Source organism: Falco biarmicus, chromosome 6 (genome assembly GCF_023638135.1).
Source record: "Falco biarmicus isolate bFalBia1 chromosome 6, bFalBia1.pri, whole genome shotgun sequence".
NCBI classification, from domain to species: Eukaryota; Metazoa; Chordata; class Aves; order Falconiformes; family Falconidae; genus Falco; species Falco biarmicus.
The window spans coordinates 66970619-67114797 of record NC_079293.1 but is presented as its reverse complement, the minus strand read 5'-3'; the positions used below and the strand labels follow the sequence as shown (position 1 = coordinate 67114797).

Genomic DNA, 144179 nt, shown 5'->3' with positions numbered 1-144179 from the left:
TTCCTAGGTTTATTTAGCAGTTGTTTTCTTTGGAATTGTTCTCAATCTTTTTGGTGATTTTTTTGGTGATTTTGTGAAGTATGATCAGGGTGATTCCTTAATATCATTGCAGTTCTGGTGTGTTGCTGTACTCTGCTACTACAACTATAGAGCTGCTGTACTCTGCAGTTTAGTTTTATTTGGTTTTAAAAGAAAAAGAAACCTCTTTATACCTGTTTGGACATGTCTAATCTCTTCTAAGTTAGATCAGAGTTATTTGCCAGCCTTTGGCATATTTCTTTGTTGTCACTCTTCTGTTAGTGTTTTTTCCCCCGTTACTGTTTTCTGCAGAAGTAGTGCTTTTTCTGCATCCACCTTAAAGCAAGTCCTTTACTCGCTGAAGACTCCACATTTTGATAATTGGTTTCTTTGTGGTTCATAAGATTTATCGAAGTCCAGAAATTCTCTGTTCCTGCTCTTCTACAGAATTCCTTCTCTTCCAGTGATGGATTGGATATGCATTTCCAGTTGAAGCTGAATCATCCACTCATAACCTGGGACAGCTGTCAAACTGATGAGCTATTATCCTGTGCTCTTTTCTTTCCACAGTGAGAGGTATCAGTTCTGACTTTGATCCACAGAAACGCTGATGGAGTTGATGGACTTTAACATTTATTTCCTGATTCTGCTTCTCTGGAACTAAGACAGATTTCTCTCTCATCAATAGTACTGCTTATTTTTTACCAACATGCAATTCCTTCAGTTCTTCTGGACATAATATTCCCCAGACTGTCCACCATGTGATCTATTCCTGTCATCATTATGAAATACATTTTTTTGTACTTCTGTAGGACTCACTGATTCACAGCCTATATTGCAGCATAGGTGTGTAGAGTAGGTTTATTGGATATAAATGAATAACAGCTAAATTATTTTTATATGCAACACGTAATACTTGTTTTCATCATAACATATACTATTTTAGTTTACTGACTGCATTTTCTTACTGGCAGGATGTCCACTACACTTGAAGATGTTTATAAATCAATTTTGCTGCTGATGACAAATCAGGTGTTCATGTCATCTCATGAAGGAGGTGTGACCAGCCACGTGTTGGCAGTAGCAGGTCATGGTGCTTACTGTTTTTACTTTCAAAAGCAATCAGGGTGCTTTTCCAAGGGTAGGTGTTTTTTATTTGATGCTTTTTGGTGCTTTTTTCTGTGTGTGTGTGTAATATTCCATCTAGTGGTTGAGTCATTTCTACCTTTAAAAAGAGTTTTGAACCCTCTTCCAAGTAGCATCTTACTCAGTTTGTGGGAAGAACACATGCAGTGGCCTTTACCTCTCCAGTCACATTTTCCATGTTTCTCAGGCAGCACAACATCGAGCTCTCCTTTTGAAGTCTGGGTATATTCCTCTCTCTCAGTAAACTGTAGTAGTGTTGGCAGTATTAAAGTATCACTTTGTTTTAAAAAAACTCTCACTTTATATGATGGTCTGGATGCCATTCATAAAACTAAAAAATTCCCACACTGAATTACTTTGTAATACTAAACTTGATTTTATAATGTAAATAAAGAGTGTCAGGGGTAACACCTGTGAAATAAAGGATATTGACTGTCATAAAACTAAGTATTATTTAGGTGCATACTGAAATGTGGACAGAGTTACGTGATTTAGCATTTCTTACATCTTCCCTGGGTTGCCCTTGCTTGCCTCGCTGTTCCTTGTAATTTTAGCCTGAAAACACTGGAACTTTGGAGAGTCTTTTGATTGTGCTGTTTTCTGAATTTTAGGGTCAGGTTTTTAAAGGAGATGTTAGAAATTGGTCGAAAAGAGAGAAATGATTACCATGAACAGCTCAACAGAAAGAGGATTTTGCAGAACCTTTTATTTCTTTGCACATGTATCCTAAATAAGCTGTTCTGCTCTTGAGCAATCCTCATTCGTGTTCAGGTGTGGATGTGTGTGGTTACTGTGCTCAAACATAAGGACTTTCTAATCTAGCATTGTCACAGGTATCCATAGATCTGCTGCTGCCACTTGTGCTTCATATCAGAGGAACAAAGGGTGAAATGTCTTCATGCATTTCAGTCACTCCCCAGCCTTAGTGCAAGTTTCTGGTTCTTGGGGAGCTTTTAACTTCAGTTTTCGATAGTTTATATGAGCCAGGGTCGATGAGTTTAGGTCCTTTGTCGCAGGTTTCACAGAGCTGAAGAAGGACCCATGAACAAACAAGGCAGTGATCAGGGGCATCTGGAGGAGGACTGAGCACCTCCCAAAACTGGAACCATGAATATTTTCCAGTAGTGCTCATGCAGCTTCTGAGTTGGTGACCTGCTTCCAGAGTGCCTGGGTGAGGAACAGGTGCTGTGGTACTGCCCGTGCCCTCTGCTTCTCTTCCAGGGCTGAATCACAAGCAAATGACAATAAAGAAACAGTTTGGGCACTGATCCTCCCTGTGGCATCTTGTTACCTGGTTCTTGTTACCACTGTGGCATTCAGCACCAGTGTTGGCACAACCCAGGGTGCCAGGTTATGTTTGACAGAGAACCCAGGATACGTCAGCGCATCTGAACAGCAGGTAACACTGACTAATGCTCCAGGACTTGAAACTGCGTTGCTGAAAGCATTCAATTCCTATGATGGTCCTGTTGCCTTTGGCACCAAGGTTACCGTTGTGGAGGAAGGGTGTTGCCTTTCTGTATGACTCTTCGCCATTTGCAGGAATCTAGGAGGATGTGATGGATGTAAATATTCTCTGTCATGCCAATGTGAGTGGGTCCTGGAAAGAAAAGATGGTTTCTGAGACAGGCGAGAGATGCAAGGTGTTTGAGGTGGACAGCGTGGTCCAATGAGAGACCCTTCAGCCCTGCATCCACCCAGGAGCAGTCCCCAGGGCAAGAAAATGTTTCAAAGACAGTGACTGATTTCACAGGTGATGGAGATTCTGTTCCCAGCTCATTCTTTCAAGATGAAGTGGTTGTCTGTAGGGGAGCACTCTATAAGTGAGAAGATTTCAGAGTGTTAAGGTCTAAGATGTGATGGAGTGGCAACATATCACCACATCAGAGAACCAGCCAGTATTGTTGGAAGTTCAGCAAACAGCCTTGGGAACAGTGTGTGTGCCTATAAACAAGTGACCTCTGGATGTTGGATTTGTCGAACTGACCAAGGCTGCCAGGGCTCTGGAAGTAGCGCCTCCAGCATGGTCAGAAACTGATTATTTCAGTTAATAGTTAATAGAAATTAATTTCACTTAATAGTTCCAAAAGGACAGTTTTACAGTCTTACATTCATAAAGTACCAGATGGTTTCAGAGGGCATCCAAATTTGACAGCATGTTCAGCAAAATAGTCCTTGAAGTCTCCCTTTTACTTCCTACTTCTGAGCTGACTGCATTAGTCCTTCATAATTATTCATGTGTGTGACTGTGAACAACCACAAATAGAAGAAAGGATTTTTTTTAACGTGCTGTTTAGCTTTCCTGAAAATGTGTTGGCCATGGGCACCTTCTGCATCTACAGATAAGGCAACCTGGGATCACATGCTCATGAAGAAAGTGAAATTTTGGGCATGCTTTGCCCTTTATGACATTGGTGTGAAGAACAGTAAGCTATGTATAAAGAACATACAAAAAGCTTGTCAAGTCTGAGTATTTATGGTGTGTGTACTTCTGTGGAGGATGCATATGACCAGTACTGATTTAACTCTTGTAGCTTCTTTTTTTCTGTATAGAAGAGTCACACAGGGTTGAATTAAAATGATCTTTTTGCTTCAAGTAAAAGAAATAGTGCAACATGATGGCATAGTAAAGTAAAATGGATCGATGCATGTTTATGCATGATAACCAAAAAAATATTACACATTTCACAAATAGGCCTCTGAACATATGTAATCTCCTGAGGACAAGTTATTGTGAAGCCCCACAAAAAGGATTTCACTCTGTGATGGATTGACCCTGGCCATCAATTAAACACCCACCTCACTCACTCACTCACTCACTCACTCACTCACTCACTCACACACACACACACACACACACACTCACACACACACACATGCGTGCCGCCCCCAGCCTCACCAGCGGGACTGGGGAGACAACTGGAAGCTCAAAAGCAAGCAAAAACTCACGGGTCAAGATAAAGATAGTTTCATAAGCAAGGGAGAAGAGAAAAAAATTCCCAAGTGATGCACACTCACCAGCTCCTACCAGCAGACCAGTGCCCAGAGAGTCTCTGAGCAGCAGCTACTTTGGAAAGACATTCCCCCCATCACCAAACCAGAGTTTGTATTGCTGACCATGACATTACATGGTATGGAACATCCCTTTGATCGGTTTGGGTCGGCTGCTCACTCCCAGCCTACTTGCTGCTGGGGTAACCTGAGAATGCATAAAGACTTAGCTTTGTGCAAGCACTGTTCAGCAAATAGTTGAAACATCGTCGTTACCTGTTTTGGTCACAGATCTAAAACACAGCACCATATGGGACGCTGTAAAGAAAATTAACTCCATTCCAGCCAGGCCCAGTACATGCTCTTAGGTACTTACCCATAGTCAGTGATTTGTTGTCCACTGAAGTATTTATTATATCAATTTGTGAATTGTCTTACTAAATGCATGACTGGACTGAAAGGTCAGTGAAAGAGCCATGATAATTAGTTGTGTGATGAGATTTATGCAAATACATACTCTGGAAGACTGAGAAAAATAAAATAGCTGTGATTTCAAGATCAGAAAGGTCACTATGTAATAACCCAAGTTACCAAAAAGAGGTGAAGACATTAATTTCTGTTTTAGAAATATGACAAGCGGTATTGTTTTATTTATATTTAAAACTCACACAGAGTCTTTAATAAAATAATCACCAAATTATTAAAGGAAATTTAAGGGTGGGTTTTTTTAAAGGAAGAAAAAATGACATTGCATTTTGAAAACTCTTGGAACTGCCTGGGGTGCACATGAGGCCAAATGCTGCATCTTGGTTTAAACAAAGTTCTGGATAATTTTTACAAATTATAACATTTGTAGTTAGTAAGCTTACAGTAAGAAAAAGTATGTCCTACACTTCAGAGCTTAATAAGATTGCCTAGGGAAGACAGAAAAGACTAATTTTGCCCAGTATTTACTCTGTTGCATAATTAGAGAAAATTTTTCCCAGCTTTATTTACAAAATAAATTAAATATGGTCTTTTTAATGCTTTAATAAGATGCAGGTTTTCACATCTAACGTCATTTCACTCTCCTTAACTTTCTGTTGTGTAGTTTTCTTTTTCCCTTGTAGACTCTGTAGACTGTTTTTTATGACTTGAACTTACCTGTTTGTTAATTCATGTAAGCATGAATTTGAACACAAATCTATGTCCAAACAAGTAACTGAACATACCTTACTATAATGTGACATTCCCTGGTGTCCTGCATCATTACTTGGCTAATAATGAAGTGCTATCATTTATACGTTATCCTGGAGGTTACTAGAAATGCCATCAACTTTGGATAACTGTCACTATTGTCCCGTAATCTTGATTTGAAAGACCATAGAGGTACATCTGTTGTGTGTATCTTGGATGACTCTGAGGAACTTGCTCACATCCTATCAGTTGGCTTTGATGTTCACACCTGCTGCTACCTGGTGTTGATGCCTCCTGCCACAAGTCTTGCCTATCAGATGTTGGGTCTTGGTGATGATAAACGTGATGAAGCAGCTGCTGTTCTGAAACTGTTATGATAATTGCAGATGTTTCAGCATAATTGTATTTCCTCCCTTGCCACTTACTGGACATACCCACTTTTTGGGACAGAACCTACCACAGTGAGATTCCGAAGATTCTCAGCATAATTACAGTGCAAATAATACTAGATTTTACCTCTTACACCCTCTTTTTTGTCTTCAGTGCTGTTTACCTGTTGATTACGTTGTATTGCTTAATAGTTGTGTCTGAGTTTGTACATGTTGGCTACATAGCACGTATGCAAGATAAAATAAGAAAATACAAAAGCTTGAATCAGTAACAGACAATTTTTTAAATGTTTATACAAATTCATTTTTCCTAAAACTGCTTTCCATTTTCTCCACGAGCAAGAAATACATGGTTAAAAAATGGCTTGAAGAGACCTTCTTCTGTTGATTGTTAAAGAAGTCCTCACCCCCCTTTTTCCTTTCTTAAAGTACCTTTCTCATCTCTCATACTTGTAGAAGTTTTTTTACTTCTTCCACTCTGATTTCTGTATGTCTCATATGCCTGAAACAGTGTCATTATTTTCATCTGCTCAATAATCTTTGGTCTCCCTAAGTGCCTTTACAAACGTGCTTATTTTGGTTAGCTTTCCACCCCTCCTTTTATGCTGCTCCACTGTCCTTTAATCTAGCCCAAATTACAATTTAATAATGAAGGTGAGGGTTGAGGAAGAGAGGCGCTTCTAGTTTCAAAAGCTAGCTGTAAAACAAAACCCTTCAGTCATCTAGCATCTTCTGTTATTGCGGTCTAGGGTTCAGTCTGCTCAGGCTTTTCAGGGCATTTGTTTGTTTTTTTGTACTTGTGTACAAACTGGGGTGCAGAAATACCGCTGCATACAGCTTACAAAACCAAAGGGGAGCTGAAGGTTTTCTTTAATGAAAACTGCATGCCTTCTAAGGATGAGCAGAGCCTTTTAACAGACATAGCCTTCTACATGCCTGCCAAGGTTTCTGTAGCAAAACTACTTTTTGAGCCAACTCTTAAATATTGCCTAGTAGAGCTTTAAAAAAGAATGACTAAGGACATAGAATTAAGCTATAAACAGCACAGAGTGTAACATAATGTTTGTTTTGCCCTTTCCTGTATTTATCTACTAGCTGAGGGCTTCTGTCTCTTCTTCTGCATCATTGACACTAACTGCTTTTATTAATTTGTATTATGCCAATTAACATAGACAGGTATTTGGCTATACCATGGCTGTACCTTTTATTTTAGGAGACTGACATTGCATTTTAACGTATGTTGTGACTTCTGATCAAACATCAATACTGGCAGGACAAAAAGGGATTTGGAGTAATAAGTTACACAGATTTATATGGTAAGAAAATAACATGAACAAGCTGGTTTCGCAGTGAGACGAGTGTGTAAAATGAAAGTTGCTAATTCTAGATTTTTGTGCTGAGATTTGTAAAGCTTGATCAGTGTTTATTTCCTCCATTTTCATTAGTCTTGTGACACATCTTTAAGGGATGAAAGTATTAGACATGCTTGTGTAAGTTATTTTGTACAACTGGACTTACCCCAAAGAGCATTGCCTGGGAATGATAGAGTCTTGCTTGCAGGTCCAGCCACTGTTGTTCTGAAGTTCCTAAAAATGTTATTGCACGTGTTAGTTAGTGAGACCTGACTTACTAAAATCATGTTGAAGTAGCTTTAATTAGGGAAACCAAGACCTCAGTGTCCTTTTATTTCTGTAGCTCTTGTTTTCCCCCATTAATTTATGGCAACATTAATAGAAAATGATATGTTCCATTTACATTTTTATGTGAAAGATTTGTAACTAACAGACTTACGAACCAGGCTACAGTGCTGCCTTCTGATGGAAACAGAGTTCAGATCAAGTCTTTTAGTAAGATCATTTCTTTATGGTACTCCAGCAAAATCATGCCATTTTATTTTTACATCTATAATTTAGCAATTTTCAACATTTAAACTAGTAAAGTTATCTTGAAAATAAACTTCAAATATTTAGGAATTGTTTGTCATCCTTAGTGTCCTCTTTCTGATCCTTGGCTTTTTTGAAGTGCATATTATCTCATACAAAGAAAAAAAATACAGTTCTGCCTTATGGATAATTAATATCTCTTTACAGAGATTTCAGAGTCTGTATCTTTGCAGGAAGAAACTTTGCAGCCCTAAAGGTCTTTTGCCAGGTTAACTGTATTTTCAAATGTGCATTTACTGCACACAGCAGCCTGGAGGAGGCTTTTAGAATGCTTGAAGGTCTGGATTTGGAGACTGAGTCCAGAGATTTTAAAATTGTCACTTGTTTCACTGTGTATGTAATATGTAACAAAATCATGAGTGCTTGCTCTCTTTTCCCTTGCATAATCACTTCGAATAACAGAACGTTGATTACTTTAGTTATGCACTCTTGCACTTTTTTGAGATTACTTAGGGTTTTGAAAAGGAATCTGTGGCTTCTTTGACTGGGAGACTTTTTTTAAGAAAGGAGGGGGTTATGTTATGCTTTGAAAAATCATCGAGACTAAATACTTTGCTGTGTAAAACTGACTACCAAAGATGTTTTGCCCCCAAATGCTGAGGATTTATCTGTGGGAGATTCTAATTTCTTTGTGCCTTACAAAGGAGTTGCCCCATCTGGGTCACAAATGACAAGATAAATGCCTTGTTAAACAGGTTGTAGCCCTTAGAGGGTTGAAAGTAGGCAAATGCAGAAATTAAAATATAAGGTTTTAGCAGGTAACTACAGAGTTGCTGGCAGATGACTCTGTAGTAAGCTATTGTAAATAGGACGTTGTAGATGACTTAAGTCAGTCTTTGAACTGGCACCAGAATGACTTGCATTTCGTGTGTAAAGTCCAAAACTCATAATACATCTGTACCAAATGATGCTTTAGGATAAAGTTTAATGTGTGAACTACTTTAAAATTCAAATGTGATTGAAATTGTAGTAGACTTATTTTGTGTGATTCCAGATGTTTACTTAATTACTCTTTGCACTCAACTGTCAATTAGACGTCTTGTGTAAGACCCAGGTCCAAGCTGAGCTGCCTAACCTACTGAGATAGTAGGATGGTATAAATTCCTTGGCTCCAAAGGAACACCAGGAAACTTCCTATGTGGTGCTTTTGTTTCTTTGTTTGTTATAAAATGGTCACGTGATCTTTTTAGGACTAGGAGCTTTCAGGAGCTTACACGCTGAGAGTGCATAAAGCATCAGAATCACTGAGATAGTACGCATGCACACTTGAGCAATATAGTTTGTCACTTGGTGCTGTACCAAGATAATTCATTTCTTGATGACAGAGAACTGAAGCACGACACTTACTGAGATGAAAATGACTTCCTTCAGCAAACACTGTGGAGGCTGCTCCTGCTAGGTACTGACCAGGTCAGGCAGACATAAGAAGATGTGATGATATAGCTGTAGGCTAGTACAAGCAAGTTCACTCCCGAAGTTTTTTTTAATTCAGCTTCAAACACAACCATAGTAATCTTACAGACGACATCTGTAATCAAAGGTAAGGAGGACTATGTGTAAATTTGCTTGTCACATGGCGAGGGAGCTGTCATTAATAATAGACTTGACCCAATCAGAAGAGTAGGTGTGGCTGAAAGTTGATGCTCATGGTGGACAAATCAAACATGTTTTCACTCAGAAGTGTATGTGCATTGAGATTAGCCATCTCTGCTCTGGCTGTTTGTTAAATGTAAGCAAAAAGATAAATGTATTTCTTTTATAGAGGTGCCCAGATCAGGGCAAGAGAGAGAAATAGTTTGTCTTAACCAGCTTCCTCAAAGTTAAAAACTTAGGTTTTTCTTGGGATTTTTCTTTTAATATAATGATCTCATTATAGGAACATTGGTTTTACTCATTACAAAGAGTCTGCCTGCTTTTCTGTGTTCAGAACCACTTGGCAGGCTCCATCCCAGACATTTAATATAATTAACTTGAAGGTATTTCCTGTTCAGGAGGCATTTAAGCATTCTAGGATGAACAAGCATTGAGGCTGGAAGATGAGCTGTTCATAACCAATAGTTGAAGGCCTTGTAGTTTAGTAATCCAGAAGAAAGCTGTTAATGAGCAAAGTGGAAACAGCATTAAGTAAGTGTACTGCATTGTAACAAAATGCTCATAACTTTAAATAACAAAGCCTTACACAAAATTAACTGGGTTGTCAGTGTCCCAGTTAAAAAAAATATCCTCTCTGGTTTGTCTGCACCTCCTTTCCCAAGAGCATCTCATTTTCATTTTTCATTTACCCCTCTTCTGTTTTTTACATCCTTCCTTTTATCTTCTCTCACTGCCGGCAAGATCATTTTTAATGACTGTGGAAAAGAGAAGGAGGGGAAAGAGGGGAGCGGTAAATGGGTTTGACAAGAGGCAAAAGTACTGTCAGGAGACAACCTCTCATTCCTCAAAAGGTGAAGGAAAACAAACTCTGAAAGTGAAGCCTGTGATCTTCTGGCTCTGTAGAGTTAAGATGCAGAGATGCAGGTAGGCTGCCTTGCCAGTAAGGTTATATCCAGCAGGAGTCCTGAAGTCTGCTACTACTTGCTCTGTAAGCTAGTCCTTCCTAAGAAGCCAATTGGACTTCAAAGAAGCACTTCTTAGTATAAATTGATGTTACGGAGTCTGTTCAAGCTGGCAGAAAGCCTGACTCTGTGGAGGTATGAAGAAAGCCCATCCACATCCATGTTTTTATTCTGTGTAACTTTTGACAATTTAAATATCTGTATTAATTGCTCTTAAAAGAATGTAAGAATGAAGAGCGTTGATGATGATCTGTAGGGCTACAGAATGTATTGTGAAATGGTATCTCATGTTGGTGCTATGCTAGGGTTTGTGAGAAAACCACTTTTTATGTCACATCTGTTACTGCAATTGATATATATTGGTTTTGAGTTGCCTTTTTACCTTCTCCATTGTTCTCCTGTTGAAAGGCTTAATAATTTCCAAGACATCCCCGCACCATTTTTCTGCTGGAGTCATGACTTGAAAAGCCATAGGAAGTATTAAAGTAGATTTTCAGAAGTTGTGTCTTAAAATATGCCTGTGTTAAAACATGTTAATTTTTTTTTCATAAGTATGTACATGCACATATAAGGTGAAGAATGTTTGCTCTAAGACATGAGAGTCATGGACCTGGCCCGTTGAACACATTCATAAATTGTGATTGAGTATTATAATCCTTTAAGACATGATTCAAACTTCACTCAGATGTTCCATATAGAAATATGCAGAGAATTTGATTGAGAGTAATTAGTGGTTTCTTAAACGAAAATAGTAAAATGTTAGGATTTATATTAAAATCTCTGCAGGTGCATGTTTTGAGGCAAATGAGAAAATCCATATTAATATGTTTTGCAATAAAGTTATCATTATTTGAAACCTGAAATTAAACAGTCCATTATTAAGTCTGGAAGCAACAAAACATCTGACATTACATGAGCTGACTTACCTCAGCCTAACTTCATGCTTTCCTATTACTTCTTACTGAATATATAATTTTAATTCAGTTTTCCATTCATGGCATCAAAAAACAGTTGCTCAATCATTGTAGTAAATTGTTCTTCCTTTCTACTTAAAGCTCAGTAAAATTTTAATGGCCACTATTCAAAGCTAAATATCCAAGTCTACATTCTTAACTGGTGTCTCTATAGTGCCACATTTTAAAAAACACTTTTTTTTTTTTCTGCAGCATGTTTGTAACTGATTTATAGGTTTCTGAGCTATTTAGATTGTTGATACTCAGAAGTGGCATAATAAACTTATATTAATGCAATTTGTAATCACAAATCTCCATTGAATATAAGTCACGCTGTTATTTTCTGAGCAAAAGGTGGCTCAGCGCTTTGTTGCCAAAAGCCTGAGTTTCAATTAGGCTCAGCATAATTGACGTGAATGTAAAACGGCTGGTACCACACTAGTTGGTTGTCTTTGTTCTAGACAGTGGGCTAATTTAGCCCATGAAATCAACTCACTTTAGGTGAGTTCCTTTGCTGTAATTGCAGGGTGTGGTTTATGAAGATTTTGATGAATAGATAAATTGATGAGTTTATGCAGCAGCAGCCAAACCTCACAAGTCCTGCATGCATCTCATTCATTTGGTTCTTTCTTCACTCTTTCAGGCTGTGCTGCTGGGGGTTCACCTCCATGTGTGCTGTTTAGCTCATGGATCTGCACAGGGGTCTCCTTGCTGGCCCACTGGGTGCAGGAGAGGCTAGAGCCAGAGTATTAGGCTGCTGAAAGGCTGTGTAATCTTCTGGATCTCATGCTGAAAAGGACCTTCCTGTAGGCTGTGGTCCCCAGGCACAGTCTGGTGCTGTTGTCATTTATGACGAGATATGGCCCTGCCACAGGACCTAGTGTTCAGGTACATTTAGCTAGTGCATCCCTCCCTGCTGCCTCTGTACCTATCCTGCATGGGCTTTCCCCATCTGGCTCGTGGGACCTTGAGAGGCTTGTGTTGGTGTATGCAAACCTGTTTCACCCCTTCTTGTGTGCAGAAACTTTTTTCCTAAGAAAGAATTAAAGAATTTTCTACTTGCTGCTGGAATTGCATTGTTTAGAGATGCCCAGATGAACTAGAACTTCTTCAAAGTGGAAATTCAGTCTAAGGCAGATTACTAGATGCTCACAACAAACTTTAAAGAGCAAAGAGCACAAACTTTGCTAATTTTTTTCCTACTACCACTTTGAACCAAATGCTAATACTTACATAAAAGAGCAGTGGAGGGGAATATTGCAAGTGTGAGTCTGTATGTTCAGAACTATTTTCATGTCCCTGAATTTGTAAACGCCTTTCCATATCTCTCGATGTAGCTACAGAAAGTAGCAAAATTATGTGGTAACATGATATTTCTGTTCATCAAGTCATGGTGAGTCAGTATGAACAAAGGAAGAAAAGCATCATGTGTTTAAAGAAATGAGTGATGCTGGCTTTCTGTCTCCTCCGTCAAACAGCTTCATCTGGTTCTTTGAGCTTCTTACTATATAAAATGAGATACTACCTTTGTTAGGTAAGTCACTGTGATGATTATTGTTTATACGATGCTTTAAAGCTAGGCCACAATATAAATATCAAGATTTGCTTTACACTCAGTAAGATAGTCCAGTGCAGCATAGTTACAAATGATCTTTGGGGGTGAGGATGTTACTAGTGTGTACTTGTTCATTGCCCACCAGAACTGGAATTTGACTTCACTTGGGCTGGCTGGCTGGTACTGCAATGTTCAGACATGGTGTATTTTATATTACTCCAAAAGCAACAAAGTTCATTATGTTCTGGCACAGCTGTCAGTAAAATGTCAGATGCTCTCAAAAGGTGCCAATTCTTACACGTATTCAAAGAATTGGGTTTCCACTGACAGGTTTCTTTACACAGCTTCGTTTTCCCCAAAAATTAGGAGCAGAAAAAATACAGTGGAAAAAATCAGGAATATTTTGCGAAGTCAGTTTTTAGTAATAAATCGTAGCTGTCTGCCAAACATGGCTGCATACACGGAGCTGATGTAGTGTCAACAGTTGGCTGTGAGAGGAATGGAGTGGTTATCACAGGTGACACGGGTTTGTTGGGGCACATCTGGCATCTATGTAGAGGTGCCACCCAGTGGCCAGATGGTAATAATGAGTTTTTCTGACTAAAAAAAAATGCAAGGGGAAAAAAAAAAAAAAAGGCACGCTTGAAGGAGGGCATCTTACAATAATATTTTAATAATTTTCTTTTTTTTAGACTTCATGATCAGCACATGGGGTTCAGTTTCTCAAAAAGTAGTAACTGATAACATTCTTCAAATTACAGAATAAAAAAGAGCTTCAGTTAATTCAAATAGTCTCCAAGTTATCAAATGACATAATGCGTTTCTCCTTTGAAACCACACTTTAGAAAGTGTATCAGTATATGTTCAAGAAATTTTGTACCAAACCGAAGTGCTATTTTTGTTGGGTTTATTGGAGTGGCTTTTTTCCTATGCAGGCAAGAGCTAGAAGTACAACTAAAGAGAAGTGATTGTTTGTGGTAGGTGTTAACTGAAATTTATCATGCGTCTCCTCATAGCAACATCAATACAGAATGATAATCATCTGGTTCGTAGACATAAAAAGGGAGAAAGTGGAGTTGCTGTGAAGATACTTATGATGCCAGCAAGATACAAAATTAAATCTATTAGAGTGATTAAATTCCTTAGTTGAGATTTTTGGGAGGCTAAAGGGTGAAATGTGATGAGCATCTGGGACGGGCCTGATGTAGTTCAAGTTGTACACTACTATTCAGGAAGACCTTAACTAGCTATATAATGGCTGAGTTTCTGGTGCAGCTAAACCCATTAGTTACTAAGTTCCCAGATTATCTAGGAGATATAACCTTGTAATTCAAACGCAGCTATTCTCAGTCTGAAGCGTCTGTATTGGGTTTATTGCCCAGTTAGTAGAGGTGCTAAAGAAGTTAACTTTAAACATAATGAATAACTGCAATCATTTCTATGACAGCATGAGGTTTTCAGTTTGCAAAATGGAAAAGGGTCACTTGGAATAAGAAACCAGAAGCTGCTTCGATTCACTTTAGCTACATTTGGCTACAGAGCAGCACTGTGTACCTGTATTGGGACTCAGGAAAACATGTTTTGAAGGACTAATGACGGTACTATGTCCAATTGCATGCTATTTGAAACACAAGAAAGCTAGAAGCTTGAAACCATTTCATCTCATGAGCAGTTGCTCAGAGCTTCAACAAACTGCTAAATGCAAACAAATACATTTAATAACCTGAAATTAATATATTGTACTGGGAAGGTAGTAGGGCTGAAAAAACAAATACATGTAGGTATGGCAGTGGACAAGTATGACAAGTTTGTGGTGTTGAAGTGGCTCAGAAAAAGCTCCATGCAGTCTTTGTGTGTGCAAATGTATCGTGGAACAAAGCAACAAGGCAGCAGACCTGCTCTTCGTGATTTTTGGTGTGACTAGGACAGGAATGTTGTGTCCAGCTCTGGATGCATCTTTGCCAGAGAGGTGTTGTCAGAAGGGAACAGAGAGGAGAACACAGGAATTCAGGGAAGATTATGCTAAATAATGGTTGAGTGAAAGATACAGCTGAAGTCTGCAAATATTTAAATGGTGTGAATTTGCCAAACAAAGAAAGGAATTATTTAGGCTGACATAGTAAGGCAGTGGAGTAACTATAACAAAGGGTACTTTTAGGTGAGGTATTAACCCTGTTATTAAGATGTATGACAAAACACTTTGAAGCGAGCCAGTAGGAATACATCTGCCCTAACAAGATGTGACCTACGGTAGTTTAAACAGACTTTTCTATCTCTAGGATCTAGAAAGGTGGAGGCAGAAAGGTAAAACTTGATTCACCTGTGAATCTGAAGCCTGGCCATTAGATGGCAGGGTGCTGGCACAAGAAGGTGCGTTCCTTCCCACCACTTCTTGAGGCTATGCCCCAGGAGGAGCTCAGAGCCACTCATTAGTCCCAGGCCTGGACAGAGTTTGAGATGCTCAGTTTTCCTGTAAAAAGCACACACATACACCCTGTCACTCCCGCAGCAGGAAGTCATACAACAGTGTCGTCCGAAGCACATGACCCTTCAAGGATGTGTGTGTCTGCTCCAGCTTTTCACTCCTTGAAACCTGTGTGGGTACGTGGGTATGTACAAGAGCTATTTAGTTACCCCAGTGTAACAAACCACTTTGTGTAGAAGCTGAATTTGGCTCATCTTCTGTAACCAGGGGTACAGTAATGGGACTGCTGAGGCAGTGGGAAGATGTGATGTAAATGTGGTACATCACTTGCTGCAGACTGTTCAGGAAGTCCACATACTAGTTTTGTGGAAGAGATGACAGAAGGAATAACAAGCAGTAGCTTTGTATGGAAAACTTCAGCCCAGAGCAGCCTGTTTGAAAAGCTCAAAATATATTAAGACTGGAACTACAGCAACTGAAATAATGCACAATAAAAAAACCAAAAAAACTTGTTTGAAATAGAGCCTACATTGCTAAAGGATCTGCCCCAGGGAGCGATCCTTATATATATACATGCATACCTCTTACACCTCTAGACTGAACTGGCTGTGTTTGTGCTACCTAACACTTGACCTGGGTCCGATGCCCCTGTGGCTCTAAGACCATAATTATATTTTTGTGGCTTCAGTTCAAAGTGTCTGAGGTAATGTGAGGGCTGCTTTGCTGCCTGCAAGACTGGTGTTTTTATAGCATTATGCCAAAGGCATGCTGTGGGGTGTGGTGTGGGGCATACAGGGGGTGTCTGAGGGCAGGAGGCTAGCTCAGATGGTGTAGGGCAGGAGGAGCCAAAGCTGGTGTAGTCCCATCATTGTTCTGCCATCCATAGGGCAGTCCACCCATAGAGCTGTGCCTCAACTTTTCCTTGGAGGGAAGTCGGTTTCCTCCAGAGGAGAGCTCAAGCACAAAGTGATGCATGTGCAGTATGGCTGACAAGGGGACCAGGACCAGGGAATGAACCAGGGAGGTAAATTATTTGACAGCATAGGTGTACCTGTAATAGTCGTGAGCACCGAGGTGGTGGGCGAGCTAGGGAACAGCCCCTTACTGCTCTTAATGTTGTTCTGTGTTTTGCAGTAAGCCTTTAGCACAGACATTCTGCTGATCAAATTGATATTTACTGGTCCCAGGGAAAAATTCAAGTGCTGATATAGCGTGGGAGGGGGGAGACTGTGCAGAGGATCTGAATAAACAAACAAAATGTCTTCCCGTTTTAATTAAGTTGCTCTTGCTCATACATGCCTCTCTTTTTAAAAAAAATGATCTCATCCTGTGTAAAAGTGTTGATTGAAAACGGGAATTAATATGCAAGAACCATTTACCAGGTACAGACTGAAGACTGTTTCGAAAAAAGCAGACTGGAGATGGGTATCAGGCTGAATATGATGGATTACGAGGGAAGCCATAGCTGTAAAGTTGTAAGGGTGCCAATTTAGTAAGCATTGTTGGTTTAAAATATATGGCAATATCCTTTTATCTTCTTTCTCAGATTTCTGAGTTGTTTGCTTATTGGTCCTGTCTTAGTGTTTGCATATATTTTTGTCTTCAGATTAATTCCGTTCAAAATGATTTGTAATTCTCATATTTTAAGATAATACCTTAAGACGGTTAATAGGATAGCATTGTGCCACTATGAGGGACTTAGGCATGGACAGGTACAAGGGGTAGGGCCAAGGTGTGTGGTCTGCAGCATTAAGAGAGCATTCAAAGAGTTGCATCTTGGTGGGTTTTGAATGCTTCCAGAGAGGGAGACTCCCTAGTTTAATTCCTATCTAATGTTTTCCTTTTCCACTGAGTAGTTCAGCTGTGAACCAGTATCTCTGTACTGGTAAAGAGAAGATGTATGTATACAGAACTTCTTCCTCCTTTTAGTGCTTCATGCTCTCTTCAAAAGCTTGGTAATTTCCAAGGCGTCCTATGTGCTCTTCCTTTGCTTCACTGTAAAACTGGTTATGATTTTCATTAGCTGTATGAAAACACCTGTGCTGGTTTTGGCTGAGTGAATTTTCTTCATAGTGGGTAGTATGGGGCTGTGTTTTGGATTTGTGCTGGAAACAGTGTTGATAATACAGGCATGGTTTTGTTCTTGCTGAGCAGTGCTGACACAGAGCCAAGGCCTTTTCTGCCTCTCACCCACCCCACCAGTGAGGGGGCTCAGGATGTACACAGAGGTGGGAGGGGACACAGCTGGGACAGCTGAACCCAGCTGGCCAAAGGGATATTCCATACCGTATGACATGGTGCTCAGCATATAAAACTGGAGGAAGAAGAAGGAAGGGGGGAACGTTGTGAGGAGTGATGGTGTTTGTCTTCCCAAGTAACCATTATGCATGATAGAGCCCTCCTTTCCTGGAGATGGCTGATCACCTGCCCACTGATGGGAAGTGGTGAATGGATTCCTGGTTTTGCTCTGCTTGCATGTGGCTTTTGCTTTACCTATTGAAATGTCTTTATCTCAGCCCATGAGTTTTCTCACTTCTACTCTTCTCATCATCTCCCCCATCCCACCAAGGGCGAGTGAGTGAGCAGCTGTGTGGGCCTTAGTTGCTGGCTGGGGTTAAACCACCACAGCATGCCAGATGCACATTGCTGTGGACCGGGTGAACATACTCCGAGCATTTTTGTGGACCAGGTGAACATACTCTGAGCATTTTTGATGTAATTAGTTGTACCATTTAGTAGCCAAACATGTTACAAATAATAAACTATCATAAAATATTCAACCCGCCATTTTTCCTGATTTAAAAATTCGCAGACAAAGCTCCAAGTGCCTCTGACAATTGATGGGCCTTGCAAAATGTCTGGGAGGGTTTCATAACATGCCTAGCGTGTTGCAAGCACCCTTTTTCCCCAGGCCCTTGGAGCTCTGGGCGAGTGGGTATGGTTACACAAACAAGCCCGGGTGAAGAAAGCAAGGGTGTGGGTTGACAGTGCGTCAGCTCCTCTAGGGTAACTGTCCACCTGCCTGCCCTTGCCCCACAGTGAGTTTGTCTGCAGTGGGTTGGGGTGAGCTGCTTTGCATTTGGGCTGCAAGGAGAGGATCTGGCTGGGCAGCTGGAGCAGAGGAGGTGCCGCGCTGTGCCTTCACACCCCGGCTTGCCCCAGGGAGCTTGCGTGCATGCCCATGCCTTCAGGCAGGAAGCGTACCGCAGTGTTTCCCTGGAAAACTGCCTGGTGCCATAAAGTAAAGCTTTTGGGAGGCTCTGGTGAAGTCAGCTCATCAGCAGATTGCTGGGAGGATAGACCTTAAACCATGAAGAAATTCAAAGAGTGCCTCTTCTCACCTGTTTGGAAATCTGGAGTTAGCTGTTTTCCGGCATGCTGTCTTCAGGTTGAAACTTTTCATGCTGCTTCTGTCAGCTCCAGCTTTTGGCACAGAATTGCATCCTTTAAAAAAAGCTGTCTGAAAGAAACAGTGCTGCTTCACTATCCTCTGAAAGCAGCAGCTTCCTGGCTACGGCACCATGGACCTGCCAGCACCCTAAGGTCTAATGGTGTCTCAGGGACCGATGGCCCATCAGGAGTGGGCCCATGGGTGTGAGGGTGCTGGGCGGGACCCTGCCACCATTGCTGGAGGGGAGCCAGCAGGTGCCTCCCAGATGGATGTTGCTGGCTCACCTAGGGACCAGCACAGCCCCCTTCTGCAGCAGGACGCAGGGGATCCTGGGGAAACATCATGACTTCCTACTTAGGAAGCATTTGCTCGCAGAGCTTCCTCCTTTTGGCGTTTTGTCTTGTGGGATCATTGGCATGTTGTTTTCTGACATACGTTCATTATATAGCACTTGGGGTACAGATGCTTGGCACCAGCCCAGCAATGCCATTGAGAATAGTGGCCTCTTGCAGAGTGTTGGTATCACCTCAACACGTGACAGCTCTTCCATCCACTTCCCATGATGTGCCGTTACTTTCCTCCTTCTTACCCAAACTTCTTACCTGGACTTCAACCAAGCGCCTTCCCCATCTCTGGCTCAATACTATGTCACTTGTTCTGCTGCTGAGTCACTGAGTTGATAAGTCCTCAGTCTACTCTTGCTCCCTTGAGCAGTTTTACAGAGGCCTCCAGTATATACATTAGGTAGGGCAGGGTGCAAGAGGATCACTCAACTAGGTGAGCAGCTGGTTAACATGACTTTTGAATTCTCTCATATGCAATGTGTGTCAAACCACCCTAAAAGCAACCTAAATTTGTGGAGGCAGAAAACGAAAATCAAGATGGACAGCTCAAAGTCAGCTATGGCTTGGAGACAGTAACCAGCTATTGAGAGCAATGCAGTTTCTTCCTTAGAAATAGGTAAATAAACAAAATAATTGCACGTTTATTGGGATATGTGTTAAAATGTCAAAACACTTTCACCACAATTATGCAATAAACTGAACACCTCTATAAATGTGCCTGAGGCTTTTCTGTTCCCTTATTTACTCTTTGAAAACTTTATATGGCAGTCAGTTATAAAACTGAATTTGCAACTAAAGCTGTACAAACAGAGCTGGATTTGGGACTTTGGGATGAATCTGGAAAAGAAGCCTATGGGAGAGGGCGTTTTGATCCAGCTGAAATGGAAAATATGCATATTTTAAGGACAAAACAAAGCAAGACAATTTTGAGACTTTTTTTTTCTGAAAGCAAAACATTTGGTGAGGGTATTTTCTGCCTAAAGATCTCTCAGTGTTTCAAAGTGGGGTGAGTTCATTAGATCTGTCAGGGGTTGCCTATGAGGCTGCACTTGCCCTGTGAAGAGAGGATGGAGAATTAGGGCTTGTTCAGTCTGGGGGAAGAGGCAGCTTGGGGGGTGATGAGGGGCCTGGAGGCCCGCCAGTACATGTGAGGAGGTCACCAACAAGATAGACTCAGACCTTTCACAGTGGTGCATGGTGGGAGGACAAGAGACCGAAGGCAAAAATTGAGAAAGGAGAGATTCAGACAATTTCATCATTGCCCAGAGAGGTTGTGATTTCTCTATCCTTGCATGTTTCCAAGGCTGACTGGTTAAAGCCCTGAGCAACCTGGTGCTTATATGCCACCACTGACCTGACTTCAGGCAGGATATTGGACCAGAGACCTCCTGGGGTTCCTTCCAACCTGAATTTTCCTATGATCCCATGAAAAACACAGTCCAATTTTGAAATTAAAATAACAATTTTTAAAAAAGCTGGATTCTAATTAATTGTTTAATCATCTAAAGGACTGAATATATAAAATGTCATTTTTGTCAAGCTTTTTTATGAAATTGTATCTTCAGGGAATTCTGTATTCCTGCTACTTTGATTTTGAAGACAGTGAAATTAAAGAGATATAAGTTGGTCAGTCTTTACTGTTTTATTTCTCTCTTGGGAAGAGACTGTTCCATGTTCTTTGGATTCAGAGTTTCAAAACTGACACTGCAGAATAAACATAAGCAAAATTATGTCTGTTAAGCTTTAGGACTGACTTGCTAAAAATTAATGTATTGTTTTAAAGATTGTATGCGCTTTCATTGTGACAGCGTCTTCCCAATAAATGAACTTCTGTTTTGAGAATTCAACCAATTCTTTTCTGAGACAGCTTCCAGAAGGAAGGTAAACGGAACGTGATATAATGTGGAACTGTAAACCTCAAATGTTGTAATCTGCTGTGTCTGTAGAGGTGTCGTAACGTTAAGATAAGATGACTAATTTTTCTGCCTTGTGGCTCTGATGTGGTTATCCTGTTGAATATTGTATTTGGGTTTTGGTTGTTTTGTTATCAGGAAAAAGCTGACAAGTTAAGAGTTTCAGGTAGCTAGAGCAGGTGGGACAAATTAATGTCTAATAAGAGGAGCAAGTAGTTGGCTAAAAGCAAGCTGTAAATTTTAGAAATACCAGAGGCCTGGAACCACTACAACAGGAGAAAACAGCTTAGTGTCTTTTGTTGAGAAATACAGCAGATACTAGCTCAGACTTTGTTTGGCTAGGATGTATTAATTGAACAATGTTTACTCTCCTTTCAGGTACTATGATATACCTGGCAGACGCTACACTGTTCAAGAAGACCAAATACCGTCAGTAATCTGTCCACACTCTTATGTTCTTCCAGAGCTATCAATGTCTACTGCCTCACTACCAGCAGCACTTAGAAAGGTAAGGAAAAATGAAATATGTGCATTTACATTGAAAATATATATACATATACACACACACTTACATATATCATAAAGAAGATGACTATTTCGAGAAAAGAATTTAACATTAGGTATAATTGTAATCTTCCTTTAAAAGACCTGTGTTTGAAGTATTGGAAAATTTTCAAATGAATATCATACACGGAAATAAGGAAGGTACATAATGACTATAGCTGGCATGAAGAGCCAACAACGGAAATGGCTCGAGGAGATCTTCCACATGCTCTCGCAGACCATATGGCTTTTTCTTTTTGTTCATAAAATATATATAAGTGAAAATAATAAAGGAACAGCACCTACACTTTTACAGTTTCTCACTTAACCTGTACTGTTTTCTATGTTTAAATTTTATTCCAGAGAAGGAGAAATGGCTACACATTTGTTTTCTAGTGTTCATTTACCTCATGTAGTGTTACTCATTTGCTTGGCAGCAGTATTACTGCATGGAAGCAAGCTAGGGAAAATGCTAATTACTTCTGTTTTAATGTGAGAACTTAATTTCAGATTGCAGACAATGTTGTGCAATGCCATTCTTGTCTTTATTGTAATCTTTCCATGAAGAGAGACTTTTTTTCCACATTAACAAAAGTACCTGGCAGGCCAGTAATTGAAAAAGTTGGTTTTTTCTTGGTTGTGGAACTAATACTCATCTGAATATATTTGAGGAGGGCTTAAAATATTCTGTCTTTACAATAAATAAATTTATTGCCTACTTTTCTCAAGCCAGCAAATCTCATCTACTAATTTCTGTATGAAGCCTTTTGAAAAGACTCATTGGTCTTTCCTTGAATATGCAAGTAATATAAACCCCAAACATCCCTTGTGGTCTCATTCAGCATCTTAGGTCTATTGATACTGTAGAAATGTGCCTACAAAAAGAGCTCAGTTCTTCACAGTTATGAAACAGCAAGATGGTGCAGTACTATGATGGGATGACACTTCTGTTGCAGTAGAGCTAGCTGGGGAATTGGCTTTCCAACAGAAAAAGTTACAGTTCACCCTACTGCTGTCTTGGATGGACTTTTGTATTAACTCCTTGCAAGGACTTCTCTTAGAAAAGCAAGTAGATGTTTGACTTTTTCAGTAGAAATTTAAGAATGGCAGAATTCAGCTGTTACTTAGTGAGCTCTGAGTTGGCATCTTGTTCTTTTGGAATAAATTGTTCATACTTACAGTAAGTTAAACTGTTGGGGTGTCATTCCTCTAACCTGGAACCAATCCATTTGTACTAAGAACATTTAAAAACCTTTAAATGAAGCATCTACAAGAATATCAGAGCAGGCCATATCATTTTATATTCTGATGTATAGCGCAAAGATCTGATTGTTAGATAAATCATAAAAATCAAGGAAATCGTGTGGTGTGTGTGAATTCAGCGGTTTCTTCTGTATTGGGATAATCTGCTAATGTGTGTAATAATACAGGTTCACCTGCTGATGACAGATGGCTTATGAGGATTGGGATTTAACGAAGCCTTCCCTCAGCATTTTTTGTGAGAGAGCAGTAGAAAATGGTGCGTGACAGAACATAAGCTGTTTGCACCAGGCTCCACTCCATTCCTGTTCTCTCTATGGAAATCTGTTCATAAGCCTTTCAAAGGTGAATGTACTAAGTAAAGTCTTGCAGGCTAATTTGCACAGTCTTAATTTGTATTATCCTCTGTTTTTGCCTAATTCAGGTTATTCCCTTTACCATGGATAATTAAGAGCTGACTCCAACAATGACTAAGACAAGCTCTCCTGCATTCTTTTGTTAATTAAGCAGTCCTCCTAAGAAACCTTGCTTATCAGTCTCTGGAGCTTGTTAACATTTTTGGGGAAAACAAAAGTAATTTTATTTTGCTGCTTTCTCTTTTCTTTTTGTAGTAGTGGTCATTAAATGGTGGAGTTCACTTTCACCTAAATTCCCTTCCACTCTCAGCCAGCTCATGCCTACTAGTCAGCAGAAGATCTAAAATAGCCACTCCCTTAATGGTTTTCTTCACCTTCTGAAGAAAAAGCTGTCCCCAGCATATTCCAAGAACTTGTTGGACTGTCTCTGTCTTGTATTTCTTTTCCAACAGGGAAAAAAAATTAAATAATTAATTTCAAGGAGTAATTAAAGCCGTCAGGTTTTGTCCTTTTGGATGTTTCCCTTGCTTGATCAAAAACCAGTCTTTGCTCCATTCTTTCCACCCAGTTAACTAGTGTATAATAAACTTTTATCATAACATACCCTGTTCTTCTCCTTTCATCTTCTTCCAGGATTGTTCAACAAATCTTCATTTTACCTATTCCTGTACTTCATAGAAACTGTTCTTGATATAAAGTGAAACCTTATTTCTCTCTCTTTTTGTTTGGTGGTAAACCAGCAGGAAATTAAAAAGAAGTTTAATATCACTTGTTTGATAGTGTTGCTCAGTGAGTAAATGTTATATGGCCCAAATTATAAGGCAAAAACATTTCCTCTCACTACATCACTGTTTGAGGGAAAAAGCAACATCCTTCTATGTCAATATAGTTTTCTCATCAAATAACCTCTGATGCTGATTCAGATGTACTTCTAGTTCTGTACAAAGATTTCCACATTTTTTTCCCTTTGCAAGGCCATCTGGGATTTATCACTTTGTTTTATTGAAAGCTTCTGATTTGAACAACTGAAAATATCAGCTATATAACAATGAAAGAGAGATTTTAAAGTGCTCTTATCAAATATATACTTAGCATATGTTTATTAAATCACTGGAGGTAACTAGTTCTATGAGAAATTAATAAATTGTACAAATGTAAATATACATTTCATTTGTTTGACTCTTCTAGTGCTGTACAGTTTAACATGAAAAACAGTTTTTTAATGAAAATGAAAGTTAGCACTTTCTCTTCTCGTATTTTGGCAAGTAGAAGTTTGGTAACACACTATTAAACACTAAAAAACACCCAGAAATAATTCAGTTCTGCAAATACTCTATTTCTAGATTTCTAAAACTCAGCTTATTCCTTTGCCTTTTCTCTTTCCCAAATAATGCATTGCATCCCTGGTTATATTTGCACAATCCAGTTTTGCTCAGTGGAGCTAAACAGGAGTAGTATTTGATGTCTGAGTTTGTTTGCAAACGAAGGCAAAATAGCTTGATTAGATTCCTGTTCATATTTAGAATGTCTGTGCAGATCCACACTGAAGATTATTTGAGCTGTCATATAATCCATACTACATTAAGTAGATAGCTGTGGCCATAATTTTATGACTTTTTTATATATCTCTAAGACTGTTTAATTAATAAAACAATGTGGCCAGTATTCTCACTATGAACGAAGAAAAAAACTGCATTCCGTTCTTTTCAAATAAATAATAATTCCATTTGAGGACCAGCTCACAAATAAATGTATATTTTGAGTCATACAGCTTCCATAGAGACAAAATTGTAATACCAACTGAGAAGCAGTCCTACCTGCAATATGGCAAACTCAAATGACCTTAAATTACATAGTTAAAGACCAATAGCTGATAGCTTTCCATATAGTTAAGCTGAAAGGCATTTATTCCTGCAGAGAACAATTGCAAATTAGATTGGCTTCTGCTGATAGTAAAATGAGTGAATGAAAAGAGTTCTTAATCTTTCATTATTTATACATTTCCTGTGCTCTAGGAGTAATGATCACAAAAAATGTAGACTTCAAAATCCCATGTGCAATACTTAGGTCTAAACAGTTTTTCCCTAAGTCCTATCTATGTGCTGTAATGCTGTCTCTCTTCTTATATTCAGGTGTTGATTAGTCATATTTTCAGACCTATAACCCGGTAACTGTCTAAAGGTTTCTCAGGATTCTCCATCTAGATAAGAATTCTCACACCTACTTGCTACCTAACACAGCCACTACCTTTCACACAAAGATTGAGTTCTGTGACATGAATATTTAACTAGGGAAACTGGGTGGAGTACTTCTAACACCCAGGTGTGGCTGTAGAAGCCCATTTTGATTCTGTGTCAAATTACTGGATTAAATGAGTTTATTCTATCACTGCCTTTGCCGTATTCCTGAGACAGCAGATATTCAGATCCCTAATTCCCTCTGCTCTTTTAACCCAAATTTCAAGATGATAGCTTATCAAGGTCTAGGATGTTTTCAGCTTACAATTCCTTGTCTGCTTCTTTAACTTCATTTCTGCCTTACTCGGAGAAATGTTAGCAAGACATCCAGCCCAGGTTCTTGTACTGCTTCTCCTTACAATGCTTTATTTTCTCAAGTAATAACAAAACCTAAAGTCTATTTGGGATCCCATGGCGTTACAAAATCACCTCCCACAGTGATGTTTAAATGGTAGAAACAAAGCATTTTATACTCTCATTTGATAAACTTCCAATACCTAGTAAGCGAGAAAGCGGGCCAGCCACTTTCCAAAGTAACAGACAACAAAATTACAAGTTTGTGGGTAGGTGCAGTGAGCCTGCCCTAAGGAGGACAAGTCTTTGCCTTAAGGTTCACCACAATTTTTAATAGATAAGGCCTTTCAGTGGTTAACCGTTCTCCTCCCAAAACTTCAGACTGAAAGAAGAGGAGGCACCCATCTCCAGCTTGGAATCAGAAAGCTAAACAAAACCTTGTAGCCAAAGCCCTACGAAATGAGTCACGCAGGGGGCGAGAGTATTCGCTGGTGTGGGTTTTCTCAAAGGAGAAGGCAAAAAATCGGTTTCAGGAGAGCACTAACCTGCCTTGTGCAAAGACTGAAGGGGGAAAGGGTGAGAGGGGGAAATTATCTGACGCGGTTGGAGTTTTTTCTTTGGAGGTGGAGGGCAGGTTAGCAAGGCAGCCACCTCAGAGGGGCCTAGGTGGGGCAGAGTGGGGGGCCTCGTTCTTGGTTTTGTTGTGTTTGCTTTTAAAATCTGGATAGGTCCTCAAGTGTTTGGAATAGGTTATAGCTTTCCAGCTAATTAAATGTGGCAGCTGTACAAAGTTTTATTGTATTACCTGGAAGAAAAAAAAAAGGGGGTGGTGGTGGGAGGAATCCTGCACAGTGCTGTGCTGGTCATCCGGGTTCTTGCCAGAGTTCCTATCTGCTTAGCTACACTTATCCTCAACTTTTGTATAAAATAATGCACTTTGACCTGTTGGTTTGGTTTTTTCTCCCTCTTCCTCAGTATAACTATAGTGTTCTTTACCTGGCAAATTTACTGTCATTCCTTATGTGAGAAGTATAGCAGGGGTCACTCGAGCTGGGCTGTGGGCGCCCCTGACAGTGTGTGTTCAGCACGGGCGGTTCATTGCTGCTGTGCAGTGCTTCCAGTCACCCTCCTCCCACGAGTGTAACCTGTTTCCCAGAAATAATGGTCATGCTTTCTACCTCCCTCCCGGGCTTAACAAGTTGAGTCATTCTCCTTTCCTTTTTTCTTTCTTTTCTTTCTTCTTTTTTCTACTAGGAATTCCCCCTTGTTACTAGATAGACTCAAAGTCCCTTGATTAATCCCCGCAAAAAACTGGCACTCACTGCTTCCCTTTCGATTAGTCATGTTTGTGCTCACTCTGGCAGAGCTGCTTTTTAATCACGTTCCTCCCCACTGTCATTCCTGCAGAGAAGCAAGTAGCTTCCCATGTTTTAAATTTTAAAGCATGACTTTTAACCTCTTTGAATAGCCAGGTCGGCTTGTGAGAGTCAGCTACGTGCTGTGTGCCTCTAGTGCACTAATTTATGGGAATTCTGGATAAAAAACACTTCTTCCATTTAGATCAATCAAAAAATAGAGCAATGGAAATTTTTATAGGCTAGAATATATACAGGAATTCTATTTACATTTATATATCTACATGTATACAGATATGTACGTATGGGTATATATTCAAGTGTCTGTATGAAGTGAAGAGAGTCTGGGGGGGTGTTATCCATAAGCTGTGGATTTGGGATTGCTGTCCTGATGTATGTGTATGAATTGAAGAGAATGGAAAAAGATCAAACGTGATGAAGCATGGATCACATGAGAGCTCTTTGACAACACTGAGAATAGCTACATTATTCATGGTCTGTATGGCTTTTAATATGGATTTTAATAGGATATTAGTGTGCTGGCCAGCACAGTAATTCCTTATAATGGTTTAAAATGTCTAGGAAAACATAAGAACACTGTAATAGTCTGAGGTGGTTTTTTTTTCCTTTTATCCTATCTATGCAATTTGTTCCTATTCTTGGGCTGTAACCATGCTGTAATTTGGGCAAGAAATTATGTTAGTAGAAGAACAGTGAGGTCTCTACTTTGAAATTTGAGGGGGGTGGGTAGGAAAGTAATCAAATTTTCAAACCAAACAAGTTGAGTAGGGTGCAGAGATGTGGGAAGGGACAAAGAGTGCCTCATTTCGTCCTGGCCATGCCAGCATTTCTCATATGGTTGACAAAGGATTTATACACTTAGTAAATATTTAATTTGCTCCGTCCTTTAAAATTTCAGAGTTTTTATAGGATGTTTATCTCTGAGTCATGCTATGTTTTGCAATAGTTTGAGATGATTAATACTGAAATATTCTTTCAGAATTACTTAGTTGATAAATATGGAATTCATAAAAACACAGCAACACCACAACCAATAAGAAGCAAACAGAATTTAAATAGGACTGGATCATTATGGAAGCCAGAAGACACAGAACTGGGACAGAATTTAAATGCTGACCGTTTAAGTCATAGTGATGTCTCCCACAAATGCTTGTGCTCTGAGAAGCCATTGTATCTTAAATTACTTGTCCCCAGTATTTGGTGATTAGTGTCGTAAAGCAGTAACCTGAAATGATAAGGCAAAATGCTAAAACCCACAAAGTACAGGGGGTGTAACTTGAAGATAGGTTCTATCAAAGCATTTTCCATTGAGAAAATATTTAAGATTACTATCTACAGAGACGTAAAGGCAATGTTGACTACCATAAGTATATTTGACAGAAAGGAGTGCTCAGAATCATGGAAACAAAGCAAAGCTGGCACCAGCACACACAGATTGTCTTTGTGCAATACCACCTGCTAGGAAAAACCCACATGTAGGCCAGCTCTTCCTAAACAACAGCACTAAATAACAGTGGACTGAACTATGTTTTTGTAATTCTTTCAGTTTTAATAACTTATGGTGCCATCTTTTAATATAAATATTTGTGAATATTGACACTAAAAACTACAGAAGTAGCAGAGCCCATACAGAAGCAATTTACTTTTAGTAGTGCATGGGTACTGTTTTACCTGTAGGAATGCTGAATCAGGACAGTGGGACAGCCATCTGTAATTGTAGGTCACCATTGGGCTGGCAGAACTTAAGATACCATGTTTGCTTTAAAGAAAAAGATAAAGGTAATATGAACTTGTGTACATCAAGGACTTTTGCTTTTGGGATATGATAATTGCATGTCCATTGCTTTATCTGTATCTGTTTTTTGTTAAGGCCTTGATAGGAGGAGAGAGAGGGGTCAGGAGGGATACCAGAGAGGAGAGATCAAAAAGATTGAACTAAAGCAAGCAAAAAAACCCCAAAGCAAGCCAAAACACCAAAGCATGAAGAACTAATTGTTTAGTTTACAGATTAAATTCACAGAAGATAGGAAAGAAAGCAAACCCAAAAATGTAAGTGCTCAGAAGACAGAATAAGCTGTTTCTGTCATTTAAGTGCTTTTTACCTAGTGTAAGGTTTATGCTTTTTGAGGATTTTGCTGTAAGTCTGGTATATTTTATGTCTCTGGTTGAAGAATGACGATTCTGTAATTGCATCCCCAGAAGAGTAGGTCATTTGTAATAGAATATTATGTAATAGAATTAACATGGCTGATCTGTCTGAGGCACACAGCACAATTAAGAATTCCTGCGTTAAGAGTATCTATAAGGATATGTACCTTTGGTTAAGCATTATTATGCCCAGATTTCCCAGGACACAGCAAGCATTCATAGCATTGCAGCAGAGATGCTCTGGATACAAAACTGATTCTTTCATAGAAGGAAATGCCAGGTACCCTCAATTCAACTGCATTTGTTAATAATGAAGACAGAAGAATCCAGCAGCTATACATGCACAGTTGTACTTACTGTGTAGGCAGAAACCAAAATTCTGAGAAGTCCCAATGTCAAAAAGCTCAGACATGAGGTCCACTATAAAACTATCTTGTTATGATTTGGCTTTTTAACACAGCTCACTAAGACTTGCTCTTCCTTTTATCGTCCAAAAAGTCTGGAAATTTATGGCTAATTACAGCACAGGAGAGGTTCTCAGCTATCCATGACAGAACCTCTCTGAGTATTGCTCAACAGAATTACTTCTCTGCTTACTAAAATACCATTATGCTGACTAGACTGATGGCATCATTGCAGTTTCCTTGTCAGTCCGCTTTTTTCCATATTCCCAGCTCATTATTCCTCTTATCCCCATTTAAACCACAAATTCAATTCACTATTAACTTAGAAAGGTTTTCATTTTGCTATTTCCAACCTGACTGAAGACACCAACTCTCCTATTTCCTATAAATAATAGCTAGATTATGTCCAGTTCTTTTGGCTGGTTCAGAGAGACCCTGAAGACATCTGTCTTGTATTTCTGCTGCTTTTTGGTGAGGAGTTGAGCACAAGAGCATTTAAGCTGTGGTTGATTGCAGACGTACAGGACTACAGCTGACAGCTAACATGGGCCTTAGAGAAGTGCAAAAGGCAGGAGGGAACATGTCATGGAGTTACTTCGCATGTTCATGGGAAGAATATAGCTCCTGGAATATTGGTGCAAGAGGAATCTGTCTTGTAGTCTTAACACTGGCATTCAAGATCACAATAGATGTACTGAGTGAAGAAGGTTCCCTCCACCCCTTTAGAATATAAAATAAATTTGAAGGCAATGTAGGAATACCAGTAAATTCTTATTCTGGTAGACATCTTTCAAGTACTCACAAAGTTTACTGAGGAGATTGTTGGGGGTTTTTACAGGCAGTTTAAAAAAACCAGCCAAACTGTAACGTGTCAGACAGCTTACATTTATTTACTCTTGGCTGGCAACTTAAGACAGATGTCACTTGGAGGACTCTTCTTCCAAGCAGTTCAACACATTCGCCTTGATGCAGGAGTATTATAAAAAGGCCACGTCCAACTTTACACTGGGCTTGCCTTCCGCATAGTCTTCATGTTGAGCTATGTTTGGAATTTAATTTAATCTTAATTATTGCATGCTTCATGTAATACTGTGAACAAATTTCAAGGATGCAGTAGGTGAAAATGTGTTTCTCTTTAAGAGGGTTAGTGATGACTTAAAATACAGCCATGTGAGCAATGGTGCAGGAATGTGATAGTGCTGAGGTCTTCAGAGCTGGGCTACCAAATAATCTAGTGTCTCCCAAGCAGTGACAAAATAAAAGATCTATCAAACTGGCACAATACTGCGCTTTGCATGAGTGAGATAATGTGGATAGTCACATAGTCTGTGTGGCATTGCCCAAGGAAGGCCATGAACCATTGATGCATTGCAAAGTATTAAGGAGGTTGTTACGGGTTAACCCCAGCTGGCAGCTAAGTACCACACAGTCAGCCACTCACTCCCCTCCTACACACACAGGCACATACCACAACCCTACCACCCTGCCACCCCCCACCACCACCCCGCTTCCCAGGGTGGGGAGGAGAACTGGGAAAGAGGTAAAACTTGAGGTTTGAGATAAGAACAGTTTAATAATGGAAATATAATAACAACAACAATTGTAATGAAAAGGAGAGAGAAGGGGAAAGGAATAAAATCCAAAGGGAAGGGGAAAAAACCCAAGTGATGCACAATTCAGTTGTGCACCACCTGCTGACCGATGCCCAGCCAGTCCCTGAGCATCGATCGGCAGGCCCCAGCCACCTCCCCCCAGTTTACATACTGAGTATGACATTCATTGGTATGGAATATCCCTTTGGCTAGTTTGGGTCAGCTGTCCTGGCTGTGTCCCCTCCCAATTTCTTGTGCCCCTCCAGCCCCCTTGCTGGTAGGGCCTGAGAAACTGAAAAGTCCTGGACTTAGTATAAACATCACCCAGCAGCAACCAAACCCATCGGTGTGCTGTCACCATTGTTCTCACGTCAGAGCCAAAGCAGAGCACTGCCCCAGCTAGTAAGGAGAAAATCAACTCTATCCCAGCTGAAACCAGGACAGAGTTCTGTTGTCAATGGTCAAGCATGGACAGTACATAATGGGTCTGGTAATGGTGACATGGGAGTGTGCACCAGGCTGTCCAGTGTTATCAGTGGCCATCCTTTATCTGCCCCACCTCTGTGTATCATCATGCCAAACACATAGCTACATAGCATTTCAACATTTCACTGGTGTTGCTCATGCTACTATATACCTCACTGAGGATGACACCAGGCGCTTTACTGCCTTCTTCCCAAAGGGCATACTCCTCCCTTCTCTTTCCCTTGGTGAGTACACTCCTGTGAAGTTGCTCTTTGAATCATCAGGGCTTTGTTTCTGGCCTCCACGCTAGGCTACTGCGCAGTGATCTGCACGGCAGAATGCTATAGCCTGTTTTGCATCACGCTTTTTTTTTGTACCACTTCCACGCTTGTGCAATGTGTTGGAATGGTTTTCAGGACCTTGGCAGCTGGCTGTACTCTCTCCTTGGGTGTGACTCCATTTCCATTTTGCCATGCTATGTGACCAGGTGGCTCAGCATATGCACAGTACACCTGTGCACCCTCAGATCTGAGAAGGTTACGACACAAAGCTTTTAGTAATAGTTCATTCCTCCTGACCAGACTTTTGCCACTTTATATGCTATGTAATGCATATGACAATTAGGAATGCATGTATATATATATCTATATATATCTATATATAGTCTATCGCTCTGTAGTTCCAGCTGCAGTATAATAATGGGTTCACAAAGAATAGTCATGAAAAGCTTCATCCTTCTGGTTTTATTCTCTTGAGAACTCAATTACAGTGAATAAGCTGGAATGCTCCTTCACCTATCCCTTTAAAACAAGCACTCGATCTGCCGTGGCTCAAGATCTGCACAAGCAAAGCGTGGCTCACTTTAATGAAGAATTGCCTAAACTACTGTTTGAGTAAGATTTAGACATTCTAAAAGAAATCTACCATTCCTACAGACTAGCATTGTTCTGTAATTTTCAAAATCACAGTGGGTAGCATTTCAACAGACAAGTTTTGAGTTTGTTGTGGATGCAAACAATATCTAAGTTGTTTAGATAATTAAATTCTAAAGATTTAAATATAATATAGTGTTTTGTTCTACAAACATTGCTTTCTTTATAATGGAACTTGACTCTGTAATTTCCCCTAAACGAAACCTTATGACATGCAAATAAAAATACAGCCTCCTCTCCCATCTTTACAGATCCCCAATTCTTGCCCCCCCCCCCTTTTTTTTTTTCCCCTTTTACCAGTTTGATTTCTAGGGCATATTTCTAAAAAAGAGAGTAATTGTAATTGTCTAGGAGGAAAATAGGGATTGAGAAGTGTAGCTTTTGAAAAGCCTGAAAAAATGTGAACAAACTACACCATAATGTTTAGCAACAAGAATTTAGATAAAAAGAACATTGAGATCTGTTTACTTTTTTGTATTTCATCCAGAGAAATGTGATTTTAGAAGTGGTAGTGCTGGATATTCCCCTTCCCTCTTCTCCAGGGAGTTATGATTGTTTTGCTTCTGGGAATGCTGAGGGTATGTTTTTTCTTTGGCATGTGAGACTTAATTTTTATCAGATAAATTGCTGACTCTTGGACCTGAAAAAGAAAACCACTTTCCAAACATGAAAAAGAATGTTTGTGAGGGTTTTCTTCTAAGTGGCCACCCAGTGAAACAGAAGCTCACCCTGCTTGTTGCTGGCTGCTGTTCAGGGCCTTGTGCGCAGCTGGGAAACTGAAGAGACTTGTCAGGTTCATCACACGGCTGACTGGGAAAGCTGAAAAGCTGCAGCAGAAACAAAAGACAGAGACACTTGCAGACAAAAAAGATAGGTAGCTAGAGGAAAAAGATGCCGAGTAGGAGAGGTTTGTCTTCCCACCTCCTTCCCACCAGGTGCCAAGATGTGGGAGGGAAGTGGTAGAGTAGGAACAGGAGAAAACACATACCTGCCTTCTATGTACAGGAAGCACTTGTCATCTACCACATTTTAATGGTAGACAGCCAGCTCCCTCCTATATTCTCAAGCAATGACGAATAATAAACTTATGCAAAGTGGTCCCCAAGAGTTGCTAATGGAGTAGTTTTGGCATATTTTATTTAGAAAGGATCTAAAATAGTTTGAGCCCAACACTAGAACTATTGTAGTTAAAACTGTATTTAATCATGATGCTTTTAAGGGTTAGTTTTAAAAGTACTTTTGTAATGTCTCTTATTCTAAGCCACAGACACCAAAGCCAATCCTAGAGTATGTTGGATTGGCCTATGACCAAACTAATGTCTTAGAAATGCAAGTGCAGAATCAATAATACTGTGTATTTCTTGACATTTCCTGGAAATACTGGTATCTCTGAACAGTAGAGTTTCATCCAGTTTGACCCAGTTCCCTGTTGCATCATTGTTAATCAACAAAATATATTTTTAGAGGTAAGATCCGAATTTGTTTTTAAGAATACCAGGTAAGAATCTGAACTTTCAGCCAATTATCCACTAGTAATAGTAGTGAGATTCAAATGCTGTTGTAGTTATATCTCTTTAGTGGCTAATATTTAGTAGTCTGGGTGCCCAGTAGGATAATGCAACATGTCTGTAATAATATACCTGTAACAGCAGGAAAACACACATCTCCCTTTTTATTCAGAAGTAATCATATATCTTTTCTGGACAGACACTATTGTTTATTTTAATGTTTTATATACTAATTAGTTCTGTTCAGAGCCTAAAATAAACACACCTAAGAATGTAAATGCATTTCATTAAAACATTTTCTCTTAGAAGTTTCTCTTGCTTAATGGTATTAGATGACACTGATGTAATCGTGGGATTAAGAGCAAAGAGTTTGCAGGACTGTTCCACTTGATTTAATTTTTGCCCGCTGTACTGCAGGGAACTAGTGGGTCTTGAGTCATTCCTATCTTCTCTGTACTGGTTTTATAAAGTTTATTCTAATTAATAATAAGGCAATTCTCTGTAATAATTATTGTAATAATTAGTTTGAGGGAATTCTGGGAGCCTTAGGTGAACACTGTTATTTAGAATAAATGCTAAGTTATAACATGGTAATTCAAATGTAAAATCGAGATGTCCAGCCATTTTTATAAAATCAGGATAAGGTATTTTAGTAATAATAGTTCCATACTTTTCATCTGTACATGATGAAAAATCTTTACATCAAAGAAGTTATCAAGGGGTATAAACACTTTATACATTTTACAGAAGGTCTCTTTGAAGCACATAGACTATCAAGCCCAAATTTTCCAAAGCAGGTGCTATGTTGGGTGCCTTCATACTGGGGGTGACTTGAGACACATTTCAGTTGAAAGGTTCTGTTTGTTTAAAGGTACCAGATGGTACCCTGGCATAATGTGTCATAGAATTTACATTGCACTATTTTTATCTATTTAATGAGAACTTCCATGGAGAAGAGAGATTCCATTAATTTCATATTTAAATACGCTTTGATTAAATATTACAATTTTTCATCTACTAAATGGTTTTCAGAGTCGTAAACATATAGTAATTTTTTCCTGTTTCAGGACCATCACATCAACTTCCCAAAGCAACCGTGTCAAACATGCAGTTCACTTTGTTGTTTATGCATTTTGGCTTTGGTCAGATTAGCAGTCCAATTTGCGCCTTGTCTTTATTCTTTTGCAGTTTTGCAGCCTCACATTAACAGCACAATGCTCAGAAGGATGGCTTTCTGCCTTTTGCCCTGTATGCCTGTGACAGGCAGTCTTCTACTGTGCCTGACCTGGAGAAAGTCTGCATGTTCAAGGCTTTTAGTTAAAGTTTTAGCAAAAGGCTTTTAGTTTTCCATTTATCATATCAGACTATCTACTTTACCCAATGAAAAGAACCCCAGTTTTCTGAATTTCAAATGACATAATCAGTTACTTCTAGGTATCTAGAGCTAGAGCCACTGGAGGACTAAACCAAGTACTCCAGTTAGTTTAACTCCTAGGCATATTTTCCCTAGACTGAATTAAAACTGCAGGTAAGGACCTAGGTTTCCTACCTAGTGCAAGAAGAGAGTGAGGCGATCTATATCCTTTGTCAGCTAAGCACTTAGAGCTAGCTAACAGGGAAGACTGGACACAGGAGTGTATTAGAAATCCTGCCTTGCTTTTGAGCCACATGTAGAATCATTTAGAGATGCCCAAGGTAGCCCAGGAGCCAGCTCAGTTAGACAGCACAGAGTAGCCACATCAGTACCATGTTTGCAAAGGCTAGTAATGTTTGTGGCTCCTTAGGATTATTTCCTTTTTGTCCTATAATCATTTAATGTAAAAACATATAAACAGTCTTGAGGAGACAGATTAGAGTATCTGGAATGAGATCCAAGGGTTACAATGAGTTTGACGGTTTTAATACAGTTTCTACAGTCTGCTTTCATAAGTGTTTTCAGTGTGTGTAATTTCTTTTCTGGGAATATATATCAGTGTTACTGTGTCTAAGTGCTTAGCAAAGAAATAAATTCAGATTGCTACTTAAAATGCGTTTTCTTAGATGAGAACAATACAGAATGGAAAACAATGAGTTGTCACTTGTGCATTTTTGGCTACCTAACCAGCAGTTTTTGTTTGACTGTAAGTTCAGTAGTATTGGTGAAAACCATCTGTCTTTGTCATAGTACCTGATTTTGGGTTGCTCTGGGAATTTGCTGATGCTTTTATGAAACTCTTGCATGTGCCCTGAAATGCTGCAAGTTGTTTTCAAATGTCATATACTTTCAAGGCTGTGGAGCTCCTATTGACACCACCAGTTTTGTGTGAAAGCAAGGGGAAGAGATCAAGACTGATGGTGCCTAAGAACAAGCTGATTTCCAGAGGTTTATAGCTTAATCTGTCCTACAGACATGCTCAGATGTGCAGCAAAAGAATACTCTTTCCTATCTCCAGTACTTATACATAAGTACTTAATCTAAAAGGAACTGGGAAGTGTTACAGTGAGCTATAGATCTAAATTAGACAACTTATGTTAAATCTATACTTACCAATATGCACCACTTAAGAGTTAGTGACAGGACACTCTACACTCCTACAAAATAGAAGAGGGACCTACCAACCTAGAAGGAGACCTAGTAAATGTAAAACCACTTATGTAACAGATTCTTTATCATTCTGAATTGCATTCAGAATTGAAAAAAGGAAAGACGTTACATTTAATAGTTGTGGCTTCTGGTTTGGGAGACCTAAAAGACTTGAAGCCCCTCTCTTCTCATCCAGAATGCTTTTGTCACTTATCCTCTATTGCTCAAGAGAAAAAGTACTTTCAAGTTCCTGTCTCTTAGAAGACATCACAGCAAATGCATGTTTATTTTCACCCTTTACTTGAAAAGAGGTGATGTCTTGCTGGATCTTTGCACTGAGTAGATTATCTAATGACACAGCTCTGATCCAACAGCAAGACTTGAAATCCTAAACGCAGAGATGTGAGGCTAACTCCTATCAAACTTTCTCACTTTTTCTTATATTGAAACACAAAGAGTTAAGTACAATGACTTATGTTAATGCTATTTTTTGCATATTAACTTTATTTCTGGAAGTCTTCCAAGTTCAGGAGAGTTTAAATATTCTTTCAGTTCTTCAGTATTGAATAATACCTGCTCCTACCTTTGGTGCTGCTTCTTTTCTGCCTTTTCAAGTCCCTTTCTAGTGTCATTTTACCACGAGTCACTAGAAAAACACAGATTTAATATACCGACTCAGGAAGGCAAAGAACCAAGGATGGCTGTATAAATCATCCTCTTACTGAATAAAGGCACAAGTGACTGTTTTTCTTTAGCCATCTTAAATGTGGATCAGAAAACAGTAATCAAGTTTGTGAGAACCAACGTGTGTGGTATATTTTTTTCCTGCTGTTGCATATCTGCGTTCTAGTATTGCATGTTAATTAATGCACTCAAGGCATTTGCCCAACACTAACTTCATAGTTACTTGCAACAGGTTCTCTGCTTCTGTAGAGGTGCTTACTGAAGGAGTTGCTGCCACCCTTCTGCAGCTCTTTCTCCTATCCTCTAATTGAGTCCCTTTCATAGTTATAATTTGTCTGCCAAATGACTTTATCAGTTGGAAAGGCTCAAGTCAGATACTGCTTCCTTTTTTTGCTTGTTTTTAACTGCGTGCCTCCAGAAGAAAGAAGGGGTTAAAGCGTGGGAGGACTGCTAAGAAAAAGGGTTTGGTTAATGACACACAGGACTGCATCTCACACACCATAGTTTGTATATTCTTCTGTAAACAGCAAAAAGAATTATCATCATCATGGTAAGGCAAACAGCACTCTCTTTTTTTTCCCTCTTGAAACCCACCAGAGATCTTTGGGTTCATACACATTTAATTTTTAAAATCATAAAATCAACTGATCTCCATTAGTTTTATAGAGTGTCTCTTTAACTGACAGATGCTACTGTTGACAGAAGGGGAGGGGGTAAAGATTTTAGTATATGGAAATAACTAGCTCTGGGGAAGAGGAGATGGGAGCAGGCATGCCTTTTCTGACATGCCTGTTCTTTTTTATCAACCTCCTTTCCTAAATACTCATGTAAGGATCTGTTCGACTTTTATTTATGCTTCTTTGTCTTTCCTGAGCTTTTTTGAAAGATTTCTATTTATTTGCCTTTGCATTATTCGCTTCTTTCAGTTTTGCTGTTTGGTTTTTTTTTTATATACTTCCAATATCTAAATCGCTGTTTGGCACTGAAGAAATACTGTGGGATTTATACTTACATCTATGCTTCTTGAACTGATTATTTCCTTTAAGAAAAATCAGTTAAACATGCAGGCTCAGTATTCTCGTTAGTCTATATGCTGTTGCAAAATGGTCAATTTTCAGTTCACATTTGAACTAAAAATTCAGTTTAACAGTGAAAAAGTACATTGGAAACAGATAGGTCTTGTTCTCTTGAAGACATGAACTGCTTTGCTAAAATATCTGGACTTAGTAGAAAATAGAAAATATAAACAGTTTGTGGAAAAAATATTACTATTAAGAAGATTTATTTGTTTCACTTCAGTCTGCTCAACAGTCTCACATTTATAGCTGCTTGGTTATTCAGGTAAGTTCCCCAATCTAGATAACTACATTCCCTGTATGCAGAGCTCAGGTAAAGCTGAAATTGTTTTAAATCCGGCTATTGCTGTTTATGTCCTCTGTAAGTGTAACAGGCGAATAGCTAGACGGGGCAGGGAGTAAACTCCGTGCCAGAGTGGACTTGTTAAATTTAAAGTGTATTTCTTTCTGTGCCACTGTCAACCTGAAATCTGATACGTTTGAAAGAAATGCCAAAAGAATTTAATGCACGTATGCCAGACTCTTGGTATTTGGAAGAAGACTGTGTGGGTTAAAGTAACGTAAGTTATACTTTTCATAATAGTAACTCCTCTTTTGTGGCTTTGTGAAGGGTCAGCATAAACAAGAAAAAATTATTACAGTGAATTGAAGTAATTCAGATCTAGTTGGCTGATGGCAAGGCAACTGGTTAAGTTTGAAAATAGTTTAGGTTAAATTGAAATATAACTGCTTTTTTCCCTTCAGTGAATCACACACACACACAAAAAAAATGTTTCAGGTCAAACGTTTTGTAAAGTATAGTATTTCCCCCACGCTTTTTAAATAAGAACGCAAGCAAAAGCAGCAAGCCTTTATTTCAGTTTAAAATTCCTTCTCTCTCTCTCTGCCAGTAGTTAGGGCACTCACCTGTAGGACCGCGGTATGAAATCTTCTCTCTGTAGGACTTGAAAAAGGGACTTGAGCAGGTCTTGTGCTTCTCAGACTTTTCTCTCTTAGCTTTGATTTGTACATCCTTCCTTCTGGTTTTCCCACTAATGTTTTTACAGCACATTGTGCCAGCAATACTCCAAATGAATTTTCAGCCTAACAAAGCCTGGCACTACTAGCGTTGGGTATTTGAGTCTCAGTCGCTGCAGAATGCTACAGCCTGAAGAGTAGTAGTTTATTTATTTAAATGTTTTTGGCTAATGCACTTTTTTTGGATATCATGTGACTGCTAGAACTCTGAGGCTTTCTGTTTCTCATGGTTGTGAGAATTAATAATACTGTCGTTTAAAGATACCCAAAGTTACTGGCGTTCCAGCATGAGCTTAGAAGGGTCCTACATTGTTCTAAGAGAGAAGGGTCCTACATTGTTCTAAGACAGAAGGGTCTCAGAGGTTTACATGTTACTTGAAATCCAGTTATTCATGACCTTCTAGTGAACGACACAAGCTCAGACTTAATCTTGACTAAATATTTTTGCTTTTTTCCCCTCCGAAGGTGATCATATGTTAGCAAGTAAATGTTTAAATTACAGTCCACACTAGATATTACCACCTATTAGTTACCACAAAGTTGCTAATGACTAGTAAAAATACTAGTTTTTTCTATAATGTGTGCTCTTAAGAAGTGTTTTCAGTCATGTTCAACTGACTCAGATGAACTAATCTAAGAAAATAACATCCAATTGATCCCTTGAGACACAGCCTGAAGTTCTGATTCAACAAATCACAGTAGCTTATGCTCTCTCTCCACTGGAGACCAGCAAAGGACACGTTTAATTACGTTGTTAAATTAGGGGTTTGGCTGTGGCAACTTACATTAGCTAATGAGAAAAAAACCCAGCCAAAAACAGAGGAAATACTTTAATGCTAACATAAACAGGTATGAATATAAATACAAACAGGATTTACATTTCTTGGTTAAGAAGGCGGCATTTTGCTTGCAGATTAGAACACCACTTTAAAGATTCATGCAGTGTACTTGAATGGATGTCCTCCATGCTGTCCAAGGAATGGATAGGCATGTCCTCTGGGGTTTTTTTCAGTTGCCAATGCCTTTGATCAGGGATTTCTAAAATGGCTAACATCTCAAGGGTAGGAATGCTGGAGCAGAAACACACTGAAGAAACTTGATCCGCAGAGTAAGGATAGTTCATGCCTTCTGAAAATCAAACATCTCAGTGCTCTGTTCTGGAAGTCAAGCATTCCTGTACTGTGCTGTCAGGCTGGGCCCCACTTTGAAGGCTCTTGAGAAGCTCAGTCTCTGTGCCCTCTTGCAGTGGCAATACTGGCTCACCTACATTTATCTGAGTTAAAATACAAGCTCTTCAGGGCAAGTACCTGGCCTTTTATGTGTTTTGAAAAGAGCTGTATATAATTAAGGTACTTTGTATGAAGAAATTACTTCAAAACAGTTTACATAGGGCAGCTATTTCAAGATCAAGAAAAAATCTTTATCCTTGTTCCCTGAAGAAACAAGGCTTATGTGACTGGACTGGCTGGCTGTCCCTCCTCTCTTCCATCCAACACCTTTTGAACTTGTTGGACAGTTTATGTTTGAAAGGGGGAGACGTCTCAAAGATAATTAAGTTCCCATGGACTTTATGAAAATCAGTTGCTGGGAAGACAGAAATCCAGATCCACAGTTCAAATAACTAATTTTTTCAAGAGTAATCTTGCAAACCCAAAGCTTGACTGCAAGTGTATAATGACTGTCAGGTTGATAATGTAATCCTAACTAATTTAGAGGACTGACGACTATTTTACATCCAAATATTAATATGCAGGTTGACACCATAATGAAATTAAATTTCCCCTACTTTGGTGTTTCACCAGGTTTTAATATTAACAATATAGACAACCTCCTCGCATTTGTAGTTATTATGAATTTTCAGAAAAATTAGTGCCACTCATTCCTTATTGGCTTGCTTTAAGTGTTCCTAAAAATTTCATATTTTTGCCTTTTTTTTAGATAGCAGTGTTCATTACTGTCTCCTCTACTATCTCCTTATAATTAGTTAGTACTGGCAATACATACACAGAATAAAGAAATTAGATAGTAATTGGGCTGCATTACTCATGGTTGTCACATCTGATAGGGAAATTTATAGTTGTTTTTGTTATCACTAAAGCACTTATACAGCTCAGACAGTTAGAACTCAACACAGCCCTCAATGTTGCTTTTTATTTAATTGAGTGTTTTGGTTCTACTGGTTGAAAGAAGTAGAAGGGAGGGAAAACACAGACATCAGATGTTCTCATTTGCAGATTATTTCACTATCTTTAAAAAAAAAACACCCCAACAACCCAAGAACTTAAGCTTAAGGTCACGATCACAGACTTGCCTGCTTGAAAGCTGCTGGGGAAATATTATATGTGCAACCACCAGGCTTCGTTGGTGGTACAGTGGCTTATCATTGTATAAGCAACACAGGTCAGCAAGGTAGGGAAAGACATGGGGTCCCATGGGTTTTTGGTTGCAGTATAAGCTAACTCTACATATTCCCCAGTTCAGGTTTTCTGTATTTTTCATGTGTTTGGGCAAGCCTCGCTGCTGCACACCGTTTCACCAGCATTAAGCAGGCTCTGTGGGGCTTGCCTGAAGCCAAGGCCATTTCACAGCTTGCGTTTGGGGGAGTTTTAGAACGGAAGCCAAGTTTAGTCTGTTGTTGAAGGAAAAATAACTAACTTAACACTTTTTCACCGGAGGAGGAAGCGAGAGGATTAAAAAAACTCTTAATTTTCTTCAATAGCTAGAGGGCCAGACATGCTGCAGGCCAGGCCTCCTGGCTAGCTGCAGGCGGGTTGACCTGGTGCCTCTCCCGCCCCCGCACACGGCCGTCAGAAGCGCCGAAGTGAGACCTGCGTAGTCCTTCCTGTTGAAGCTGTTCCACTTCATATAAGTAATTAAGCGTTAATTAGAAGAGGACTAGTTTAGCATCCATTAAGCATTAAATACTAATTGAGCGCCCGGGGAGAGCGCCGGCACCATTAGGCCGCGGAGTCATTCTCACGCCGCCCCGGCCGCGGGCAGGCGGGGGGCGCCACCTGGGGCCCCTGCAGCCGGGGGCCGGCCCGCGGGCGGCGCGGCAGGCACAGGCCGAGGCGGCAGGCGCAGGCAGCCGCGCCCGCCGGCCCCCGCGCTCCGCGGTGGAAAATGCGGGTTCATCGCCCCGCAGGGCTTTGAACCGAGGTCTGCCACAAGGGCCCCAGCCGCCAGGCGGTGCCGGCCCCAGCATGCCTACCCGGGCAGGTACTGCCGCGGGGCTGGGGGGAGCGACGCCTACTCCCGGCGCCTTGCTAGGGCTCGGCACCTCCGCGCGGCCGGGATCGGGGGTAGACCGGGCCGCCGCCGCCCCCCCCCCACACCCCTCCTCGCGGGCGGCGGCGAGGCCGCACCCGTGGCAGCGGGTACGCCCGCAGCCCCTCGTAGCGGGCGGAGGCGTACGAGGCCCTGGCCCGCGCCGCCCCGTCCCCTCGCCGGGGCGGAGGGAGAGCGCTGGCCCTCCCCGGGTCCGGGCGCGGGTTCGCGCCGGGCAGCCCTCGCTGCAGCCAGCCGCCGCGGCGGCGTGAGCCGCCTGCGTTCAGCCCGCGGTACTTCTCCCTCGACGTCAAAGTCCGTCGGGTTCGCCCGGGGCGGCGCTTTGCCTTCGGTAACAAGGAACCCGCCGCGGCGCGGGCCGCTGGGGCACGTACGGGATGCGGCGCCCACTCGCGCTCCGCCGCCCCTTTGAAGGCCTCGCCCGTGGCCGAGGGCGCCCGCTTTACCGCACTTTCCGCTGCCCCTCGGCCTTCGCCCTCGCTGAGGGCCGGTACGAGGCCACCGCCCCTCCCTTCGCGGCCGAGGGAGGTGGCCCGGCCAGGTAGAGCGGCGGCTGGGGGCGGGAGGAGGCGCGGTGCGGGGGCGGGCCGAGGCGGAGCGCCCAGACAGCTGGCGCCGGGGTAGCGGCGTGCGGGACAGCTCCGCGCAGGGGCCGCCGAGCCGCGCCGGGTCGGGCGGTGAGTGGCGGGGCGTGGGGCGAGGCTGCCGCGCCTGCACCTGCGGAGCCGGGCGAGGATGCGGCGCGGCTGGGGGCGGGTAAAGTCCGCCGCGGCTCCTTCCTCCTGCTCATCCCGTCCCGGGACGGGGGAGGACGGCGGCAGCCTCGGCGGGCTTCACCCTCCCGGTAACGCGGGGGCCGTGGCGGCGCGGGGCTGGGCGGCGGCGGGCGGCGGGGTGATACCGTAGCGCTCCCCGCGGGGAAGGAGGCGGCGGTAGGGCCGGGGCGGCCGCGGGGGGCGCGCGTGCTGCAGCGCCGCGGGGCGCGGGGAGAGCCGCTCGGGCGCCGGCGGGCGGTCGCGGCGTGTGCAGCGAATAAACTATGTTTAAAACGCGCCGAAGCAGCCCCCGTGCTGCCGCGGGGAACCCGCTCCCCTCGGCAGGTCAGGTCCGCCGAAGTAGGAAATACTCGCGGTGTTTTGAAATGGACATCTCAAAACAAGTATTCATCGTACCGGCATGTGAAAAGTGCTAATATATTAAAATGCAAATATGCATGTATACTCGGCAGTGCTGTTGCGTGTTTCCTGTTTACCATGTTAATTAGAAGTTGTAAGGGAAAACTTCGGTAAGAGTAATCCACGGCAGCGTTTGACCCAGTAATGCTCATTGAGTGATGCAGTGGCTCTGTATAGTTCTGGGTTTTCTAGCCCAAAACAAGCCCAAGTATTTATTGAACCTCATTAATGAGAAATGTATGACTTGTAATACAACTTACACCTTTGAAGCTATTTTCTCCCGGTGCAACTCAAGCCAGTGTGGAGAGGAAAGTTAAACTCCCCACTCTTGCATTTTGTGAGGGAAGTTTTGACCAACAGTTTGTTCCCAGTCTCGCAGATGCCGGGATGCTTTCTTGTATTATTTTGGGTGACGTTAACTAACTGCAGAAGTTTGAGACTGGGGACATACGGTGTTGGTATATTGTAAGGCAACATGAGCATACTTGTAAACAAACAGGCAAAAACATACAGAAGGATCTTGGGATTTATACTGTTCTTTGAGGATTTTGTTTTTCTTGTTCTTTTTTGAGAGCTTGTGTTGTTCAATACACTGTTTTGTTTCCCTTCGCTGTGTCCTTTTAATTTATAGGTGGTGCTAATACAAACAAATGTATTATAGAAACAATTTCGACATTAACCAAATGTATGTTTGTTTGTTTGTTTTTTGTAGTCCACTTCACAATTTCCAGATTCTTCCAGAGAAGACAATAAAAAGAAACCAGTTTTGGAAAGACTTGGAAATCTGTTTGGTACAGGGAAAAGGAAAAATGTCAAAAGTTCACTAGAACACGCTTCACATCGGAAAGGGGAGAGGTCAGTTTCCCCCCCCAGAGCGCAGCCAATATATTGTAGGCACGTAAAGGAAGGACACGAAGCTCCTCAAGTACAAAACCAAGTGAGAAACATCAGTGCTGTTTGTGAGACACAGGAATATAATTTCAGTGGGGAAGTAGGACCGCTGTATCGTGATACCATTTCAGAATGGAATAGCAGAGGAGTCTCTTCTGACAGTGAGTGGTCAGCAGACTGGAGCAGCAGTAGTGAAACCATTAAAAACTCTTTCTTTGAGAGTAGCCTGAATGTGGAAACCCTGGAACTGGAGAAAGAATCCATCACAGATATAAATAATTCCACAACTCCAGATTTCATAAAAAGCTTGAGAAAGTTGCCTAGTGAAGACTTAGAAAAAACTATCTTAAGCCACAAGCAGCTTGTGAACACGTGGGTGTCTGAGGAGCCTGGGCATGCAAAACCAAAGGATTTGCCATACGAGTTGGAATCTGCAGTGAATGAACGCACTCATTCTGCTAGAGTGTTAACAGTTGATATCTATCTAAGAAAAACAGATGAACTCCTTAATGAACCTGTGACTGTTACATCCGAAGAAAACTGTAGTGACTCAGACACGATGGATAAAAAATCTGCTAATAAAAGATCCGGGAAAAGGAGAAAATCTCAGTCATCTAGTGACATTCCAAATGGAGAAAGAAACCAGGCTGAGACTGCTTCAAGAGAAGAATCTGTTTTTGAGGATGATGTCCCTTCTGAGGTGTTTTCAGACAAGATAATAAACTCAGAAAGAAAAGTGAAGACTCCTCAGCAGACTCCTGAAAGGAATTCCTCTTCCCCAAGTAATAATCAGGATCTAAGAGTTGGATCTGCTCACAAAGGGGCATCTAAAACTGAAGCTGACAAAGGCAAGCAGCAGATCTCAAATGCAACCCCAGCAAGGAGAAGATCATACAAAAAGAATCAGTCGGATTCTGTCCCCATTTCCCCTACTGGTTTGAAGGGTCAGGGAAAAGATTACTCTTCAAAAAGGCAACCTTTAGCATCACCAGAGATTAACCCAGTGACAAAAAGAACTTCTGTGGAAAAGGGAGCTATACCTGTGGCTTTTGGGGAAGACGGCTTGGAGTCTCCCAAATCTTTGGCTGCTAAGACAGAAGACGCTGCCTTGGTGTTTACTGAAGGCAGAAATGAGACCAAAGCAGTAAAGCACGGCAATGGTTCAGACGGAAGAGCTTTCTTGCGTACTGATGGGATTAAAAATGGAGACCTGTGTACGTCAGCTGAGAAACAGACAAATTCTGATTTAGACAGCTTGAAGCTGAAGAGTTCGGATGCTTCCAGAACAGTCACAACAAAGATTAGCCTGTGAGTAACAAACTAGCTTACCTTATCCCTGTGGCTGCGATTTTGCCTGTATCTCTGTTTAGGATTCTATAGGAACACTAGCTATCTCTCTCTTCTCTATCTAGATTATTTTCAATTAAGAACTGCCTTTTTAAAAAAAAATCATAATTACAGTTAATACAACAAACACTGTAGTTAACATGTGTTAGAAAATTAATTATTTTTTCCTTTTTTTTTTTTGTGGATAGAGAATTTCTTTGTGTCAGTTCCATTATATGGAATAATTTAACATAAATAGAAGCTGCTCTGTCATCATTGTCAGGGCCCCAGTTATTGCTCAGATTAGCTTGGCTGTTACTGACCTTAGTGTAGTTTTGCTGTCTGTAACCAGCTGAGGATGTGGTTGAAGGTTTTGTATGTGAAAATCTCAGAATAAGGAAAATGATCAAGTTGTTCTTTGAAACAACGTAAGTTCTGCTGGTTACTTTGTGAAGACATGTAGGACACAAGGTAGAACTTGATCCATCAAATGATATTATAGATCAGACTCCAGAAATGTCAGTATGTATAGTTGGTATTGTAAGTATGTTTAGGATGAATCACTTATCAATTTTTATGTGTGTGAATAACATCAGGAATTTGCAGAATTGTGCATATATTAGTTTGCAGGATTTGGTTTTAAACTCAAAGAAATTGTCATCTGTCAAACAGAGGAGATCAGTGGTTTCCTTAGGATTATAAAGTGGATATATTTATAAATTCCACTGTAATGACTAGTATGAGTCCAGCAATTGATTTCCTGGATTCTATTATGTTCTTTTCTACAGTAAATCACTTTATGACATTTGTTACTTCCGTTGTTTGATTGTCACAGCTATGTACTATGCACTATTGCTTTCCTCATTCTGGTACGTTCATTTATACGTGAGAAGAGTACATTGAATCCTGTAGGTCCACCTGAGGTACACCACATGTTCATAATTGCTGTGCAGTCGTGTTACAGGGATGTGAAGGTTCAACATTACGGCTTAAGAAACATCTGTGTTTTCAGTTATGCTTCCCACATTGGAGAAGCACAGGAGCATTTGGAACAATTTCCTTTGCGTGATTTGTAATACTCTACATAGAGTTTGTTCGTTTGTAACTGAATTAAAACCGCATAATACTGAAAGTTAAATTGTGGTATTTTTGTACGTGGTGATGCTTTGCTGTCTGGCAGTATAGATTACAAATCTTAAATTGTGAAGTTTTGTATGTTCACAACTTCAAAGGAAAGGTAGCTTTCATATTTTTCTCTTTGTGTTACTGTCATTAGCGATGATCAAGTTATAAATGCCTGCGTAGCTGAATTTCATTTTTCTGGGTATCCCCTTGGCTTGCTGTACGGTGAATTATCTTCTGCTGTGCTCATAGACAAGTATCTTTTCTGACAGATTTTATTTTAATGAATAAACAGCTTGTTCTATTTTACCTCATTTTATGGGGTGTGTGGTGCACTGTGTCTTGGCGTTGCTGCTGCAATAGGAACTTTAGCCCTGGGTGGGGACTTCTGTGTTGCATGCAAAGTTCCTGATGCATCTGGTAGCTGTCACTGCACAGCACTACAGTTTCTTGAGCCAGACAAACTGATATGGTCAGATTACCTGGTAAAATTTGTAGTCATTCATCAGAACACATGAACGGTAAACCTGGATGTGGATTAAGCTGCTGTAAAATGGGAAAGTGAAAGATGGTGCCATTACTAGAAGATGGTATTGTTTTTTGTTCTCTTGTTACTGCTTTGAACTAGAGAACAGATAACTTTTCCATTTTCAAAACTTGAAAAATTATTGTTAGATAATCCACATTAATCCCTTTCAGACTGAAAAACAGTCATTTACTCACAGACTCGTTTGCCTCCTATAAGATGGATTTTGTATAATCAAAGTAGTTACAACTTAAAAATGCATACTGTCTCTTACTAATGACATTGTGCCAATTCTGGGAATCAAGTTTCTTTAGAAACAGTTTTAAAAGAAGTTGGTTTTGCTGGTTCTCTGCAAGTAATGATAGTGTTTTCTGTCTTTTCTTCTTTTATGTCTGTGTACTGGAACTTGGAAGTCACAGGATACTTCTTGCTCTTGAAAGGGAAAACCTATCAGGTTTGAGACTAAACTGAGGTTGATGGTACATCTTAATCAGTAAATGAAACCTCAGGCAGTAGTTACTTTGATGTGCTTAGAGCAAAACTTGGCTTCAGTTGTCAGATTTGATGTTCAGACATGGTTTTGTAGTTGCCTTTGCATTTATGCCCACTTGTTGAATTATTCTGCTCTGTTAACATGCCATTTTTCTTTGCTCACCTCAATCTGATGTTTTGGCATCAACGTTTTTTGGCATCAGTTACGTGCTTGACATGCTTTGGACAGTATGCTTCAACTATGTGACTCACCTTCCATTTATGACTCGTTAGAAGAGGTTTAACTGCTTGCTCCCACAGGTTAGCTGCAAGGTGTAGCTGAAGAGAAGGACATCAGTATTTCTCTTGTGACTGCTTGTTCCTGGCATTGCAGATCAGCAATGAGTAGCAGGAATCAGTCACACTGGGCTGTTTGTAAGAAAGCATTTGCACTGTTAAGTGAATCCATCTTTCAGTGCTTTCCCCCCATACTAGAGGGGAGACTTAAAGGATGCTCAAACAACATCTACTTTTAAACAAGCTTTGAAACTCGGTTCTTGCAATAAGACATATCTTTTGGCTGCATTTAAAATCAGTATTTCTTAGCATGGAAAAAGGTGTAATGAAAAGACTAGTTAGAGGAGGCCAGCTGTAGTGGATGGAGCTCCAGGGCTGAGCTTTCTATTGCTGTTTGGTGTCAGCTGTTCTTCCTGCTACTGCTGCTGTGCAGAAATACCACAGAATGTGAAATACAAAATGCTAAAGTGGTTGTTTCTGCATCAATTTGCAAAGCTTGAAACTAGGCTTGTGAGGTGTTAGGTGTTCATTTAAAACAGGTTTTGGGCATGGCTGATAACTATCAGCGTTAACCATTAAACTTGCTTGTGACAAGGCATACAGGGAGAGACAGATTTTACTAGGAAGATATGTTATGTGTTATGTTGAAATGCATGTAGTAGTGCAAGTGACAAAATGATGGTATGGAAATGAGTCTGTTGAGATAACTAGGCTGTTAGTGATACCTCTTGAAAATACAGGTGGAAGGAGAGGAATCAATATCCTTTGCTGATCTGAAAGGGACATGAAGGGTCCTGGTGAACAGCAAATTCAGCATGTGTCAGTAGTGCATCCTCGTAGCAGGTGAAGGCTAGACCTATGCTGGGCCATGTTGCCAGGAGCATAGCCAGCAGGTCAAAGCAGATACTGTTTGGTGCTCAAGAGTCTGCATCTGTGGCATTGTATCAAGTTGTACCTCTCCCTCCTATTCCAACTCTCTTCTGGTACAAGAGAGATGTTCACAAAGTGGAATGAATGCAGTGGGGAGCCATTAAGAAGGTGATGGCACTAGAGCATACCATGTACGAGGAGAAGCTGAAGCAGCTTGATTTCTTCAACTGAGAAGGATATGGGTAGACCTCAATCACCTCTCACTACCTACAGAGGTATTACAGAAAAGGTAGAGCCAGATTTGTCCCTGAGGTGTGCAGTGAAGGGACAATAGCCATGGTTGCAGGTTGCAACAGTGAAGTTTCAATGGGGTATAAGGCAAAAATAATTCACAGTGATGCTGACTGACCTGCTGTAACACTTCCCTAGTAAGGCTGTGAAATCTTGACCCTTGGAGATACACAGAACTTGGTCAGACAAAGCTTTCAGCAGCTTGATCTAGCTTTGAAGCTATCCCTGTTTTGAGCAGGAAGTTGGACTAGCTGATCTTTAGACGTCCCTTGCAACCATCCAAAAAAGTCATAGAATAATTTAACTTCCAAAAGATTAGGAAAAACAGTTGTACTGCAGATGAAAAGTGGTGTCTAAATATATTTATGTTTTGTGGTAGTTCCCTCCCTACCTTCCCCCTTTCAGGAATAATTTTTTCCTTTCTCTGGACTTAAATTTTCCAAGTGTGTTTGATTAGCATCTATCTGAAGTATGGGCAGTTGTTCTTAAGTTTACTATTTCCTTTTTTATTGATCGTGTGTTCTTCATAAGGGCCTTATGTGAACCAACATGAGCAGGCTGGTAGTTACCATGAGTGCTGTCGGGAATTCTTTTCCAAAAAGACATGGTGATGTTTAATAGTTGCTTACTGTGTAGATTCTTAAGCAGCTAATATTGGGTTCCTTCTGTTATTTCAGTAAGTTTGTTCTTCATGCTTTTCCCAAGAAAAGAAGCTTGTTCAATGGAGAGTCTTGCTTTAGTATGCTTGGGATGGGTCTGAGGAGAAGGAGGAGAAAGGAGTGATCTCAGTTTTTAGGTTGTTCATATTAACTCGTATCTCATGCTTTTTTTTCTTGAACTAAAGAGCTGCCTGAGTGCTCGGTGAACACAGTTTGTGTAGATAAAAAAGAAGAAAGCACTTAAATACCAGAACCATCCATTGATTGATAGAGCATTTGAGGCTTTGGAGATTGTTGCTGCAAGCTGGTTTTTTATCTCCTGCCATCATCAGTCTTCATGTAGTGCAGTTTCCATCTGTGCTGCCACTGCAGAGTGTCTCCAGATTGCTCTTTGGAGAACAGGTCTGCCTTTGAGGTGATGGTGGTGTCCTTGACGCTCCTTATCTGACTGATAAATCTTGAAGACAAATGCCCTGCATCTTCACCGCTGTTCATACTGTTCCTGCAGTAGCAAGTGACATGGACAAATGCTTTTTCCTGGATGGAGGTATTCAGAGGAAGGAGGCTTAAAACCCACGGCTGCATGTCATCAGCCTTCTGCCATAGTACATGAGTACTGTGTGCTATGTACTTGTACATGCTTTCTCTATCCACTCTGATGGAGAAGTTTCTGTAAGTGTTTCCTAATTCAATTCTTGTAAAATTAGCAGGTTTAGTTTACACAATTTTAATTGTTAGCTGACTTTCCCTGAAGGAAATGGGAGAGTCCTCACATGCAGTGTTTGCTTAGCCAAGTGATGGTGCAGTGACTGGGGGCAGTGTGCTTTTCCACCAGTACTAATGAGGCCAGAAGAGGTCTTTCACTAGATTTGAGGTTGCTTCTGCAGTGTAAGGGCTTCGAAGGATCTGGGCAGCTGTCTTCAAAACTTGTTGGAGAGGTACATTCAAATGTTAACCAACTCATTATCACCTTAATGAATTGGGATTTGTTTCCTAAACTCTGTAGGGAATTGCATGCGTGTAATTTATTCTGCCTATTCACTATTAAATTTTAATGTCTGTCAGTCATGCCTAGTTAAGCTCTCTGCCTCAACTGCACATGTTGTAGGCCTCTGTTTTTTGTTTTACTGAGCATTACAGAACTACATACATGTTTGAAATATATTCTCCTTATTTAGTGTCTAATTTTTTTTGGTTGTTCATATAGTTACTCCTTTTTTATTTAATTCCTTTTGAGATACAAAATTTTAAATTTAATATGACTGGAAAATTTCATTGTAATGCTACATTTTCTTGTTTTGAAAATTATTTACAAGTCTTTTTAAGATTAATTAAAGACGTAACTCTGTATCACTTTGCTTCCTGTAGTCCAGCCAAACTGAAGAATGTAGAGCTGAATTTTAAAGCACCTATGAATCAAGACAGTTTAGAAGGTGAGCAGGAAACTCTCGAAAAACCAGTTAATAAAACTAACAGCAACATTGCCAACAAAATTTCCTTGTTTGAAAATAAATGTGCTAACCAGAGCCAGAGGCCTACTGACATCCCTGCTTCAAAAAACAGTACCGTACCAAGCACATTTGTTGGCAGAGCAAAGCTGAAATTTGGAAAACAACCTAAGGAAAGCGATCAGCCTGATAAAACGTTAAATAGGCAAAGCAGTCGCCAGAAGTTACTTGAAAATGGCACACCAGAGAAAGAAAGCACTGCAGAATTAAAAGGCAAAAATGAAGAAGGCTCTGCCTCTTATGAGGATATTGGGAAGACAACAGAACTTAAAGTAAAAGCTGCAATATCCCTTTTTAACCAAAGCAGCAAAAATGATGCTGGTAGCGTCTCTGTGAAGCAACCTGATCCAGAATTAAACACAGCTAAAAAAGAAAGTCCACCTTTTAAACTGCCTTTGCACTTGCCCAGTAGAACTGAAAATACTCAAGATACTTCCTACAAAAGAAATAACACAAGCTCAGAATTCCACAGAAATGAAGAAAAGATGCTGCCAAACACAGATGTTTTATCACCTTGCAATGATGATAAATATCCTTTACCATCCCATCAGGTTTCTAGGTCAGAATTTAGCAAGATGGAAAATAGAGATAAAAAGGCAAAGCCGGGAGATTTGAGCTTTGCAGCACCACAGTATGATGACAGCAGTCAAGATGGCATATTGGCATCAGAGCACATTATCAATACACAGAAGAGCCCCGGCAAAACCTGTAATGGATCTTCTGAGGATGATAGCATTTTTGATTCCCCATCTGACATGAAGAAGTTTGCTGAAACAATAAAAAACCTGGACAGCTCAGTTTGTTTACCCCAGAAAAAGAAGAGGTCAAAGCTTCCCAAGTCCCCAGCACCCCACTTTGCAATGCCTCCCATTCATGAAGACAACTTAGAGAAAGTATTTGATCCTAGTGTGTTTACTTTTGGTTTGGGACTGAGGAGGGACAAAACACAGGATCTGTTACCAGCCCAGCAAATTAAGATGCAAAGCCTGGAAACAATAGCCAGAGTCAGGCCCAAGCGTGCCTCAACAGAGCAAAGTATCATATTCAAAGCCCTGCAGTCATGTAATAGAGAGGAACCTGCCTTTACTCAAGAAATAAATGGAAAGGAGAACATTGATGGTACAGATGGTGAAATTAAGAGATCCCGGCTTGAAAAAAGCTCCCTCTTCTCAAGCTTGCTGTCTTCTACATCTAAAGAAAAGGTTTTTAATCCCTCTGTCACTTCAGTAAATAACACTGCAACAGCTTTTACAACTGATTCCTCGGGGATGCCTCCTTTACAACAGGATGTTTCTGGGCCGTTCAGCATGCCTCAAAAATCTGAGGTAATTAAACATCATTCATGAAATGCAACCATGTAAAATGTTGTTGATCTGCTGAATGACTGTTAATTTTGATTTTGCAATTCAGTCTCTTTCAGATGTCAAGTTTCCAAGTTTTGTGGAGAAGTATATGCAAGCAGATAGTGCAAAAAAAGAACTAAGTTTACAAATGCCCAGTTATGGGAACCCTGAGAAAAGTTTTTCCAGCTGGCTGGGGACAAGCAGATATGAATCAAATGTCCCCGCTGGTTTATTAGATGTGGATGTAAGTACTGTGTTGATTAAAATCTGCCTGGAAAGTTACCCAGCTTTTTTTATTTTCTATAGATGATGTGCATACATTGTGTTGTTTTGTTTCCCTTCTTAGGGACATGCATAGATTGTAAATACATGGAGGTGAATGTAGGTGTGGTATCAGTTTCACCTGATGTCGGCTACACGTGAAAATGAGATGGCATCTATTAACATGATTATGTTTCTTCATGCTGCCCTTGTTTTGAGATTATTCACAAATATGGAAGTGTATGTTTGAATAAGTCTTCATACTTGATTTTGTATTATTTTGAAACGGATCTCATGTAAACATGTAAATTTTATTTTTTATTGTAAATTAGTAGAGTGTTTTCTGTGAACTTCAGAAAGCTCATGCCTGCTTCTTCTATTGACACTAACCTCTCTCCTCTTCCAGCAAGACACTCAGCCATTACACTGTTAAATGAGTAACAGGACAAGCTTTTCTTTTTTAGCCCTCTTTTTGTTCCCAGTATTCCTGTGCATTTGATAGAACATACATATTCTTAAATAATATGTTAAGAACTGCAGAATAGTAATTTTTGAAAGTGCCGCTACAGTAGAGGGTGGCGATTCCTTTGGCTGATTAGGAGCATCTATTCATCATGAGTGAAGGCAGACTTACGTTTTCCCTTTGAGGCAACTTTACCCTAATGTGGGAGAACTTTGTGATTTCTGTTTTCAAAATGATGAACCGATGTCCTATGGTATTTGCTATTTCTGTTGATGTGGGCCTTTGCTGTTACCTGAGAGGAAAATTATAATCCTGAGATCTAAGAACCGTGGGAAGAAATAGGTTCTCCAGAGTTTAATAACTACATTAATGTGAACTGTGGAATTGAAGCAGCATATAAAAAAGTTTGTGAAATACTCTTCCAAAGCTAATGGTTATCTGCTGTTACAGTTCTACTAGAAGGGAGTGGAGGAGTAGTAGAAATAATCTTCTTTCTTCTTCACATTGCAGAAGGAAATCATCCATGGTATCTTGTAATTTTGAGGATGTAGATTTGTCTTTCATGAGAAATGTTTTAGTGTGGGGATAAAAGTTAGGGGGGTTGTTTGCAGTGGTGTAGACTTATACGGCCAGTTAGAAAGGCTTTCTTACTCCGGATGGTCCTGCTTGGGTTTTGAAATCTTGAGTTTAAAGCTAAATGAATAGTACTAATTTATTTTTTTTATTTTTTTTTTTGCTACTTAAACTGTTGCTCCTGAGTGGGTTTCAATTTTTCAGTAGAGTATGGAGGCCTGATATGGCAAGGGTGTATGTATACATATAAGCTCACTGTTGAGAGAAGCCTGTTAGGTTCCAAAGGGTTGCAGGATTTCTGTAGCACTGTTGCTGACTCGGAATTGTCTTGCTCAAGTTAGACAGGAACTGGAAATGTTTGTATGATGTATACCTACTGTGCATCTTCCACTGACTAAGAAAATGATGATGCGATGGCTAATGGGTAGCGTGAAGGAAAAAAGTAAGGGCAGCCCAAAACAATGACTTTGTAATTCCTTAAAACACAGAGCAAGTTCTAACTGGAATTGAAGCACAGGCTAAAAAACCAGTCATGCTTCAACACATCTTGATGATGCTACAGAAATCTGATGGTGGTTAGGAACTCTGTTTTGAGACCACTACCTGCCCTCTGTGCTGACTAATACGTTCTAATTAGTTCCATGCACATGTTGCTGGTTATCTTAGGCTGCAGCCTATTTAGAGGCAGGACCTGTCTGGGGGTTTTTGTTGTTCATTTGAATAGTTCCTAGAAGAGCAGGACCTTGTCCCAGAATGAGTACTCCTGTCCTTGCTAGGAAACCAAACACATAATTGCAGTGCTTGCTTTATTTGTTTTAAGATGAAGTGATACAACCACAACTTTTCCATGTATTCTATATCATAAATTTTATCACTGACTTCAGCATTGTTTTAGATTTTGTGTACCTCAATGTGTTTTATTTGTTCTCCACATTTGTAGTCTATCACTTAATGCAGAGTGTCTTGTGTTTTTTGAAGAAACCTATCTTGTAACGAGGTGTTCAGCACAAAATTGATTATGCTAGTTAGTTCATACATGGATATGCCATCATCCCTCCTCAGTCTTTTCATATATTCCTTCAAAATTACTGCATGCTTTGTGGTTACTAGACATTTAAACCTTCATTAATATCTTTATCATTGTAGAGCATGTACTTCATTAATGCCAGGTTTTAAAGTAGTCACTTGGTTTGAAACTCCTGGAATATGTAGGAAGCTGATCAGAAGGATTTTAAAGCATTTCAAATCTGAGGCTAATTGGCTTCAGTGAAATGATAATTCAGGATTAAAAAAAAAAAAGTGTGTAAATTTGTACATTTGTGGCAAGATACTCTTCTTCAGGAGGAAGAAGGAATCGAAACAGTAAATAGGTGTAGTTGAAGTGTTACCAGCTTTTTACTGTTCAGACTAATATTTGTTTTGTTTTACTAGCTCAGTTTTTGTAGCTGAGCATCTTCATTGAATACATTTTTGATTTGTGGGTTTTTGTTACTTTCCTCTCCCCGTTATTAGGCACTTTCAAGAAATGGACAAAGTAAAATCAATCCCAGACCTGGCAAGGTAAGATCAATTTTATTATCTTTACTGTTCCTCTCTATGTTTAAAGCATACCAAGATAGAATTATATGTTATTGGTGTTTGTGGTTTTTTCTTGTTTTGTTTTTTTAACACAGCTGGTGATATACTGTGAATCAGACTATCAAAAAAATGGTATCGAAGTTTTCCATGATGTTCTGGATTGCAGTTCTTGGGTTCTGTCACCAACAATTTTAGTTAAAGTCATCAGAGGGTGGTAAGAGATTGATTTTTACTCTTCGTTATTGGTCTATCCAAAAATCTTTTGAAACCCAGCATGCAGTTGACAGTAAGTCTGTCTTGCAAACTGGCAATGTAAAGTAGACATTGAGCAAGAACGTGGCATTTTTCCTCCACAATAGGAAGTTCTGGGCTGGGAAACTTACTTTACTGACAAATTGAGTGAGTGTTAAGATCTAGAAGGCTGCAACATTTCACCAGGCATAGGCATGGGATGAAATGACAGATTCTGTCCAGCTACACTGCCCTTTGACTCCTCTCCCCTTTATGGGTTCTTGCAAAGTATTTGGATTGGGCTAAAGGATTTTAAAGCCATGTCTGACATGGATTTGGATGCAGAAGATTAATTCTGTGTCCAAAGGTATAAGGTGGTGGTGTAGAGATGGTTGACTCTTTCTCTGATAAGTCCAGAGGGAATTTTTCTCTAAAAGCTATATTGCCTAAGAGTAAGTCAAAACAAGTTCATCTCCTACTTTCTTCATAGTATTATGAGAACAGCCATTATTAGTTTGGATAGCGTGGCAAGTTAAGTTGTGGCCGGGCTGTGATACAGTCAAACAGGTTCTCAAAAGTAGTAATCTGATAGTAAGCTGCAGGAAAAAAGGGCTAGCTGCAGTAGGAGGTACTGGGAAGCACACTGATTGCTGTTTAGCTTCAGAAAACTGGAATGAAAATCTTTTGATCTGTGTGAACCAGGTCTTCTTTTTTTAACGTGGACTAGGGGACTGGGTGTTTTTTTTCCCCTTTTCAGCTGAGAGCTTGGAGCAGAGGGTGGGTTGTATTTGCACATGGATATAGTTTTCATCTAGTGATATATTCAAACCTGCTGTTAAAGTTGTGCTTGTCTTCTGAGCAGTCTTATCATCCTTTGGCACATCTGTACAAGCCCCTGTGAAACTTTAGACTGCTGTTCACAGGATCCAAGTAGCATGTCTGTTTATACATGACACAACAGTCTGCAGTGTCAACATTTTCTGGCCTACAAATTGGTTCTGATTGGTATCTCATGCAAAAGTCTGGTATTCACAGACAGTAGTCTTGCTGCCCCAAATCATCAATTTAAAAAGGTGGAGGAGTTTTGGATGAAATTACAAAGTCAGTGGTAGGCATATTTGTTTTTACCATTGTTTTTAAAAGTATCACAGAGACCAGAAATGGCTTGTATCAGCAGTACTGGGCAAATAAGCTGTACTGGGGTGGCAGGAAGGGTCTGGAAATAATATTTCTTATGAAAGGATTTGTTAAATGGGAGCATGATTTTTGCAATTCACACTTGATAAAGCACCATTAAAAATGAGATATTTTTTTTTTTATTTTAAGCTGGATACTCTATGAGAAACCAAATTTTGAAGGTCCCTCTATTCCCCTGGAAGAAGGAGAGCTGGAACTCCCAGATATTTGGGGTGCAGGTACTTCTGAAGAGCAAATGGAATGCAAATCTCTAAAGCCTGCAGTGATTGGTTCAATAAGACATGTTGTTAAGGCAAGTAATAGAAGTGAAGTAAATTTGTATAGATCTTTAATGCTTGGTGGTGTTCTATACTGATAAAAAGTGTGATTGGTGTATTACGACACAAGTGTAACACGAGTTGTAAATGCATGAAACAGTCTTCTGTGTTGAATTTTTTGTTTATACACAAAATAAATGTGGGGACTTTTGCACAGTGGGGATTATGGTAGCATGCACTGGAAGGATAGGGCAAGAAGAAAACTTAGCATTTTGGAGGCTATTCTAATAATAAACACTATGTACAGCATATTCTTTTTAGCCTGGTCAGTCTCTCAGGAAAAACATCCCAGAAAACCATCAGTAATTCCATAGATTCAGATTTGCAGAAGACGTCTGTGACTTTTTCTTTTTTTTAATATAAACCAAATTTACACTTAAAAAACTTCAGTGTCAAACACCAAACCTCCTTTAATACTCAAAAAAATAGCCCTGTATGTGGAAACTTACCATGGAGTTTCACACGTGGTGGAACAGCCTTCCTACGTGCACTTTTAACCTACTATTAAGTAGTTACCTTTGCAGGTTGCCAAAACAAACATAACTATAAAGTAATTTGACTAGGAAAAGAAAAAGGAGGAATATATATTGCTTGTAACTACAATTCTTGCTTAAGTTGCAGTTCTCTTCAAGAATGGCTTGCTTGGTATTTTCTTCGGATTTAATTTGCTAGAGGAGATGTTAACTGATGAAGGAAGATGCATTCCTGCCTGGATGGCAGAAAGTAAACAATGTAAATGCTGATTAGAGATTGGCTGACTGTCTTGGTCCAGAGACAGGCAAACTGGCCTAGTTATACTTTTATTATAGGCATCTAATAGCAGTAGTAATTGACAAGAGGGAGAAGCAATTTAAAATAAACAGGTGTTTCAAAACTGATTTAGTTATCCACATTAATTACAGAACTCACAGCACAGATTAAGTGATTATGGCAATCTTCATTTTTCAGGATTACAGGGTTTGCCGAATTGATTTGTATACAGAACCTGAAGGGTTAGGAATCGTGACTTCCTTTTTTGACGACACTGAAGAAACAGGAGTGTTCGGCGCCACTCAGAAGACTTGTTCTATCAAAGTACACTGGGGCATGTAAGTGCGTAGTTCTGCATGAACATGTACTGCTATGACAGGAATTTGTTTTAAACTATTTGTTACACCTATCAGACATGCAAGCAAGCTTATGTTAATTCTAGTCCTGTATTTTGGAAGTATTTGTTGACAGTAGCATTAGTACCTCACTGTAATGCTTCCACCCTTGGAGAGGCTGACCTCTTAAAATGACTTGTTAAAGCCAGTTTTCTCCTGCTTGCACATAGTAAAGACAGAGTAACCCTTGTATATTTGTAGCAAAGGAATGAGTTAGCCTCTCCTGCTCTTTCTCATTCAAGCAAACATCGTGAGAGTTTGGGGATGAACTGTTACAAGACCACATTTCCTGCTTGCTTTCCTCTAAACTTTACATCTTTGTACCAGGAGAAGAAAATTTGCAAGCCCTTGTGTTACAAAATAACAGTTGGTGTCACATCTGGACTCTGGAAAGCAGTCTTGTATTTCACAGTGCATTTTAATCAGTGTGTTTGTGGTGATGTTTAGGACATACCTGTTTATGTCACCTGAAAATACCTAGCCATCTGAGTTAGGAGTCTAATGTATGCCATGAACTAAACAAGCTTTTATGAGAAAAGAGACTTGTAAGTAAAATCCAGACATTGTACAATTGGTAGTTTTGATAACTTAATAAACAAACTTGTAAATTGGTACTGAAAATATGCCTCAAAGTGATACTAGGAAAAGTATGTACAAGATGGAGGCCGCTTTCAGAGAAAGCAAGAGTGGAATTGCTTTTCAGTGATGTTGGGTCCTGCAGAACACTTCACAGGGTGTGCAGACCTCGGTTGTTACCTGTTGGCCGTGTTGTGTTTCAGCACTGATGATGGCATTTGCCTTGCTGCAAATAGTCTATTTAACTATCAAAACCTGCCCAACTAAAGACAAGTGTTACATACCACTGCAAAGATGTATTCAAATATGCCAGTAGATAAATGAAGCATTTTAGTTGTTAGGTAAAGGGTATTTTATCTGATTAAATCTTTACACCTTGATTCAAGGAAAAAGTTAAGCACTCGGGTATATAAGGAAATTTTAAGATGTCCAGGCAGTTGGTTCTCTGACAGGAGGTTATTTCTGTTGAACTGCAAGCTTAATGCAAATTACATGTCTGCCAAGAGTAATGAAATCAGGTAAGTTACTTAGAGGTTGATTACTAATTGACTTCATCTACTTCTCCACTTCATTTCTGTCCCTCACTTAAAAGCATTCTGTGAATAGTGAAATTACAATTTTTTTTGTAAGAAAGCAGAGCCAGCGCACATCTCTCGGGCTTCAGACTGCTCCTTATTTTTGCATCAGTGTGACAACATTTTTTGCACTAAATCTGTGTAAACTCTTAGTCTTCATTTCTCTGTGTTGCATTTGGATCTCTTGAGGAAAGGCAGACTCGTATTTGCACTAGGAAGCAAACTAGACAGTTGAAAAATAATCTCAGATGTCAGTTCATTAGTCCAGTGTAGAAAGAAGTCGTTTCTGCCAATTGCTTGCACGAGAAATTCAGTAAATTGTTGCTGCTTTTTTGCATGCTGGAGGGGTTTTTCTTTCCATTAGTTTACAGGCATGGCATAGTTCACTATTGGCAGTTGAGGAAAGCTCTGATTCTGAGTCACCTTGCCATGCAGGTGTGGTTGTATCTCGTTGAAGTTTCCCAGTGTTCATGCTTAATTGTTGTTTACTAAAAGCTGCCAATGAAAATGAGTCAACGCACCTTTATCTTCAGATTGTACTTTCTCATTCATCTTCCATATGTTTAAATTTTTGCAATGAAGTTAGAATCACAGAATTATTTAGGTTGGAAAAGGCCTTTAAGATCATCCAGTCCAACCGTTAACCCAGGACTGCCAAGTCCATCACTAAACCATGTCCCTAAGCACCGTATCTACACGCCACCTCCAGGGATGGTGACTCCACCACTTCCTTGGGGAGCCTGTTCCAATACCTGACAACCCTTCCCATGATATTTTTTTTTTCCTAATATCCAATCTAAACCTTCTGTGGCACAACTTAAGGCCGTTTCCTCTTGTCTTGTCACTTGTTACTTGGGAGAAGAGACCAGCACCCAACCTCCTACAGCCTCCTTTCAGGTAGCTGTAGAGAGCAACAAGGTCCACCTGAGGTGCTTTTTCTCCGGGCTAAACAACCCCAGTTCCCTCAGCTGCTCCTCATAAGACTTGCTTTGTAGATGCTTCACCAGCCCCGTTGCCCTTCTCTGGACACGCTCCAGCACCTCCACGTCCCTCTTGCAGTGACGGGCCCAAAACTGAACACAGGATTCGAGGTCCGGCCTCACCAGTGCCCAGTACAGGGGGACGGTCACTGCCCCAGTCCTGCTGGCCACGCTGTCTCAGATACAAGCCGGGATGCTGGTGGCCTCCTTGGCCACCTGGGCACACTGCTGGCTCACGTTCAGCTGGCTGCTGACCAGCACCCCCAGGCCCTTTCCCCCAGGCCCTTTCCAGCCACCCTTCCCCCAGCCTGTAGCGCTGCGTGGGGCTGGTGTGACCCAAGGGCAGGACCCGGCACTGAGCCTGGTTGAACCTCATGCAACTGGCGTGGGCCCATCGGTCCAGCCTGCCCAGCTCCCTCTGCAGAGCCTTCCTGCCCTCAGCAGATCAGCATCCCGCTCAACTTGGTGCTGTCTGCAAACCTACTGAGGGTGCATTTGGTCCCCTTGTCCAGATTGTCGATAAAGATACTAAACAGGACTGGCCCTGATCCTGAGCCCTGGGGAACATCACTTGTGACTGGCCGTAAGTTGAGGGCCTACTGAGTGGTGAGACACAACGTATCAAACATTGAGCTATAGACAGCAATAAAACGTAAGCTCCTTGTTTGTTTCCTGGAACCCTACGTCTGTGGTGAAGCTATACCAACTTGTGCCAGTTTGCATCAGCTTGGAATCGGCCTTTTAAGCATAACAGAGTGCTGGATTATTTTAAAGTCTTTCTGATATCGCCAGATTTATACGTTATGATCCTTACATGATTGAAGGGTTGGCTGCATAGTGTTCCAGTTTACTGTTTGTTTAATACTGCTCCATGCTGCACTTCTGAGAGATCAGTAAATTTAACTGGAAGAAATACATCGCCATCCTTATGCAAAGATCAGCACTATGTTTCTTTGTTCCCAGTGATTACCGGCTAAGATTTTCTTGAAAAAGCTTTGAAAAACTACCGTTGCTGTCCCCATCAGGAATTTTTAAAATTATGTCTTTCAAAGCAGATTTATTAGCAGATACAAACCATGAGGAAATAGATTTCTAAGGAGTTGTCAGGTTTTTCTATGTATAACACAAGTTTAGAACTTTGTGTTGAAAGTTTTTGCAACAAATTCAAGCCTAGGTTAGTAGAGATCTTTTAAGTTCTTGAAAATTGATTCTGCATATTTTATAACTACTCTAAAAATAATACAGAATAACCTTAAGTCTTGAAACTTGAGTCAAAACTTGAGTTGCCTTCAGATAAGAGAAAATCAAATTCTTAACTGTCTGTTCATTGTACTGATAATTTTTTTTTTTAGCCTGTTCAAACAAAACACATCTGTTATTGGCAGTTCCTGCACAGGCACTGAATTTTGCCCATATGCCAGCTTGTAGCTGGCAATTGTAAAGAAGCAAAGTTTTATTAAGGGTACAGTGTTGTCTTTCCTAAAGTAGGCATATTGTCTTATTCTTTACTGTTCAGAAATGTTATGAGGTTTTTATCTTTTCCTTTCCTTATCCCCACCCTCCCCTGCCCTTTAGATGGCTAATTTATGAAGAACCTGGTTTCCAGGGAGTTCCTTTAATGTTGGAGCCTGGTGAATATCCAAATTTAGCATTCTGGGAGAAGAAGGAAGCCTACGTTAGGTCCATGAGGCCCTTGAAAATGGTAAAATACTGTTATTACTTGCAAGTTACATTACCCGTGTTTATGTGTAGAAATGTTGTGTTAAAGTGGCTAGATATTTCAAGACTCAAAAAAATGTAACTCTTTGAAAAACAGAATTTTTAGTCTGTAAAATACTTGTCTCTTTCAACATTTGATTGCATCCATTTCTGTTTTTAATCTGCCTTTTTGTTTTCACTTGTGTTCTTCAAGGAAGGTTTCATCTTAATTCTGTCTTTGTGAAGAGCTGATGATTCTTACAGTTGCCTATAAGTATAGACAACTTAATTTTATTATTTTTTTTTTACAGGGTGGTCGCAAAGTTGAATTCAGTGGAGAGCCAAAGGTAAAAGTCAATATTTATTTGATTGTCCAAAGTTATTTTATAACACATGAGGTACACATGGGTAGATAAATATATCTTGACTCTGTACCGGCTACTGATGGTTTAGCGGCTGATCCTGCTGTATATGACTATGAAACTGCAATTTCTGTCACATTTATGCATCCATCATTTACATATATGACAGTATTAATATCTATCTGGATAATGCAGGTGGGTAATGAACATTCAGGCCCTCATGTTGCATCTCTAAGGGAAAGACCTCTTTAAGAAGACAGAGACATCCCACTAATTATTTCCATAATATTGCCTTCTACTTTATGTGCCCATGCAAAAGAAACTGTCTGTTGTCAGAATTTATCATGCTCTCTGTAACTTTTCTTTTACTTCATTTCTGCTGCAGGTAATCATTTATGAGAAGCCTTTCTTTGAAGGGAGACATGTGGAAATAGAATCGGAGATCTTTATGCTTGATGACAAGGAGTCAGAAGAAAAAACAAGCCTTCCACTTACATCAGTGGGATCCATGAAAGTACTGGGAGGAATGTAAGTGTGGGAGAACATCAGCAATATTTCCCCTTCTGCTGAAGTAGTAACTCCATAGGCTGGAAATTGCAGTGGACAAATTCAGTACCCATTTATTTTCTCTGTTTTCCTGGGTTTTGGGTTTAGATAGAAGCCTGGGTTAAATTTGCAAATACAGAAAAAGAACAAATTTCACACATATGTATCTCCTCCATAACAACACAGAGTGGCTGTTGTCCGTTTTCACATGCAGACTGTTGTTGTTGTTGTTTAGTTGGGTCGCTTATGAGAAGCCTGGGTTTGAAGGCCATCAGTACTTGCTGGAAGAAGGAGCATATCGGGATTGGACAGACTGGGGAGGCTATGATGAAGAGTTGCAGTCACTGCGACCAATTGTTGGTGTAAGTTCCAAGAACAGGTAGTAGTCATCTCCTGAGTGCATTAAGATGTCATGTTGCATTTTCCTTATGATGTTTCTCTTTCTTTTAACAGGATTTCACAAGCTCCCATATGATAATGTACAGTGAAAAAGACTTTGGATCAAAGGGTTCCAATATTAATGTGTTAGGAATTATTTCCAATCTGAAAGACACGGGGTATGGGCTGAGGACACAGTCTATAAATGTGCTAAGTGGCATGTAAGTGATACTTACAATTACCTGTTAATTTTAAATGTGCTGTTATTTTCAGAATTTGATGGTATTTTTCAGCATTCTGACTTCTAATGCCTGTGTGGAGTCTTCAGATAAAATGTTCTGCCCTTGACTGCAGAATATTAAAAGTAAAATGTTTGTGAACATGTGTAGTAAATTGGTTTTCTTTTCACAATAAGATCAGATGGTGCCAGAAAATATAGACTTAATGTTACACAAAGTAGGAAAGTATGAGAGGGTGTTTCATTGCAGAGGTAGAAATAGCTTGTTCTCATGGCTGTATTTTTACGGGTTTTTTAAAGCATTTTAACAACAAAACTGTTATGGAACTAATTCTCAGGTTTGACACTAATTTCCAGGCTTCTTGTGTTTGGCCAGAGGTAAATTCCTTGCTTTCTCTTGGTTGTGTGTAAAATGGAGATAACTCTTCCTATGCTCACTAATACGTTCTGGTATTAAGGATACTAACTGTTCTAAAAAGTAACACTATAGTGAATCCTGTAGGTTAATAGTGTTTTAGTATCATGGTGGGGCTTTTTTTTAGTTTTTTTTGAACGCAGTCATTCCCAAAACTTTGTGTTAGCATGGCCATTAACAACTCTCACTCTTTTGTACCACCTATGTTGTCACACACAGTCAATAAGCTGATAGACTGCTGTTTGATCTGTTCAGTACATCAGTTACACAGCCTTGCAGACTGCACCAAAGCATTTTGGAAACAGAAACAAGTATTAGCAATCATGTCTCCAAATAGACAAAATTATGAGAGGTACTGTCTCTCTCCCTCTCTGGTATGCAGGTGACTTGCTGAAAGCTCTCCTTTACCCAAAAACACCCCTAAATCTTTCTCTGTGTTTTCTGTGCTACATCCTTGCTAGTTTTGTCTGGATAAAGATTGCAGAAGCAAGCTCAGTGCATTCCAGAGGAACGCTTTTAGTTTGTATATGAATATGGTGTGACAGCAGGTTTTTTTCCGCCTTGTGACCTCTGAAGCCACCGTGCTCTTTTGTCTTCTGTAATACGCAAGGGAGATTCATGGGAAAGAGTCACCTCTGAAGGTTGGAAAATAAATTGTGGGTTACCTATCATGCCCTTTGTGTAGTTGGTCTAGTAAATGTGTCTCGCAGCTGAGATAGGAATGGTACTTGAGTTTGCATATTCCAGTGATTAAGCGTGACTCTAATACTCTGGTGGTAAAGGTGGCTAGAAGTCATTACAAACAAAACTCTTTTCCCACAGACTGCTACTGCCCTGTAATCTCACCTTGTAGTCTCTTAAAGATGTAATTTGTAGTGATAAGCTTTTATAAAAATGTAGGTGCATTGTTCATAACAGGTGACTAGCACTCAGCTCTTAACAGTCTTGTAGGACCCTTTTGTTTTCAAAGAAGTTGTGAGTGTTTGGGGGTTTTGTGGTGGTGTTCTTGCTAATGTGTCAGAAAGGCTGAATGATTCATGTTAAATCATGCTTGGTAATACAGTGCTTTATTTTAAGTGTTAAGTAACAGTTCAGGTGAAAAGGTTTTCTATCTTTTTCTTGCAAGATATGAGTCTTAAAAGTGATGAATAATCCATTGAGCAATTTCCTGAGCTGGTTAGACTGTAGTGTACTGTGACAGATTCAGTAATAGCTTGTCATAATATTTCAAAGTAACCTTCCTGGTATCATATTGAAAATACTTCATTAAAAAGAAAGAAAAAGTCAAAAATATAAAACCCTTCATAGCAACTGTTTAACTACAGGTATCTGGGGTAAGCAGTTACAGCAGTAACAGATAACAGATGATCTGTATTTCCCACATAATTTCATTGCTTCATAATTTAAAGGGTATATCAAAGGAAACAAAGCCTGACACTGCAGTGCACAGATACTACTGGACAAGTTCTAAGCTGAATTGCAACTCTAAACTGTATGCTGAAGACAGCCCAGCTCTGCATTTGGGGACTGAATAGTCCGTTTTGGGGTAATTGCACACTAGCTGCATTAAAATTTTCAGCTGTTGTGTTTCTGAAGGATATTTCCAAGCAGTATTTTAACTTCTTAGCTAAATCCATTTTAAAGACACAACCCCCAAAAAAGTTCTAAGGTGATGAGGGCTGACAGTTTTAAAAATTAAAATGTTTGAGTGTTCTTCAAAGACCAGCCAAGCATAAAATCCAGGATATTTTATTATTGTGCCATTGAGGTGAGAGAAAGCAATGCAGACTGCCTGAAAATAGGAGAGGCCTTTCTTCTAAGTAGGGTTTGATCTTTACTTCCAAATTGGCAGAATTTTAAGTGGCGGAAAATGGAAGTATTTACTAGCAACGGGTAACACCCTTTACAGGTTTAAGCAAGTACCAAAATCAACTGTTGTACAATTTTGATTTCATCTCTGCTTAAAAAACTCCCGAAGCTTACATTTAATAGTGATCAAAATCACAGAAACTGCATATTTGAAATGTGCCTTTTCTTTATTCATAAACTCATGAAACTTTAGCCAAAAATACTGAAAAAACTCTTTGTCTTTCATTTGATACTTTTTGAACTTGGTGGAAGAACTTTTCCAAATCTTTTTTACGTAGGCGTTTGTTTTACTGTGGTCCTGTAATCAGCCTGGTTTTCCCCTAATTTTCAAGTAATTAGTCTACAGAGCAGATTTGGCTGCTTCTAGTGTACATATGGATAGTGATATTAAGGAAATCATTAGGTGATGAATAGCTCATATACAGGAGCCAGAATGCAGTAAATTTAATCTAGATGCACTTAGGAAGGTAACACGCATGAGACTAAGGAGACCTGAGGTACAAGAACAAACCTCCACTGGGAGCTGAAAAGGGCAAGAGCCCTTGCGTGCCCCATGGGAAAACGTTTCGGACAAAGCTTCTGCTTCCCTCCCTTTCTGAACTGAGCTGAACTGACATCAAAAAAACCTTTTCAAGGAGTCGCAAAATTAAAGTTTGCGGGTCTCTGGGATACTAGGAATCACAAGCACAAAAGGGTATGATAAAGAACCTGTTTTCTCTCTTTCCTAGAAACAGAGTTTTATTACTTCATCCTCTCTGTTCATCGTGCTACAAATCTGCAAATGCCACTTAACTTCCTGGCCCCTCGTGGTCTATCTGCTTAGTATGTATGGGCCAATTTAAACTCATTGACTCCATGTAGTCTTTAAACTTTAAAGATTATGGATTCTATTTCAGACCTGAAGGAGTGCTGCTGTCCCTGAAAACTTTCTGTTTACAGCTATGGCATTTAGTTTAATGAAGGTGTTGTCATTTCTTTTAGTTGAGAGAGAAGGTCCTTCTAGGATGTAGGTAATCTGTCCTATCCTAAAATGAGTCTGATCAATGCAAAAATGGGGATTACCCCTCTCAGCTAATGTTAGAAATAGCAAATGTGAAGAGAAATGGCCAATGTTATGAAAGATAAAGTTAGGTAAGATGAGTCACGGGCTAACCATGGGCAAAGATAATTTTTGGCAAGTTATCTGCATTTGGATTCTTGACTGTTCTTTCGGACACTGTTTGGAGCTGTGCTTCCTAGACATCATATATAGAAGACTCTGGGGAAAGATACTGTGTGTGTAATAATATTAACAATACATAAATGACACTTTTCTCAGCATCTTTGGTTCCAGGGGCTTGGATGGTGCAGAGGAGTAAAGGTCTCCAGCACCACCCTACCAGCAACCTGGGTGAGGCTGTTGCTCAGGCAATTTGTAGAGCTGGGTTCTACAAAAACTGTTAAGAGAACTGGCTCCATGTAGGGCAGGGTGGTTGCTGCCATGTGGCAGAGCAGTACGTCAGTTTTTTTGTGGTGCCTGGTTACTGACTCTCCTTCTCAGATATGGAGGCGATGTCTTGCTCTCCAGGCCTTTCTGTTACGTCAGAAGCTGGATTAAGGCAGTGCTCCTTCCTAAGGATAGTCTTTTGAGGTCTGACAGGTTTAGCTGGTACTGAATTCAGCTGCCTGTCCTTGATGATGTTACTACTCTCAGCAGCTTGTAGGGGCTTCTGAATGAAGTGAAAAAGCGCAAGTATTTCACAGCAAGCCCTGACTCTAGAAGCTCTCTTAACTGCATGGGCTAACTTGCATGGGAGAGTGGTACTTACTTACTGAAATCCCAATGATTTCAGCATAAACATATGCAAGTGAGTCGATTACTTCTGTATTCGGCTTCTTATTAGATGGGAGAAATGAAATAACTGCTATTGAGAGATTCTTAGGAGGCATCTGCCATATTTTATCATTCACTTAATATCAGAAATGCTTGTTTGCATAGATGTCAATGAAGTTAAACTGTCATGCACAGTAGTTGTACCCTAGCATTTGTGCACTGAAAAATCTAGTGAATGTCTGCTGAAGAAATTGGTTAAGAAAACCTCATTTTCACAGCTTCTGGTATATGTGGCATACAGGTATAGACACACCTGAGACATTTGAACTGTCTGCTCAATTTATTGTACATACCAATGTCTCTTTGATGAATTACTATGAGGTGATTTTGAAATGTGCCTTGAAATATGCCTTAAGTAATTAGTGCATAACAGGTTAGAATAATTGATTATATCTGAGGCAAACCAAGAGATGTGAACAGTGATAAATGCAAATCACTGCATGGGTGTTTGCCATGGACAAATAATAAAAAGTTCATCCTCTCAGCACATACATGTTGATGCAGCTTTATTGCAGTTTGAAGTAATCCCACTTGTTGTATCTGCAGAGATTCTGGTATTTGGTTTTGGAATAAGTTTAACAGAATCCAGTTGCTTGACACAGAGATCATTTTATGGTGAATTTACATGGTGAAAGTTAGCCTCCACTGCACATTTTAAATTCCATATCATTTTACTGCTTTATGATGTGAAATTTTTTGTTTGTGTTGACATTCTTAACTACATTAAGAAGACTGCACTGAAAGTGGGTTCTGGCATAACCTAGCATACACTCCTTATGCAACGCATTGGCTAAAATTAAAAGCTGGTTGTTGGCGAGTAGAAGATTATCTTGTAGAACCAGGGACCAGCAAGATGTCCTGATCCTTATGTAAATGTAACCAATGAAACTCAGCTGTTACTGTGGCCGGTTCTAATACTGCCACTCAAAAAAAACCCGAACAAACGAACAAAAAAAAAGAAAAAAGGAGTTTAAAAAAGAGCCAAAATATAATGATGGGAAAATTTGGGAAATCTAGCAGTGAAAGGCAACAGAAGTTATGTAGGTTCTCACAAAACCAAAGGTAGTGCCTGTGTGGGAATGCATTATCTGGGCTTTCAGCGCAGAGCAAGGGTTAGGAGAATGCCATAATAGATGGTTTATTAGACTATGCTTAGCAAGACTAGCTGACAATGGATACTTCAGACTAGAAATAAAGTGCTGCAGGGGTGATTGAATGTTGGAGAGGTATGTAGTGATTTGGTTGCTTTTCTGTGCATCTCAAAAGTTCAGGGTCTTTCAAAAAAGGCATATTCTGACTGAGACAGAAATTTTGGCCTTGATGCAGAAATCTGAGTTTGTGACCTGTGTCAAGCATGATATCTGACTGAGTAGTTATAGTAATGGCTTTGAATTTAAATACATAAATCTGGTCAAATCTGTGATGGTTTCAATACTTAGCTTTCAAGGATGTTCTTCCTGCTGATGTCTGTGATTCCTAGCAGAGAACAGCCTGCTCTCATGAGCATATATGCCTGTTGTTGCAGCTCAGCTTTCTGTTGGGGTTTGCTTGAACACAACTGAACTGTAGGTACAGGCAACATTAAAAATCAGTATTACTATCTTCACTGCCCAGATGACTCTGAAAGTTAGTTTTATCCAAAAAAATTGCATTCTGACATGTCTGTTTTTCTTGAAAAGAACTTATCTAGATAAAATAATAGAATTGTGAAACATCCCGAAATATTCTTACTGGAGTCAGCTTTTAGGGTATCTAGCAGATGATGTACTTTAACTTGTGGTCTGCTTTAGCTAATTCACTCTGATTCGTATCAACATAGCAGGGTGAAAGGAAGTGAAATTTGCATGGCCTTTGGAGTATCAGATACACTATAGTTTTTTCAGGGTTTTAATAGCCTTGTAGTTTGGCACTTGAGGGGAGAATTTTTTTTCTATGTTCTTACATTAAGACGGTAATGAAATACACATCTGTGTTTTGGAAAAGTAGTGTGACTTCTACCCATTGCCCTTTTCTTCTGTCTCTCTTAGGTGGGTGGCTTATGAGAATCCTGAGTTTACGGGGGAGCAGTATATACTGGCTAAAGGGCTATATCCCAGCATTGAGGCATGGGGGGGGAAGAATTGCAAAATATCTTCAGTTCAGCCCATCATTATGGTAAGAAGTTCATTTTATACTTGTTCTGAAAGCTTCTCTGGAGTAACTTGGAGCTATACTTTTTCTATCAAATTCAGTTTATTTACATACTTTAAACAATAATTAATAGTAAACTTTTGTATGTTTGCTACTTTATTACTGTTTAAAATATTTTTTCCTTTTTTTTTTCCTCCCCTCCAAACTTTTGCAGGATATTGTTGGAAGTGAAAGGGGTAAAGTCAAGGTAAGATACTTGTCTAAGTGAAATACTGTGTTATGTCTGTAACATGTATGAAGAAAGATTAACAGCTTTTTGCCTAGTGTAACACCAGGTACTTGCATATCATGTCAGATGTAGTCAGACAAAAGAATGAGAACTGAGGTGAAGGAAGGCTGATTTCCAAACCTCTTAAGTAAAGCATATTAAGGCCCAAGGAGAGTGGGCTTTAATACACAGCTGCCCTCAGAGCTTTCTCAGGGCACAGGCAATGTTTTGGTTCAGCAGATGAGCTGTTTTGGGGTATTGGTGATAGTTCTGAGGAGCTGAAGGCCACAGCCCTCTACGCAGAGGTGCAGGTACCTGGATTCTGTTGCTGAGGCAGGGGCTCTACAATAGATATCGTTTATGATACAGTTGTGATGTAATTTCTTTTGAACCCAGATCTTTGCTTAACAGTTCTGCTAGTGGCCTTTGTAGTTAAGGGAATCTTATTCACTCACAAATAATGCTGGGTTGTGCTTAAAAGTTAATGCCATCTTTGTAAATAACTAAGAGAAGGAAATGACAGGGAGAACTTGTCCATGCAGTGAGCTAATATTTTTACGTTGGACTGTCTCCTGTGTGCAAGTACAAATATGTAGTTTTAACAGTGAGGCTAATGGGTGGCTTTTTTCATCCTTTCCTAATTGTAAACCTTTTCATGTTTATCCCTGTACAAAGTTTTATTTTCATTTCAGTCAAAATGGTGAGTATGTTATGGAACTAAAAACTAGGGAGAAAAGTCTTAGATGTTTCATTTTCTATTCTTGGTTAGTAGCATGCCTCGCTGGCATCGCCTGTGTAGGTATAATATATAAACTATGGGAAATAAAAATCTCAAGGCTGCTTATTTTCAGCTGCGTGCATGAAAAATTATTTGCATCTATATACTATGGGCCTATTAAGACCTTATCCAAAGGAAACAAAGAAGTAATGGCTTGTAGTCAACAGAGTGCATCCCCCGTCAGCGCGTTCCTCTTCGGAGAATGCTGTACGTGCCCACACTCGTGTCTCTGTTAAGAGTGAATAAAGCTGGTAGGCGTGTGATAATGTGGATGACTTCTGTGTGATCAGGGTTAATTACCCTCTAACCAAATGAGCAGGTTTGCTGCTTAGAAATTTTTTTCTTCTTAACAAGGACAAAAGACTCTGGGTGATGTATCCTCTCTTATCCTCCCAGCAGAGAAAGAACTGATGTGACTCCATCTGTGGCTGTAACAGGCACATAAAGCCCATCTAGCCTGGGAATACATACCAATGCCTGTTGGCATGCTGAGTACTTGGCCAGGATTATGTCCCATTATGTTCTGGGAGTCAGGCAATTTTCATTTAGTGGGAAGAGTATGTATTTTGGAGATTAAATGGATTAATCTAAACCAAAACCATTTATAGCCCTTCACTAAAGATGTGCCTGTTCTCGCCATTCTGTGGGAATTCAAAAATCTTCTGCCATATATAGTCCAAGGAGCTGTCTCTGTTCATTTTTGTCTCCGTTGTTTTGTACGTTACCGAGTGATTTACAGCCAGAAATTTTGGTATTGTTACCTTGCTTTCTTGAATAAGGATTGCAGCACTGAATACATAACAAAAAAGATATATAACCGAGGAACTCTGGGTGTTTTAAGTATATTTTAATCTTAATTATAGAAGTAGTGGTAGAGACATGTTACTGAAGGTTGAAGAATGAATTGTTTTAAAATATGTTTATAACTTTTTAAAGGTCCAGTTATTTTCAGAGCCTGAATTCAAGGGTAACTGCCAAATACTTGAAAAAAACACAAGATGTATTGATTCATTTGCTGTGAAGTCTTCAAAAATTTTAGATGGCAGGTAAGTTATATTGATTGAATGTTGCAAAATCACTGAAATGGTAGAAGTTCTAAAAAAGTAACCAGTTTTCTAACAACTGAAGTGGTTTCGGGGACTTAAGGAGAACAATACTATGCAGTTTACCCATCAATCTTTATCGTGTCAGGACAAAACATTGTAACTAATGTTTCTCTCAGTGCCTCTTGCTAAAGACTGAGAAACACTAGCATCATTTTACTTGCACGGAATTCTAGGCTATTTCTTTTTCTTCCTGCAGCTGCATAGTGTATGATCAAGAAGACTTCTGCGGGAACCAGTATGTGTTAGAAGAAGGAATCTATCCTGATCTGACGGCAATGGGTTGTTCACCCCAAGCAGTTCTTAAATCTTTACAGATTATAAATATTGTAAGTAAAGCTATTAGAAATATTGTAAAGTATGCTGATGACTCTGACTTTCCCATTTTTTTGCAACAGTAAAAATGCTGGGGATGCACAGACAACAGAGGAGGGTTTTTGATTTTGGTTTGTTTGTTGTTTGTTTTTTTTCCCCTGTGTGGTAGCAGTTAAATGGCCTAGCTGCAGTTTGGGTTTTTTGACCTCTGTGCTGTTGCTGTGAAGGAGGGGATATCACAGAAGCAGCTGCCTGGGATCACTGTTCGTAACAGCTTATAAAAGGACTTCCGTAAAAAGTGTCAAACGTGTCAGATAAACTCTTCATTTCCCAGTAGGAGAGACCACTTAGACTGGGTTAAGAAATGTCAGTAGGACAGTGTGAAGAAATACCTGTACTGTGGACCTTGGGCTTTTTATGCATATTAAAAAGCAGAGTTAACTAAGCAACTTTGCATGAAATACATGTAATTATAAAACACTGTTGCTATCATCAGGGAAATGCAGTTTGAGTTAATCACAAAATAATGCACCCTTCTGGATGAAGTAAAGCAACACCCAATGCCATTTGGCAAAATCAGCTTGTGTTGTTGTTATGTGTGGTGGATACAAATGAAACAACATTTACATATTTTGTAACTCATCTGTGGCAAGGAACAAGTTTGCTCAAGCCTATAACCAATCATTATGATGGATCACTTACGGAATCTGCAAATATCTTTTAAGATCAAAGTAATTACTAGAAAAATGTGGTCAAGAATCCGGGAACTTACAGCAATGTGAAGAGGTGGTACTCATTTTGAGTACACTATTGGATCTCTGTTTTTGAATTTGGCAACTTTATTGCACTCCTCTATAATTTTGGTAACCTGTCAGTGATGTAGCAGTTGACGAAGGAGAAAATGTGTCATCATCTTTCATGCATCTGGAGCATTTTGATGTACAGTGTAAGCAAAGGTCTGAAGCAAGTATGTCTGCCCTCTGGATTCTTTTGCTGTCCAGTAGAGATCCTATTAAAAACAATGGAAGTGTTTCTAGCCAAGCTTGGTGGGGCATCACTATGAATTAAAATAGGCTTTTTTGTACATATTGGTATTGAGTACTTGGGTTTAAGATGTTTTCTTTTTTTCAAACTGGAAGGATCAGCTTACTTTTAGAATACTTATGATTTGTGACAGGGACTGTTGTGTTAAAACAACCAAATGCCAGTTCTGTGCCTCTTTAAGTTCTTACAACTTCTGAAACTTGTTCTAGCCCTGCAATTTATCACAGTTTAGATGTTAGCATGGAGCTGCATCTGTCTCCAAGTCACGTGCTGCTGCTTCCTTCTTCAGAGGCTTGCTGCCTCTGGAGAAGAGGAAAAAGGGTTGATTTGCTCAGCAGTTTATTAGCAAACCAGAATACAGAGAATAAGAAGTTAGGTAGAAACTATCATATTATACTGTTAATTTTTCATAATGTTACAAAAGATTGAACTTTATTATTCTAGATACTGACTTCACCTGTCAGATTTCTTTTGGTACTGTTTTTTTTGGCAGTGCCAATCTTAATTCCTCGCCACCATCTGCCCATTCCCAAACTTGACTTGTGATTTTTCTGTGGCATTTCTATACAAGAAGCACCTTTGCTGTTTCAGTATGTCACGTTACTATACTTACCTAGTTTAACTCTCCTTTGCAGGGATCCATTTCTAAGGGACCATAAAAAAAGGAAATGAAAGGGATGTTTGATAAACAGAAGTGAAAGTTAAAAGGGCTTTTGTTCATAAGCCTAAGGGTTCAGTTTGTTGTTTTTTTTTAATATCACTGTATCTTTGCTTGATTCTGCTTGCTTTGCATGGTCCACATGGTTGTGCTGCAGATAGAAAGTAGCATTTTTCCTTCTTGAATTTGCTACATGTTCTTTTTTCCTGAACATACTATAAAAACACGTGTGAATATGGTTTATGCTTGAACAGTCCTGTTGAAAATACTTCTTTTTAATGAGTGACTCTGTGAAATACCTAAATGTAGATATACAGGAGCACCAGTTTCGTACAGTGCAGTACCTGTGAAATACTGAAACTTGTGAGCTGACCTTACGCTTCCCTCTATGGGGAACGTTTTATATAACAGTGTTGCTGCGGAATGTAAAAAAAATGCCTGGAGTGGAAGGTGTGGCACAAGATTGAAGGATTTCCTTTTCTATCTGTGTGTTTTCTTCGTAAGTAGATTATTTCTGAAGCATTGCATATGGTTCAAGGGCAGCTGCCTGACCAGTTGCATGTCTCAGAGTGCGGGTGCAGGTCTGTAGCAGAGGGGTCAGAGACACCAGGACATTGTGATGGTGGGACTGTTCTGTTGGGCTCTACCCGTGATGTCACGTGACAGTCTAACGTGTTAGCCTTTCATGGTGGGAGTCAGCATACTCTGAGTTTGGAGTAAGCTGAAAGGCCTCTCCTGACGTTTTCCACAACCTAGTAGCATAGGTATGATCAGGAAGCATAGCTCAGCTGCTGTGCAATAATCTGGACTGTTGCAGAGATAATGGTGACACACAATGTTATCATCCGGGCCCTTAAACATCTAAAGGGAGATTAAAGAGGAATTTAAGCGCTGTCTAGAAAGAGGTAGACATGAGGTCTTGCCTAACAAAGTCACTTGGAAGCACAGATATCCGCTGCCATGCGTGTATGGAGCCACCTCTGCCTTGGAGGGCCTGTTTCCATGCCTGAGGCCAGGTGGGAGTCTGTTGAGACTGCGTCATGCTGGGCGTTCCCGATCCAGTTGATGTGTTTTCAGTGTGCTGAACACATGCCAGCAGGAAGGAGCTCTTTAGCTATGGCATTGGTTTTATGCAGTCGTTGCTGGAAGACTTGTGAGAAAGGGAGTGGCAGGGTCATTTCTGTCTATGAGCGTAAACTGTAATATCAGGACACTCGGGCTTAATTGACTTTACCCCAAGGGATTTCAAACCCTTACCTCTGAGCTTCCAGGAGAAGGCCTTAATTATGAGAGGTTATTTCTAGTCCACTAAAGATACCTTGCCACGTGGAAAAAAGTCCAAAGTTCGTTATCCAGAAGCCATTTAAAATTGATTCAGTGTTACGGGGAGCTTCATGTGGGCAGAATCCCTTTTGACACCAGAAGTGTTTTGGCAGAGAGGGAGAAGAATCATCTCCCCACATCAGATGTTAGAGTTTTTGCTTGAGTCATGAATTTCTCCTCAGAATTATTCAGAATTCAGAAGTATGAATCTTGAAGCTTTTCTCTAGTCAGAGGCGTTGCCATAAACTACTATAAGAATTAAAAATGAGAGCAGTAAGTGATAAGCAGTGCTGACAAAGCTGTCATCGTTTGAAGCTGTAGAAATCATTATTATCTTACTGTGTCTTCAGCTGTGAAGATGAAAATTCCTGCAATGAGTGGGATTTAGTGCAATGGAAGAAAGAGATGGTATTAATTAAAATGTATTTTAAAACATACCTAAGATACTATGTAAGAATCAAGCACAGAGAGATTTGTGTGTGCCTTAAGATTAAGTTTTATGTTGCATACAGGATTCCTTGTGTGTTTTGTATAAGGGCTTTTTTTTGCTTTTTGAATTTAAGTCACCTGTTGCAGAACAAAAACATTATTGAGGGTCTTTGATATTACATCAAGAAGAAACCTCTTAAATAAAAAGGCTGCGTGGGGTAATGATGTACACAGTCACCATCTGGAGTTCTAACATCCTATAAAAGTGCTTACCTTCCTTTTGCAGGAGCTGTCTGAACCATGCATAGCTCTTTTTGAGAAGGTGGGTTTCCAAGGAAAGAAAATAGAGTTCAGCACAGAAATCTTAAATCTCCATTTCCTGGGATACAATCCTCGAATAGCTTCAGTTCAAGTCCTTGGCGGCATGTGAGTTTAAAATCACTTTTTGATGTTTTAGAATTATGTACTTATTTGCAATAGAAAAATTACAGACAACAGAAACCAAAGAGTATAAAATTAGAATATCATAACGTGTGCAGTGCATTAGTGGAGTTTGTTCTTATAGAACCTTTTGTTCTTATAGAACCTTTTCACATCCTGTTTCAGTGTGTTACCACTTACCGGTGCCCTGTGCTAGAATTTGAAATTGATTTCAATAAAGCTGGCAGGGAAACTGGTGTCTTCTCTCATGCCATATTATAAAAGCCAGCTTGCATAGCACCCTTAAAACTAACTTCTGTGCTCTTGATTTAGGTCTCAATCATAAATCAGTGTGTTATCTGTGTCATAAGTTCAGAATGTTTTAATAAGTCTTCATGTTCATCATTTTACCTACATGCTACGGACACAGTGGTGCAGTCAGATCATGATCTGGCCTCTTTTGGTATTAGTAATAATCTCTTTTACTTCAGGAATCGGGTCAAACTCTCGGTTGTAAGTCTAGCAGTTAAATTTGTTAGCTGTTTTGAGCAGTTGTGTTCTCTAAATTTACTTTTGAAGGTCATGTAAAAAAACAGTCTGTGATGAAGTTTAAAAACTTGTCTGGAAGCATTTTGAGAGCTACTGTGCTGTCTTCTTCCAGTGTTCCAGCAGATATGTTAAATTTCTCTTTCTGTGTTTTTCCTGTTAACCTCTACCTCCAAGATACTTGTCTCAAGTGTATGTTTTTTCCTGACTGGAAGAATGTGACTTTTTTTAACTATAGATCGATGCTACTGTTGCTTTGCATTTAAACATGTTCTTTTGAAGAGGGAAAAGTCCAAGGTGTGCACTAGAGAGATGATGTTGAATAACTTAAGACTGCCCTCAAGTGGATAGCCAATACCAGATCTGTACAGAAAACCATTTTCCCCACCCGGATAAAAGCTGGTCAAAGGGTTTCCTTAGCACACTGAGCTGAAGTTTGAAACATAAAGGTCATAAGAAGAGGTACATGCTCTGTATTCTTAAGTCTCCTGAGATTTCAGTATCTTTCACCACAACCACCATATAGTTGATTCTCCCTTTCCATAACATGAAATAACATAAAGTCAAACATCACCTTACTACTTTGCCAAGAACAGGGTTACCGTGATTCCAGGTAATGGAGTTGTGAATTATGTGTGTTTCCTGTCCAATTAATATATATGTTTTTTTCTGTTTGATCATTGGAAATGTATAGAGTATGAAATGAAAATTCTCATTTCCTAATAGCAGTGTCAGCTGCTGAACTGTGTCAAAATACAGGTTTCAGTGTCCTTGCCCCTACTGCCTCCCTTATTGAAGGGGTTTTCATCTTCCTTTGCTGAGAGACATCCATTTAGAATGCTATTAATTTCATACCTGGGGATAGATGTGTATTAGGCTGTGATAAAGCACCAAAATTAAGGTGAGTGTGCCTCTTCTGAATGTAGGTGTCTGCTGACAAATCAGAGGAACAGAGGTAACAGGAAAATGTGCATATTGACTGTTCATGTACTGAAAAACCTATGGCTATTGGACAGTCCCAGTAAATTTAGTATGAGAAAACTCAACAAATTGGACTGTATTGTACTCTTATTTCAAACTCTAGTTGTAATTCACTGCCTGTACCGGTAGTAGAGAGCAGAAGTCAGGTTCTGACATGTTGCTCTCAATGTGATTGTAAGCCTGGTTGGTTACGTGCTAGGGAACGCCAAAAAAATTTGTTCTGCATGTTTACTCTTTCTCTCTCTGTTATACCCCTGCCCTCCGGTATTTGGGAAGAACAGAGGTGTTCTGAAATAAAACCTCTTATCAAAATACCCTAGAGAACTTCATCCTGTTGCAGTTCCAGTATTTGCTTGTTGCAATCTGCGTCCCTGGTAGTTCTGTCCTATGTGGGTCAGGCGTGTCCAGACTGAGAGACACAGAACTCCTGGTTCTGCACATGCAGCTATCTAGCATATACGGCATATGTAGCATATACATACATACTCCCTGGGGAGTCACAGTACCTGCTGAAAACATGATATTTAAAAGTTGGGTTCTCCCTTTAAGACAAGAAAATGCTTTGTTTCATTCAGATTGTAATTTTTAGGTAACAGGACTTTAAAAAGTGAACTCCAGTGTATTCATTTTAATGTGGTTGATCTAAATCAGGACATGATTTTATTAGTTTTGAAGACTTGTTTAAAAGAAGGTAAATGGCTTTCCAAAGCTAAACACTAATACTGTGTGGGACAGGTTTTTTATTAAACTCGTTTATTGATTCTGAAGCAGGATTTGGCAGTAAAAGCATTCTGTCTTTTTTTTTTTTTTTTCTGTCTTTTTTTCTCATAGATGGATAATTTATGAGCATAGTAATTACAGGGGGCGTCAGATGTTGCTGTCACCGGATGAAATTCCAGATTGGTATAAAGCGAGTGGCTATTGTCAGATAGGTTCTCTGAGGCCTTTACTGCAGGTGAGTAGGCTCTGAGATGAGATTGTCAAGTACTAATTTATATTTTGTAATGGGGTTGGGGGGATATTACACAGTTGAAAGCAATGTTACAGTCCTGATGCATGTTACAAGCTTCAGCAATGGCAATAGTGTAAAGAAATTATTCTATGGTTTTGCTTGTAATAAAAGCTGTTTGATTATGCTGTGTGGCTTTGCAATTCCACTGCTTGAACTGTTCATTAAGCATACTTTAAACCAGCATAGAAGACAGCGTATAAGGATTGGCTAAATTACTTTAACCAATAACGGCTATAACTACTATATATGAATTATTTTAAGTTGTTTTATAATGAGCACCCAAACTGGTTATTGGCATCCTGTCTCTACTGTCTGCATTGTTTGTGGAACAACAAGAAAATCGGTCAACAAAACTGGATACTTCAATTAGTAGTGATTTTGTGTTGATGTAGGGGGAAGGTCCTTCCTTGCTTATTACTTGGAAGAATAATTTGCAAATCTAATGCAAAACTTACTCTTGCAGTGTCCTTTTCATTTTGTTCTCTAAATAAAGACCATGTGATTTGCTCCAGTGCTGCAGCAGCAGTCCTGTGAGCTTTAACATTTGAGTTCTCACTGAGCCATTTTTTGTAGAGGAAACAACTTTTTCTAATTCATGGGTTACTTGTACCTGTAACCAAACGCATTTGCTTGCTGTCATAGAGTTGTCTTTGTATAGCCTTAAGCAGTTAGGAATAATGCATTTTGACTGCCGCGGCTGAAACTTGTCTAAACAGAAGTGTTAACGTCTAACAAGCCACAGCACAAATGTGCAGTGTAATACTTGCTGCCAGTGAAATGAGCAGCACTGCACAAGTGCACCCTTGATGCAAGCTAAAAGCATCTATACAGGAAGGTAGCAGGGAGAAGTTAGTGCTGCTCTGAATTAAAAATGCATAGCTTTCCACTGTGTGCTGATCTCAGTGCATAGGAAAACCTAAAACTCTCCATGCAGAATGGCGAGTTCTCAAAGCTTGGCTTGTCCTAGATATTTATGAACTTTGGAGTTAAATTCTAAAGTAGAAAAGTTAAGCTTCCTGAAAGAAAGAGGGAGGCACAGGGTTTTGCACTGAACAATAACTGCTCTGAAGTTAACTAGAGCAAGATGTGTTCTGCACTGAGACTGTGGTTAAAGAGTTCTGTTGTTTTCTGCAGAAACGTGTGTACTTCAGGCTTCGAAACAAGGAAACGGGAAAGTTCATGTCTGCTGATGGAAACTTGGATAATCTGAATCTTCTCAGAATACAGGTTGCAGAAGACACAGACTCAGATGATCAAATCTGGGTTTATCAGGATGGATTCATAAAGTGCCGGGTGAGGTTCAAGTTCAATGTGATTTTGCTCTTTTCCTCTCAACTAGTAGGGTTTTCAGAATTCAATTCCTACTGTATCATCTTAACTTATCTTATAGGCTTATTCTATTTCAGCTGTAATGTAATTTTTTGTAGGGAGTTGGTTTTTGAGGGGGTTTTTTTGTTTTGTTTTGTTTTTTTAATCAAAGTCTGGCTTTTTCAGGTGATACAAACTAGTTGTATGATACCTTTTTTGATGTAATTGAAATTTTGAGAGCTTTTAGTTAAGATTTACTTCTTCCCTAAAGAATAGTAGCTTCATAAGTATAGTCAACACCAGAAGATCATAGTCTTGCCTCTTCATGAGCTCCTTCTGCGTTCATGCCCTCTTTCTCCACAGTGAAAATATCACAAAAGCGTCAAAGCAGGGGAGACCTTTTAAAATGCAGACCCTGATAATGTTTTGAACTAGGAATACCTCGTGGTAGGTCAGTTAGTGTGATGTAGGTTATATCCTCTTCTGCATTCAGGCAAACTTAAATTCCTACTCTTCTCTTTTGTTGTTGTTGATCTGTTTGTTTGTTTTGTTTTGTTTTTTATCCCCTCTGTATTTTTCAAATTCATCCCTTTTCTGTTTCTCCGTACAAGTTTCCAAATGAAGTACTACTTTTCTCACAGTCCATAAAATTAATGATACGTGAATTGTCATTGAGGTGAGCAGAGGTATGCACAGTTCATTATGTCTAAGCATGAACAGTCCTAGGCAGGGATGCTGGCCAAGGAAAATTAAGTTACTTTGCAGTCAAGCCGTTTAACAGTATTAAAGAATCACGTGAACTTTTTCTATAGGATTGTATAACTTCAAAGGAGCCGTTTATAACTATGTCATCTATGCTAGAGGGAAGAACCTTACTGTTAATAAGCTAAGGCATTGTTTGGACATGTTTACAGGACACAGGCAGTAGTAAAAGGGATTTATGCAGACAGCAAAGTGATGCAAAGTAAGCTAAAAGCTTTAATATTGCATACAAAAGACTTCTGTCTTGACAGTGCCTCTCAAGCATTTCATGGAAAGTGTTCACATGGAGACAGTATGGTACTATTTTATATAAATGCTCTTGGTTTTTATCCTCATAAATCAGTTTTTCTGTGCACAGAAAATACACAGCCCATGCTGTATAGCAGCCAGGTAGCTTAGTGCGGAGTGCAAGCTGGCAACATTGATCTTAAATGACTGAAACCTTACAGAACTCTGCCATCTTTTTGTTGAATGGCAGTAAATGTATTTTGCACAAAAAATTGGTTTTCACCACATTTTAAGAAGAAAATTAAGCTCATGGGTGAGTAGGTACATGCATGTAGGCAGACACAGGTTATTGGAGGAACTTGCACCTTTCTTTCTGTAAGCTTAGGTCACCTCACTAAGTCATGGTACCTTGAGGTTTGCCTGAGGTTTTCGAGGAAGAGCTGTTTCAGATAGATGGGATAATCAGTGAGCAGGATATTAAAGTTATTCTGCTCATTTTGCGAGAAGCGGATATGAGTAGCAGATATTAATTCAGGTCCCCTCACTCTTCATAAGTGTCTTGGAGATGGGTGAAGTAGTGGCCTAGTGGACCTAATGTGTAAGCTTTGAGTCTTCCAAGCCCTGCTAGAGAATGTTTTTAGGTACAGAAGAGGATTTCAGAACTGCAGAACTAAATCAACTTACTTCAGTTCTAGGTTATGACAGTAAGAAGTACCACTTTTTCAAAACTATATATATAATAGCTTAGGGCCATATCAACAATGGCAGACGGGCGTGTAATCTGCCACTGAAGTCCATTCAGAAGTTACAAGGCAGCTTATGGTGATCTATTAAAAATCACTCTTCATGTAGCATAATTACTGTAACTTACTACTAATACAGCTTAATATTCTTTTCAAGTAAGCTTGCTTTTTGCCACTTCTTTTAACCATAGAGACACTTGCAGAGTTTTGAAGTCAAGTAATACAAGTTAGTAGGAAAAGAATATAGAACCAAGAAGAAAGTATTGTTGTGATACTCTGTGAAATTCATACACTTGATACTGTCCAGTTATGTCCTTCATCTCAAAAGGTTAATGCAAAACTAGAATCAAATAAAGAGCAAAAAAAAGATGCGCAGAGATGGAGGGCTTCTAAGCAAGGAAGAGACAAAATAGCTATGACTTTTTAGCCTGCAAAGGGGGCAGTTTGAGGGATGATATGATTGAAGTCTCTGCAAACAGCATGGACAAGACATCCCTTAAAAAAAGGGAGGGGAAGGGGGTGAGGAGAGCTTCAAATAAAACCAGTAGTCACCTATCAAATTTATTTTTTTTTAATAACAGTAGTAGTTAAGATTTGGAGCTGCTTGCCACAGAAGGGTTATGATACAGAAGCATGTTCATGTAAAAGGGTTACATTGATCTCAGTGCACAGGAACTAACAAATTCACGTATGGGACAGAAATTGTCCAAGTATTAAAGGTATTAGCTCTGCATGGAAAAGTCTCTGGGCTGGAAGTCGCTGTAGACCAGGAACATACTGCATACAAGAGCAGAGTGAATGTGATCTTCCATGGCATCTGTTATTGGCCACTGCTAGAAGCAGGTGCTAATTGTACCTCTTGATCTGATACAGCATGGTTAGTTTAATGTTCTTCTGCAGTGGAGGGTGTCAGCAGAAACAGAAACAAAAGAAAAGTAAGTAGTCTTGAGCTTGGGGCAAAAATATGTTCCTTTAGGGAAAGAAGTTCCTAGATTCTGTTCTCACCTGCTGACTTCTCTTATATCTGATAAAAAACAGTGGATACTATAAGTAAAAAAAAATTGATAATAGCTTGTTGCCTTTCTGATGATACAGATGGCAGAGGATTGCTGCTTGACAATTGTTGGAAATCTTATAACTCCTGGCTCTAAACTCGGTCTTTCATTTGAACGGAATGAAGAGAAACAATATTGGCATATTAGTCCTGATGGCAGGATTTATAGCAAGATGAAACCCAAGCTGGTTTTAGATATCAAAGGTAAGCAAATGTGTTATCTCATTACATTGTGTCTTAATTACATGCTATTTACAGTGGGATAGGCACTAAATGTGCCTATAAATTAAGGATGGTGTTATAGTTACTTTAATCTAGAATCAAAAAAGACCCGATTAGCTAGTCTGACCTTCTGAATTATACAGGCCCTAGGACTTAATTTCATGGAGTGTAGTAACTCACAGTACTTGCTTATCTTGTATTCCCAGTGTCCACTCACTGTAGATATCCTCAGTTAATTTTACGTGGCACTGGGTGATGTGAATATAATTATTTTAAATGCTGAAGCAAGAAAGACCTAGCTTCTCATTAACTTTAATTTGTATAGAGCAAATTTTCTTATATAGTAATTGTAGATGCAATAGTCAAAGGATATTAGGAAAGCAGAGGCAGGCCTGTACACTGATGTGATCAGAAGCAAAAAGTTTTTTCATTCTTTAATGGCTGTACCTTTATTTGGAACATGCGTTTCTGCCATAGCAGCCTAAAGTCCGATGCATGTTTTACAGTTTTTGTCACAGCAATTTGATTCATGTAGATACTGTTTCTGAATTTTGTTCTTAGTTTCATAGTAGGTCTGAAAAAGCAACAAATGGAATGACTAGCAAAATTAGCATAATTGGATGTTCTTATATAACACTGCATTTTCAGGTGGGAGGAGTAATAATTTTCTATAGCTGTTAATTTTTTTAGCTGTTTTAATTCTGCATTAATGCTGTGACATTAATTACAGCAATTTAAAAAAAAAATTAAAAAAGGAAAAATACCAGAGTCAACAGTCAGCACTTCACAAGTAAGGAGGACAGGACTGTCAGAACTGTGAGAAAAGGGTTATCCAATATCTGCCCATAATAAAACACTGGCACAAATAGTCACAAATTCTCTTTACTGCAATAAAAAGCTAGTGATGATTCATTATACAATTATCAAAAAGACTCCAGTTCAAGGGAGTCTTTAGTCATGATGACTCTGCATACCTTTTTCTGAAGTCAGTTCTCAGTTGCATGAAACGAGCAGAAATACTGTTACACTGCTTTGTCTTCAGTTAATCATGTTAAAAGCAATTATGTATTCCGCACTTATAATTGAAGAACTTTACAATGGATAGGTCGGGTGATAAAAGTATAGATGCATTCGTAGTTTAAAAAAAAGTAAATCTGTATGGTAAATATGAAAGAGTAGGACCACTTAGCTTTTACTTGAGAAAGCCTAGCAGGAACATTACCTGTTTCTGCTAATTCTGCCGATCTATTCTTGACCACAGATTGGGCATTAATGAATTCTTCAGCAAATTAATGCAGTTGTTCAACTGTGCAGTTACCAGTGCCACCTTGTGGATATACTGGTGTAGCTCAAAGCCTTGTCCAGAGCACCATTCTATCAAATAGTTTCTTCTTCCACTGGAAAAAATCCCATCCTTTTCCATTATAATATGTTTACATTCTATCAGACATTGCTTACAAAACACTTCTTGCACTCACTGTGATAACTGAGCTATGTAGCTGATGTTATTTTTGTTGCTGCTGATCAGCTGTTGGGTTTTTTCCTGTGGGAGCATTTGATCTTGTATTCCCTTCTTTTTGCCTTCTTTCTGAAGAACTTGGCAAGTATTTCTGCTGTGTATCTGCTTCTTTTTAGTAACTGCCTGGTGATGGCAAGGAGAGAAATCATGTGGGTGTTAACTTTGTCATAGACCTTTCTAGTTTAGGGCAGTGGCACCAGAAAGCCTCCCTCAAATTACTGCAGCAGAGAACAGCTAGGTACTTGAGACAGCATTTCCTCAGTACAAGAGAGTTGCTCTTAAATGTGCCTGCCCATGCAGAGGTTCAGATGCTTGGCACGTTTCTTTCCGAGATCTGCTACAACCTGTATTTGTTACACCCATGGCAAGCTTTCAGCTGCCAGGCATGTCTTCTGCTCATTCAGGGAGGATGAGGCTATAGGGGTGTAGAATGAACGACAGCATCTGTAGGAGTATCCTGGTGCTCTCTGGAAGTGGTTGGCTCAGGTGGCTGCTTCCAGTGGGAATACTACCTGCTATTGCAGGTGCGTCATAATACATGAGATGCATGTTGTCCCACACCTTTGTGGTATGTACTGGATCTGAGACAAAAATGCCAGTTCTGACTTTCAGCTCTAGTTGAATGTTTCTTTGTTTCCAAGTTTCTTAAGTCAGAATACTAACGGTGCTCTTCTATGGGACCATGTTTGGCATTGCATCACGTGAGTAAATTAAGCCCCTTGAAGAAAGGGTTATATTTTGCGTTCAGGTGTGTTCAGCTGCCAGGGGAAACAGCTGAACATGGGTGATAATCTGTGTGCGCTGACTTCTGATGCAGCTGTTCAAAATAGAGGATTATGATAAAAGAGAGTAAACAAGTACCAGACCTTGTCCTTGGTGTGGTCACGCCCGTGTTGTGTTAACAACAGGACTTACTTCATTGTGTAAACATCATCTTTAGAGTGAAGTGACCAACTGTTGAGGGAAAACTGAATAGTGAAGTGTGACTTTTGGGAAGTGACAGTCTTAAAGGAGCTGCACCTGCCTGTATTGCAGTGTTTCCTTCCTTTCCACCCAGGCTGAAAAAGCCAAGGTACTGAATTACTGAAGGGATGGAGAGGAGCAGGCAGGCTTCCTTGTTTCAAAAGTAACTCCAAAAGTAAGCAATGATGAAAATGTGTTTTGTCTTTTCAGTGCCTTGAGAAGAGACACTCTACACCAACACTTAGTAGAGTTGCCCTGAAACTTAGAGTACATGTCTCTTATTTCAAAGATAAACTACACTCTGAATTTTTTCTTTACAGGGGGCGCGCAATATGATCGTGACCATGTTGTTGTCAACACAGTCAATGAAGAAAAGTTAACGCAGTGTTGGGAACCACTGGTTGTATAAACCCAAACAAGAAAAGATGATGTTTCAGTTAGCCACTACTCAAAACACTAAAAATGGCACTGCCATCTCTGAAGGACAAAGGATCAACAATGAGAGTTTTGTCTTTTCTTTGCAATCTCAAAGAGAACAAGCAACAGAATGATTTCACCTCTGCCTAAGATTATTAACCCTATAAAAACTTGAGTATGTCTCAAACCTTTTTTTATCATCACAACTCAAATGTGAGATGGAGTGGTCGTATGCCTTGGGCTACAGTGGAAGAACTAAAGGTTTGAGAGACCCTGTGGAGTTACAGTTGTGGCAGTGAGTAGTTAATCCAGAATAGTCAGTAAGCATAATTTTAAATTATTTTTGAAAGTTTTTTTGTTTAACTGAGAGAAGGGTTAAAAAAATAACAAAAGCTTATTTTATCAAGGACAAGACTGCAGTGTGTATGTGGGTATAGCAACTTGGACCTATGGACTGTAGTATAGAGACGTATTCACTATTAGAAATTAATATATTTGTTTCGCTGGAACAAACTTATGTTTACTGAAAGTTTAAAGACTGCTAGCACACAGCACATCCAAAGAATTTTTAACATATGACTTCAAATATAGTTAGTATGCTAATATAGTAAGTCCTAAATTAAGAAAAAAAATTTTTCTCATGTAGAGAAGATGTAAATTAGTAGATGGTTGTTAGAAAAAGAGGGCTGGCAAAAGGATGCATCGGAATGTGAAGAACTTGTCCATTTTCTAGGCTTCCTAACTTTTTGAGTTACGGGTATTTTACTTCTTTGCCAAGTCAAATTTTTACCTTTTAAAACAGTTCCAGTAAGTATAGTCTTCCTGAACTCTAAAATCATACAGACAACAAGAATTCTTAGGGAAAGTATCACTAAAGATGACTGCAACAGCACCTAAGCACTGTGGTTACTAAGTTGTTTCAGCCACTGCCTGTTGGGCTTACCGTGGAGAAAGCCAGGCTCCCAGGTATTTCTGGTGATGTCCAAGGGCCACGTCTGCGGTGGGCTGCTGGCTGCCGCGGGCAGACGTGTCGGACTGCTCCAGGAAGGGGCACAGCCAAGCATGGATACGTGCCCAGTCACGAGGGCTATGCCCATTCAAAGTAAGAGTTAGTGGTTTAGTAAAGGGCTTGAAGACATAGTAATGACTGCAGGAGGTTCTTCTGTTGCCCTGCTCTTAAACTGGTTTTCTTAGTTTTCCTTAATAATGTTGGCAGAAAGGTAAAATACAAAGTCTTGTACTATGCTGCTGTGTTTTGTTCTGGCTTAGACCAGTGTTAATACAAGCTGCTCCTAGGAGCATCCAGGCCTTTGTCTGGCATAGTAAGTCTGTTTAACATTTTCATTATTATTGTATTGCCTCAAAGGATACTGGTGCTTTTATTGTTACCGCCCTAGAGGAAGTGCCTTACTAATTTTCCTTTTGTACAGACATGGAAGTTTTGTTGCTCTGAAATGTGCTGCTTTTAGTTCTTCATAGAAAATGTGTTGTTATTGGTTCCAAACAGTGGTACTTTGTCATATTGATGTGCTCTTGCTATATATAAATAGCATTTTACAAATAAATTTAAGTTAGGTAACTTTTTATTGAAATTGTTTTTAAAAGGTAGAAAGCTGACGTCTTACGGTGAGTTTTACTTCTGCCTTGTGCTCTTCTCTGTCCGGAATTCCTCTGCGATAGCTAGCTAATGAGGAGCAAATACGTGGTATGGAATAGCTGCAGGCTCTGAAGAATGGATGCTTTTCCGATACAAGCATGTGTTCGGTGCGTTTGTATGTGGGGCCACAGTTCAAGTGGTTGCTGCTTCTGTCCCCTGGTGGGAGCACTGCATGGCAGAGTTTTTCTATCCCCACAGCTGCACCACAGTAAATGTGCAGTTCTTAATTAAGAGGTTACCATTTTCCTTCTATCTACCTGGAAAATGGTAGAGGAAGTCAGGCCGTAGCCCATCTGGCAAAAAGGTAGGTTTAAAAGCAGACCAACAGACACATACCCCTCCAGCACTTCACTGCCACCGGCAGTGATGGTGGGCATGGCAGGAATAGTCTCCTGATAACTGACAAAATCAAGACTAGCCTACCTGCAGAATGCTGTAGTCAGCTGAATCTGTGCCAGAAGTTGGACTAATCATCAGTTACAGACTGATTTTGTTCCATGCTTCTACTCAGATTAGTTATGCCATGAGAGATTTGCCGTATCAAGATTATGGCACCAGTCTTGAGGCAGCAATGTGACCGCTTAGTACAGGAAAAGTTTATAGGTTCTGAGAATGAACTAGATAGAGTAATTATATATATATATCATTTTTTTTATATATATATATAAAAATAAAGGTGAACAGAACAAGGAAAGGCCAAGGAAAAAGGACAGCAGAAGGTTCATATGGACACTTAAAATTTAGTCAGCGGGTATATGGACAGTGTGTCTCACCCTCTGAGGACTTAGCTTTTGTTTTCCGGATGTTTTAGCTCCGATGCTGCTGGCTGTTCCTCCTACCCAAGAGTGAGGAGTGTTCTGCAAAAGTCACAACTACATTCTTAGTATCGAAACACCTAAGGGACATTAATATTTCTTGTCGACATACTAACAGTTATTAACAGGCAGAGTATGAAGGAATCAAAAAGGCTCTTCTAAAACATTTTTTTTTTAATTTTGCATACTGTGTGAGCTTTTAAAGATGAAATAGTTGCTATGTACCAACTCATGTTCAAGTGTAATTTACCAGTAAAGGACTGATGTGAGCAGAATAATGATTAGAGATACTTTATTTTTTACTAATTACATCAATCACTGTTTTCCCACGTGCATGTCCTCCTTCCAATTTCAGAAAGGCCTTTGGAACTTCAGAAAAAGAGAAGACTTGATCGATAACTGGTTGAATCTACAGAATAAAGAAAGTGTCATATTAGGAATAAAATAATGTATCTTCTTCACTCTTAGAAGCTGTATGAAGAAAGGGGGGATGTTTCTATATAGTATTTACGGCAGAAGTTGCCAAATGAGGTAGTCGCTAGCTTTTAACTTTTTTCCTGCATGCAGAAGGTCCCTGAAAGACTTCATGCTGCTCTTTGCCCAAGTTTTGAAACACCTCTACTAGCACAATTTGGAGCCCTCACCTGGGACTCTTTTAACAATAAAGTTAGCATGTAAGGCTGTAAGTCCCTTTAAAAGCTGACACTGTGGTTCAACTTTGTTGTTGAGAGCGATATGCTGGGGAAAAGGAAGAACATTTTTTTCCCCCTCGTCTTTCTCTGCTGGTTTTCTTGTTAAACCCAAGGATTTTCAAAAGGTCAGATGTTTTAAAGGTGCTCATGATTCTAGTGCATCAGTACATGCCTCTGTATCCTTAAAAGACTTGGCCACAAATGAAGTACAAAAAAAGTCCACAAACATTTGTTGCTGAACCATTTAGACACACTTGAAAATTCAGCCACTGTGTATCCCAACAGGCATACATGATTAAGCCCATCTTGCATCGACTACAAAATTAACGCTAAAATAGCAGAGTAGCCTTCTGGATTATTTTAATTTCTAATAATGAAGGTGAAACTACCCTACTCAGTCTACCCATTATTAAGGAGCCTGAAAACCCTATGAGCATTTTCTTTATAGACAGCATTGTCTGTACACTGAGGCAAAATAAATCCTAGTTGCTTCTGGAAAATACTTGCCTACTGTCAAGTTTTGAGTCAGCCTTGCAAAGGCCAGTATAAAATCTGTGTACAGAAAGACCTCCCAAAGCTCCTGCCTGCCCTGAGGTTGGTCTCCTTCCTTGGATCCGCTAACACAGCCCAGTGATCGGAGCAAAATATTAACAGTAGCTGATTCTGCAGCTAGCTCTTGCAGTGATGAAGATTTGAAATAACACAGATCCAAACACCCTATCTGCTGTGCTCGAAAAGGATCCTTGCTGGTTTTGTTACAGGAAAAGTATCTTCAGGCTTCACCCTCCCCCCTCCCCGAGCTACTAGCATGCACACACTGTTGTTGAATGCTCCAGAACTAGTAACCAACTGCCCTCTCCTGGTCGGACATGCACCTTGCTACATGGAAAAGCAACACCAACAGCAATAAGGATACAAACAATTCGCCAGCATCAGAACAGTGCCATCTCTCAAACGGCTTGCTTGCTTTTCACCACAAGGCAAGGGCTGGGTATTCAGACATGCTGCTTAAAAGGTGAATGTGCAGCATTACCAAGGAAAGGTTTTCATACGCACCTTCCAAGCAGCAGCACTGACCACCCAGCATCCTCCCCAACAGCACAACAAACGCAGTCTGGTGGTTGTCCGTGCTTATGTACATCTTTTTCTCAGTGCTCTGAATTTTATCTTTATTCGTACACAGTGCCTTACCTTGAAGTCTACTCATTGCACTACAATAACTAGATTTTGCTTATCTAACGGTAACCCAAGGCATCAATAATCTGTTACACTGCAGTGCCTCCTCATCTTGTCACTAGAGCCTCCTGGTTTTTTTTGTCAACACAAGCTCAGCAGTAGTGTGAAACTTTACATGGCAGAAAAGTAGGGAGGAGTGAATCCCCTCCAAAGAAAAACTCAGAATAAGCCAAAGTGTGCAAATAAATATATACACTATGTGCCTCAAACTTGCCATGCTGTGGGGTACAAGGCTGGGTAAATTCTTTTCCTTGTTCTACCAGGACAATCTCTGTTAACAAACCTTTAGCAAACTGAGTAGTAACGCACTAGAGAAGCCACAAAGATCCCGTGTAACCTTTCTGCTGCTCAACTAGGGAAGAAACGTTGGGCATGAACGATCAAGACAAAATCATGTTTGGTCAGCATCCAGCAGAGAATGGAAATGTCTCGGGCATCAGCAAAGTCAGGGACGTGGACCCAGGACAGCAAAAACACCGAGTAAGACAATAGCTTTGGGTAAACTGCAGCTGCTGTGACTTACCAGCAGGAGGAACATGCTGCTGGTCAGCAGTGACTGTTCTGAGGAAGACCAGCCCTTGCTTTCACAGCAGAAGCTTGGGGAAAAACTCGGTAACCTTGTTGAGCCACACACAAGTGCAACACTTGTACAAGTACTTACTGTTAATAGCAGTTCACTGAAGCACAGCTTTGTATGTAAGGAGAAAATAAAGGGAAAACCCCCCAGCAGCCTGCTGGAGCATGGACACATGACCCTAGCAGGGCAAGAGGCTGGGAGGGGGGAAAGGTATTCGGGGAAGAAAGCAGTGCAGCAGCACAAGGGGTGTGAAGCACAAGGGATTCCAGGGAAAGGCAGAAGTTAATTTCAAACACATACAGCAACTGATAAAAAACAGAGCAGGACACTTCAGTGTTCTGCTACCTGCAGTCATTTATTATAGATTGCAGCTGATAACCCTGACAGAATGAGGTATGTTATGTCCTCAGCCTATTAGGTAAAGTTCAAAGCATCGCATTTGAAAATTGGTGACACAGGGATTCAGAGGCACCCCAAATTCAGCCTCGCAGTTAAAAACACCATGTGTATTGCAGCCACCACACACTCAAAGCCCATCTGCTACATTGATGTAACCTCTAGCTCCATTTAAACACTGGCTTTAGGCAGTGCTATAGAGAGACATGAATACTAAATTGATGATCCTGAAAATCTAGAGCATTAAACATTTTATCTGGCTGGCTGGTCAGTCCCATTGTTTGACTAACCCTGAAAGGGCTGACCGTGTTGCAGCACAGTGATTCACTCAGCCTTTACCATAATCCACTGACTAAGATAAAATTTCTTCCTGTGAACAGACAAACAAGTAGGGGAGCGTCTGCTGTTTGTTGAATGTGTGATAATAAATGGAGATTAACTGGATAATAAAAACACTGCCTATTTACAACCACGCATCAGTTCCTTGCCAGAGGACACCTATTTGTTCAGGGAAAAGGGATTAAACTAAAGTCAGGGACAGAAAGGATTACACACACACGCGCGCGCATTGAAATGTTTATCTGAAAACAGATTGGGCCTGAAAGGTATTTTCTTCCTCTTCATTCTCTCCGATGCAGGTCATACTATAGAAATGAATCTCAGGTCTCTTGAAATGAACTCGTGTGTTTGGAAAAATAAAAAGAGTAATTGCTGATGCTGATTAAGGCCATCCTACATAGCGCACAGAAGTGGTATCCCAGCCAATCCGGCTTTGAACGCAGCAGGCAGTGAGCAGGCACGGGCAGGAGTTGACTGGTCAGCAGGAGCACCCTCCCGCTAATGGCAAATTCTAGACCACCCTTGGCAGTCCCCACTTCTGTGGTAGCAAAGACACAGTCTGAATATATCAGGAAGGGGACAAGCAAGAAAACATGAAGGAAGATGGGCTTTGACCGTTTATTAGCAACAAGTCACTCCGCTGAGTGAGGAGTGCTTCCTGCCGCTGGAGGGAGAGCTAGAGCCTTGAAATCCTCCGGAGAGAGACAACCAAACCTCAGAGGCCCTCGGAGCAAGCCTACTTCAAAGCAGAAAGGAACAGTCCTATCACTCCAAGGGCAATGACAGTGCATTGGCTCTCCCCCAGGTTTGTAAAGGATGGCGGTGTCAAAACCGCCGGGCAGCCTTGCTTTGCCGAGTGCCTCCCACCCAGCTGCTGCCTCCCACTGCACACACCCTACCTACACCTCGGTAAGCAGCCACAGGTCTGCTCATGGCTCGTGTACGTGCTTTGGAAAAGATACTTGCATATGCACAGAACAAAAGTTGCGACGTGCTCCACCAGATACCAAAATCCTCTTGGGGGCTTGTCGTGATGGGAAAGACCTGCTTGCCATTTGCACTAGCTGAGTTAGGAGATGTCTTCCTCCAGCAATTACCACCCACGCCCAGATGCAGTGTATGAGCACAAATGCAGAGCTTGATACTCTCCTTTGGCCTTCAGTGAGTCTCCCTTCAATGTCAACAAGAGACTTGAACAGAAGTCGTTACAAAGAATAGTCCCTGTCCTGATACTAAACACACTGTACTTTATTGCCATCTCATGGAAAAAAATGCTGGTTTGGGACACTGCTGCTTCTGTCATTTCTTCCCTCTAGCTGAGCATCTCCTTCTCTTCTGCACTCAAGTTCTATGCTCTTTGGGTCTCAATCCCACCCCTTCCTTCATCCTTCCTTCCCCTTAAAATGGCATGCAACAGCGTACACTGAGCTTCATACTGCTTGCCAACATTAAGTTCTACAGTCAACCCTCACTGAAGACAAAGATTAAAGTTCTTACCTCCTGGAACAGCTGGCTCTGGTCCCATGTTGTATGGGTAGCTTTGCAACTATACAGTACTATGCTTTTGATTAAGCTGTTATTTCAGAAAATAGGCACTTTCATCTAAGAGCACATTAAAAAGACATCAGGTACATGGTATTTCTGGCTAAAGCGCCTACAGAAGTAAAAATGGTCCAGTCTCATACAGCCATAAGATGAATGGTCCTGCATTAAGACACGGGAATGGAAGGCATGTGTCCTGGGGTCTACTCCCACAGTCATCTTAACAACAACTGTATTACCAGGTTTTTGTTTGTTTTCCAAGCCAAGGTTCATAATTTTACATCAAGCTTCTAACAGCAGCCCACAGGAACTCATGAGTATCATCTACAGTTATTAAAATGCTACAAGATAAATCCCAGTTAAGCAGGCTATCAGGCTATGGTCTGGAGTGTAGAAGCAGCTTTAAAAAAATATCCCTAGTTCCTTAATTAACAGCTTCTACAGAACACAATGAAGAGCAGTAAGAAACTGGAACGAGACCAGAATCGTAGTGTGTGCTAACCTAGACCAAGCTTAAATGAGTAGAAATGAGGAAGATCCTGGGTTTAGTTACCTACTAACCATGCTGAAAAACTATTAACTAAAGGAAAGAGCAATTCTTCTGGAATCCCTTAGCTGTCACGTTTACAGTAGTTGTCCTGATATTTATGCTGGTAATTAAAGCAACCTGGGGCAATGCTACCATATAATTAAGACAGAACAAACTTTAGTACAGTTATGTATATATATATAAGTAAATATATTTATGTATGAAAGCATATTACATATAAATATATTACATATATATTAGAAGAACAGATGAATGACCTGCATCTCCCCAGGTCTCAGCAAATCAAACTCAAAAAAGACAAGAGCTGTCTTGTCCCCACATTTCACCACTGTGCTGGACATAACATAATTCCATCCTACACTAGTGGACTAGCGCTCAGAACACTAGGACTGACTTTCTACAGAATATGCAATTACATCAGGTTGAGGAAACACATTTGATTAAGTACCTGGTATATGATGAAAATTTTCCAGACCTCATTGTGGTTTATGTGAATTTACATATACAAACCCTATCACCCCACGGTATGCAAAATTCCCATTAGTCGTCTTCACAGATGCTTTATGATATAATCACATAGCACTTTCATAAAGAGCATAAGCAAGATACTGTGTCCTGGAGGAAGAGGAGCAGATGTGTTTTAATAAAAATCACAGTGGTGATTTTTTTGGTGGCCGTGACAAAATGCAGATAGAGGTTCCTTTTGGAAGAGAAAGGACTGAACAGAGCTTTTGGCAACCTCTCCTTGATCAACATCTCTGGGTTCCAGCCAACCAACCTGGCAAGCAAAAGCACCGCAACAAGAAAACACAAAATTAAAAATTAAAAAAAAGTGCAAGCTTTGCAATTTAGCATGGAGAAAGACAGTCGCTGGAACAAGTGTGAGTGACTAACGAGAGTGGGGAGGAGGACTGATCCCTAGTCAATTTAGACATTTAAGCACAGAATCACTATGCTAGGGTCCTTTTTCAGATAGGCAGAATAAAAGCTGGCACCACCCAAGGGCAAGTCACCTCAGGTACCTCAAGATATCTTAGCATAGCCATAAAGACAAAGACTGGAACTACTGCAGAGATGGCCACATGTAGAGATGCCAGGTTTGGAGAACATTCAAGGACTCCATATACTTTACATTAGCTGTTTGATATTCATACAGATGAAAGAAATCTGCAACAATTGTGCAACAAGGGCCAGGGAAAAAGTTACTTGCAGAACTGTAACAAGATGAATTGGAAGCCAATCAATACACAGGAGTTAGGATACAGAGTCAAAAAGCTGTGATAACCTATGCTAGCAGGAGGAATGTAAGCCATCTGAAATCATGGCCACCCAAACAACTCAAAACCCAAGTAATGTCAACGTGGATTACCATATCCATTTGTGTTATTTACTTGTGAAATAGCAAAGACTAGCAATAGAAAACAAGTGAATTCCACATTTTGACAGGGTATCTCAGAGCAAACCACCAACGGCAGATAAAGGGCATTAGCCCTCATTAGTAGATAGAGAAATTACAATAGCAAAAGGTTATGTGATTTGTACAGCACTGCACAGGAAGACAGCAGCAGGGCCAAAGAACAGTCAGCATCCTGTCCTCCAAAGCACAACAGCAGGTGCTAAGTCCAAAGAATCTAGCGTCTTCAGCAAAATGTGTACACTACACAAAAATTACATTCATATAGGCATGCAATTGTTCTTCTTACGTATGCCTGTGCTGTAAGATTTATCTAGAAAGCAAACAACACAGAGAATGATCTATTCATTTCATGGTCGGAGACTCTACTTGTCCTTTAGCCTTCCTTCTGCAAAATCAACTTTCAGCCATCAGCCCATCTGATGCAACTCAGCTCTGAAGGAAAGAGTATTAAGCCACCAGAAATACTGCACACACACACCTGCACTGCATTTAAATAGCACTGATTTAAAATGAAAATTTCACATTGCTGTACGGCAGCATGTTAACCCACATCCTATCATGGTCCAGCAGAAATGTACAACATACTTAGTGCTCCCCCTTATCGCACTGAGTCTTTTGAGCCTGTCCTCCTCCATCAGGCTTTCTAAAAGGCAAAGTAAATGCTCAGTTATATGTTAAAGGCTTTCTACAAATATATGTAGTTACATGAGTCTGGTATATTTTCACCAAGGACTAAATGGCAGATCCTTAGAAAGGAGGAAAACGTTAAGCGAGCAGCAAAACCCAAGACTCTCAATGTTAAATCCACAACACTGACCACAAATACATCAAACCAATTCTTAACTAGCCTTGCAGTGATGATGCTGGCAGCAGAGACCAGTGACGATGCTTCAGCAGTGTGCCAAGCAGACCTGTGTCCTGAACTGAAGGCTCTGTTGATTTCAGTTGTCCTAAGATGAAAACCTTGTAATTCACCAGGAACGTTCTGCCATGGAAAGAGATCCCCTGCTTCTGACATGTGCTTCACCAGCCAATTTGGTGGAGCTCAGGTAAAGCCAGTCCTTACTGGCTTGTAATTAACTGGAGTTGAACCCACAACAGGGACTTCCCGGCAGTTTAGAAAGTAGCCAGCATCTCTAAAATTTGACAAGGAAATACTTTACTTTCTCCGTGCCCACTACTGCTGCAGCAGCCTCCCAGCCCCTTAGTCTCACAATAGTCTCTTTGCAAGATGCACAGTCGCAAGGCAGAGAAAAACAGCTCATACTGAAAATAGTTTTACAATCCCCAGAACTGAGCTGATGTGCAGGTAAATTACAAAAGGAAAATTAGTTTCCTTCCCTGTGCTACCAGCTCATCAAATCCTCTCCTTCTCCTCCCCATGAAAAAAGGCTGTTAAAAGAACTCCTCATAGCTGCCATTTTGTAAATCTCTATCCCTTGCTACAAAGATCATCCATGTGAAAACCCAGTGTCTTTAACCAAAATGCCCTTTTTGCTTATTCTTTATCCACTGAAGGATTGAGAATCATTTTGCTTTTGCAAAGGAAAATGATGAACTGAAAATCTGTGTCAGCGCAAAAGGACTAAAAGAAAAAACACTGGCAAATCGATACGATTTGTAAGTGCTTCAGGGGTGTGCTCTTCAAAGCTTCACTTACTGTAACATCATTTCTTTAAGCCATCAGCTCCTTTTAATTTCCTTTATTTAAATCCCCCCTCATGATTTACACTTTCCTGAAAAAAGCCTTTCAGTTTCTGGAGATCTCCAATTGCTTTCCTATTCACGCTTCATAAAATCTCAAAATTAAAACACCTGTAACAGAAAAGACAATTCACTGAAATTTCAAAATAACGAAATCTGCATTATTCAAAACTGTATTCACTCAAAACTAAGAGTTCAGCTACATGAGCTCACTTTGCTAGCCTCCCCGAGTCTTCTTGCTATACTTTTACTGCTCTGTGTTTTTTACTTCTCACTTATTCTCTCCCATTCAAAACATAAACATTTCTTTTCACTTAGCTAAGGGAAATTATGATACGCTTCCTCCAGTAATTTTCTCCTGACTTTTTTCCCAAACACCTACTCTTCTGAATAGATGACCTGTCCATTTAGAAGAACTCTTGTGTCTAGACAATAAAGGTCATATTCTTGTTAACATCTGTCTAAATGGAACACACCTGGTGTTATAAAATACTGATGATAGCATGGGTGTTTACATTTTACAAAATAAAGTAAAATGCTGCTAGAATAATGACTATGCAGATAAACAAGTCTGCCATTATGACTTGTTTTTGCACAGAAAATTAAAGACCAAGCAAACACCTTTGTCCTATGATCATCTTACAACAAGAAGTACATCAGGACATTCATATATGTATGACATACATTTTAAATGGCATTACAGTTCACCTGTCCAGATTATTAGGCAAAGAACAGCCACTAAGCCCTCTCTCTATTGCATAAGCAGGTGCCGCCCGAGAGGCTTTTGTGGACATATTCTGCATTTGTTTTGCATACAAGGTAGAAGCAGAACAGAAAATAAGCTGTGTCTGGCTAAAAATCAGGACAAAAGGCAAGAACAAAAATAAAGGCATTTCTGTTTCTTAGAAAATTAGAATTTAGCAGAGTGATTGGATGGCATCACAGAATGAGGACCATCTTCTAGGGTTTCTTTCTTGACCATGGTATAACGCCTACAGCACTGGACATAATGCAAAGCAGAGTGGTGCAAAGCTCTAACCAGGATCACACTTCACCACAGCTCATGCTGCTGCAGCCTCTGTTTATGAGCAGGTAACTTTTTAGGAAACACAGACTTCCCACTGGCTGTGTCAGCAGCACACTGGTTATGACAGAGGAATAGGAGTGGCTGAACTCAGGAAGATTTTTATTCTGATAGCATCACTGAGGTGGCAAATAGAAGCAATCAGGCCTTAAGTATGACAACAATTTATTTACTCTTCTCCAAACTCTGGAACACAATGCATAGCAAAAAAGGGGAACAGCACTCACAGAGATCTACATTTTACTAATACGCACAAATTTAGAGCACAGATGACCTGACAGTTCACATACTGGAATTACTAGCAGTCATGGCAGACTCTGCTTCCTCTTGTTTCGGTACCACATAGAAAGATGAACAGCAGTTGTCAATATTCTCTACTCTGGGAATTTTGGCAACACGAAATTATCCAGAAGAGGACACTGCCAGGACCTACAGCACCACACAATCCAATAAACAGGCAATCAGCTGCTCACTCTCGCACACATTTTGTAACAAGCTCATAAATCTGAAAAGATCAGAAAAACAGTAACCTGTCACTTTATGCCTTTCCCCAAGTCCACTTGAGATTCCCCGAAAGCTTAGGAACACTCACAATATTCCAAGTCACTGTGCTGAACTAGCACAAACACTATACTCTGAAGCACTGAAATAATGAAACACAAGATTCTTGTCACCGCTCTACCAATGCAGATCATCTGTGACCTGCAAACCTGAACATTCTAGTTCTGTGCACAATTACGGGCAGGACTCCTGATCATCCAGGCTAAGCAAGTTTGCATGTGCAGATACACAGTCATGTTCCATCTGACCAAATGAAACAAATAAGGCCTCTTAAAACATACAATTTTCAACACCAGAGTTCGTGCTAAATAATTTCCACTGGCAAAAATAAACTACCACTGGACATTCTTTCCTCATAACTTAGTAAACTTTGTTTCTAGAAACAGGTTGGATGGAGAGGGAGAAGGCAGAACAGTCTTAAGGATTACAAACTCCTAAATTCCATGCAAACGGCAGAAGTTAGAAGCTGGAGCAAGTCAATTCTTCAGTAGTTTTCCTCACTGTGACTCTCATAACATTTTACTCCCTAACTGTGAACGACACCATTTTTGACGTAAAACAGCACCTCCTTCAGCACAAATACCCAAATAACCATTACTGACATACCTTTCCAGAATCAACTAGTTCTGCTATTTCATCCAAACTTGGACCACTTGGCATAAAAAATGCCCACCGATAATGGACTCCTTTAAAGAGATGCTGCAAGAAAAATCACAAATATATTAAAAAATTGTAAGACAAAACTGGAAAGGGAACTTAAATTAATACCAGAAACACTAGAGAAGTAACTTAAAGGAAAAGACACGGAAATTATATGCTAACGTCTGGGAAAAAATGTCACCTAAGCATGGATTATATGTACAGACAGGGATGTTGTATTACCACAATAGGATCAGGGTGAATTGTGTGTCCAATTGCACAAGTCAGTTTCTTGAGAAAACAAACACCTGCCTCCTCAGCTAGAAACAGCATTATTTGTTACATAAGAGGGAAACGGTGTTACATGTTTACACACATTCACAAAGGAGGTGAAATAAACCCAGCAATGTGACATTTAGAACCTTCCACCTCAGTGTCAGTGATTAAACTTTCCACCATCACATCTTCCAAAGTCATCACCGTCCAATGACAGGTGGCAGCTTACATGAAAAGCATTTTGGGAAGATCTCACAAGCACAAGTCAAGAGCCCCTCCTCTAGGTAAGTCATTACAGGAATAAGAGCCATCATCTGCCAGAGAGAGATTATTTTTTAATGCATGGCATACAATGTTCCTCATCATGGAAACATGCACGCTGAGAAACAGTATCGCATTATTTCTTCCCAGCCTTTTCATTTTGTTTTCAAGCTTTCCTTTGAAAGTATTGGTGCAGGACTTAGAATCTCATTCAACCATGCCATTACAGGAATACCATAGCAACTGCTTGAAAAGCATTCATCTGGACAGCAAGTACACATGTTGAGAGAAGAAAAAGAAAAGTTCTAAAAAGCCTCACTGATCTGGCCACTGGCAGAACGTTTTAAGATCCACTCATGAAAAATCAGTATCACCATCCAGACACATGAACATGAAAGAGATGAAAGACTTTCTAGCCACCCTCAACCGCTTCTATTACTCTCTTGTGCTGGAATAGGATGAAGAGAATCAGTCATGGAACGATGTTTTGAGAGAAAGGCTGACCAGCCTAAAGCAAGTAGCAAAATTACCCTCACTTCAATGAGGCAGGGATTTGCTCTGCTTACTATGAAACACGAGCTGTCAGCAGGACTCACTAGGGAGGCCATATGGAAAAGGCCACAATGAAAAGCACAATAAGGAATAAAAACTTCAAAGCACAGCACCCCAGACTACCACATACGCCCATCAGCACAACCCCAACACATATTTTTTTTCAGTGCAAGAAAGAAGGGAAGAATAAAAATGCATCTGAAGTATACTTAATGTACGAGGAAAATACACCAGGATGCCTCTACATGAGCCGCACGACTATCATCCAAGCCACGAAGGAAGCTACTAGAGTAATACATGATATTAAAGTATGTAGGATTTTGTCAAATACCTTTACGGTTTTGGAACCAACAGTGACTCCTGTTTGTAACATGCCATCTGCCACTCCAAGTTTGTCCATATTGATCAGGAAAGGTGTCACTAAGGTAACGTATGTTGCTCCTGACCATTTCTTCAGGAGATCTAGAGCCCAATTCTCAGTGGATCCACCAACATTATCTAGGATGAAATCAAATCTGCAGACATGCAAACACAGGTTTAAAATCACGATATGGGAAAAATAATTTCATCATAATTAAGCTAATTCATATCAGAAACTGGCTACAAGTTCACATTTTTACATGTCACCGCAATGCAATAAAACAATCTCCCTGCAGGACAGTAGCAAGAAAGTCCCAAGACCAGCTAAATCCCAGCTTTATTCCAAGACCAGCTAAATCCCAGCTTTATTGTACAATGAGTGTTACAGGTTATTGCCCATTCATGGCACAGCAGTCACAGGCTATTTAGATAACTTAAACTGCAAAACACAGTCTTAGACACCCAACTACATTCTCCACTTGCTTAAAGCTACCTAGAGCTCTCTCTCTTCAGCCTTCCCACTGAGACTACTGGAACCATCCTGAGGTCTGGTCCTAGCATTGAACAATGTGCATGTCAGTAGTAGTCTGGACTCACACCCTGACTAGGAACATCTCCTGTACATGCTGTACTCATGTGAAAGTTAGTTCCAGTGGCCAAAGTTACACAAATAAATTACTCTACTAACATTTATCTTCTTGCATCTTTTCTGAGACCCAATTCTAAACATGTACTTCTAAAAAGTTTTTTTTTACCATCTTATTTGTTTTGGGGCCACTTCACCTCTACTGACAGCTCTTTTCTTTGCATCTACCTGTTCAACATAGAACCCAATAATGCAAAAGGTCTAAAACCTTCCCTCCATGGAATAAGTACATGTAGCCTCTGGCAACGAGCCAGTGTTTCAGCATTCGTTTTCATTATCCCAGCAGAGTTTCAGCATTCATTCCCATTATCCCAGCACGTAAGCCTGTAAAGGCTGAATAGGGCAACAGAGAGCTATGCACCTATTCTGTCAGATGCAGAGCTCATTCTCATTTTGATCTGTACACTTCCAGCAATCTCCAGATTGCAACAGATATGTATATACACATACAACTATCTAAATAACCTACAAACAAGAGGGAAAATACTTTATGCAAATTAAATAGAAAAGTTCTCTCTGGAAAGACAGTTTTCCTACCCGTCCTCTAAGGATGTGGCTTCATGTAAAAGTTCAGTCAACCTAACAGTTAGCTGCCAACAAGAGAAATTAAAATAATGAAAATTAATGCTCCAGGAAAAACTAACTCACTATAGGGTCTGAAGAGTCAGTACAACTGAAAAGGGGAGGGAAGTAGGAACATCACTCTCAGTACACCTGACTGATCAGCTTAGCTATATCATAAAACTGCACCCTAGGACAGTGCTGCTGTATCTCCTAAAAAGTCACTTGCTAGAATGGGCCTTTAGCATTTAAGGTTTTGAATTGCACAAGGCAAATTTAGCACTGCTTGCAAACTATTAAGTTAGTTACTGCACATCCTGCCCATGCAGACATTACCAGTACCCTCACAGCTGACCTCAGGCCTGGTGATGATCACAGGATAGTTAAACAGCCTTCTTAGCACAGTTATCAGTCAGATTCTTTCATAGACTGAACACCTTCGATTTCCCCTCCCAGAAAGTTAACTTAATCTAGCTAAAAAGACCAGTGTAAATACCATATTCGAATACAAGTCATGGTAAACTAAGTTTAAAGAGATGGAAAGATTACAAAAGTAAAAAAGACTTCAGTTCTACAGTACCCCCCCAAGCTAGTTTAAACATAACTGTTGTGACAAGATAAGCGCGACTGTTTATCAGAGGCAACCATACCCAGTGTTACAGAAATTTACTCCAGTTGAGTTCACAGTGGCTAAAGACCTTCAGGCACGTTGTTTAACTGCTTCATAACATAGTCCTTCCCTCTAGAAGGTCAACTGTACTATTTACTAACCTCACACAGGATTTTCTGAGACTTATTTTAACTTACTCATGCTTTGTAAAGGCTCCAAGATCCTTTGATGGAAGTGGACAAAACGTTCAAATCACAGTCATTGAAGAGAAGCACGTGAAAGTGAGCTTGCTTCCACAAGCCCAATTAACCGGCTTAGTCTTACAGTGACATCTGTGATTTGGATACTCACTTGGCAAATCGCATTCAAAAAGGGCTGGGATGAATTTGCTTTACAAAGTCTAGCTTTAGAAAACAGGGAGCGGGGAGACACACACAGGACGGGACCAAAAAAGAAAAAGAAAAAAAGAAAGGAAAAAAAAGGGAGTTCTGATAGACTGAAATCAAGCAATGAAAAGGCAAAAGGTCTGACCGCCAACTCCTTCATCTCAGTATTAAGCAACACGAACACGTACAAGGGTAATGTTTTAAGTTGCTGTTCCAGATTTCCAGATTTGTAATCAATCACATCATCTGCTCCAAGCTTTTTCATCAGTGTGCTGGCATCATGAGAACAAACTGCTGTCACATGAGCACCCCAGGCCTTCACTAGCTAAAAAAAAGTATAAAAAACAAAAGAAGTCCGAAGTTTAAAATATAGTGAAACCTTAAGAACAACTTAAAAAGCCAAAGCATCGTCATAGTTATATAATAAATGAGCACCTTTAGTAAGGAGTGGGGAGACAGTGCTCCAACATAGGGTAACTTGTCACACATGCCACTGACAAACAAGGGTTACAATTTATCAACTTTTAAGGAGTTTTTGGGGAGGGAGGAGTTGGCGTGGAGGAAGGAGGGTGGGTTTTTAATGCCACTTACAGATATCAGGTCTCAGGATAAATAAGCCTTCAAATAAAATATTCAGTTTGTCATCTAAATCTGCAAGCTAAATGTATACCAAGAGGTACTGTCCAAATTACCCATCTACAAAACTGTCACTAGATCAGCCATTAAATATTTTTAAATACCTGCTCATGAAGTATTTCATATATCTGTCTCACTGTAAATAGCTTAAATATTAATAACAAGAAAAAGGAGGAAGTCATCTTTGATTTATCACAGGAAGAACATGAGGTTATCTCCTACTCCAAAAGCTATACCAAAGTAAAGGATTTTTGCTAGTTATTTATCTTTTCTGTAATATAATTTTTCATTTACAGTAATCTTTATTTACATTTATTCCAGATTAATTAGTTTACTCAGGACTAATCAAGTAGAAATTGCAACTAGTCAGTGCCTGGTCAGCCTTTCATACTGATCTAATTTAGTCACCTGCTTTATCAAGGATCAGGCAAATAGCATACCACTAAAAATTCTCCCCTAAGTCTGTTTAAAACCACTACATTTATGGTCTAGTAACATGAAACACAGTGACACAATCACACAACTTCTATATTTTTTTCATATTCTCAAGAGAAACATGTTTCAGCATGAGACAACACTGATTAGAAACAAAATACCCAAATTAAATGACAGCATGAAAAGAGGATGGTCCACAATTAATGGATCACTCAAAGAGCATGTTGACTCTCCAAAGTTTAGAACTACTGGAGTGAAGACAGACAAAAGGGCAGCAGGGCAAAGACCGAGGGAAAATTAATCTAAGCCACTGTGCTTTACATACACTGCACATAAAAGCTTGCTGCCCCTCTTATCATTTGACCACCTACAACCGTCAGGTAATGATACATTCGCTATCAGTTTTTCTACTCATACACCAAGTTCTTTTCATATTTATGCAGCAGAGCTGACTGAAAGGATAAGGAAAACAGGCTACACACTTCAAGTTACACCTATCGGAGATTTCCTTCACCCAAACGGTTAAATGCAATCTTTCACCACCTATGCTCACAACTTGTTTCTTTCTAAGTACCTGCTTCCTACTTTAAACTAATACAATGTAATAAATGAAAAGCAATAAGACTGAAAATATTTCACTTCTGGAAATATCAGACAGACCAATCAGTAACTTGCTATTTCACTATTCCTTCCCTCAATCCCCTTCCATTTTTTTCTTTTACATAGAATAATTTGAAGATGAATCCTCAGCATGCTGGTTTATATTACCTGTATAGCGAATGTACCGACTCCTCCTGAAGCTCCTAATATTAATACTCTGTAAGAAAAAATTAAAATATATTAAATAGTTCTTTAAATAAACTCTACAGTAACTATGTATTCTAATGCTTCCAATACACATCTGACACCCAATTATTTCAAGCAAAAGACCGTATTTATCATTCCATGTTACTTTGAGGTTAACTCTTCAGATAGCCATAATGTGACTTAACATTGCTGATCACGCTTCCTGTCCCAAGAGTGTAATCACAGCACAGCCAAAGAGACTTCCTTGTATGTGCTTTCCACTAATCCAGGCAGTGGAACTGTCAGGCAGTAACCTTTATCACCCAAACCCCTCTGTCCTCATTTCCCCAAACTTAATTGCTTAGTTTGGGACAAAATCAGTTAAGAGACTCCACCTCCCAGACTCCAGTGTCATATCTCTAAAAGAAAAAAATTGGATTCACCAACACTTTACACAAATTGGTGTTATCTAAGAGAAAAAAATAGTTTACCATCACTAGGGAGATTCAGAACTTCAGAATATATGGAACATAATTTTCCCATATTGCATCATATTTATCTAAAAGAAAGATAAAAATGCGATGAAGTAGCCTCACCGTAAACAAGTTCTATTAAATTAACGTATCTGTTTTTTTCTTTAGAAAAAAGGCAGAAGATTTTTTTCTAGTTCACACATCTCAACAAGACCCTGTAAATGCCAGGTTGTGGAAACAAACTGGCACACAAGCAAGAAAGTGAAATACTAGCAAGTGAGAGTTTATTTTAACTGAACACACTATCCTAAATTTCGTAAAAATGATTGCAAGTTTAGTTGTGTGAGAACCTTACTGCTAGCAGCTTAATTGCTATTCAAAATTTTCATCTGGATACTTTACTAAATAACTAAACTTCAGAAAGTAAATTAGTAAGAAAGCCTCACTGCTGAAATTACAAAAAGGGCTTGGACTTTGAACTCATTTGCTAATTCTGGGACAAAAGGAAGATCCAAGATGAAGTCTTGGCATAGGGTTGGAGAACATCATGTTTCTCAGAACTTCCATTTGCCAGAAAAATTTCAGTATCTTCAGAAGCTGGTGATGTTCCTGTTTTAAATTTCACTGTGCTGGATGTTGAAGGAAATTGCTTTTAACAGTGCAAAATTATAATACACATTCTGGAACCTCAGTTTAAAAAAGTTCTTTGAAGTAACCTAAGAGACTTGGCTTTGGTCACAGTATCCATTTTAAAATGCTTCCTCTTTGGTAACTGATCAGATTCTATTCCCTCCTTATTTCACTGATCCAAGCCGCAAAATTCAGATTAAGAATGTGCAACCACAATGCCTGCAGCTTTTAAATCTGCCAAAACACACATATCCTCAGAACCATGCTTCTAACAACAGATGCCTGAAGAAACATTCATATTTAGATTTTATTATACTTGAAAAGGCGCAGGGATGCCACACTCAAGATACTAGGTTAAGCCCATCTTTATGCTTACAAAGCACAGTCACAACCAAATCCTTTCAAAAAAATCTTGTCAAACCGCCTTTCCAATTTCACTCCTTGCTCAAATGGCATTTATTCCACTACAAATTTTGGAGAAAGCTGTCATTTTAAAATGTACGGTTTTGCTCAGGGATTTAGGTACCATCTCCAGTTCTGGGGAGCTGCATGGCTAGGACTTTTCCTTTTCTCTTTCAACAAAAGCCCTTGAGATTCTTCAGGTGGAAATATTTTCTAGATTTGATTTGTTCCTATGTTATACATGGGCTATTTTCTACCAAACCTTCTACTTATTGAAACTCTCTCCATACGTTGTGTCTTCAAGTAAGCTTTTCTGTGCAGACACAGTTTGCCTCTGAAGCAGAGATCCATGTGCCACAGCTCAACAGATGAGCATTTTTACAGCACTGAGGACAGCAAGACATGTTGTTTGGCACAACACAAGGAAGTGGGGAAGCGTTTGAAGGTGCAGAGCCTGTTAGAACAGTAACGAAGGACCACGTATGGTGGAAAGTGCCAAAGCAGGCAGTTTTATTTGCATTGCCTCGGGAAAACACAGCCAGGAGAAAACATATCAGAGAAACTACTGTTCCACTGCAAAGGTGAGCTCAGGAGAAAACTAACACAAGCGTGTGCACAAGGGAACAAACTAATGAATTATTTGATGTGAACAGAGATCCAAGAGAACCAATTTTCTCAAAAGAACAAAACAAACGTTCATACCACAGGCTTTTGCTCCTGTCTGACAGAGGCACATAATTCAAGCCAGCATTCACCAAGCTCCATCTGAGGCTCTAGCAGTTCAAATGATCAGTCAGCAGATCTCTCCAGATGAGCATACCATGGGATTTGAGAGTTTAGCCCTTGTCCCTGGGCCCTGCTTCAAACTATGGTGTGGTCAGAAACCAGCAACAGAGGGTCAGGACTTGTTTCAGCTGTGTGTCCACCCCACAAAAGACACAGGGGGTAGGGAGTGGGTGTATAGATCTAGGACTAATATTTTCTCCAGATTATAAACAACTAACAATTTCCAGTGATTCTGCTACATTGTAAATAAAAAATATTACACTTACTGAATGTCTCAATTATATATATATATAAAACTCATTCCATTTGATTATGCCAATGAAAAGTCCTTGAGATTTATTCCTGTATCCAGAAGCATTTACCCTATCAAGAAGCTTTACAACCTACACTCACTTCGTACTTCTCAACAGATAAAATGATGAAATAACACACACACTTTGAAGAAAAATATTTTCTTGGGGTATATCATTCAAATTTTCATTGAAACAATATAAACCAGGAGCGTACATTTCATAGCTTACAGTAACAGAATTCAGCATCTCTCCCCAGCATACTTAAACGTATAAAATATTGACTGCATTTATATAAACCACCTTTACTTAATATTAAACATTTTCAAGAACTCCTCAAATTGTCAGGTTTGGTTTTATCATGTTTTTTGTGAATACAGCAAGCGAGATATTTAACAGCTACTGTTGAACAAGCACAGCCCCTCTTTCTACTGAAACAGGACACGGGCACATATAAGAAGCTCTCCAGGTATTGTCCACAGGGAACTTCAAAACAACAGAGTCATTCTGAACATTTTGGATAACAAGAATATTCACTTTTAGCTTGTGCAAGAATATCAACATAAATAGCGGTATAGGATAAAAGTTATGGAGAAACAACTGGAGCCAGCGAAGCAGGAGACATCACGAACAATGTGAGCACACTTCTGGTAACTTGTAAAAATAAAATCTGTGACAAGTGTGTGCAGATGCAACAGATACTCTTAGCAATTAAACATACACTCAGATGTTGGACTGTTCAGGAGATTTTCTGGTTAGCCCACCCATCCATCTTAAAAGAGGCAAAGAAAACAATACACACTAACAGAAAAATCTCGCTATTTCTAAGATGTCTTAACACTGCAATAAAGTGTCTGTGAAGTAGCTTTCATCAAGGAATACAGCTGCTGTTTCAAAATAAGACATACTCTTGTGTGTATATGCACCCTTTTACATAGCTATTTATATACACCTACAGGAGACAAAAAGATCAACATAAAATCACGTATGTAGGTAACTTCTTACCAAACATTAAATTATTTCAAGAAATTAAGAAACATTACAAAAATTCTTGTATTTTGAAATTATTGCTCTGAGAGAGTAATGTAAAGTTCACAGAATATACCTTTGCACAGCCTCTTCAATGTATTTTATGTATTTTCCTATAAAAAATTTTTCAGGGGAAAAAAGCTACCATCATGTAAGTCATTCTCTGCCGTTTTTACAATTCAAAACTTCTAGATGGGAAACATCATAATTTTACAAGTACATTAATTTTTTTTTTTGCTGACAGAGTAATTAAATATTTATTGGGAACATAAATGTTAAGTGTAAAGACACAATATAAATGCAGTTTGAATTTAACTTTTAACAATCTAAACACTTACCTGAAGATTGGGAAGATACTTTAAACAACACTAGCCTACCAACATGTATCTTCAGGTTAATTCTATTTACACGTGAAAGTTAAGATAATAAAAAAAGTCTAAAACTGAAAAATAAAAAGGCAGGCAATGTATCAAGAATTTTATCACTAGCTGGAAGTTAATTTCAATGACAACTCTTTGAAACTGGTTTAAATTTTGCAATTTCATTTTCTCAAAACATCGTTTCTCTTTAAAACCAACAATTACTTGATATTTTTATGATGGAATTTACCATGATGTATGAACCACCACTCACTCAAATACCTTTCGAAGATGCGGGTGAAGAATTTCAATAAATCTACTGTCCTTTGCAATGTGTTGCATTACAACAGGTACATCCAAGATAAGAGGTCAGGCACCTGGATTCCTACTGTCCAATAGTTACTTTATGACCTAAATTTTTAGTGCAGCATCGTAATTTTAATGATTATTTTTCAATTCCGGTATTCTCACTTTTGCCTTTCTTTCCATTCTGAACACTTTGCTATTTACACAAACATTCAAAGGCCAAAGTAAGTGCAAATTTCAATTATCAGAACAAAAATGGTATCTGCTCCAATCTTTCAATGCATTTTTCCTCTTCTGCCCTCCATCTGCCATTGTCAGATTAACAGGCTGATAAACAAAGCCAATTTTTCTATTTGATTTGGCTGCCGGTCTTGCATGTTTCCCTCTTCTCTTCTGCATTCCTGACCCCACCAAAGTTCTGGCCTACAGGTCAAATGGGACCCAGTCACCTGCTCTTTTTTTTTTTAAAAAAAAGCTGGAAAACCAGTCTGTTCCAAATAGCCCGCACATGCAGGAACTGAATGAACCACACCTCTGTGGTTGAGAGGGCTTTTTGTGAGATGCCAGAATAGCTCAGAGAGGGTATTATATTTGGATACCTGTCCTAGTAGGCAAAAAGGCAAACTCGCTATGAATTCCTAGATACCATCCGTACATTCTTTATATAGTCCCATGCATTAGATATACATTGGGCTACCTCTATATAGTCGCTATATAGAGGAAGCAAGCAGCAAGTGACTAGGTACACTTACTTCAGTTAGGGTCCTCGTCAGAGGCTCCCTCTAAAGAAGCCTCTCTCTCAGCAGTTGTATAGATTGAACCTAATACCTTCAGGCCAGCTGATTTTGTGAATGTCATGGTATAACAGTCCTCATCACTGCTGGACATGTCTTAGAAGCAGGTAGTCAGTATAAAAACAAAACACTTAAGTTTTAGCACAAGAACTATTTACTTACCTTTTCCCACTACAATTACTTTGGTTTAGTCCTCCAACTTGGTTAACTGCAGACCATGCTGTGAGACCTACATATGGCAAGGAGGCAGCTTCTGTGTGACTGAGACACTTTGGCTTGAAAGACACCTGAAAATCAAATCAATCATATCTAAGTCACATGGAAGATCCTATGTGACACCGAAATATTTAGACAAGCTTTACTGAATTGCAGATTGTGTATTCCACATTTTCAATTTTAATTTTAATGACTATTTTAATAACTAGCTGGAGTCTAAAACAATTCAAGCACTAATAAATAAACAGTTACTTAGACATTAAAGAAAACAAATGCCAATCTTTACAATTTTGGTTTTCTGTCCACCACATTTTTTGAATGTTTACCTCGTTTCCACTAGCTACCACAAATTCTGACAGAGTGCCCTGTTTCCACGGAGGAATTGCTGCCCACACCTAAAACCAAACAGAAAACAACTATCAATTTTTGTGACTTTCTGCATGATTGTACCTACACGAAAAGTTTTCTTCATTACAGAAATCTTTTTTTCAATTTGCAGAAGTCTTCACTATGATTTATCAGAAACCAGTTTTAGCTTACTGTTTACGCAAAAAACATCAGAAGACCAAATGGACTGCAGAACTATGTAAATAAACTATACCATACTGTGTATAAGACATAATTTTTCAATAACCCCAAAATACTTCCATGACAGGAAAGCCCAGACTGGAGGGGATGAGGCAGGGAGAAAATCAGATTTACTGTACTAGAACTGGTAAAATGTGAAAGCTATTGGAAAATGTGAAAGCAGACATCATCATGATTTATGTGGGGACTCACAAAGTGGATGCCACAGTTCCTATCCTAACTAAGTTACACAAGAAAAAAACCCAACTAATCCCTTCCTGTTAGAATTCTATCTTCAGTCAAAAATGAAGCAGCATCTTGAATATGCACTTATAAATAAATACAGTACTCCCTTGCCCCCACTGAAAGGGACAGAAACCTAAAAAAACAGAAGGGAAATTAACTTGTAGAAGGAGGTCTGGAAGAGACCATGTTTTTCAGAGAAAAAAGGTACAGAAGAAAGCATTCTAGGAATTTACTGCCAGATAGGCCTCATTCAGAGTTCAATAATATTAAAAAAAAAAATCTAAAGAGGAAAATGAAAGCTGAACATCTCATAGTACCTTGTAACTATACACTTTAGAAAAAAAAAAAAAAAAAAAAAAAAAGAAGAAGAAATTGGTGATATCACCTCATCTCCGGGTTTGAAATAAGACACATTCAGTCCACATTCCATAACAACACCAGAGACATCTCGACCAAGTGTTAGTGGAAATTCAGTATCCATGCTTTTGAGTTTCAGGGGATCCCGCTTCATATTTAATGCAGTTGCACCATAACCACCTGCAAAACATGAAGCATGACATACCATACTGAGCATTCATTATTAACTGGATAATTCCAATTAGAAGCATTGTGTTTACTTAATATGCCTCACTTCTGTTGTAACTTAAGCATGCAAAAAATCTGCAATATTTCATACTTTTACAGATTTTACAAATAAAGAGCAAATCTTATTCTGGCTTATTTGTCCATGAAATAGCTCTCCATTAGGAAAACATTTTGTATGTGATAACACTGTCAGAAATTCTAAGTCGTCCACTGGAAATGCTGAATATGCTCCATTTTCCAACAGCATCACGTGACTACAAATTCAAAAGTCATCCAAGCTTTCAATTTGTCTTTTCAAATAAAGTACTGTAAAAAGCAATGTGAACGTCATTGTAAAACATACTAAGGCACATCTCCCTAGTAATAGCTAAATGCTGCTGTCAGAATTGCCCATCTAGTAACTCTGCGCGGCCTAAAAACAGTCTATGTTCAGGCATGTATGCCTGACAAGTCTGCCTTGGTGCCCTACTATGCTAGAAAGCACTTTAATACTGAGAAGAAACAGACACAAAAGCAGGATGAAAATGTAGTTTCTTCCAAATACTTTTACACTGACTCAAAACAGTAGTTAAAGCCCAGCAGTACAAGTGGGTTGCTCAACAGCAATCCTCAGATAGCAGATGTCCCATAATCAAACCCCAACTATACACCAAGATTTTTTTAAAATCCATTTATTAGAGACCAAAACCACAAATTATGGCTCTGTCAGCAGGCTTCCTGCAGATACCTCTGCATATGCTACTGAATCTGGTTTGACATGCAAGACCACTTCTCCACATGAAATATAAGGTCTTCTACAACTTTTTCTTGTGTTCCAAACCTTGAAACCAAGGAAAAAAAAATGATTAAAGGTGTCAAATACAAAGAGTTGGTCACTGAAAAATACAGATTTCCTGGACAAGATGACATCAGGTACCCAGATGCCAATTCAGGAAGAAAGGGCACGTCAACTAACAACATGGTTTGGATTATGTTGCTCGTGTCAACTTTGTGGCAACTTTGACCTTCAGCCCCATCCACCTCAGAGGGAAATCCAGCACCTCTTGGGGGGGTGGGAGGAGGTGGAATGCGACACCTTGGAAGAGCTAGGCTCTTGGTCCAGAGAGTGCCACCACCCAGATGGTGGGGATGGGGTAGAAGGTCAGGAAATACCCCCGCCCCCCACGGCTATACTATTCGCAAAAGGAAGCTGACCTGTGAGCTGCAAGCCTGCGGAGGCCGGCACTTAGTCACTCAGGTTAAAAGCTTAGCCCTGCAACACACATACTCGCCTTCAGAAAGGCAATGGCTTTTGTACCATTCTTCCCTAAGAACCTGAAAAAAAATAGTTTCGAGAAGGCGGTTTCCCACAGGGCTCGGGGCAGCAGGTGCTTTGAAGCGGCCCTCTGGACCCTGCCGAGGTGCCCACCGGGGCAGGCCGCTGGCGTCGCCTGTGCCGGGGCGGAGGCCGGGGCCCTGTGGGCGCCTCAGCCCACACACCCCCTGCCATCGCGCCAGGCGAGCCCCGGCCGCTCGGCCTCGGCACTTACTTCTCATGCTAAGGTCGATGGGGTTCAGGCTCGCAGCGTGAACCTTAATGATGACCTCGTTCGGGAAGTTTATGGTGGGGAACACCATGTTCCTGGTGAAGCGCAGCACGTCGTTAGGGCCGTACCGGTCTATGACCCAGGAGGGCATGGCGGAGGGCGCCCGCGGAGAGGCGCGGAGGCCGCGGGACGGCGGCGACCCGACAGCCCCACGCAGCGCCCGCCCGCTCACCGCCCCCCGCGACAGCATGGCCGGGCAGCCGGGCCGGGCCGCGCAGCCGGCGCCCGCGGGAACAGCCCGGGACGCGGCGCTCCCGCTCGCCTCCGCGCTCAGCCCCGGAGGCCCGGCCCGGCCGGCGCTGCCTGCCCTCCGCCCTCGCCCCGCAGGCACCCCCAGCCAATGGCCGGCCGCTTTCTTGGCGGCCCTGCCAATGGTGCCGCTCGGTGTTGCGGCAAGATGGCGGCGCCCAGCCGCGGCGCCGGGAGAGGGGTCGTAGCGGGCCGGCGAGCGTGAGGCGGCGGGAAGCGGGGCGCCATGCTGCGCGCCTCTCTCCGCGAGGTGAGCGGTGCCAGCCGCTGGCGAGCCGCCGCGGCGCGGGCTGGTATGGCGGCCGGGGCGAGCGGGCCCGCCGGGTGTCTGTCTGTCCCTTCTCGTCCCCGCTCCCCGGAGCCCGGGGATGGCGCTTTGTCCCCTCGACGCCCGAAGCGGGCTCTGTCACCTGGCTGCTTTAACAGGGGGGGATGCGCTTGCAGGTTTCGGCAGCGCTGAGGGAAGGACGTGTCAGTCCGACGGAGCTCTGCCGGCGGTGCCTCTCCCTTATCAAAAGCACCAAGTTTCTGAACGCTTATATTACCGTGGCGGAAGAAGCAGCTTTGAAGCAGGCTGAAGAATCAGAGAAAAGATACAGCAGAGGTACGTTTGTAATTAATACGAGTCCCCAAAAAGGCGTCGTGGAGGAACGCTTTGTGTTAGATGAATCCCATTTTCCTTTCCGGGTAGCTGTGTGCTGCCGGGGGGTGAGGGGGTTGAGGCTCCCGTGGGTGCATGCCCATGGTGTGTGCTTGGCACCCAGTAGCATATTCAGGTCAAAAATCAGAGGCAAAAACCTGAACCAAACCAGGTACTGCAGATTAAATACGGTCTGTGCTTCTTGAACGACATCGTGGCTGTGGGTTGTCTCTTCTCTCCCAATTTATTTTGAATTGGTAGCCAGCAGTTCCTAGGATCAGGAAGATGCAGTGGCCTTTTGCAGGCCTGTTGGCTGGGATAGGCAAACACCTGGTGCAGCCTATCAGGTTTCAATTAAGCAAGCAAATGAAAATAAAACAACATTGTTAATCACAGTTATTAGTTGGTGAACAGAACAGCATTCAGTCCTGTTATCTACAGCATTTAGAGGCTGATTGTCCTCATTTTCCTGTGCTTTCCCAGAAAAGGGAAGTTTTCACCTAACGAGGTATGTTTTTTTTTCCTTTCTGGGTGACGCTGTCCTCTGGCAGCTTACGAAAATTGCCACCCAGAGTGTTTGGTTTCCTGACACAGGCCTTTTAATTTAATTTTTTTTTTTTTTTTTTTTTTTGGCTGGATGGAGGATAATCGATCACTTAGGGAAGATTTTCTCTGCTTCAGTAATTTTTTTAGATTGTATCTACTGTGTATGTCAGGTAGGCAGAATTTATGGCTCCCAGCCTAGGGATGGAGTAGATTTAGGCAGCACCTATGGCTGAAATAAGCATTACATGGTCACATTTTGAAAAGGTAAGCACTCCTTTGGGATAGCTAACCTATATGAAAGCAGCTGCCTGTCTTGCAGGCTTACACACGGTTTGCAGAGCTCTGCTTTGCGAGGCCTGGTCTGGTTTGGCAGAATGCTCAATGCTAGTTAGAATGGAAGATGGTTCTTGAAAATGTGACAGACAACCGTCAAATACTAAGTGGATAGCATTCTTGTTTCCAAAAACACCCAAAGGGACAAAAAAAATAAAGTGTAATTGATAAGACTGCACATATATCTTTGTTTTAATCTCTGTTGTCTTTGCAAAAATTCCTAATGCAGGTCAGCCGCTGGGTGTTTTAGATGGAATTCCTATTGCAGTAAAGGACAACTTTAATACAGCTGGCATTGAGACGACATGTGCTTCAAACATGCTAAAAGGTACAGTAGAGCTTTTAAAGTAAAATCAGATCTGATTTTAGAGCTCTTGCTTCTTTCTTCAGAGGGTTTATGGAGTGGAGTTTTCCAGAAATCTAAATATTTTCAAAAAATGAGATGCGAAAATATGTTTGTCTAATTTCTGCCAAGCTCATCCTGGTATTACAGATGCATCTTTTTCTTGTTACAAGCACACTATCTCCTTTATTCATAGTTACATGCTGTTACCAATGTGATGTTTATTATAGCCTATATACTAGAATAGTTGTTCTATAGTTCTCATTTTGCTTCATGTTACTTTTAGTTCTACAGGAGAGCAGTCAGTGCTTGTCTAGCAAAATCCAAATACGGTTTTTTTTCTTTTTCTTTTTTTTTTATTTGTTCTGTTGATAATTGTTGACTTAAGTGTTTTTTTCATATGGCTGTAGGAAGAGTAGACATTAACAATTATTTTCTCCATGTACCTGATAAACAAATATGTTCTATAAGGCTTTTTAAATTTTTTGAGATTTCCTAAGCTCGTTGTTTGTCTTAACACGCCATGAGCATTTACAAGGTGTTAGAAAGTTTTCAGGGTATAAGCAAAAGTAGAAAATATTCCTTGTAACTGTTTTGTTCTGTACAAAGTGAAATTGAAAAGTTTTGTGGAAGATAGCGATAGCTCAAGTAAATTAGCAGACCCATAATCTGATTGTGGTTTTTTTTTTAACAGCAGAAGAAACAAAATATGGCTTTGCCATTTTAAAAAGTGTTACATTACCTGAGATGCTTCTCAGTAAAGCACATTCTTAGACCCATTGTGATTGATTGCACTGTTGTGGCTGAGAGACTTAGGAGTGATGATGTCTTGTTCCTGTTGAGGTTGGGGGTGCAGAAATCCCTGTCAATATTCACAAAAGGAACTGGTTGCTGCCTAGGATCTCATGTGAGTGTCATGGTTCTCAGTCTAGTTTATGTAAGGTCTGAGTGGTCAACGGTGCACGTTTACTGTAGAATAGCCAGTTACTATTTCAGCCTGTGGTTAACCGTATGCTCCTTTATCTCATGATAAGAGGAGATAATTCAAGATAGTTTAGCACTTCACAGAAAGGAGCTCTTTCTCAATTCTAATTTTAGATAGTTTCTGCCAATTAGCTGAATGCTACCCTTCCGGTAACTTGGGTATGTGAAGTCTTAGCTCCACACTCGAGATATGTATAATCCAGAATTACTGGGTTCTAAGTTGTGGAGAGAAGAAAAAGGCATTGCAAACAAAACAGCATTTGATTGACTTTTGCTAAATTTTGGAAGTTACTCATGTTATTTTGAAGGAAAACTTTGACACTGTGAATGACAACTTTGAAGTGTTCAGAGTAGCTACTTGTAAAAATCAACTGTATCTCACCACTCACTTATAATTGTTGTGATTGTTTTCAGGTTATGTTTCTCCTTACAATGCTACAGTAGTTCAGAAATTAATGGATCAGGGAGCTGTGCTTTTAGGAAAAACAAACCTAGATGAATTTGCAATGGGGTGAGTGATACTTATTATTTTTAATGTGTGATTGCACATTAAATACACACAATCTGTTCCAATTTACCTGTAATCCTTAACTCGTCTTTTTCTGAGGTTAGGAAATAATGAATACTTACCCATGAAGATCATATAAAGTTGCATTAATTTCTCCCTGAGCATTTATACTGTTGTCTAAATGATACAAATGCTGAGTTTTGCAAAAACTATGTTTAACTATAGCTGTGTTTGAGGGGGAAGAAGCAGTACAGCCTTTGCAGAAGGCTGAGACGGAGCAGACTTCTTCCAGATCCAGTAGCTTGTTACTAGAATTGGTTACATAACCAGTTAATTGCTGCCTTTTTCTCTCTCCTCACTGGTGGTTTTTGCACTTAGTTAATTATTATCATGCTCCTGATGGCAGTTGCCACCTCTGCCGGTCAGCCACTGGACTAATTTGTATGAGTGCTCCCTGACTTGCTGCAAACAGGCTAATGTAAAGTAACACTTTAAATTGCTTAAGCTAATGTTGGTGACTTTTTGTCAGGAGCTTGATAGAAAATACTCTCACAAATTGATTCTTTAGGAAATCAGTGAAGGCAGCCAACCTATAGCAAGGAACAGCACTGGGCAGTTAGGGATAGGCATCTTTGTCACCACAAATGCTGGATCTGGAAAGGAATGTCTGAGACTTTAGTTACCTATGAGAAACAATAAGTGTTGTGTTTTGGTTTTGTTTTTATTTTACCTAAACTGAAGACAGAGGTTTGACTGGGAATTCATGTGGATGGGGTGGAAATACTTTGACTGTATTGTTTTGGGTAAAGTAAATAGTGTGTCAGAGACACTCTTTGAAGGAGGAGCTGGGAAAGAGCTGATTATGCAGTATTACAACTAGTCTAAGCTAATTAAAGTGCAGGATTCTCCTACAAAAGCTTATCCCACTACTGGCCTCTGGTCTGTGTGTTTGCATGGTCTCTTATGCGAGCACCGACATGGCTGCTCCATGTGCTTGATCAGGGTGTGAATCCAGTAATGATGCCTCAATAAGGTTAGTTTTCAACTGTTGTGTCAACTGCCCACTGATCTTTTGGCTATCATAACACTGCCCCCCTGGAGTCAGGGGGAACATGGGGTGGAGGTTGTGAAGAAGAAGGAAGGTACCCCCAACCCCTGCTTCTGGTGGCATCTGACTGAAACCAGTTTCTGAGAAGTCAGTGTAACAGTCTGAACCAGCAACCTGTGGCCTCAGGAGAGGGCTACAGAGTGAGTAATAGTGTGTTATTTACAGAGAAGTGCTTGTTCCTGCTATTGTGGGGCTTTCCCCCCCACCTTTAGCAGCATGGTTTTCCGCAAGACTGTGGTCATCTTTTGCTTTTTCCAAATGCAGGGTTAGGAAACCAGAAGATGTTTCTTTTGAAGCAGATGTTCGGGTTTACTGTTACATAGCTTAAATGAGGTTTATATTTTTGTGATTATGTTCTTTTCAGTGGAATTAGACACAGAGGAGATAGAAAGAGGTATGAGTTCAGATCCTTTGTGAAGATCTTTTAGACTTTACAGTTCCATGTAACGTTGTTGAAGTTGGCTGCACAAGGATTTATATACAGCAGTCTCTTTAAGCTGAAATTGAATTTGCTATGATGAAGGATGAGGAATTGGATAAAGAAAAAAAACTTGGAGAATGCAGTGTGTCATCTGTCGCTTGTGTCTGTATTTGTCCTGTCTGACTACCTTAGATCTGGGAGTACAGATGGGGTATTTGGACCAGTCAGAAATCCCTGGAGTTATTCAAGACAGTACAAGGAAAAATCTGTTCCAAAATCCGATTCTGAGGACGAAGAGTCTAACTGGGTAATAACAGGAGGGAGCTCAGGAGGCAGTGCGGCTGCTGTGTCATCTTTCACATGTTTTGCGTAAGAGGCTTTAAAAAATTGCTTTTTTATTAAATATCTCCAAATATGTTGAAAGGTTTTAATTTTATAATTTTCTCATAATTTAGTTTGAACCAGGAGGGTTATTTGCACTGGCATGCAAGAATTTATTTCGGCATCCCTAGTTTTTTCGTGGCATATGATGAAGCCAGGATTAATCCACGTAGACAAATTTAGGCTTATTAATTTTGAGTGTTATTCATCATACTGATACAACCACTTTGTGCTGGGTGAATTAAAATGATAATGGCAATAAAGGAATGACAGTTTTATTATTATTCCCACATACTCTCTTAAAATTAACATGGGTTTTGTGACACATCATCTTCCTCAGAAAGTGCATGACACAAATACATGCTGAAAATGTAATTCAGCAAATGAGGAGATCCCTTAATTTGTAACAGTATAATAATCTTTCCTCCCCTCCTTTGTTTTTATAGCAGAGTTATGTAGTAATACATGAGATTTGGGATCTGAAAGCTTTCAAATCCCTGACTTAACAGAAGGATGCACAGATACTACTCGGATACTTACAGACTTGTCTGCTTTAAAAAGTTAGAAGACAGTTTTAGTTTTGGGGGGGGTGTTTGAGTTTTTTTAAAGTGATTTTAAAAAGGCAGATTTATTTTTTTTTACAATAATCATTATCTGCATGAACTAGCAAAATGCTATTTAACAAATCAGTTATCTATATTATCTTCCCATCCAACTGGTAAAAGAAATCTGATCCTTAAAACTTCACACCTTTAATTTTATACAGTTTTTAGAGCTGCATAGTGGAACACATTTTATAGAAGATGATTTCAGTTGTGCTCTTAACTGGAAGGTGTTTAAGAATGCTTTTTAGTTACTGTGTTCTCATTTACCCATTGACTATATTGTAAGTGTCTATTTTATTGTGGAAATATTTTTTGCTAATGTTGATTACAGCTTTTTAAAAAAAATGTCTTTATATACAAGACCCAGTTTATTTTATGATTTTTTTAAATGATACCTCTCTTCATCTCATTGCCCTTTGCTAAGATGTAGTTTACTCAACATTTTAATACTGTTGAAAACGAACTCGATGCAGCCATTCCCAAGGACTGCTGGTCCTTGTCCTGAGCCAGAATGGGCTGATCCTGATAGGGTCTGGCACCTTCTCTTATGTTGCTGGGCATGCTGAACTCTCATTTTGCACTGCTCAGCACTTTGTCAGATCATGGAGGTTTTTTTGTCCAGCTATTTTATTGCTTATAACCTATTGTATATCCACTCTATTAGTTTCTTTCAGGCATCAGGAATGCTGCCAGTCTTTGTCTTTTCACTTTGAAATTTGGATGTACAGAAATGCTACAAAATTGAGGATCTTTTATATCAACACAAAAGCTCTGAAAAAATTCTACTTCAGCAAAGTCAATTGAATTGGTTCAGCCATCTCAGAAACAGATGCCTATGGGAAAAGTCACGTAACCACTTCAATAAAAGTTATACCTCCTCCTGAAGTGTAACTTGTTTTTGGCAAAGACTTAGATGAAAGCTGTTTTATTTTTTAAATGGTGCTTGAACTTAAAATTATTAAAAACTAGAAGAGTGGATTTCATTGCAATACGAATTTCCAATTCCATTACAATTTTTGTAATAGAAATTTCAATTTAGAAAGAACAGGGTTTCACCTGTGAAAGAATAAAAAAAAGTCAAAAAAAAATTTAAAAAATGTCCTAAAATTGCACCTAAGCTGCTGTAAGCTGGGAGTTCTGATGCTATGCTTTGTAGGTTTGGAAGCAGTAAAAACATCCTAGACTTCGAAAAGTGTGCCCTCTTGTTAGGGGCAAGAAGTGTACTGTGTCACTGTTTGATTGTATATTGAAAGATGCTGCTTCATAGCGTATTAGCTGCTGAATGACTATGACAGCGATGTCTGAAAATCATACACTAAATCACATGAGGTGTATCTTTTGGAATCCACAGTACTGGAACAGACCAACAGAGAAGGCAGAAGTAGGTATTTAGGGCCATGTTCAGATGGCTGAAATTCTGCCTGTCTACTTCTGCTTTGTGAAGAGAACTGGGCTTTCCTGATGGCTAGTGCAGAGACACTAAGAAAAGTAAGAGAACAGATAAAAAATAGCAGACATAGGGAGCAGACTGAAATTTAGGCTGTGTGATTATGACTTCTAATCTGGAAGAATTCACGCATTTTTAAATCCGTGCATCTTAAAGCTGTAAATTTTTATTATTTGGATAAGTTCTGAATTACTAATTGATAATCCTTTTGAAACCGTAGAGCCTTAGGGTCAGACACAGGAGGATCTACCCGAAACCCTGCTGCTCATTGTGGTCTAGTAGGTTTAAAGCCAACATATGGACTGATTTCTCGCCATGGTCTCATTCCCCTAGTGAACTCTATGGATGTGCCAGGAATCCTAACCAGATGTGTGGATGATGCAGCAGTTGTGTTAGGTATTACTACTTCATATGTCTTTGTATACAGCATACCTTTGTTTACATTACCTAAAACCAAACTGAATTCTGGCTACCCAGAATACCCAGTGTATATTTTGCTGTTCTTTACATGTCATGTCAAATTTCAGGTTCGCTTGCTGGACATGATCCTAAAGACTCTACCACAATTCAGGACAGCTTTAAGCCGTTTGAACTACCCAATTTGACTGACATCAGCAAGCTCTCGATAGGAATTCCAAAGGTAACATTTAAATTCTGTCAATAATTGTGGACAGGAATGGCAAATAGGATACCTAACAAAAAAATATTTGTGTCTTGCTCACCACCTTGTAGTCTCTTATGATTTAAAACAGTGAAGACAGTACAAAGCAGCTCCTGGAAAAGAGCCGTATGTGCTCTGTTGCCTGTGCAGGCAATTCATAGCAAGCACATGCTAATGCTTCATCTGAAACATTTTGTCATTATTGTGGGAAGCTCTACTGGGAAGTTCCAAGGCAAATGGGGAACTTCAGTTCTTGGTTCCTTCTGTTACTTTTTCATCAGTCACCTGTATAACCTCAAACCAAGTTGCTTTTAGTGCCGTCTCACACAGTGACATTAGTATTGGTTTGTGCAGTGCTTTGAGATACTTGACTAAATGGCACTGTGTTAACACAAAGCAGAATTTTAAAAGCAGTTGAGTAGCAGAAGGAGCTGTAATTCACAAAGCTCTGATAAGGATTGAAAGACAACTGTAATCTGGCTTCTGATGTATACAATTCAATCATGTTTGTAAGGATACTTGCAATTTAGGCACAACATTTGGGACTTCAGCCTATCTTTAATTTAGTAAATGCTCTGCCTTCAAAGAGACAATGTGAATAACATTTGTTGGTTTGATTCTCAGTATTTGAACCTGTGTTAGAACAGGTATATTAAAAGATTTAATTTGGTAAACAGATGTCCACTGAGCAATTATTCGGGATCTGTGAAATGCAAAAATTGTATGCCTAGAAAATTAATAGCTGCATATTGTTTAGACGTTGATAAAGCTAAAATAGTGGTATTGGTTAATTATTCATATCCTTTGGACAGTTGTTCTCTACTGCTACAGATTATCTTAAACAGATACATGCATATATTAAACATGGGTCATAACTACTCAGGAATTAGACAGTATTATGACCCTGATACTGTGGGTTAGAAGTCAAGCAAGTATCTTCAAAAATAGAAAATTTTAATAGAATATCTTTAACTTAAGCTATGTTCCTGTTTAAGAGCTATCTAAGTCTTGTGCCAACCCCTTGATTGTAGTTCTTCGGTGGGTTGGTTGGTTTGTTTCACTGAGGCAAGCCAGTTGCCACTGGTATGCAGTGGCCCTAATATCTTTTTATCTTTCCTACTCACAGCAGCCCTAGTATTAGGATTTAAACCTGAAGAGTTTCTACCCACAAACTGCAGAGCAGTGCATCACAGTTTCCATGAATAGACAAATAAGTAAATAATTGGGCAATTCCTCCTTGGGAAGAAACTGCTGAAATTCTGTGGGCTGCAATATGTGGGGTGATCCTACTGAGATGAACATAGTATTCTTAAGAAGACTGAATCCTGTTAATTTAATACTGTTTGATTGAATAATATTTCGTAGATGCAAGAAGCTTTAGTAAGTACTTTAAATCATATAGTGGTGAGGTGATAGTTTCAGTGTATTTTTTAGCAAGGAGTATTTGTGTTTTGGTTGCCATTCTAAGTAAATCAGTATGTAAAATCACTCCCTTTTTTGTTTTTCTCTGAGGAATATCATGCACCAGGTCTTTCTAGTGAAATTCTGGCTGTCTGGTCAAAGGCTGCTGACCTCTTTAAGAGTGCAGGTGCTAAAGTAATTGAAGTGAGTCTACCACACACTCGTTACTCAATTGTCTGCTATCATGTGCTGTGCGCAGCAGAAGTGGCATCAAATATGGCCAGGTTTGATGGACTGGAATATGGTAAGGCCTTTGAAAAAACTTTTTTCTCGGACAATAGAGACGTTGCTGGATGCCATTAAAAAGTATTAGTTATAATAGATACGCTCTTCATGGTTGAATGCTTGGTGTTCTTTCTTCAAGATGAATGAAGTAAAAACGCTGTCCAAGAAAAATGAGTAAATAAATACATACTGTAATATATTTCACTTCTAGACACAGGAGTGTCTGGGCTTAAAATCTGTTTATATATCTATAATAAAATAGGAATCATATGCTTTGTTCTGGAATGGTAGTATGTCAAACTGAGCAAACAGTGGCTTATTGTATTACTATGTATAACACTACCTTATGTTGTAAAATCTTAAGGATTACAAAAAGTATTAATTTCCAAAGTGCTTTTTCTTTTCAGGACACCGTTCTGACATGAACAAGTCCACAGAAAGTATGTATGCTGCAACACGACGAGAAGGCTTTAATGATGTTGTGAGAGGAAGAATTCTGTCAGGAAACTATTTCTTGTTGAAACAGTAAGCAGAACATCTTCAAACTTAAATTTGTCAAGTTAACAATTCTTTAAGCAAATGGTGATTAATTATTCATCGTGACATGAAAAAAATATTCATCCTTACACTAGTAGCTACTTGTATTTATTATTATTGCTTTAGCTATATAATACCTAGTGAACTGCTAGTAATGAATGGTAATGTTTTCCGTTAGTCTTACCAGTGAGCCTCCTAAATTAAATAAATAAAACGACATAGTGATTTTTTTTTTCCTCCTACCAGGGTATTATTGGCGCCTATTAGTTGAATTAAGGAAAAATCTGTCCTATGGTATGACATTGAAATCATACTGAAGCCATTACTGCTATAGTTTTCAAAGTTCTGTAGCTGTTAATTCCATTAGAACTGCATAGAAAAACTACTGATGCATTCTAGTGAGGTCTTCTAGAGAAGGACAGAAGATACGGCAATTAAATTAACTTACAGCTCTTTGCCTCAGTATACAGGGAAAGGAAGGCCCTGGCAAAGGTACTGAACTGATGTCTTTACAGAAGACAGGTTTTTATCCAGCTCATGTAGAGAGGCTGGTGCATGGATCAATTTTACCTTTTTTCCCTTATTTTTCAGTCCTTATCCAACAGTCCTAATTTATGGTAGTAAAAGTGCTGGTTTTCTCTGTCTTAATTTGTTCAGATGCTAACAGAAATATTAATTGTGCCATCAGTCTTAATGCAAGTGCACTACAGAAAGAGCTCTGTCTGCTGGAGTATTCGTCAGATGTGACTTCTAGTTGCTTTAGGGGACAGGAATGTTATCAGTCAGTATGAAACAACCAGCTTTTATGGAATGCTGATATTCCTGCCAAGTGTGCTCCTTCTGGTTACAACTGTCCAGATCGGCTTTCCTAAAGCTGCTTTAAAATTCATGTAGTTCACTCTTCTGTAAAGGAATACACAATTGGCTTCCATCAAGATTGAACAGGAGAGTCCTGTTCTTGTCCACAGTAAATTACTTTTGAAGAACAGAACACAGGGTTCAAAAAGCATTCTTAGAATAAATAGTAAAGCCATCTGTGTCTCCTGCAAATGTTGCATTTTACAGATTATTTTTATCTTGCTTTTGTAATCTGTAAAATAACTAGATGGTTGTTCAGGAAGTTGTGTTTAATATCTTTATGAATGATCTGGAAAAGAGGATCAAGTGCACCCTCAGTAGGTTTGCAGACAGCACCAAGTTGAGCGGGATGCTGATCTGCTGAGGGCAGGAAGGCTCTGCAGAGGGAGCTGGGCCGGCTGGACCGATGGGCCCAGGCCAGTTGCATGAGGTTCAACCAGGCTCAGTGCCGGGTCCTGCCCTTGGGTCACACCAGCCCCACGCAGCGCTACAGGCTGGGGGAAGGGTGGCTGGAAAGGGCCTGGGGGAAAGGGCCTGGGGGTGCTGGTCAGCAGCCAGCTGAACGTGAGCCAGCAGTGTGCCCAGGTGGCCAAGGAGGCCACCAGCATCCTAGCTTGTATCTGAGACAGTGTGGCCAGCAGGACTGGGGCAGTGACCGTCCCCTGTACTGGGCACTGGTGAGGCTGCACCTCGAATCCTGTGTTCAGTTTTGGGCCCCTCGCTGCAAGAGGGACGTGGAGGTGCTGGAGCGTGTCCAGAGACGGGCAACGGGGCTGGGGAAGGGTCTAGAGAGAAAGTCTTATGAGGAGCAGCTGAGGGAACTGGGGTTGTTTAGCCCGGAGAAAAGGAGGCTCAGGGGGATCTTAGCACTCTATACAACTGCCTGAAAGGAGGCTGTAGGAGGTTGGGTGTTGGTCTCTTCTCCCAAGTAACAAGAGGAATGGCCTCAAGTTGTGCCAGGGGAGGTTTAGATTGGATATTAGGAAAAAATTCTGCACTGAAAGGGTTGTCAAGCACTGGAACAGGCTGCGCCGGGCAGTTGTTGAGTCACCGTCCCTGGAGGCATTTAAAAGACATGTAGATGTGGTGCTTAGGGACTTTCTAAAGTTAACAGTTAGAATGATTTCAGAAACTATTGTAGAAAAAGGGCAAATTCATGATATGACGACTTAACTTGAATCTGCTGTCTATTAATTGTAACTATTTTCACTGCAGTTTTTCAGAAACAAAACTTTAGATTGCTCTAACAAAGTGGCTTTTGGGCGGTTTTAATCTACATTTTATCTACAAACACTCTGGCATGTAGCATAGCTGTGGTTTTAGGTGGCAATTACTTTTGAAACTGAACTTCTCTGAATTTAAGGATTCCACTTTTACCAGTTCTGCATATGAAGTTAAAAGGAACAATAGACATAAAGCTGACTAATTTGTTTCTGCTTCCCAGTTGTGTAAAGACAGTTTAGAAATCCATAGACCACATGTTTACATGAGAAAAAAAAGTTAAAGAAAGATAAAGTCTTTATAGTATTCTACAGAGAAGTATGCTACAAACACATGGATAGCTTTAAGTCCATTTGGAGCCCTGTAGATGGTGGGACTTTTTCACGTGCTGTAAGTATCTTGCTGGATTGAATCCTAAATGATTAATGCCTATTTTCCAGGCCTCCTGAGTTCTGTATTGTTTCTAGGCTTTGCTGTGCTGCCCAGCAGTGAAATTCAATACACAGTTTCAGAATGGTCATAAAATTGTTGTTTTGATTTTTTAGTTAATCATTGTAAACTAGGATTTTGTTTTCCCTTCACCTTTCTCCAGCAGTGTGCCCTCATTTCTTCCTTCTCCAACAGCTTCATTGCTGTGAGAGCATAAACACCATGCTTGATGACTAAGCTTCTGGTTTATCAAAAACTCAAGTACCAGTGTTAGGCTTTTAACCAAAGGGAATACTGGGCTTGTCTTTTCTACAGTAACTAGAGAAATTAAGTTCTGTGGTTTTGGAATTAAATGTCAGGCCCTCATGTCCATATTTCTTTCTAGGAACTATGAGAATTATTTTATTAAAGCACAGAAAGTCAGACGTCTCATTGCCAATGACTTTGTGAAGGTTTTCAGGAGCGGTGTTGATATTTTACTCACTCCTACCACTCTGAGTGATGCAGTACCATACATGGAATTCATCAAAGAAGACAACAGAACCCGCAGCGCACAAGATGACATCCTAACACAGGCTGCAAACATGGCTGGTGAGTAGGGACAGGAATTCATCTATGTTTTCCCCTGCCTAGTCATTTTTAATGTCAATTCCCTTCAGCTATTTAACCTCTTCTTTAAAATCAAGATATTTCACCCCTGTGTTGTAAGTCTCACAGTAATAGCCAGGTATAAGGATAGTTTATTTATTAAATTCTTTAGAATGTAAGACTAGATTTTAAAGTGGAGCACATTGGAACTGAGTGCGGACTGCAGGTAAGATGAATCTGCTCAAGTTCCAGAGACCAGAGTAATTTTTCTAAGGAGAGCTGATTATCTATTCAGAGGACGCTGGCTCCTTAAATCACTCTGATTTCTTGTGATCAGCTAGCAGTATCCTTAGTTCATTGACTCAAGTTATTTAACTAGTCTTTTTTCCTCTACAGAATTTATTTTCTGGTTCTCTTAGAATTGCTACAGAAATTACTCCAACTGGATTTGTTTAATGTATTATCTTTGCATTTGTATCTTCCTTTCAGGACTGCCAGCCATAAATGTTCCTACAGCTCTTTCAGAAAGGGGCTTGCCAGTTGGGCTTCAGTTCATTGGACGTTCATTCCAGGAGAAGCAGCTTCTCACTGTAGCCAGATGGTTTGAAAAACAAGTAAAATTCCCAATGATCCAGCTAGAAGTAGTAAAGAGGCACGACCACGATGTTGTTCAGCATCAGAAATCTGCTTCTTTTTCATAACGTGAGACTTGCTAGTCAGCTAAAGCAAGAAACCTATGGGGTTGGTCTAAAAATATTCCTGCTGTTAACTCTCTTTTGCAGAAATAATCCATTTTAGGATGGAATCATGACAGCTTGTTACTGTGTAATTAAGGCAAAGTGAATCATTAACTAAACATGTCTGTGTTATTAAGAACCATTTTTAACCGACATTAAAAACAGCAAGTTGAAATTGTATATCTTATGCCTGTGGAGCTGCTTTTTTTTCCATTCCCAGAGGGTGTGTAAGGTATCTGGCCCATTAAACAACTAACCTGAACTTTTGTGTGAAAATTGCATAGTTGCCAAAGGGCTTGGTTTCCTTCTGGAGCGTAGACTTTTGTAATGGAAACAACCAGACAAGCTCTAATGGAACAAAGGTATCAAGGATCTGTTCACCAACAGGTATATACAAAAGGAAACAAGGGAATAACTGTATAGATAATTAATTTTTAAAATAAGTAAATCCCTACTTCTAGCAAACTCATGCAGAAGGTGAAATAACCTTCAGGTTTACACATCGTGCAGATTATTCTGGTTACATCCATTGTAAGAATGATGATGTCTAGTAGTCCTTGAGTAGTTACTTTCTTCTTCCTCTAATCATGTCACTGTGCGCATCCTGTCTTGCATCAGCTTGCTGACCAGAGCTGTCAGTGAGGTTATCCATGTTGGAATACCTGCTCTCTGATGTGCAGTCACATCCACCGCTTACTGTTTCTAAAAGTAAAGGTCTGTGTCTTTTGCCTAGAGTTTGTGATAAAATTCGGACTGTGGAGAGTATTCCTGGAGGCCTTAGAGCCTTGAAAGCCATGAAAGGCCTTAGAGTGTTACAGAAGAGAACAAGCAGAGAATTGTTCCTTCCCTTGGAAATTAATTCTGGACTGACTTCTGTCCCACAGGAAAATCCCTGCTTGTGCATGGCAATCTTTCTCTTAAAACTTCCCCTGATGTTAAGAGAAATCTGATGGAAAAAGTGGAGCGAGGCAGATTCTCATTTTGTTTCCCAAGCAGCTAGGGAAGGGGAACTGTTAGTATACCTGCACTACTTTCGTTAAAAGCAGGGCTCTGATTGCAGTGTCCAGCATCCTCTAAACAAGCATTCAGATGAGAAGAGCAATTGACTGTTCTGACACGGGTCCTTCACAGTTTCTTCTTTTGGTAGATTTCTGAGCATAGAATAACTATGCAGTGAAATACACAGTAGAGAAGATACAAACCAAGCAAGCAGACATCCATTCTGCACAGCATTTACAACTTCTGTGTTAGTAGTTGAGACCTATCTTTGAACTGAAGGTTGTGAAGACTTGAAAACAGAGCTCCTGGGTAGATCGTTAAATTTCTGGGCTGTTAGATACAAGGCAGCCCCAATAAGGCTTCTGCCCTGCTTCCACTCCCAGCTGTTTTGTGTTTTTTTGGGGACTATATACCTGATGCTCTTTCTTTGCTCCCCTAAGGATGGAATTTCACTAAGTCAGAGATGACGGCTAGTGGAACCAGCATGGTCAAACATCTGAATGTAAGCGAGTTACTGAAGTTGTACAAGACGATACCTAAGAGACATCTGCTGTCTTCATATTAGAAAACCATTCTCAAGCAGTTGAATCTGGGGTCCTCAGCAGTTCCTGAAGTAGCTTAACATCCCAGATTACTGTAGATACAGCGATTGTGCAGAGCATCTCTGAGCAGAGCTTTTTTTGTGCAGCTGCTACCAGCGCCCAAGTCATGGCTCCAGAGTTACAAGTTTCTGTGATGGGTAATTAGACTCGAAACTCATTGTTACAGATGCGGAGGAATTCCAGGGAGCAGAAAGGTCTGGGGGTTAAACAAAAAAACCCCAAACAAATTAAAAAAACCCAACCTGTCTATACAAATACTTTATATAACTGCCTTGAAAAACAATTTGCTAAAATAATAGAGTTAAAAGTTTTATGGTATTGCAGTTGCCACAGCGGGGGGTAGGTGTAACCTAACCACACCGTGAGCCCAGATAATTCCAGTGTTTCCTGAAGGAAACAAAAAGCTAGAGCTTTAGCAAGCAAGTAATCTGCTTTAATGTTTAGGGGTGCAAATGTTTGCTTTAGAAACTGTAAGGACACTGTGTAGTGGAAAAGTTATTTTTGAGAAGAAAAGTATTAAGAGCTTTTGCTTAAGATGTTTTTAAATACAACTGCAATCCGATATTGCAGTTTATGCAGTTTCCACATATGTCGTTTTTCCTTCACTCTCCTTAATAGACTCATAGTAAGGAGAAATTCAAAGGAAAATTTAACCTGACTGCTGCTACTTGTTTGTTCCCGCATTTCTGTTTTCAAGTTGGGGGGCTTTGCCTGGTTCTGCATGTGGTTTTGTAGCCTGGGCTATGGGCTGATACCTGTACAATAAGGGTATAAGGGCTGTAGAGTCAAAAGCAAATGCCACTGCAAAATATGCAATTAAATGGACTTCAAAGCACTGGGAAATTATTTTTTTTTCTAAAAGGACTGTTCTTGTAGGTCGCTGTGTTGGTTAGTGAACAGATTTGTGTGACCTGCCTTGCTGCACTGGTTGTGATGTGTGGTGGATGGGTTGCTGTCATCTGTGCTGGCCCAAACACCTGGGGCAGCAATGGAGCCTCCTGGGTTAGATGCCCCTCTTCAAGGGAGGGTGCACTGTGGTGGGAGAGGCTTGAAGTTACAGGGCAGAGGAAAGACCAGCTGAAAGGCTGCTGCGGGCGGGTGTGGAAGATGGAGCAACAAGGGAGCAGGAGCAGAGGTGGTAAGTGGTCACTACTGGCTGGCAGCAACTGGGCACTTGCCTGCACTGTACTGTGAACTGGGATAGCTGCTGGGTTGCACCTGCTGTTTGCTAACAGCAATCCCAACGGGGAGAGAAGCTCCTGCACTGCTGCAGTGTATGGGGTACAAGCAATAGGCACTTCACTGTGCCACCCAAGAGGAGAAGTTTCGGCTTGGGAAGAGACACAGAGAAGCACAGAAAAGTTGTCTAGGCAGGCTGTGAAACACCAGGGGGTAAAACACATGGAAGAGGGGGAAGATTAAGTGTCATAGAAGCTGTTAACTCATTTGAGAAGCCAGAGACTTAGGAAGAAAAGGACATGGGGACAAGGAAGCATAAATATTCTGTTGAAGGAGGGAGGGGCCCCAACTTCATGTTCCTAAATGGAAATCTTTGAAGGTGGGTGCCTTTGTGAATTGCACCTCTCTGAACTAGAATGTCCACTTGATTTAGTCCAAGACCAGAATGTTTAAGAGTTGCATTTGAAAACTGGTCCCAAAGTGAGTACTATTCAGGCACACATAATGCCTGACACAGACACATAATACGTGCTTAACAAAGACCAAAAGGAAAACATGTAATTAACAATATACTTCAGGAAGCCTAAGGACACACTGCAAAAAGGACCTCATGAGCTCAATTTCTCTTCATAGGTAACTATTTCATACAGTCATCTCCATAAATTTATTAAAATCTATCTAAAGAGTATTTTGGTTTCTTCTATTAGTATTCCAGAACCTTTTGTGAGAAACTTTAATCACATCCAAGCCATACACACCTATTTGCTCAAGGCAATATTGTTCTTTTGTTTAAATATGCCTTCTCACTCCTTGTGTTTAATTCATTCTTGTGTTTATAGAGCACAGTTGCATTCTTCCTTAGCCTTTATCCTGCTAGGACAAATAAATCAAGCTCTTCCAGTTTACTCCTGTGTATTAGAGTGCCCTGTGCTAATCCCTGTAGCCGTTCACTCCACCTGCTCCAGCTGAATCCATCTGTCTTCCAACACAGGTGACTAGTATTGTAAAGATGATTCCAGGTGCGGTTTTAAAAGTGCAACAGCGTTAATATTTCCCCATTGCTCCTGAAAAATTCCTCCCCAAAACAATCTGGAACCACACTTGGCTTTTACTCAGCCATATTACACCACACCGGCGGCTCAAAGCCAATTTACAATTAACCAGTGCACTCAGGGGCTTTTTCTGTCTCCATTGCTTTCAACAGATAAGCATTTCCATATGAGCTGAGAGCTCATTGTTAGGCTTCTAGGTTAATGAGCCTGCATTCCTCATTACTGCTATTCAAACTATCAGTTTTCCAGTTTTTCCTGTAGAGTCCAACTCTCCACTGTTTTGACAGTAACTCCCAGCTTCATGTCATCAGAAACAAAGAATGTGTCCTTCAAATATCTTTACTTATCACTATCTTACCACTGTCTACAAGTATCTTAAGGGTGAGCGTCAAACGCCCAGTGACAGGATGAGGGGCAATGGGCACAAACTGCAACACGGGAGGAAACCTGTGGTTTCTGAACATCAGATGGATGTTCAACCCATCTGAACATGAGGAAAAACTTCTTTACTTTGAGGGTGGCATAGTCCTGGGACAGGCTGCCCAGAGAGGCTGTGGGGTCTCCTTCTCTGGAGACATTCCAAAACCACCTGGACACAATTCTGTGCAACCTGCTCTAGGAGAACCTGTCTTAGTAAGGGGTTGGACTAGATGATCTCCAGAGGTTCCTTCCAGCCCTGACTGTTCTGTGACTCCATGATAACTTTACCCTCATTGCAATCATTTTCCAAGCCCTTGCTGCCAATGGACTTGGAGAACAATAAAATCCAGCTTCTTCTGTGTAGCTTCAGTAAATCTCACCTGTGGCCTGATGATTCATGACAGTGCATCACTTATTGACAACAGCTAGATACAGCCTGAGGAGCTGCAGCCACACTTAAAAACTTGGAGTTTTGGTCCTCATTCTGTTCCATAACTGGCTTGCTTTGAAGGCTACAGGCAAACAGAGCCCCATTGCAATAGACACTGTGCAAGAATATCAGGAAAAGAACCTGCCCTTGAAAAGAGCTTGCATCTATTGCATGTTTACCCGCCACCCCCACCCCCCCCTAAAAACAACAACAAAAACCCACCCCAGGATAATATGCTATTGTATCCACAGTGCTGGAAACATAAGAGCCTGAATGATCTACTCTCAATTGCGAACAATGGAAACTTGCTGAATCACTAAAACCAAACCTTCAATAGGCAAAATGCAGCCTTGTCACTAAGACAAACTGCTAATAGCAACAATGAGGCTTGGAACAGCTTGTATGGAGCCAAACTGCCTCTTGTACTTCAGCTGAAGTTCATCCAGAGTTGAACGAGGAAGTCTCCAGATGGTCACTGGAACTGGAGCTAGAAGGAGGGGCCATTATGTTACTTTCTTGTTCATACACAAAGTGTAGATTTTTGTTTAATGCTTACATTTAAGACTTATGCCCAGAGGAATGGACAGGATAAACTATGAAGGAAAGTGGCATAACCTAAACAGGGAGGATGTTACTACTTTAAAAGTATATTGTAGCCATAGCACTTTGGCAGGTATTAACTCAAATAGCAAGGGGGAAAGCACAACTGTGTTGCAAAGTTTGTGCTGTGCTTTTTTGATACAGCATGTAAGACAATGCCAGTTCTTTTACCGAAGAAAACATCTAACATCAGAGTATTTAGGCAGACAAGCAACAAAATCCTCTATTGCATTCCCAGTCAGGAGTGTGACGGGCAGGAGGATGTCCATGTTGTTGAGCTGAGCTGTAAACTACACTTCATTCTGGATCTTTCATTTTGGGTTGTATTTGTGTCTGCCCCCTGCGCTACACAAGCTCACTGACAGTGCACACCCAACACCGCCTGGCTCAGGGAGAGCATGAAATACCTCAAAAAGACTTTGAGAGAGCAGCAGCAGCTCTGAGTCAGTCTGCCCGCTCCTAGGGAGGCCAGCTCGCTTGCTGTGCAGATGATCAGCGGTGGGAAGGCGCTAGGCTCCATCACAGTGGTCACACAACAAGTCAGAGAAGATATTTAGGAGGAAGAGCTGCCCCTGAGAGGGCTGTCCACTACAGGCAGGGCAAAGGCTGTCTTCAGGAAGACATGAGGGCAGTCCTGGCACCTTGCCAGAAGTGCTGGTCCATAGGAAAGCTAACATCATTTAGAAAAAGGGCATTTCTTAGGACTGTTTGTTTTAATAGGTCTGTTCTTACAGTTTTCAAGCATAGTGATAGCAATAATTGTTAGGCTTCTTAGCTTCCAAGGACTCAATGATAAATATGTATTTCTTCATTTCCCATCTCAGTCTTGAATCTTGGCTCAATCGCAAGGTTCATGCATGCACACAGTGTGAGGAACATATAAAAGCCACAAGGGCTATGTGAAACACTGACTATACAGTCGAGGTGATAACTTATCCCACAGCATGAGATCGACCTGGGGGATGTGCCTAAATATCCGCAGAGAGGAAAAAGGACCCAGCTCTGCTTACGCCTGTTCGATTTGGGACTTAAAGCACCCAGTCGACAGAATCACCCTCAAAGCCAAAAAACGTTCTGTGTTGTGGCCAACACTGCTGCAGACCTTTGCCATGAGACCTTCTCAATTGAGGGCAGCCCAGCAGGACCACAGCACATCCTGGCAGGAGGGGGTCCCTCACACAGCGAGCAAGGAGGCCACACTGATCTTCAGTCAAGGGGAGAGCAGATTACACCTCCTCGTACCAATCTCAGGGGAGGAACTCAGAGAAACACACTATTCTTGGACAAAAATACTCTTGTTTTGTCCCTAGAATATACACTGAGACATTGCAGGTGCCAAGCGTATTTTTTCCACCTGGCGTGTTTTTCTTGAAAATCAAATTTCTCTTTTCTAGTATATGCTAGAGGAAAGGATGGTGGTGGGGAGCTTGTAGCATGCCTTAAAAAAATGAGGGGAAATGAAATGGAATACCAAAGCAGAAAATCTTTTTTGCAAGCAAGTCAGCAAAATATTCTAATGCATTTGCTTTTCACACACAGTTATGTTTGCAAACAGCCTGATGAAAGGGAGGCGCATTGCCCCAGTTCCATCATCTCTGTGAGACTAAATTGGAGCACTGGAGGATAGGGACTTGATCTAACATGCTTTGAACCTGGTGAAAAAACAGACTTCAGCTGAACCTGCACTGAACTAGCACCCTAACTGAAAATAAAGACTACAATTATTTCTTTTTCTTCTTTAAAAGTGAGACTGTTAGACAAATTATGGCATAAAGGAACTTTAGGGAGCTATTGCTCTTCTCTGTGCAACCTTTGCACTCTTTGTGTACAGTATCTCTGACTCTTGCTTCTCCAGTCTGACACTTCATTGCCACTAAATTTATTCTCTTTAAAAACAAAATTGCCTGATGAATTTGGCAATAAACACGGAATTTGTTGATAGACTGGAGATGATGGAGGAATCTTTCAAAAGTGAGATGAAAACTGGTTCTTCTTGCTGTGAACGGAATGAACATGTTCTCGTCAAGAAGAGAATCAGTAAACATAGTAATGTGCATGCTTGCCTAACAAAGGTGTCCAAAACTTCCTTGTCTTGCCATTCTTCATTCTGAAAGCACAGACATTCCCTAAACCATTGCCTGTGGCTTTCATGAGCAAACTCACTAAACAAACATCATATTGCCATGGAGTCTAGTATTACCAGAGTGAATGTGCTATTGAATTAACAACACATTGAAGCCATTTTAAAGTATATTTTAATCTTTAAGATACGAGAACTTAACTCATCTCAGACTCTGGCTGCTACAGTCAGAAATTGCTGTCATTGCCTTAAGTATCAGTTAGCGCAGTGGATGGGTGGGGGACAGGAAGACTAAACACCGCTTCATTATTCTGTTGATCTCTCCCATTTTTAGGCCTTTTTTCTAGGACCTGCTGCAAGCACTAACCTTTATATGTAATTAACATTAAAGAACATTGGCAAGAAAGAGCCCTGAAAAATTACGAAGTCTCCAAACATGAAGATGAAATCTGAAAATGAGTTTCATCATTCACGAATAACCTTTGGAGATATCTCTCTGTTTCTATAAGGTTGACATTGTCAGATCCCTACCCATATGCCACTTCTAGAACACTCGTCATATTTTTCTGTCTTTCAATATATTAATCTTTAACAGTAGGTAGGAGGCCCTGGCTTTCTCCGCTTTACAGAGGAAGAGCAGCTGCACAGAGAAACCAAAGAAATCGTTTTCAAACGGATCTTTTTTGGATATGACTTAACTCTGTACTTATGGCACCCCTTCTGAAAGCTTTACTAGCCATCAGACTTAAGGGTGCCTTCCACAAGCCTGATAAGACTTACAAGGACAAGACCAACAGAGACCACGTTTGCATCACTTCACCATAAATAATTTTTCTTATTATTCTGTGGAAGCAGGCCATATTTACTGTAGTGTGCTATGCTGGTTTTGTGTCACTCACTTTCTACACAAGTGTCAAGTACCATCCAAGAAAAAAAACCAGCACTCTACAACTCTAAATGTATGATAGCAACATTATTTTTATCAACCACCTCTTCTAACAACATTATAAAGCTCTCAGGTTGGTTTGACAGGAAGCATTTTTCTATCAGTCTGTTGACAGTCATATTATATTGTTTTCAAAGCATTATCAGTCCAGTGTCCCCCCCCCCCCCATGGTTTCTATTATTTTTCCTGTGGCTAAGGCACAACACACTTATGATTGGCTGTCTCCATTGAAATGCTAGCAGGTCTCACAGGTTAGCTTCCCCCCTGCCTTCCTTGGGGCTTCCCCACCAGCCACCCCAACGCTCATCACAGCCTCTCAGCCCCACTCAGTTTCCTGGAGGGAAGCTACGCATTTTCAAATGTTTAGCTGCAATTTAGCATTCTCCCAAATTATTATGGAGGGGAAGATATCATACAGTCAGAAGACATGGTTATAGCATCCCTGTTTTGTATCTATAAATGTCTTTAAAGTCCTTTCTCTGCTGCTTGTGACAAAGCTTTTGTCTTGCCAGTGGCACCAGTAGGTGACCAGGAGCGCAGCTGGGCTGGGAAGGAAAGGTCGTTTTTATTCTTAAGAAAGCTTAGAGCTCAAGTGTTTAATGTCTTACCTTAGCTCAAGTGTTTAGCAGCTTATCCTATGGAAAGGGCTGTATCAGCTTTCGCAGTTAGAAGTTTCTATCTTATATTTGTCACTCTCAGCTTCCCCATTCTTCTTATTATTATGTATTCACGGAGAAGAGGATTATTGTTTTAACAGCTCCCTCAGCTAGGATGTTGTTGTTTTTCTTGAAACTAATGTACCCTTATTTCTTCCCAGTTACAGCTTATTAGGCAACCCGTAAAGTATTCTTTGATGTTTTCCAATTATAATTTACATTTTTCCCCTCAACTGACTTAGTTCAGAATTGTTTTCCACTTTGTCAAATTGTATCAGCTAAAGCTACTGATTTGCATTTTGTTTGCCTTCAACAAATGTAATCGAGTTATGACCATTTAAATTTACCGCACTGCTAATTTTTAGTTCTGTGGTTCCTCCCCTCAGCTAGGACAGAAGTCTAGTCTAGAGTTTCCCTGGTGCAATTCTTTTTAAGCAAGAAAATGAAGAATGTTATTTAGTGATTCTGAAGATGCTTCAGTGCTGGCAGCAAGAGACTGCTGACATATGTCATTTGGATTAATGTCTCCCACAAAAAAGTGACTTTCTTTTTCTTCCTATACATTATAGATAGTAACTGAAGGAGCCAGTCATCTGGTCCTCCACAAAAATGACCACTCTTCCACAGACAGCAACTCATACTCCATTTTACACTTTTCACGGTGGGAAATCAATCCATGAGATCATTTCTTTGTCATTTGTCATTAGTAAATAAATCATGCCCCTTTTTTTTTTGGTCATAGCATGCTATTTCTCATCCCCTTATGTCCACTAAACCTTTCTTAAGAGATTATAACCAGTGATTTAAAGATTTCAGTCAGTAGAAATTTTCCATCAAGTTCCAGCAATGCCATCTCTATTGAATTTATGCTCATAAATGAGCAATTCCACTTCCTCTGTTTATTATCTAGGACCCTCACATTGGTTTAAGCAGCTAAATAATTTCTCCTTATCATGTCCTTGTGCATTTGGGTTGGTTTTATTCACCGCAGCAAGACTTGGAGTTAAACGGGTGCTCATTTGTTTCCCCTTTTCACTTTTTCCTAATGCTGGGGCAGCCAGAGGTCCCACGTGCCCTGCTGTCGGTCGCTTTCTCACAAAGGGGCAGAAGCAGCAGTTACCCCCGCAGCCAGCTCAGGGGCTGCCCACTCACCAGAAACCCACCAAGAGGAGGAGCCTCCCTTCTCCCCCACAACCAAAGGCAGGAGACATTAAACAAATTTATGCCTGCAGCCTTTCTTCGGCATGCACAAGTAGTTTCTGTCCTTACTCCAGTTAATACTTGACCATGTGTTGCTTTGCCTCTCCCTCCCCCCTTAAAAAAAACTCAAAACATTGCCCTGTGAGTAGTTTTGCACCTCAGAGGAGGGCAGACAGGAATGAATCTTTAAAGCAAAAGTCATTCCTTGTGTGTCCATACCCTTGCTCTTAGCTTTCATTGTTTTATAGGAAACATGACGTTAAAAATATCAGAGGACAGTTAAAGGTTGAAGTTGTTTTATTACACACATATTCAGGCATTAATGATGCAGTCCTGTCCTTTGATTTCTAGTATGGTACAAATTTTCATCAGGGTGGTTATCCTGCACAAATAATCAAACCCACAGAAGCCCATTCTTGAAATCAGTGCTGCATCTTATTAGAGTCCAATACGGACACGGAATGAGAATGGCTTTAGTCATAAATTTAGTCAACACCTTGTGAAATGGTCCTTTTACAGGATATGCTTTAAAACAGGACCAATTATTCTTACAGATTGTAATACAAATCGTAGTGTAATTAGTACTTAACAGCAATAATGAAAGAAGGTGTGAAAAATAGTGAAAGAAAAAGAGAGAAAAAGCAATTTATTCAAAGTAATTGTGCTTCCACCTATCTATTTAATGCCTGCCACTTTCAAACCTTGTCATCTTGCCAATACAGTAACACAATGTTCTGCTGCTGGCCCTTTATATGTCTTTGTAGAATAAAAAATCTAGCTGCAGTATTCTCTTACTCTCAGAACAGAAATTATTCCTTCCTAATCCAAATCTCCTAATGGCTCAGCATTTTGTGCTGGGAGAACTTACATCTTCTTGGAAGATCAAATAAGCAACTTTCCAGTTGAATGTCCTAAAGGAACTATTGCCTATAGAGCCACTTTAAAAGCCAGGACTTTTCCTCCCACATCTGAAGCATTTTCATACTTAGATGTTTATTGTGTTCTCTGCAACCACTTCTTACTCAGTTTGCTTAGCCCAATACAAATCTCACATTTAGTGACCCCCTTAGTGTTTCAAATGCCTAGAGAAACTTGATTCAATTCAAAGCCAATACCACTGCAAGGCTATTGTAGGTCAAAGATTTCCTTGCAAGACTGTTGGAAGAAAGAAAAATAAATAAGTAAAAAGCCTAGAAAATAGCCACCAAGAACAAAGGTACAAACCGTGTTAATAAGCATGGCTGAATGACATCCAGGATTTTATACTCTTTCATCAATACTCCATGGAGCTCAGGATCCCCCAATCCTCCTAAATTTAAGGGCTTGTTTTGTTTTTGTCTCCAGATCTATGGCTATGAATACACGAAACAAGTGCAAATTGCTACAGCGTTAATTTCCAAAGTTGGCAGCCAGACTAACGGTGCTCGGAAAGCGTGAATTGCCTCACGCATTTCAATGGGTTGTGGGTTGCTTGGTCACCAAGCTGTGGACAACCATTTGGATAACAAATTTTTTAGTGGTTTCATCATTGATTGTGCTACCAAAACCGTTGAGAAAACATATGCCTCTCTGTATGCCAATTGCTTTCTAGCCAATGGTCAAAATCCTCCAGGTTCATCCTTCGCGGTTCCTATGGCATATCAATAAACTGGCAATACAGACCTTTTATATAGCATGAAACCCAGACACGGCATAAAACACTGAATATACAAGAAATGTCAGGAAAGCAAATGTATGAACATATTGTTCACAACTGCATGGAAACTCATCAGTTTTCAGAGTGGCTGCTTGGACTTTGCAGCCTGCTCTGACCTTGTGTCACTGCAGCTGGGAGCCTTGAAGGAACTTTCAGATCCTGCTTGTCACCAAGCATCCAGGCGTACCTGCCTTTTGTAAACTGGTCTGTTAGCAAAAGAAATTGTCAGCTTTACGTTTCAATGAAAAAGCTTATGCTTTTGTCTTCTGTGTTGGTGTGGAGATAGGAAACCTGGACTTGTTTGTGAAGTCATATGTTAGTAATATATGACAGGATGAACTTACAGGTTTTAAAGCTGGATTTAAAGCCAAACTGAGTTTAGAAGGTTTCTTGTTTCAGTTAGTATGATTTCTTTTTTTAAACACAACAACCTACTGCAAGGCTTGTTACCTGTTGTATGTAAGTTTGTGCATATTTCCTTTTCTGCATGGGAATCGCCAGGTATTATAGAACACCTATACAGCACTGTAGTAGCCATGTCCATATCTGTGGTTGTGTAAGGAGCAGACAACCTGGAAAAAGGCTCAAGTGCCTGAAATCTTGTCTGTTTTTCATAGTGCACCAGTTGCTGTAACAAGGGCAAACCTTGCTTGCTTTGTACTGTACCCACATTAATGAGCTTGTACCACTTTATCTACCCTGACAGGCCACAGCAGAACAAGCCATGCTCTGAAGGCATGTGCTAAGGAGCATGGAAGGTGAAACTAGAACAAGTTCCTGCATTTTGGACCTGCATTTCAAGCAAGAGTTACTCCCTGCCTCCTCCATGGAGGAGATGCTCACAGATGGGGCAATCCCTTTCCTAAAGCTTTTAAGGGTATCCAAAGAGCTGCTGTGATCAGCCTGCCTTACCCACATCCTTTACCAAAGTTACCAGGGGCTGCTGACATGAGGAAACCTGCTGGCACAGGTAGTGAGGATGCAGCCAGCTCCCAGCAGCCTCCACAGATGCCATTCCTGAGCAAGCATCATGCTTATTTGGAATTAATTATTCTGCTTGGCAAGCAAAGAGCTTGTCACTTAGCAAGTACCATGTCCCCAAATCTGACAGCAAATCCCCAGGCCCACTCAGCTTCCAGGGCTGCTGTCCCAGGCAGCACTGTGCCACAGCCGCTCTTTGCCCCACTGCAGCATCACTAATCGCTGAGGCCCAGGTCCTTCCTTGAGGACACAGGGGCACAGACATACCAGCCCCTGCGTCCTTGTGCCTGGGCAGTCCTCATCACATTCTCCCACACGTGATTGATTGTGCAAGCATTTTGCCCTTCTAGATCAAATAACCTGACCTAAGGTGTCTCACATGATGGGGTGCAGGGAAATTGAGAAGTCTGAATTGCTATGGTTTCACCTTTCTAAAGTGAAGCACCTGAACCAACGACATATTTATGCTTCTGAAGCCTGAGGACTCGCATTTTTTGATCATCCCTCTGAAAAAATGCAGTAGAACTGTTCTTCACAGAAACAAACTGAGAGCAAAAAACGACTGACACCAAAACAGAATCATTAGTATTGAGAGCATACACATATGGTTTGGCTGAAGGAGAAGGTCTAGCTGAAAATACCATGCAGATACCTTCTGAAAATCTTTCAGACTAAGGTCCCAAAGCCATACTGATGTGCAACACATCCCATTCCACCAGTGAATGGAAAAGCATCCCTAAATGCCCACGGCACGCTGCAAGCTAAACAAAACTGAGCTGCTGACTTTGTGAACGTGCACTCAATGTGATGTAATTATCATATCAATTTGCAGTGCACCATCAAGAATTTGAGCAGGAAGAGCTTCATCTTCTCTGCTGCACTACTTAGAAGCCATCAAAGTACATTGTTCACCTTCTCCAAGCAGCACTGCCACTGTGAGCATTAAAGTGACAATGACTAAAAGGATTAACGCTTATTTATTTTTAAATCAATGCCTCACATTTACTTAGATTCAGGGAAGAAATAAAGCCTTTAACCTTCCAGCAACTCACTCAACTGAAAAATGTAAATATACTTGAAATATTTCTGAGAGTATAAAACTGAAATATGCTTTCTTGCCACCTCTGATTCTGTTCTCAGCTATAAACTGAAGAATCAGAATATTATGACTATGATTATGGTATTTTTATCCAGGGCAGGAGGTAAAGTCCCTTGTTCCCATTGCCCTGCTGAATTGCTGACATTCTTGATACCCGAGCAGTCATGACGTTGCCAATTTTAAACCAGCAGCTGGCTGTTTAGCTCTCTGTATTGGATGGACAATAAAATCAAGTCTGGTCCAGCAACAGTTTTCAAAGAAGGTATTCTGCAGTTCCCAGTACTGCCTTCTCATCCCGGTCTCAAGGTAAGAGATATAATGAGAACTGGCTGCTTTTTGGGAACACGAGCAGCTACTTTAAAGTGACAGCATAGATACAGAAAATTGAGAAATAAGAAATTAAATAAACTCATTAGGAGCTACTAGCAACTCAATACTACCTTAAAATTCAGTCAGGTCCCTTTTCACAAGCTAAAGCTTGGGTTTAGGACTTCAGGCTCCTGAAAGTTTTCACATTTCTGGGGGGCAAGAGAGATGCTGTCTTGAACCCTTCTTACTGCACTGTAAGGCTTTCCTCTTGCATCCCAAGACCTGCCCAGATCTGGGTTTCACTGCAAGACCCAGAGTGCCTCTGACAGCTCTTCCTGCAGGTCCTGAACCAGCTTTCACTGTCCATGAAGTGGATAGCAACATCATCAAGCAACTATGTCAAGCCTATCTTAATTTCTTTGGAGTTGGCACCTCACTGGTAATTATTAGCTTCTGCAGCAAGTTCAACAGTCACCATTTGCTGCTTTCTTGCAATCCTACACATCCCCATCACCATGCCTTCCACAGTACCACCAGCAGAAAGAGGACGTTTCCACTGGAAAGCCACCACTGCCCTCCCCCTGCACGAAGGCTGCTGTCTCCTTCGCTAGTCTGTATTGTTTCAATTTTCAAAATCTGCCTGTCTCATGGCTTGAGGCCAGGCCAGCATGTGCAGACGTGCTGCCTGTGGGAAGCCATACCTCCACAGCGAACAGCAGGGCCCCTCTGCAAGGCAAGACGTGCTCAAGCTCACACAGCCAAGGCTGGAAATGTGCAGGGGTACCTACTGCCAAAAGCAGCCGGTGCAGCTCCCTTTCTTCCTTGCTGCTGATACTGTCACTTATTATGAAGGCAAAAGATGCCAGGACAGCCCTCTTTGGGCTGGAGCTTCCTCCTGGGGGGCTCCTGGGGGAGCCCTGCACTCAGAGTCCCGCTGAAGGGCAAATGCCCCCCCGGCACCCTGGGGCACCAGCCCCTTCCTTGAACACGATGCCCACACACACCCCCAGACACATACACAGGCATGTGCGTTCGTCAGGAAACACAGCCCTTAGCTGTTGCTGTCGCTACCACGAGATCCCAGCGTGCTTAGAGGGATAAAAGCATTTTGACTTTCATTTAAAATAACTGCTGTGCCAAAGGGCATTTGTGACCCCCAGAAAAGGAGGAGCACATATACACTGATGCTGCGACCACTGCCACTCCACGGGCAGGCAGGCTGGGTGGTGTCAGATGCACACAGTGCTGCCAGCGAGGCCATACCTTGCTGGCTGGAGCCTTTTCAGACCTTGCTTAGACAGCAGCCACATTATCTCAATAGCCTTTGTTTTCTCTGGGCGTGCAACGCAAGCTTACGGGAGCTCCTAACAGCGCACTGCAATTTTACCAGCCCATTACTGCAACAGGGCGTGTTCCACGAAGAAAAGTTCAGCCACGACTAATACAAAAGCGTCGACCATGGTTTGGGGCCACCCAGGGCAGTGCTGGCCTCTCGGTGTGGCTGCTCTCACAGACTTACATTCCCAACACCCATAGTTCAAGTTCTCTTTGCATCTGTCCCCACACTTGCCACCACCTGACCTCTGTTCCCAATTTGCTACCCACTCAAAGAGAGAGGTCCCCCTGCCATCTTCTCTGGCTGCAACCCCTTCTGCCCAGGCTGTCCAGCCCCTGTCCTGCCAGGTGGGTTGCGCCAGCTCCCCATCATCCCTTAGCTGCCCCAGCCGAGCTGCCAGGGCACCATGAGGCCCGCGCAGATGCTGGGTTAGGTGACCCTAGCGAGGGACATGCCTCCCCAGCGCACACACCACATGGCATGACTGGCCACCGACATTCAGGTAGAGCATGAGCTCCAACAGAGAGCCTGTCTCCCCCAGAGCTGCAGCACTGGCAATGTCACCTTACTCCTTGTTGCTTTTTCCAGATCATTGACTGTTAAACAGGGAGAGAAAGCAGAAGCGAGTGCTGCTGCCCTGAAAAGAGCATAATGACAAGTAGGGGTTGCTACATATCGTCAATCCTCTGCTAAAGCGAGCACAGGGGATGTCTTTGCCAAAAATAAGCAAGTATAAGGGTGAGAGTACTTCTACAGAAAAAACCCTCCCTATGCCTTTTTGGCTTTCTTCTGCCATCGTGTGCCTG

At 40.3% G+C, this 144179-nt stretch overlaps 3 protein-coding genes across 6 annotated transcripts; 2 read left to right on the top strand and 1 right to left on the bottom strand.

Annotated features, from left to right (window-relative positions):
- Nucleotides 1–43148: 43148 nt before the first annotated feature.
- CRYBG1 (crystallin beta-gamma domain containing 1) lies at nucleotides 43149–88966 on the top strand. The gene is made up of 22 exons (XM_056342305.1): nucleotides 43149–43219; nucleotides 44430–45916; nucleotides 51539–53003; nucleotides 53089–53265; nucleotides 55831–55878; nucleotides 55992–56110; nucleotides 57454–57616; nucleotides 58590–58729; nucleotides 62493–62619; nucleotides 62927–62962; nucleotides 63363–63505; nucleotides 63759–63885; nucleotides 63977–64122; nucleotides 70324–70450; nucleotides 70641–70673; nucleotides 72409–72518; nucleotides 72775–72904; nucleotides 76631–76770; nucleotides 79123–79246; nucleotides 80438–80596; nucleotides 83440–83602; nucleotides 86423–88966. The coding sequence occupies exons 2-22, from the start codon at nucleotides 45168–45170 to the stop codon at nucleotides 86509–86511; spliced, it is 4515 nt and encodes a 1504-aa protein (XP_056198280.1). The 5' UTR covers nucleotides 43149–43219; nucleotides 44430–45167; the 3' UTR covers nucleotides 86512–88966.
- A 300-nt stretch (nucleotides 88967–89266) lies between these two features.
- On the bottom strand, nucleotides 89267–113815 carry RTN4IP1 (reticulon 4 interacting protein 1). 3 transcript variants are annotated; one of them, XM_056342311.1, is made up of 9 exons: nucleotides 113450–113721; nucleotides 111721–111872; nucleotides 110849–110917; nucleotides 110469–110593; nucleotides 105220–105268; nucleotides 103569–103705; nucleotides 101149–101332; nucleotides 99696–99788; nucleotides 89267–89400 (listed from the first exon to the last, which is right to left on the bottom strand). In XM_056342311.1, the coding sequence occupies exons 1-9, from the start codon at nucleotides 113694–113696 to the stop codon at nucleotides 89284–89286; spliced, it is 1173 nt and encodes a 390-aa protein (XP_056198286.1). In that variant the 5' UTR covers nucleotides 113697–113721; the 3' UTR covers nucleotides 89267–89283. The 3 variants fall into 3 exon arrangements, with proteins under 3 accessions (XP_056198286.1, XP_056198285.1, XP_056198284.1); XM_056342309.1 differs by lacking the exon at nucleotides 89267–89400 and adding an exon at nucleotides 98677–98957 and having other exon boundaries at nucleotides 113450–113815; XM_056342310.1 differs by lacking the exons at nucleotides 103569–103705; nucleotides 105220–105268 and having other exon boundaries at nucleotides 113450–113815.
- A 59-nt stretch (nucleotides 113816–113874) lies between these two features.
- Nucleotides 113875–127968, top strand: QRSL1 (glutaminyl-tRNA amidotransferase subunit QRSL1). 2 transcript variants are annotated; one of them, XM_056342306.1, is made up of 11 exons: nucleotides 113875–114005; nucleotides 114200–114359; nucleotides 115504–115602; nucleotides 117016–117112; nucleotides 118831–119007; nucleotides 121292–121467; nucleotides 121599–121711; nucleotides 123245–123437; nucleotides 123826–123943; nucleotides 126849–127054; nucleotides 127541–127968. In XM_056342306.1, the coding sequence occupies exons 1-11, from the start codon at nucleotides 113982–113984 to the stop codon at nucleotides 127750–127752; spliced, it is 1575 nt and encodes a 524-aa protein (XP_056198281.1). In that variant the 5' UTR covers nucleotides 113875–113981; the 3' UTR covers nucleotides 127753–127968. The 2 variants fall into 2 exon arrangements, with proteins under 2 accessions (XP_056198281.1, XP_056198282.1); XM_056342307.1 differs by lacking the exon at nucleotides 118831–119007.
- The last annotated feature ends 16211 nt before the right edge of the window (nucleotides 127969–144179 follow it).

Bases quoted from the DNA above. Each gene is read 5' to 3' on its own strand.
- CRYBG1 (XM_056342305.1), top strand. From the start codon at position 45,168: ATGGATAAAAAATCTGCTAATAAAAGATCCGGGAAAAGGAGAAAATCT. The intron at 56,111-57,453 runs GTAAGAGATTGA...TTTTATTTTAAG, and splicing joins GTTAAAGTCATCAGAGGGTG to CTGGATACTCTATGAGAAAC. The intron at 63,506-63,758 runs GTAAGTGTGGGA...GTTGTTGTTTAG, and splicing joins ATGAAAGTACTGGGAGGAAT to TTGGGTCGCTTATGAGAAGC.
- RTN4IP1 (XM_056342311.1), bottom strand. From the start codon at position 113,696: ATGCTGTCGCGGGGGGCGGTGAGCGGGCGGGCGCTGCGTGGGGCTGTC. The intron at 105,269-110,468 runs GTAAGTAAATAG...TTTTTCTTACAG, and splicing joins AGTAATTGTAGTGGGAAAAG to AGTATTAATATTAGGAGCTT. The intron at 103,706-105,219 runs GTAATATAAACC...ACTTTTTTTTAG, and splicing joins TCGGTACATTCGCTATACAG to CTAGTGAAGGCCTGGGGTGC.
- QRSL1 (XM_056342306.1), top strand. From the start codon at position 113,982: ATGCTGCGCGCCTCTCTCCGCGAG. The intron at 121,468-121,598 runs GTATTACTACTT...GTCAAATTTCAG, and splicing joins TGATGCAGCAGTTGTGTTAG to GTTCGCTTGCTGGACATGAT. The intron at 127,055-127,540 runs GTGAGTAGGGAC...TCTTCCTTTCAG, and splicing joins ACAGGCTGCAAACATGGCTG to GACTGCCAGCCATAAATGTT.